The sequence below is a fragment of the Cherax quadricarinatus genome, chromosome 43, assembly GCF_038502225.1.
Source record: "Cherax quadricarinatus isolate ZL_2023a chromosome 43, ASM3850222v1, whole genome shotgun sequence".
In the NCBI taxonomy this organism is placed as follows: Eukaryota; Metazoa; Arthropoda; class Malacostraca; order Decapoda; family Parastacidae; genus Cherax; species Cherax quadricarinatus.
In genome coordinates, this window is record NC_091334.1 from 11382583 (window position 1) to 11526761 (window position 144179).

The 144179-nt window shown below is 41.3% G+C and overlaps 3 protein-coding genes across 7 annotated transcripts in view; 2 read left to right on the forward strand and 1 right to left on the reverse strand.

The window, feature by feature from the left end:
• The first annotated feature begins 19601 nt into the window (after window positions 1–19601).
• On the forward strand, window positions 19602–47146 carry Gle1 (nucleoporin GLE1). Its single transcript, XM_053784296.2, has 8 exons — window positions 19602–19840; window positions 23210–23364; window positions 39710–39848; window positions 40180–40352; window positions 42194–42367; window positions 43746–43930; window positions 45101–45296; window positions 45817–47146. The coding sequence occupies exons 1-8, from the start codon at window positions 19730–19732 to the stop codon at window positions 46682–46684; spliced, it is 2001 nt and encodes a 666-aa protein (XP_053640271.1). The 5' UTR covers window positions 19602–19729; the 3' UTR covers window positions 46685–47146.
• A 7542-nt stretch (window positions 47147–54688) lies between these two features.
• On the reverse strand, window positions 54689–85947 carry LOC128694119 (NAD-dependent protein deacylase sirtuin-5, mitochondrial). The gene is made up of 6 exons (XM_070093574.1): window positions 85668–85947; window positions 80334–80509; window positions 79057–79271; window positions 74512–74648; window positions 71080–71230; window positions 54689–55352 (listed from the first exon to the last, which is right to left on the reverse strand). The coding sequence occupies exons 1-6, from the start codon at window positions 85837–85839 to the stop codon at window positions 55298–55300; spliced, it is 906 nt and encodes a 301-aa protein (XP_069949675.1). The 5' UTR covers window positions 85840–85947; the 3' UTR covers window positions 54689–55297.
• A 20719-nt stretch (window positions 85948–106666) lies between these two features.
• The window catches only part of LOC128694262 (ankyrin repeat domain-containing protein 50), a 466221-nt gene continuing 428708 nt past the window's right edge, over window positions 106667–144179 (forward strand). For all 5 annotated transcript variants that reach the window (XM_070093575.1, XM_053784297.2, XM_053784300.2 and 2 more), the window contains exon 1: window positions 106667–106938. The gene's annotated coding sequence lies outside the window, so the exon portion shown is untranslated. The remainder of the gene's footprint in view (window positions 106939–144179) is intronic.

A 144179-nucleotide genomic window follows, 5' to 3' on the forward strand; every position in this document is an offset into this window, starting at 1 on the left:
CATCTATGTCCCCGTGTATGTACCTGGTCCATCTATGTTCCCGTGTATGTACCTGGTCCATCTATGTCCCCGTGTATGTACCTGGTCCATCTATGTCCCCGTGTATGTACCTGGTCCATCTATGTCCCCGTGTATGTACCTGGTCCATCTATGTCCCCGTGTATGTACCTGGTCCATCTATGTTCCCGTGTATGTACCTGGTCCATCTATGTCCCCGTGTATGTACCTGGTCCATCTATGTTCCCGTGTATGTACCTGGTCCATCTATGTACCTGGTCCATCTATGTCCCCGTGTATGTGCCTGGTCCATCTATGTTCCCGTGTATGTACCTGGTCCATCTATGTCCCCGTGTATGTACCTGGTCCATCTATGTTCCCGTATATGTACCTGGTCCATCTATGTTCCCGCGTATGTACCTGGTCCATCTATGTCCCCGCGTATGTACCTGGTCCATCTATGTCCCCGTGTATGTACCTGGTCCATCTATGTTCCCGCGTATGTACCTGGTCCATCTATGTCCCCGTGTATGTACCTGGTCCATCTATGTTCCCGTTTATGTACCTGGTCCATCTATGTTCCCGTGTATGTACCTGGCCCATCTATGTTCCCGTGTATGTACCTGGTCCATCTATGTCCCCGTGTATGTACCTGGTCCATCTATGTCCCCGCGTATGTACCTGGTCCATCTATGTTCCCGTGTATGTACCTGGTCCATCTATGTCCCCGTGTATGTACCTGGTCCATCTATGTCCCCGTGTATGTACCTGGTCCATCTATGTCCCCGTGTATGTACCTGGTCCATCTATGTCCCCGTGTATGTACCTGGTCCATCTATGTTCCCGTGTATGTACCTGGTCCATCTATGTCCCCGTGTATGTGCCTGGTCCATCTATGTTCCCGTGTATGTACCTGGTCCATCTATGTCCCCGTGTATGTACCTGGTCCATCTATGTTCCCGTATATGTACCTGGTCCATCTATGTTCCCGCGTATGTACCTGGTCCATCTATGTCCCCGCGTATGTACCTGGTCCATCTATGTCCCCGTGTATGTACCTGGTCCATCTATGTTCCCGCGTATGTACCTGGTCCATCTATGTCCCCGTGTATGTACCTGGTCCATCTATGTTCCCGCGTATGTACCTGGTCCATCTATGTCCCCGTGTATGTACCTGGTCCATCTATGTTCCCGCGTATGTACCTGGTCCATCTATGTCCCCGTGTATGTACCTGGTCCATCTATGTCCCCGCGTATGTACCTGGTCCATCTATGTTCCCGTTTATGTACCTGGTCCATCTATGTTCCCGTGTATGTACCTGGCCCATCTATGTTCCCGTGTATGTACCTGGTCCATCTATGTCCCCGTGTATGTACCTGGTCCATCTATGTCCCCGCGTATGTACCTGGTCCATCTAAGTTCCCGTGTATGTACCTGGTCCATCTATGTTCCCGTGTATGTACCTGGTCCATCTATGTCCCCGTTTATGTACCTGGTCCATCTATGTCCCCGTGTCTGTACCTGGCCCATCTATGTTCCCGTGTATGTACCTGGCCCAGCTATGTCCCCGTGTATATACCTGGTCCTACCTGGTTACCTGGAGGTTACCTGGAGGTTACCTGGAGGTTACCTGGAGGTTACCTGGAGGTTATTCCGGGGATCAACGCCCCCGCGGCCCGGTCCATGACCAGGCCTCCCGATGGATCAGGGCTTGATCAACTAGGCTGTTACTGCTGGCCGAATGCAGTCCAACGTACGAGCCACAGCCCGGCTGATCTGACTTTAGGTATCTGTCCAGCTCTCTCTTGAAGGCAGCCAGGGGTTTATTGGCAATTCCCCTAATGCTTGATGGGAGGCTGTTGAACAGTCTTGGGCCCCGGACACTTATGGTGTTTTCCCTTAGTGTACCAATGGCGCCCCTACTTTTTATTGGGGGCATTTTGCATCGCCTGCCCAGTCTTTTACTTTCGTAGGGAGTGATTTCTGTGTGCAGATTTGGGACCATTCCTTCCAAGATTTTCCAAGTGTAGATTATGATATATCTCTCCCTCCTGCCTTCCAACGAGTACAAGTCAAGTGCTTGCAAGAGTTCCCAGTAGTTAAGGTGCTTGACAGAACTTATACGTGCAGTAAAGGATCTCTGTACACTCTCTAGATCTGCAATTTCACCTGCTTTGAATGGAGATGTTACTGTACAGCAGTATTCCAGCCTAGAGAGAACAAGTGATTTGAAAAGGATCATCATTGGCTTGGCATCTCTCGTTCTGAACGTTCTCATTATCCATCCTATCATTTTCTTTACACGTGCGGTCGTGGCACTGTTGTGATCCTTGAAAGTGAGAACCTCAGACATTACTACTCCCAGGTCCCTTATATTATTTTTCCGCTCTATTGTATGGCCAGAGTCTGTAGTATACTCTGTTCTAGTTATTATCTCCTCCAGTTTTCCATAACGGAGTAGTTGGAATTTGTCCACTGGAAAACTTTGTTTATATCTTCTTGGAGGTTAACCGCGTCCTCAGCAGATGACAGCCTCATGCAGATCCTAGTATCATCCGCAAAGGATGATACGGTGCTGTGATGTATATTTCTGTCTATGTCTGATATGAGGATAGGGAATAAGATGGGGGCGAGTACTGTGCCTTGTGGAACAGAGCTCTTCACTATGGCACCCTCCAATTTAACTCTGTTGACCACTACTCTTTGTGTTCGATTTGTTAGGAAGTTGAAGATCCATCTCCCCACTTTCCCAGTTATTCCTTTAGCACGTATTTTATGGGCTATTACACCATGATCGCATTTGTCAAATGCTTTTGCAAAGTCTGTGTATATTACATCTACATTCTGATTTTCTTCCATTGCATCAATGGCCATATCATAGTGATCCAGTAGTTGTGAGAGGCAGGAGCGACCTGCCCTGAACCCATGTTGCCCTGGATTGTGCAGATTTTGGGAATCCAGGTGATTTGCAATCCTGCTTCTTAGCACTCTTTCAAAGATTTTTATGATGTGTGACGTCAGATCTATTGATCTATAGTTCTTAGCTAATGCTTTGCTGCCACCTTCATGGAGTGGGGCTATATCCATTGTTTTAAGTGACTGTGGAATTTCACCCATGTCCAAGCTCCTCCTCCACAGTGTACTTAGGGCACGCGAGAGGGGTTTCTTGCAGTTCTTAATGAAAACAGAGTTCCACGAGTCTGGGCCCGGGGCTGAGTGCATGGGCATGTTGTCAATGGCTTTTTCGAAATCTATCGGAGTTAGGGTAATGTCGGAAATCTGGCATACATTTATGGAGTTTTGAGGCTCATTCATGAAGAAATCATTTGGGTCGTCGATCCTCAGACCGATTAGTGGTTCACTAAACACAGAGTCGTACTGGGATTTCAATATTTCACTCATTTCCTTATTGTCATCTGTGTAAGTCCCATCCTGTCTGAGTAAGGCCCCGATACTAGATGTGGTATTTGCCTTGTTTTTGGCATATGAAAAGAAATATTTTGAATTTCTTTCAATTTCACTAATAGCTTTAAGCTCCTGTCTCTCCCGGTTCCAGTAAGAGCCATTTAACTTAAGTTCGATAGTTTCCACTTCCCTGGTCAGCACCTCCTTTCGTGTATCAGATATTCTAGCACTTCTGAGGAGCTCAGTGACTCTTCGTCGTCTTCTGTAGAGGGAGCGTCTTTCTCTCTCCAGTTTACTCCTGCTCTTCTTCTTTCTTAGGGGAATATGCCTAGAACATGCTTCGGTTGCCAGGAAGTTGATCCTTTCAAGGCACTGGTTTGGATCCATGTCATTTAAGATATCTTCCCAACATGTTTCGTTTAGGACATGGTTTACCTGGTCCCAGTTGATGTTCTTGTTGTTGAAGTTGTATTTTGTGAAGACACCTTCACAGGTACATGCATTCTGCTGATCAGGACTCCTATGCATGTACATCTGGACTTCGATTAGGTTGTGTTCGGAATTAGTTGTTTTCGATATTCTTATGTCTCTTACCAGGTCCTCATTATTTGTGAAGATAAGGCCAAGTGTGTTTTCTAGTCTTGTTGGCTCCACTATCTGCTGGCTTAAGGTGTGTTTTTCGCAGAGGCTCAGTAGCTCATGTGTGTGTGACCTTTCATCTGCGCTACCTCCGGGGATTGTATCAGCTATAACATTATTTGCTACATTCTTCCATTTTGTATGCCTTAGGTTGAAATCACCAAGCAGTAAGATGTTTACCTGGAGTTTACCTGGAGAGAGTTCCGGGGGTCAACGCCCCCGCGGCCCGGTCTGTGACCAGGCCTCCTGGTGGATCAGAGCCTGATCAACCAGGCTGTTACTGCTGGCTGCACGCAAACCAACGTATGAGCCACAGCCCGGCTGGTCAGGAACCGACTTTAGGTGCTTGTCCAGAAGACTGCCAGGGGTCTGTTGGTAATCCCCCTTATGTATGCTGGGAGGCAGTTGAACAGTCTCGGGCCCCTGACACTTAGTGTATGGTCTCTTAACGTGCTAGTGACACCCCTTCTTTTCATTGGGGGGATGTTGCATCGTCTGCCAAGTCTTTTGCTTTCGTAGTGAGTGATTTTCGTGTGCAAGTTCGGTACTAGTCCCTCTAGGATTTTCCAGGTGTATATAATCATGTATCTCTCCCGCCTGCATTCCAAGGAATACAGGTTCAGGAACCTCAAGCGCTCCCAGTAATTGAGGTGTTTTATCTCCGTTATGCGTGCCGTGAAGGTTCTCTGTACATTTTCTAGGTCAGCAATTTCACCTGCCTTGAAAGGTGCTGTTAGTGTGCAGCAATATTCCAGCCTAGATAGAACAAGTGACCTGAAGAGTGTCATCATGGGCTTGGCATCCCTAGTTTTGAAAGTTCTCATTATTCATCCTGCCATTTTTCTAGCAGATGCGATTGATACAATGTTATGGTCCTTGAAGGTGAGGTCCTCCGACATGATCACTCCCAGGTCTTTGACGTTGGTGTTTCGCTCTATTTTGTGGCCAGAATTTGTTTTGTACTCTGATGAAGATTTAATTTCCTCGTGTTTACCATATCTGAGTAATTGAAATTTCTCATCGTTGAACTTCATATTGTTTTCTGCAGCCCACTGAAAGATTTGGTTGATGTCCGCCTGGAGCCTTGCAGTGTTTGCAATGGAAGACACTGTCATGCAGATTCGGGTGTCATCTGCAAAGGAAGACACGGTGCTGTGGCTGACATCCTTGTCTATGTCAGATATGAGGATGAGGAACAAGATGGGAGCGAGTACTGTGCCTTGTGGAACAGAGCTTTTCACCGTAGCTACCTCGGACTTTACTCTGTTGACTACTACTCTCTGTGTTCTGTTAGTGAGGAAATTATAGATCCATCGACCGACTTTTCCTGTTATTCCTTTAGCACGCATTTTGTGCGCTATTACGCCATGGTCACACTTGTCGAAGGCTTTTGCAAAGTCTGTATATATTACATCTGCATTCTTTTTGTCTTCTAGTGCATCTAGGACCTTGTCATAGTGATCCAATAGTTGAGACAGACAGGAGCGACCTGTTCTAAACCCATGTTGCCCTGGGTTGTGTAACTGACAGTGGTCAATTTTTAACAGCTGTTCCTGGAATTGCTGGGATGTTGCATCCGGAGGCTTGTAGACTACCACAATGACTAGGTTTTGGTTTTCGATCTTTACTGCTAAAATTTCCACTACATCATTTGAGGCATTAAGCAGTTCTGTGCAAATAAGTGACCCTGCAATGTACAGGCCAACCCCCCCCCCCCATCCTTTTGCCTGTTTACTCTGTCACATCTGTATAGGTTGTAACCTAGGATCCATATTTCGTTGTCCAAGAGATCCTTTATGTGGGTCTCAGTGAAAGCCGTGAACATTGCCTTTGCCTCTGCAAGCAGTCCACGGATGAAAGGTATTTTGTTGTTTGTTGCTGGCTTTAGACCCTGTATATTTGCAAAGAAGAATGTCATCGGACTGGTGATATTGTTGGTACTGGGGGGGGGATTTTTTTCCGGCATTAGTATCTGTATCTGTTGGTCTGGAGTGGAGGCCATCGACTGTGGTTCCACTCCAGGAATGACTGGATTTGGTGTACGATTTCTGCCATTTCCTGCCAGTTTTTTTTTCCTTCCTGGCACTAAAAATTCTCTCCCTCTTGAGTGGCTGTGGCTACCCAGGTTTTCCCATGGCCTGGATGTTTTGTATTTTTTTGTCCCCTTTAGATGGTGTGTTTGGGGATGGAGCTGGATTTTTTTTAGATTTTGCCACCGAAGTGGCTAGTTTATTGTGCACCCCATATCCATCCTGTGGACGGTAGCGCGAGAGCATATGGATACACAAAAGGCCTAGGAACTTTCCAAACAGTAATCAATTTTCAGTAGCTGTTCCTTGAACTGTTGTGAGGTTGCATCTGGTGGTTTATATACAACCACAATGTATCCGTGTATGTACCTGGTCCATCTATGTCCCCGTGTATGTACCTGGTCCATCTATGTTCCCGTGTATGTACCTGGTCCATCTATGTCCCCGTGTGTGTACCTGGTCCATATATGTCCCCGTGTGTGTACCTGGTCCATCTATGTCCCCTTCTACCAGGTTATCTATTGTAAAAAGTTTGTCTTATTCTTCTTTGCAACTTTTCTGAATATTTTATACGTTGTAATCATGTCCCTTTTTGTCCCGTCTTCAGAGTCGTCAGAGTTAATTCATACAGTCTCTCCTCAAAATGTATCTCTCTTAGCTCTTGGACTAGTTTGGATACAAATTTTTGCATGGTGATAAGTTTTTGAAAACATACAATCAGGTAATTCCTTCAAGTTGGTGTTGCATATTTAAAGATGGACCTGACACACATACACCTGAAATCTAGTCTGCGATTTGCTAGCCACACATCTGCTGCCGAAGTCATATAGTTTACGTGCTCTTCCTGTGATATGTTCAGCGTGATGCTTACTCTTAGATCCAGTCTGTTATCGATACCTGTAGTTCATAACAGGACATGGATTAGTCTTTATAAAAACTTGTACTTACGTTCATACAACACTCAATTCAGCTTAAACAGAACATACCAGGAGGAAGGGATTAATATTCAACATGGATAATTCATATACACAATTGTATTTCATATAAGGCCGGCAGAATAACTAACAACACTGGGCGTAACTTGAGTTCCTTGTCACAGCACTAACTTTAATACAAAATACATATACAAAATACACACGCCGGTACAAAAGTATGATACCACTTAAACTCTCCGACTGTGTTGCCTTTTCAACGCGTTAGTAGAAATATTTACAAGGATAACTACTTGTGTTTAAAGTGTATTAGTATGCATGTTGGTCAGGGACCCTCGTCAAGATCTGTCCAGTTTATGTGCACTGGTTTCTCCTCCCGAGGATTACATCAGCTGTAGTGTTGTCAGTTGTGTCGCCTCATTGATGTGTGTTGGTTCAATGTCAGGTGTCACTTGTGTTGCCTCAGTGATGCCTGTTGGTACTTGTGTTGGTTCAGTGATGTCTGTTGTCACTGTTGTGTTGGTTCAGTGATGTCTGTTGTCACTGTTGTGTTGGTTCAGTGATGTCTGTTGTCACTGTTGTGTTGGTCCAGACACCTGCTGTCCCTGTTCACCTAGCAGTAAGTGAGTACCTGGGTGTTAGCCGACTGGCATGGGTCGCATCCTGGGGACAAAATTAACCTAAGATGCATAACAAGGGGCTTTCTATATAGTATGTCATTGCTGTCATCTAGGTATGTATAAGTTGTATCATGCACTTGTAGAAATAAAGATTATTATTATTATTATTATTATTATTATTATTATTATTATTATTATTATTATTATTATTATTATTGTCATTATCATTATAAAGAAGGCAAAGCATGAAAGAATATAGAAGAAAGATGAAGAACTGCCAAAAGTCTGACGGTAAGAAAGTTGGTCAGAACAGCGAGAGGAATTTACATTTTGACCATAAAATTCCTCTCAAGCGTAATGTTATAATTAAATCCTACTTTATATTTTGTGTGTTTGTCTTCATTACACTCCAAGTTATGTTGTGGTTGGTCTGGTGGAAATGTGGCTTAAATAGACACGAGGGAATACTTGAACACATTTATTGGAAAAAAGAAATGTTTGGGTGGTGGGGCCTTGATCACTTCCCTAGAATGGTTCAATAATCTCCTGGTCTTTCCTCAAGTATCTTCTTTTTAAAATCACATTCTCAGGCTCAGTTACTTCGGAACTGGTGTTCCATCTGCAGTGCAATGCCCTGTAGTTCACTGCAACAGTGAAGGAGTGTTATGGGAGAGTCTTTGGCGAAGGTAAGTAGAGAAGCAGCTGGTGTTGCACAATACTGGTGCATCATTTGCATGGGAGTCGAGTGCATTATGCAATATAAACTCAACCTGTTGTGAACAGCACTCTGAAAGATTCAACTTATTTCTAAAACTGTAGAGATCATATATCGCCTGGGGAATGAAAGGTATTCAGACTCGATCCGAGAAATGGGAGAATGAGTGAGCCTCCGTGGAACAAGAGCCTCTCACTGGCACCAAGGCACTCACCTTGAGGGTTGTTAGATTCAAATGATAATAGTGACAGAAAGACACAAGTTACATAGGCTTTTAGTGGGACATCGTTTTGTTGTGTGGAGCTTTGCCTGGAGTATATCTGGAGAGGGTTTCAAAGATCAACGCCCCCGAGGCTCGGTCTGCGACCAGGCCTCATGGTGAATCAGGGCTTGATCAAACAGACTGCTACTGTTGACCGCACGCAAACTGACGTACGAACCACAGCCCGGCTGGTCAGGCACTAACTTTAGGTGCTTGCCCAGTACCTTCTTGAAGACAGTCAGGGGTCTTTTGGCAATCCCCCTTATGTATGCTGAGAGACAGTTGAACAGTCTTGGGCCCCTGACACTTACTGTGCTGTCTCTATCGTGCTAGTGGCACCCCTGCTTTTCATTGGTGGATGTTGCATCATCATTGACTCTGTGAAGAAGTGTCTTGTTTGCTCCTGTGGACTGAACCAAGATGCCCTCCATCGAGCAACTTTACCAGCAACTTAAGGAAGAATTGAGGGCAGCGAAGATGGAGATACGGCGATTGACCGAGGAAAACAAGAGGATTCGTAGTAGTCCTCCTGTTTCGAGTCCTCAGGTCAAGAAGGGATCGTGGTCAGTGGCTGTGCACCAGGGGACGACGAAGTTGACGATCAAGAAGACGAATGGAAAGCCAGAAACGATGAAGAAGAAAGAGACTGCTGTGGAAACTCCTGTGGAAACCTCCAACGCATTCTCGGTGCTACCCGACGAATGTGAGTCGACTACTGGGATCGTCACGACGAACGACAACAAGGAAGGTAAGAATATTGTTGTTGTTGGGGATAGCCAGGTTAGATACATGGATAGGGCATTCTGCTTGAAGGACGGGAGTAGGAGACAAAGGGTATGCTTTCCTGGGGCTGGGATGGAGGACATTGTTAGCCGGCTTGACAACATCATGAACGGTAATGGGATCAATCCTATTATTTGCCTCAGTGCTGGAGGCAATGATGTAGGCAAGCGTAGAAGTGAGGATTTAGTTAGAAAGTTCAGGACAGCTATAGACATAATTAGGAAGAAGGGGGGGCGCCCTGTTATATGTGGCATTTTGCCAAGAAGAGGTGTTGGTAATGAATGGTTGTCCAGAGCAATTGGTATTAATTGTTGGCTGGATAAACACTGTAAGGATAATGCAGTACCATTCATTGACAACTGGGACAACTTCTATGGTCGAAATGACATGTATGCCAGGGATGGGGTTCACTTATCCAGGGCAGGTGTGGGTTTTCTTGCTAACTCAGTTGAGGGGGTTGTTAGGACTTTAAACTAGGATTAGTTAGAGGTATGGGTTTAGAAATGATTAATAATGAGTATGGATATATTGACTTATGCTCTGATATTAAGAATCTTAATAGTAACTGTCATGGAGTAACTCTGTGTAATGATAATTTCAGAAATTGTGTAAAAACAAAGATGAATAGGAAAAATGTGCAGAAGGAAAAAACATATGATGGTATTTTATGCTAACAGTCGAAGTGGAAAAAATAAAATTAATGAACTACGTTTGGTAGCATGTGCTGGCAACTTTGATATCATTGCATTAACTGAAACGTGGTATGATTTAAAGAGTCGGGATATGACTGCTGAGTGTAATATTCAGGGATTTAAGTTGTTCAATGTGGATAGATGTAATGGGAAGGGGGGAGGAGTTGCATTGTATGTTCGAGAAAATATTAATTGTTGCATAAAAACAGGTATAAAAATAGATGGAGCAGTAACAGAGTCTGTTTGGGTAGAGTTCGTGGAGGGTCAAGAAAAACTAATTCTAGGTGTAATATACCGACCTCCAGGCTTGGATCACGATAGAGGGAGACTTCTTTGGGACGAAATTGTTAGGGCTTCTGGACACAGTAACATAGTCATAGTAGGGGACTTTAACTTTAGTCAAATTGACTGGAATTCTTTGACAGGTAATCTAGAGTCCAGTGACTTTATGGAAACAGTTCAGGACTGTTTTCTGAAACAGAGTGTAACTGAGCCTACCAGGGGTAATAATTTGCTAGACCTAGTCTTGTCAAATAAGGAAACACTCGTGAATAATCTGGAGATCACTGAAGAGCTTGGCGCAAGTGATCACAAATCCATCACTTTTAGCATTAATTGGGAATGCAAGAATAATGATAATACAGTAAAAATCCCTGATTTTCGTTCTGCCGATTATAATGGACTTAGGGAACATCTGTCTAATCTTGATTGGGGTTATCTAGCTAATTATTTTATTGACGATAATCATACTTATGAATATGAAGGGATCTGCTTTTATGATTGTTTTCTTAAATATGTACACAGTGCCCAGAGTATATACATTCCCCAGAGAGAAATTAGGTCTAATAATAACGATCCCAAATGGGTTAACAGGAGGCTAAAGCATCTATTAGGGGAGAAAAGGGGAATTTATAGGCGCATCAGAAGAGGAGAGGTTAACCTTACTGACCAATATGTTCAGCTTAAAAGAGAAGTAAAAATGGCGATTAGAAAGGCTAAACGTGACTATGAAATTAGAGTTGCTAATGAATCAAAGACTAATCCAAAGGGATTCTTTCAAGTGTATAGGACGAAGGTGAAGGAAAAAGTAGGACCTCTGAAAATTGGGAATGGACAGCTGACGGATAACGAACTGGAAATGTGCTCCTTATTTAATGACTATTTTTTGTCAGTTTTTACACAGGAAAATGTAAATGAGATTCCAGTAATCAACGATTACTTAGTTCCTGATGAATTTAAGTTAACTAATATTACTGTCACGAGGGACATGGTTATTAAACAGATAGACAAACTGAAGCAAAATAAGTCCCCGGGACCCGATGAGCTGTTTTCCAGGGTACTTAAGGAATGCAAGATGGAGCTTAGTCAGCCATTAACGAGTGTATTCAATGCATCCATCCTTACCAGTGTTGTGCCAGAGTTGTGGAAGATGGCTAATGTAGTTCCTATATTCAAATCAGGGGATAAGTCCACTCCTTCAAATTACCGTCCAATAAGCCTGACATCTATAGTGGGCAAGTTATTAGAATCGATTATAGCTGACATTGTCAGAAGTCACCTTGAAGAGCATAACTTGATAAATGAATCTCAGCATGGATTCACGAGAGGTCGTTCCTGCCTGACAAACTTACTGACGTTCTTCAATAGAACATTTGAGGCAGTTGACAGTGATAAGGAATATGATATTGTTTATTTGGATTTTAGTAAAGCCTTCGACAGAGTACCTCACAAGAGACTCTTAAGAAAAGTGGCAGCTCATGGTATAGGAGGTAAAGTTCTAGCATGGATTGAGGCATGGCTTACCAATAGAAAGCAGAGAGTTACCATTAATGGAGTGAAATCTGAATGGGGATTAGTCACTAGTGGCGTTCCACAAGGATCAGTTTTAGGCCCTCTCCTGTTCATAATTTACATTAATGACCTTGATGAAGGGATTACTAGTGGCATGAGTAAGTTTGCTGATGATACAAAGATAGGCCGTATAATTTACTCTGAGGAGGATATCAATGAACTCCAGGACGATTTGAACAAATTAATGTCTTGGTCTGAAAAATGGCAGATGAAGTTTAATGTGGATAAGTGTAAGGTACTTGCCCTTGGTAATGAAAATAACCCTCGAAGCTATAATCTAGGTGAAGTAGAGCTTGATCATACAGAATGTGAAAAAAACTTGGGAGTCATGGTGAGCAGAAATCTAAAGCCAAGACAGCAGTGCCTTGGTGTGCGCAACAAGGCCAACAGATTACTTGGATTTATCTCAAGAAGTATAAGTAACAGAAGTCCAAACGTTATTTTACAGCTCTATACATCACTAGTGAGGCCTCATTTAGATTATGCTGCTCAGTTTTGGTCCCCTTACTACAGGATGGACATAGACTCATTAGAGAACATACAGAGAAGAATGACTAAAATGATTTACTGTGTAAGGAACCTCCCGTATGAAGATAGACTTAAAGCCTTAAATCTCCACTCTCTGGAGAGGCGTAGAATGAGGGGAGATATCATTGAAGTGTATAAGTGGATGACGGGCATAAACAAGGGAGACATTAATAAAGTACTGAGGGTGTCGAACCAGGTAAGAACCAGGAATAATGGATTTAAGTTGGATAAATTTAGATTTAGAAAGGACATAGGTAAGTACTGGTTTTCTAACAGAGTTGTAGATGCGTGGAACAGTCTTCCCAGTGGGGTGATAGAGGCTAGGACCTTGGGTAGCTTTAAGAAGAGACTGGACAAACATATGAGTGGGAGGGGCTGGGTTTGATTGGTGTCAAGGGGTAGGGGAGTTATTGAAGATTGAGACACTTATGCAGCATATGGGAATCTTTATTCAGGAAACGTTTCGCCACACAGTGGCTTCATCAGTCCAATACAAAGAGGAAGGCGTAAGGAGAGGAGGAGTATTGAACATTAAAATGGTATAAAATACCGACAGGTTGTTAGGTAAGACACATATGCAACAGTTAGGGATCTTCTTACAAAGAATTCTTCAACGCTTGTTCAACCTTTGGACAAAGACCTTTCAAAATAAAGATACCTAACTGTTGCATATGTGTCTTACCTAACAACCTGTCGGTATTTTATACCATTTTAATGTTCAATACTCCTCCTCTCCTTACGCCTTCCTCTTGGTATTGGACTGATGAAGCCACTGTGTGGCGAAACGTTTCCTGAATAAAGATTCCCATATGCTGCATAAGTGTCTCAATCTTCAACTTGTCGGTTTTTCAAACCATTCATCACAGGGGAGTTATTTCTTGAGTAGCTTTAGGTAGATGTCATTTTGATAAGGACCTGCCTCGTATGGGCCAGTAGGCCTTCTGCAGTGTTCCTACATTCTTATGTTCTTATGTTCTTATCTGCCGAGTCTTTTGGTTTTACAGGGAGTGATTTTCGTGCGCAAGTTTGGTACTAATTCCTCCAGGATTTTCAAAGTGTATATAATCATGTATCTCTCCCGCCTGCATTCTAGGGAGTACAGGTTGAAGAACTTCAAACATTCCCAGTAATGGAGGTGTTTTATCGCAGTTATGTGTGCCGTGAAGATTCTCTGTACATTTTCTAGATCCGCATTTTCATCTGCCTTAAAAGGTGCTGTTAGTGTGCAGCAATATTCCAGCCTAGATAGAACAAGTGACCTGAAGAGTGTCATCATGGACTTGGCATCCCTGGTTTTGAAGGTTCTCATTATCCATCCTGTCATTTTTCTAGCAGATGCGATTGATACAATGTTTGTCTTTGAAAGTGAGATCCTCTGACATTATCACTCCCAGGTCTTTTACATTAATTTATCGCTCAATTGTGTGGTTAGAATTTGTTTTATATACCGATATAGTTTAAATTTCCTCACGTTTTTCATATCGGAGTAATTGAAATTTCTCTTCATTGAACTTCATATTGTTTTCTGCGGCCCATTGAAAGATTTGGTTGATGTCCGCCTGGAGTCTGGCAGTGTCTTCAGTGGAGGACACTGTCATGCAAATTCGGGTGTCATCTGCAAAAGGAGACACGGTGCTGTGGTTTACATCCCTGTCTATGTTAGATATGAGGATGGAAATAAATGGTATAAAATACCGACACAATGGCAATATAAACACAAATGCAGTATAATGTGATCCTTTATTGACTACGTTTCGCCCACACAGTGGGCTTTTTCCAAGTCACAAACAGTCCAGTTCTGTTTGTGACTTGAAAAAGCCCACTGTGTGGGCGAAACGTAGTCAATAAAGGATCACATTATACTGCATTTGTGTTTATATTGCCAGATATGAGGATGAGGAACAGGATGGGAGCGAGTACTGTGCCTTGTGGAACAGAACTTTTCACAGTAGTCGCCTTGACTTCACTCTGTTTACTACTATTCCTTGTGTTCTGTTTGTTAGGAAATTATAGATCCATCTAGCAACTATTCCTGTTATTCCTTTATCTTGCATTTTGTGCGCTATTACACCATGGTCACATTTGTCAAAGGCTTTTGCAAAGTCTGTGTATACAACATCTGCATTTTGTTTGTCTTCTAGAGCATCCAGGACCTTGTTATAGTAGTCCAGTAGTTGGGACAGACAGGAGCGACCTACTCTAAACCCATGTTGCCCTGGGTTGCGTAACTGATGAATATCTAGATGAGGGGCGATCTTGCTTCTTAGGACCCTTTCAAAGATTTTTATGATATGGGATGTTAGCGCTATCAGTCTGTAGTTCTTTGCTATTGCTTTACTGCCCCCTTCGTGGAGTGGGGCTATGTCTGTTGTTTTTATCAGCTGTGGGACGACCCCTGTGTCCATGCTCCCTCTCCATAGGATGCTAAAAGCACATGATAGGGGTTTCTTGCAGTTCATGGTGTTTCATGAGTCTGGGCCTGGGGCAGCGTGCATGGGCATGTCACTTATCGCCTTTTCGAAGTCATTTGGCGTCAGGATAATATCAGACAGGTTTGAGTCTACCAAATTCTGCGTCTCGCTCATAATAAATTCATTTAGATCTACGACTCTCAGTCTGGTTAGCGGCTCACTAAAAACCGACTCATATTGGGAGTTGAGTAGCTCATTTATTTCCTTGCTGTCATCTGTGTAGGACCCATCTCGTCTAAGTAGGGGTCCAATACCGAATGTTGTTCTCGACTTAGATTTGGCATAAGAAAAGAAATATTTTGGGCTTTTTTCAATTTCATTTATGGCTTTTAGTTCTTTCCGCGTTTCTTGACTCTTGAAAGATTCCTTTAGTTTAAGTTCGATGTTTGCTATGTCTCTGACCAGTGTCTCCCTACGTATTACAAATATATAGGATTCTTTTAGCCAATATATTTGTAATAGTCCTGGTGGATCAGGCTCTGATCCACCAGGAGGCCTGGTCACAGACCGGGCCGCGGGGGCGTTGACCCCCGAAACTCTCTCCAGGTAAACTCCAGGTAAACAGCATCTGCACCGGGGGTGATAGCACCATCTGGCCCAGTCCTTTTATTTTCCCATCTGTTATAGAATACTGTTAGTGTTTCTATAAAGGCTGTTTTGATGTTTCCGTCTTTTAATACCAATGAGAATTTTTTCCAGTTGGTTCTCATTTGGTCATACCCAAAAACACTTCCCTGGTTTAATATCTCTTGTAGATGATTCCTGAATATCAAGTTACGTTTCACTCTGTGTAGAGCTTATAAAGTAAGTCATGTTTTGCTCCTTGTAGAGCTCTTTCTAGTCATGTTTAACACTGTGTAGAGCTTTATGGAGCCATTGTTAGTCCTGTATAAAACTTACAGAGTTATGCCTGGCTCTGTGCAGAGCTGTATCAGGTCATGACTTGATATTGCATTGAAATCATTGATCATAGCATGTATAACATTAACCAGAGAGTACCTGCACATACCAACATTTGCATGAACTTTTCCCTAGTTCAATACACCAGTGTTGAATATTTGAAGCCAATCTGGTGAGGCGTTCTCCAGTTATTGACGAACAATAATAATAATAATAATAATAATAATAATAATAATAATAATAATAATAATAATAATAATCTTTATTTCTACTAGTACATGTACAAGGTATACAGGCCTAGCTGATATCAATGACAGACTACTATATATAGAAAGCCGCTTGTTACACAGAGCATTTCGGGCAAATTAGGTCAATTTTGTCCCCAGGATGCGACCCACACCAGTCGACTAACACCCTCCCGTACCGGGGATGGAGCTGTGTCAGTTGAGTACGCTTGCAATCGAGCTACGGGTATTTAGGTATTTCCGAAGGGGTGCCTTCGGAAATACCTAATAATACATGTACATCTGTGTCTAATTTCATACTCAATCACATGACATTCAGGTTTCAGGCTATTTAGAACAAGTAATTGGGATAGGGCGTCGAAAATAATTAGGTCACATAGTCAATAGGTCTATCATTAACCTTTAATTTTGGTGGTCCACTCTTATGATTACCAGTTTTGTCTATTTGAAACTAGTTTTCTGTACAGAAATTATAGCCAAGGTTATCACAGGCTGCCTGGTCATGATTCACAATAATTTGAATTTCACGAAAAGTTTTAGTATGTATAAGAATGTCATCAGCATAGCTAATTGTGACGTTCCTGGCAGTGTCTGGTAGTGATTATAGTAGGGCAATTAATATATTAAACCTTGTAGAGCTTAATACGCCGCCTTGAAAAGTGCCAAGTTGCATTTCTTTATTTATACTTTTGTAGCCGTGAAATAATGCAGCAGATTTTCAGATTAAATAACCTAGTGTAACAGTAAGCCACCATTGTCTGCCTGGAGAGGGTTTCGGGGGTCAACGCCCCCGCGGCCCGGTCTGAGACCAGGCCTCATGGTGGATCAAGGCTTGATCAACCAGGCTGTTACTGCTGGCTGCACGCAAGCTGACGTACGAACCACAGCCCGGCTGGTCAGGACTGACTTTAGGTGCCTGTCCAGTGCCTGCTTGAAGACAGCCAGGGGTCTATTGGTAATCCCCTTATGTATGATGGGAGGCAATTTCTCCATTCTAGTTTATACATTTTAAAACAACTCCTTCATTTGGGGAAGCCAGGTATAGATACTCAAAAATTAGGGAAAAAGGAATTAATGTACAATTGCTATGGATCCCATCACACATTGGATTACTCCTTCATGATAAAGTTGATATGTTAGCCAAGAAGAGTATCGAGAAGGAGAATGTAGAATATAACTTTGGTATAACTGTGTCTAGCATTAGGAATAATATTAGGAGAGAAGTAAATAATGAAAATGATTGTTATAGGAATGCAGTTAGAAGCCTGAGTAGATCTATAACCCACTATGATAACATGAACGTAGATAAGTATGTTTATGGAGCAACTTGCAATGTGAACAGACTGACTGATGTTGTAGTGGCCAGGCTTAGGCTTGGTTATAAGTACTTCTGGCAGTTTGGGAGACACACAGATGATGATCAAACTAAATGTAAATTATGTGATCAGGCATATGGTCATTCTCTTGAACACTATGTGCTTAATTGTCCACTTATTGAGGAATACAGAGACAGACAGTATAATAACCTATGTGACATGTCAAGATATCTTAATAATGAAAATAAGATACCAGATATACTAAGCAAATTTCCTAAATTTGCTTGTAACAGATAAGTGAACTATAGATATGTAGATATAAATCCATATGTATTCCTGTTAACCCTTTGGGGCCTAGTTCCTAGGCCTTTTGTGTATCCATATGCTCTCGCGCTACCGTCCACAGGATGGATATGGGGTGCACAATAAACTAGCCACTTCGGTGGCAAAATCTAAATCTTCATTTGGAATATAAAAAACTTATTTAACATGAAAAAGTGTTGTATTTGTGAGTTTTGTCCTCGTATAAAGTTTGGTTGACATGTTATTATGTCTGGTAACTTGTTAAGTAACATCCTCTCAAATGTTTCCACAAGCAGCTGTCAGAAAGATGAGGGACAACAACATGTTGGTTGTTGTTGCAATAATGTTATTGGTCGACGATGATGGTAACTGATTCAAAGAGTAACTCATATTGTATATTTCTAACAGTGGGTCACCAGGCACATGCCTTAATAATCTTATGATATCATAGGTGATACCCTCCTTTTCAGGGGCGGTGACCTTGCCCCTTGTAAGGTCCACATCTAGTTCACGCCTGGTATATAGGGTATCACACTCACCATGCTGTCTGCTAAACATAAAGTGGATTAGATTATTTCTGTCACTAGACTGTCTTTCTAAATTCTGCCTGATGTTAAGTGGTAACATGTTGCGGATAGAATCTGGTACTCGACTCATAATTAACTCACTTTGTGTAGTGGACTTGGGTACACATCTTTCCTACTTTCCTTTTCTATTATTATGGTAATACGCATCCATGTTTTATTCGGGGAAGTCTGTTGATTTAGTCTACTAGAAAAATCGAAATCATTTTGTCTCAGCTTAGTCATTCTTTTCTTTACAGAAACAAGAGAAGTTTGAAATCATTTAAGTATCTGAAGAGTCCTGAGTTCTTGTTACCTCACCCTGTTTGTTTACCTGGAGTTTACCTGGAGAATCAAGCTATTGATTTTTTTTTATTTATAACCTCAACATATATAACACATACTAACATCCATTATACTTCACTCCAGTTTAAAAAAGATGCAGTATACTGTACAAAATGATGTAGCCAGATGCCTACAGTCTTTCTGAGTCAGATATATGCTGGGTGGTTTGAATGGTTATTTAATGGGGTTGAAAGCCTATCGACGACACCAGGGTCATTAAAACTGCATACAATATTTTCACTACCAGTCAAGAATACTTTGATTCCTGAAACTGGGATTAAGGTAGCTTCTCAGAGACACATGACGAGCTTTCTCATAGAACAGTAGCACTAATGCCTCAAAGTTTTCTGTGGTATTTTATAGGTGAAATTGCTGACCTAGAAAATGTACAGAGAACCTTCACGACACACATAACTGCGATAAAACACCTCAACCTGTACTCCCTACAACGCAGGAGGGAGAGATACATGATTATGTACACTTGGAAAATCCTAGAGGGATTAGTTCCAAACTTGCACACGAAAATCACTCCCTATGAATCGGCAGACGATGCAACATCCACCAGTGAAAAGCAGGGACGCCACTAGCACGATAAGAGACAACACAGTAAGTGTCAGGGGCCCAAGACTGTTCAACTGCCTCCCAGCATGCATAAGGGGGATTACCAATAGACCCCTGACTGTCTTCAAGAAGGCGCTGGACAAGCACTTAAAGTTAGTACCTGGCTAATCTTGCTGTGGTTCGTACGTCAGTTTGCGTGCGGCCAGCAGTAACAGCCTGGTTGATCAGGCCCTGATCCACCATGAGGCCTGGTCACAGACGGAGCCGCGGGGGCGTTGACCCCTGAAACCCTCTCCAGGTATACGTAAGCAAACCAACCATACCCCCGGCCGGGATTGAACCCGCGGTCATAGAGTCTCAAGACTCTATGACCGCGGGTTCAATCCCGGCCGGGGGTATGGTTTGTTTGCAATCGTGTCATTACGATTTCTTGAGTCATACGTAAGCAGTCAGTGGCCTTCATCAACCCAAGAAGAAGAGGCAGGTGAATACGGCGCAAGTTGCGGTGCTCTATAAATCCCCAACAACAAACAAACTGCGCGTTTGAAAATAAGAGCAACAGAATTTACCATGACAGAAGACCCAACAAGTCTCAAAAGTGTTCTAAGTGCTTTGAGCAGCAGTGAGAAGTTGAAACACTGGCATAAACCTCCGCAGGATTATGGACCAGATAATCCTGAGGTGATATTAATGATACACTTTATTTGCAGAATTTTGTTTTTGAATAAGGCACTTTTAACATTGTTGTCTTATTGCTGAAACGTTTGGCCTGTACAACAAGCTTCTTCAGTCAAATACAAGTGAATATAACATCAGAGAAAGTAAAAGTAGGCTTGAGGGACTGACCACCTACCCAAGGCTGAGGGACTGATCACTATCTTCAGTGTTATATTCGCCTGCATTTGACTGACGGAGCCTGTTTACAGGCGAAATATTTCGGAATTTATATAGATGCCCAAGTGTTTTTTATGTTTTACCAACAAGTCAGTAGAGCCAGTGCATCATTACTTAAAATATTTTTACTCTCATCACCTTACTCTTTTTTATGTTCCCTTTTAGTTTCCTTTTACACACCCAGAGTATTCCTCCAACTTTTACAATGTCTCTTCAGACTGTCCCAAACAGTGGCAGCTCGCCCATAGGAGCTGCAGTCCTCCCAGATGCTCACTGCCAGACTTTTGACTTCTCCAACCTTATGCTAAAATAATTTGCAAATGACAAATGTATTACAGGAAAAATCTGTTGTATGTTGTTTTCAATATATAAGCGTTTTTTTTTTTTTTTTTTTTTTAATGAGATCAAAAATTATTAAAAATAGAAGTTTGATGCAGTATGATAGTATAGGTATTACTGGTGCCACGAGCTGCCACTGGTCCCAAAAAGCTGTGCTGTGGAAAGAGAGTAATTGTGACAATTTCCACTTATTATTAATCTTAAGATAGGCTTAAGTTCACACAAAATGCTCTGCATAATAAGGAGCTTTCTGCATGCACACCAAAATATCATTCACCCTTGTACATTGTATCATGCTGAAATAAAAAATCATTAATTTTCATTATCTTTCAATCACACACTTAGCACCTTAGCATTCACCTCTTATTCAACCCCCATCAATAAATATATTGATGTGAGACCTTAACAACAGTGTATAAAGATGAAGTACACTATAGCTTTTAGACTTCTATTATTATTATATTTTCATTTTTATATGAAACCAATAAACCTATTAGCTTGAATGCAGGCACTTCTATTCATCACTGTTATTTTATTTTTTATTGATACATTGGACGTTTTTCACTGAGGCAAGGTGACCCGAAAAAAGAAGAAACACCTTCATCATTATTCACTCCATCACTGACTTGCCAGAGGCACCCCTACACTACAGTTAAAAAAACTGCAACATATCTTCAACCCCTCAGCATTGCATATGTGAAAATTTATTGTGAAAATTTAAGATTTCTGCATCTACTCGGAATCATGAAAAATGGTATGGTGATACCAACAGGATGTGGGTGGAATAAGACACTTATGTACAGTTCAGGATATTTATTAAAGGAAACATTTCACTATGAATGGCTTCATCAATCATTAGGACTGAAACAACCACTATTAGCGAAACATTTCTTCTAATAAATGTCCTGAACTCTATGTAAGTGTCTTTTTCTTTGCACGCTTAGTGGACTTCCAGCAAGCGTGCGTGAGCGTATTAGATAGGAGCAATGGAGACAAATGGTTTTTAGGACTTGACGTGCTGTTGGAATGTAAGCAAAGTAACATTTATGAAGGGATTCAAGAAAACTGGCAGGCCGGACTTTATTCCTGAAGATGGGAAGTACAGGGCCAGAACTCTGAAGGAGGGATGTTAATGTTGCAGTTTTATAACTGTAGTGTAAGTATGCCTTTGGCAAGACAGTGATGGAATGAGTAATGATGAAAGTTTTTCTTTTTTGGGCCACCCTGCCTTGGTAGGAAACCGCCGATGTGTTAATAATAAAAAAAAACTATTTTCTGCACCTCACATACTGATAAGAACATAAAAATAGAGGAGACTAGAAAAGGCATACTGGCTCATGCTAGGCAGGTTTTGCTCACCCATTTATACCCACTTGATTGATATTTGCCTAACTTATTTTTAAAGTCACACATACCCAGTGTGACTCACAGCTCAGGTGTTGAGCATTTGGCTTGCAATCAAAAGTACCTGGGTTCAATCTTTGGGCGAGTCAAAACATATGGGCAAGCCTTCTTATGCCCGCTTCCCAACACTATATTCATAGTGCATTGAAAATATTACATGACTCAATAATTGTGATTGCTACACAAAGTGCACAACATGTTAGTGGCTTTCTTTTGTTCTTAGCAATATTTTACTATGTGTAAACTACATTTTGTATACTGCAGAAAGAAATAAGTTTGTTTGCTTTCTTTCTTTTACTTTCAGTGTATGTGTGATAATTGTCCATGTAGCTCCACATGGTGTTTAGTACAACCCCCTATAATGTTCGGTAGTTTGTAGTGATATGTTTATTACTTTTGTTTAAAATCATGTAAGTTAAGAAATCCCATGCCCATATTTAAATTAGATTTACTGTACTATTCATTGTGCATCAGTAAAAATTTATGTTTATTATGTGACGTTCTGAACCCATTTGGGTCATTTAGCATAAGGATGGGTGGAGGCTTGGTTCTACATCCACTAATCACAAGACAGACACTCTACTAAACCCTATTCATTGGCTTGTGTATTGGTAAAGCTTCAAAAAAAATAAATACATGCATGCATGCTGTAGTATATATGCTGTATGTGCTTGTGCACACATGCATGCATGTGCATATGCGTGTTTGTGAGTGAGTATGTGAGCTTGCATATATACTATATTTAATTTTATCGCAATAAAGATACCAAAGTGTTGTGCCTGTGTTTTATTCATCAACTTATCCATATTGTACAGGTACCATCCGACTTACGACCAAGCTTGGTTCTGACCAACCGGTCATAAGTCAAAATAAACGTAAGTCGAGCCTTACTACTGAATATCAACATCACACTTTTGTAATGGTTTTATTTTATAGTTTTATTTTGGTATTTCATGTTTTACTTTACTTTTAATGCTGTTTGTACTGTATTTTATATCCCATGGTTTAGGATAAACACTGTGTACAACACAAACAGTTGTTTATTTCCCAGAAATTTCGCATAAAAAACATGATCGTAAGTCGAGTGGTCGTATGTCGAGCAGGTCATAAGTCGGATAATAGGTGTATACCATTCATTACATTAATGTGTATTACTAAAGGAAGTCAGATATAAATGAGATCCCTTCACTTATTGTTTTTTTTATTTGCCATACTTTTTTATTCTTTTCCTATTGCAAGTACAGTATTAGTACAGGTTTTACTCCTTTTTTGTGAATACATGTATATTTATAATACAATTAATCTTGCTAGTACAGTATTATATTTTCTTGTGTTCTTATCTATTTACTCTTAATTTTTATTAAATATTAATAATTACTCTTAATAATACCTGTACATATTTTTTTCTTATAGGACTCTGATTATAATAGGAATGGTTTGAAAGATGTAGGAGACTTAACCAGTATAACCATCTCGCCTGGATTTTCATTTGGAAATGCCAATGAAGATGAAGATTCCAAACCTCTTGCCACTGAAGCTGAGATTACCCATGATGCTTTTGCTTTCACGTAAGACATTTGATGACTTTTAAAGTAGCATCTAGATTGTGTGCTGTAGTACAGGACTATTGTGATTAATAAAAAGCAGAAATCTGTATGAATGATACAATAGTAATTTTTTTAATTTATCTAGTACAGGTCAGCCATCACTATTCCAGCATCATTGGGACCTGTAGGGTGCCGGATTCATGAGTTAACCGGGTTACCCAATTTACTTCCCATTTTTGGCCCATTCCATTGTTCTAGTCTACCAAACTCATAGCTATTTTGCTAGTATTCCTTCTGTAGTGCTGTTTGAATTCAGCAAGGTTTATACGTACAAGTGTTGCACTGAACATTCACCTCAGTGCAACTCTTGCAAGAACAGATCTTGCAAGGGTTCTTGCAACTGTATTTGTATGAATAAACTTATTTATTTACTTCTATTCTGTCGACTGAGTACAAGAAACCGCCCATTCACCTTTTTCAACTACCCAATAAAGTGGTCAGAAGTTGGTAATTTGGCCAATTTCACAAATTTCTAAAGATGCCAATTTCAAAATAGGGTCCAGAATAAACAATGCAGACATTCCTGGCACTAAAATAACATTTTCTCTATTAATTAGTCACGTCTCCAGGCCCCTCTTTTATTACTCTTGTTCTCCATTTTGAATTTTTATTCACGCAAAAAATAGAAGATTTACTGTTATGCGAACTACTGCATTATTGTAATAATTGTATAAATAATGTCAACCCATTCATGACTGCATATTAGACTGGCCAGTCAGACATGTATTGGCCGATGAAGTCGTTTGTTTACTCTTCAACATCGGCAAAGAATCAAACATTTCTTCTACTTTGAGCTCAATTTCAAGGTACTTTTTGTTGTGAAACCAATCAAATCTATTTCTGTAATATATCTTCCATTCTATCAAGTGAGACCAAAAAACGAGAATACAATAAAAAAAAAAACACGAAAATATGCTGCTAAAGGGCGGCTAATGGCTGAGAAGTGAACTCCGTTATTTATCAACTGATTTCTTTCATTTTTGGTGTATGTTAAGAAACATCTTTCCATCATACATTGCCCAAGTTTCAGTAAGATAGCCCAATAAACAACTGAGAGAAAAAAATATTTACCAAAAATCATAAATGGCAAGCCAAAGCAGGTACTGGAAATAAGTCATTTTGTCTGACTTTTTTGGGGTTATCCTAGATTCTCTACACATATGCTGCTATGTATGATAATCTATGTAGAGAAAATAACTTTTTTGTTTCAGTTTTATGGTGCATTACAAGTGTATATCACAATTAGCCCTGTGCTACAGGGATAGGAGGATGGTACTTGTATCCCATATCCTCTTCATGCCTCCATCGAACCACTCAGTATTATGCTAAATATTATTCATTCTGGAGTATTTACCATGTTTTTATGTTATATATATATTGTTTATTATGTCATATTAGATCAACTGTGATAGGTAAATAAGCCGTAGTGCTGATATTAGCATAATAATAAAGCATATTCCCCTGCATCACGAGACTGAGCTCATGGCAACCAACAGTGGCTTCAAAGCCACCTTATCTTTTATGGACAATGTACTGTGAATGTGCTTTACGCAGTGAAACAATTTTTTTATTCCTTGGAACCATGGCTAGGGCTGAAAGTAAGCAGGTTATAACAATAAACGGAGAAAAAGAAATTGAAATGACTTATGCAGCAAGTAGCACCACCAAACAGTAGCAGCAGCGACTCTGGAAATTTGAAATTATGCTAGCCGAAATTATTTATTTATTTATTTATTTATTTATTTATTTAATGTCTTTGCAAACAGTACATTCAAATTCAAAGTTTATTCTCTATAAAGATTACAATGTTGAATTTACAGAATTTGGTTGTTGTGTGGTTTACATGTAGTTAAATAATGATTACAGAGTGTACCACTAGAACGCCTAGCATGGCTAGGCATTTCGGGCAGACTTAGTTTAATTCTTTATTTTAAAATATTACAAATTATGAGGTAAGTTGGTATTATGGCTAAGTGACTAAATACTAGTTTGTGAGTTTAGCAATGTGAATGCTTTTGTTTTGGCACAGTACATAGTTTCAGTATTGGAGTATCATAGGATTCATTATTTTAAGATTGAGATTAATATTTCTGTTTATGGTCAAATGGGTGAGTGAGTGTAAGTGTGAACCACCAGGTGGTATTCATGTAGTTGAGATTGTGTATATACAATAGTGGGTTGCAATGCAAAGAGAGCCTCTATTATGCCTTGGCATTATGGGCCAACTTAACATTATTGGCTTACATTCTACTTAATACTAAGAAATAGTACAGTGGTCCCTCGCTTTTCGTAGTTCTCGGCAATCGTAAATTTCACCAATCATAGGGGTATTTTTGTATAAACATGGACTCGCTTTTCATAGGTTGACTCGCGAATAGTAGTTCATCTGGGACACATACACACGGTGTGAGCTGGGGCAGCGTCCCTACCCAGCCAGTCTGGCATTGTTTACCAGTGAGTGAAGGTCCCCTCAAGTGCTCCTACGAAATATTTCATAATATTCCACTCATTTTAGTGCTTGCAATTACTAAATAAGCTACCATGGCTCCAAAGAAAGCTTCTAGTGCCAAGCCTGTGGTAAAGAAGGTGAGAAATATGTACAGTGACAAAGTCTTGGGCCATTTTCGGGAAGTGTTAAAGAGACGCCAGAAACAGAGCTCTCTCCACAGTTACTTTGCGAGACAGGACTAGAGTGACTCTCAAGGTGGTCCTAGTGGCATTAAGAAACAGAGAAGAGAAGCAACCCCAGAGAAGCAATTGGTACCTGAGGTGTTGCTGGAAGGGGATTCCGCTTCCAAACTGTAAACAATCCAATCTCTCTCCTCCTCTAGTCTCCCATACACTAAGAAGAATCTCCAATAAAGGTAAGTATTATGCTGTTAATGTTTCATTCATCATTTCCCATTGTATTGTTTGTGTACTATATGTATATTTCATGTAAAAACAATTTTTGTTTTAATACTTCTGGGTGTCAGGAACGGATTAATTGTATTTACATTATTTCTTATGGGGATTCGCAAATCGTAAATTTCGTTTATAGTAACGGCTCCAGGAACGGATTAATTACGAAAAACGAGGGACCACTGTATATCATAGTTGTACAGTAGGAAAGGAATTATTTCATAGTTGTACAGTAGAATATTAATTATAAATGAATCAAAATTTGTATAATACAAGGATATACATATTTATATTCTAAAATGCTTTTGTGAAAAACAGTTATTCAATTTTCTTGTCAACAATGGATAAAAGGTTCAGTGTGATTGTTTCCGTTATGATGTGGGAGTACATAGGTGAGGAAATGTATACTGAGTAGTATATAGCATTTAGTCTAGGGTGATTAAGTGGCTTTTGAGAAGAGTCTTACATTGATTTTCAGACTGGGTTACTTTAATATCTTCTGGTAATGAATTCCATATTTTGGGGCCCTTTATGTGCATAGAATTTTTACACAGTGTGATATGGACACGAGGTATATCAAAAAGAGATCTGTGTCTTGTGTTGTGGTCATGTGTCCTGATTAGGTTGGTAAGGAAAAGTTTGAGTGGGGGGTTTATATTTGCGTGTATTGTTCTGTGTATGTAGTAGGCACATGAATAAGTATGGATGTTCTTATTGGTAAGCAGATTCAGACTTTTGAAAACTGGTGAAGTATGCTGGCGGGAGTGGGAATTTGTTATCATTCTTGCTGTTGCCTTTTGCTGGGTTATTAGGGGTTTTAAGTGATTGGATGTTGTTGATCCCCATGCACAAATTCCATATGTAAGATAAGGGTATATGAGTGAATGGTACAGTGCAAGGAGAGCTGATTGTGGAACGTAGTACCTTATCTTTGATAGTATGCCTACAGTCTTGGAGATTTTCTTCGTGATTTGTTGTATGTGTGTCCAGAACTTAAGGCTACTGTCAAGGTGGATACCTAGGAATTTTCCCTCTGTGAGTCTTGTGACTGATGATCCATTTAGCGTAATGTTAATTGGATCATTTGCAGCTTTGTTTCCAAATTGAATGAAATAGGTTTTATCAGTGTTCAAGGTAAGTTTGTTAGTCATCATCCAGGCAGATATTTTCTGTAATTCAGCATTGACTGTGTTTGCTAGTATGACTGCGTTTGGGTGGGAAAATACATGTGTAGTGTCATCTGCAAATAATATGGGTTTGAGTAGCTATGATGCATTCGGTAGATCATTGATGTAGATAAGAAAGAGGAGTGGTCCAAGGATGCTTCCTTGTGGGACTCCTACTGTGATTGGTTGGGTGGAGGAGTTTGCATCATTTACATACACATATTGAGTTCTGTTACTAAGGTATGACTTGAGGTAATTGAGGGAGTGGCCTCTGATACCATAGTGCGTTAATTTAGAGTACAGTAGTTCATGGTCGACTGTATCGAAAGCTTTACATAAATCAATGAAAATGCCCAGCGGGACTTCTTTCTTTTCAAGTGCGGTATATATTAGTTCTAGCATGTGTATGATAGCGTCATTTATGCTTTTATTATTTCTGAATTAAAACTGAGAAGGGTTTAATATGTTGTGTGAAACGAGGTAGGAATAGATCCGTCTATGAATTAATTTTTCAAAGATTTTAGAGAGCAGTGGTAAGTTAGATATTGGTCTATAGTTATTCAAGTCAGCTTGGTCACCTCCTTTATGGATCGGAGTGACCCTCGCTATTTTGAGGATTGTTGAGAAGGTAGATGATTCAATGGATTTGTTAAAGAGCATTGCAATAATTGGTGACAATACTTGAGAAGCTTTTTTGTACATAAAAGCAGGCAAGTTGTTTATGTCTCCTGCCTTGTTTTTAAGGGTGTTTATGATGAGCATAACTTCAGTGGGGTTGGTTGGAGCTAGGAATAGCATCTTTGGGTAGGTTCCTATGAGGTAGTCTGATGGACGGGCATTTGTGCTTGGTATTTTGTTTGCTAGATTTTTTCCTATGGTGGAGAAGAAAACATTAAGTCTGTTTGCTGTTTCAGTTGGAGTAAGTAGGGGCTCATCTGGTTTTGTTAGTTTGATTGCTTTGTTTTTGGATAACTTTTTAGTTCCAAGAATTTCAGATAGAGTTTTCCAGGTTTTTTTTCATATCACCTTTGATGTTATGTAATCTATTTTCATAATACAATTTTTTGACCTTCTTATCAGGTTGGTAAGTGCTGACGAGTAATTTCTCAACTGTTCTCTAGTTATTTGACCCATTCTATACTGTTTTGATATTTGTGCTTTGTGTTAATGGATTTGAGGATGCTTGGTGTTAGCCAGGGATTATTCAGTCTCTTTGCTGTGATCTGTTTAGTTTTTCTGGGGCAATGTCTGTTATAGAGGCATTGGGCTTTTTTTAGAAAATTATTTATACATTCATTCATATCTGTATATGTTTCAAGCTAATTTTGCCAATCGATGTTATTCATAGCTGCTATAAAGTTGTTAACTGCTGTCTCATTATGTAGTCTGAAGGTTACTTTAGTAATGTCTTGTGGTAGTTTGCCCAGATTAGTTATGAGAAAGGTTGGGTAGTGGTCTGTAGTGTTGTCCGTGATTATGCCTGATTTTAAAGGGGATATGGTGTTTGTCCAGATGTGGTCTATTAAGGAGATGCTTGTCTCGGAGATTCTTGTAGGTTTAGATATTGCTGGTAGCAACAGGCAGTTACTCATTGTGTTTGTGAATTCGGTTACTTGTGGGTCTTGGTCATGTAGTATGTTTATGTTGAAATCACCTGTTAGTAGTAGGTGGTCTTTATTCATGTGTGCATCAGTAATCATGTTTCCTAGTTTTTCACTAAAGTGATAAATGTTTGACTGTGGTTCTCTGTAGATGTTTATAACTGTGAGGGGTTTTTGCAGGTCTTTTGATTTAAATTTGGCTATGATATATACTCCATGTTCATCCCTTGTGCAAGATTTATTGATACATTTGAGTTGATTTGAATAGTATATAGCTGTTCCTCCCCATTGCTGGTCTGTTCTACAGTTGTGTATGGCCATGTAGCCAGGAATGGTATAGACATCTGTAATATCAGGCTTAAGCCAGGTTTCTGTAAGTGTGATGATTGATATATTGGAATTAAGGGAACTGAGTAATGCTGTGAGGTCATCATAATGTTTGCTCAAGGATCTGACATTGTAGTTAAAGATGGTTATGTTATTGTTTGCACTGAGTAATGTCTTTGCTTGGTCTGCTGTGTAGTAATTACAGTTACTGGTTGATACATGTAATTCATTTTGTAAAAAGTTTACATCAGGATCTATGCCTGTAATCATAGGATGAGAGTATTTTTACAAGCTAGATTTTCTGAGTAAAATGATATAAGATTTATATTGAATCTACAACTAGACTTATGACTAAGACACCGTGATTAATCTAAAACTTGTAAAAATTTGAAAGAAAAAGGTATTACAGAATTGATAATTCAGTTATACACTGAAGTATCTAATAGCACCTTAATTATTTTAACAAGTGAGTTTATGAACTACAGTAGATATTTACAGTTATTGCCAGATAACTGATGGAACCAGATAACTGATTGCCGGATTAGTGTTGGCCGACCTGTAATACACAGTACCTGGAGGGTAAGGGTCACATACCATATTTTATGGTGAACAAGATGCCCCGGTGTCAAGCACGCCTCCCCACCAGTTCCAATTGTCTAAATCTGCAGTATAGTATCTACGTGGTCCAGTTTAATCTTCTTTCTTGCAGTATGCTCATTGTTGTTTGTGATACAAGAACATAAGCAGTTGGTGTCAATTTTTTTTTTTAACCACGCCAGCCATCTTCCAAAACACAAAACATTCACCATCATTCGTTCACTAGTTATTGTATATACGTAGTCAGAAGTGCACAGGAGACACCACACTTCAAATGACCCTCTGAACTGCAACATCCCCATCCTTCAGAGTGCAGGCACTGTGCTGAATTTTATAAACAGATACGTAATTTCATTTAATATTCTAGTGTTAACTTATAAAAAGGGATACCCTATAAAAAAGGGATTCTGTATAAGCAGGGATACTCTATAAATGCTCACATTTAAATAGAGGTAATCTTCATTTGACAGTGAAAATTAATTTTATAGAAACCTGTTGCATATCAAAATGTTTTTATTTCAAAACATTGTACAGTATATAAACACAATTTGGATAAAAAAGGATAACCAGTGGTATTCTGTTTATTCACATGACTGCTTGAGGTGAAATTGTTGCAGCCTTCCTTTTAGCCTTCACACCAGTGCAATCCTTGTCACTACTTTTAATAAAGATGGTTAAAGGAATTTCAGTATTACTATCATTACAAAACTACACTATGGAAATATGACCCATGAACTGTGTGTGTTGCTTGCAGCTCAATATCAAAATCCTCACTTTTTAAGGGAAAGTTCTTCAAGGGAGGTTCCTTGTGCTTCCCCATAAATATAATAATTCAAGGGAGTGCATTGATACTGGCAAAGGACTTTTGATCCAATAAATTGGAGCTACCTGCTCATTGGATCAAAGATGAATACTTCCCATTTCCCCTGGTGCTTTATGACCCCTATACAGTAATATAAATCATCAAGTTCCTGGCCATCTCCTGAATTACAAATAAGGTCCCTTATCCAAGGACTGAAGACAAAGACCAAGAAGACTTAACATATTCTCTATTAACCCTTTGACTGTTTTGGTCATATATATACGTCTTATGAGCCACCGTTTTTGACGTATATATACTCGTAAATTCTAGCGGCTTCAGATCAAGCAGGAGAAAGCTGGTAGGACCACATGTGAGAGAATGGGTCTGTGTGGTCAGTGTGCACCATATAAAAAAAATCCTGCAGCAGGCAGTGCATAATAAGAAAAAAAAAACTTTTTTTTTTAATTAAAATGCCAACTTTGTGGTCTATTTTCGTATAGTATTTATGGTTGTATTCTCGTTTTCTTAGTCTCATTTGATAGAATGGAAAACATATTATAGAAATAGAGGTGATTTTGATTGGTTTTACTATGAAAAGAACCTTGAAATGGAGCTCAAAGTAGGGGAAATGTTTGATTTTTGCCGATGTTCAGAAGTAAACAAATGATGTCATTTTCCAATAAATGTCCAAGTAGCCATTCTAATATGCAGCCATAAATGGGTTGACATTATTTATATATTTATTACAATATTGCAGTAGTCTGCATAACAGTAATTCTTCTATTTTTTGTTTGAATAAAAATTCAAAATAGAAAGCAAGAGTAATATCAGAGGGGCCTGGAGACATGGCTGATGAACAAAGAAAATGTTATTTTAGAGCCAGGAATGTCTGCATTGTTCATTCTGGACCCTATTTTGAAATTGCCATGTTTTTTAATTTTCGTGAAATTGGCCAAATTGCAAATTTCTGACCATGTTATTGGGTAGTTGAAATCGGTAAATGGGCAGTTTCCTGTACTCAATCGATAGAAAAAATGAAGTTCTTAAGAAATAGCTATGAGTTTGGTCAACTGGCACAATGGAATTTGCTAAAAATAGGGCTCAAAGTGGGCGAAATTGCAGATTCGTAAATATTGCCGAGGTCGCTAACTTCACGAGATCGTAATTCTGTCAGTTTTCCATCATATTTCGTTCTTTTGGTGTCATTACAATCGGGAAAAGATTCTCTATCATTTTTTTTTTTTTTTTTTTTTTTTTTTTTTTTTAAATTTTGCGACACCAGGAGACACCTCAGGATTTGGGGTTGCGACAGTCAAGGGGTTAAACTGTTACTAGGTCAAATTAATCTAGGTGCAGTGAGAGTATGCACAAACTGAACACTTGTCAGTTTCTCATATTAAGAAGGATGATAAACAGCACTTGGTTTCTCATTAACACAATTTGTCATAAAGTTGCCATTTTTATGTCTAAACTAATTCTTTTAAGAAAATTATATTGACTGAGGTAAAATGTAACATACTTTGTACAGTACATATAGTAATATTTAATCAGGGATAAAACAAAAACTTGCTTTTATTAGCCCCATGGTTTGCCTTGTTTCAGAATACAAATTACAACTAGGAAGCAAGTTTATGCCAAGTGCACCACCTTATGGCACTCAACAGAAGGCATCTGGAGGCAGTGGAGTTGTCATGTTTGAGATCAGTGTGTGGTGTGAATATTATGTAAAGAACAAAAAGGCACAATACCATGAATGCAAACAATACACAAATAACTACTCCCCACCTTTCTACTACCGCTACTTCTCCATTTCCTTCTTTCTTCTCCTTTTTGTCCTATCCCTGTCCCCATTACCTATATATACTGGCTTTCTCACCTTTGTGTATTAGTGTGGCTTATAAATGGTCCAGGTTGGAATGAAACACCATCATAAGCTTCTCTCTCCTGTGTGCAGATTATTTGTGTATTATGTTAAGGATAAGGAGTGAAGAAATTAGAGGATATTGTGATAGTATGAAGGGCATAATTAAGGCAAAGGAAGAGGTTGATTTAGTAGTTTAGAAAGTTTAATGCAAGATAGATTTACCAAGAGGGTTTATAAATTTAGAGTGGAAATTGTAGAGGCTGTTGGAAGGAGGGCACAAAGATTTTGAGAGGTAGGAACTTGAGTATCCAGCAGACATTTGTAAGTGTATTAGATCAGACTTGAGTGTAGACAAGCAGTTTTAGGGATTTGACATGCTGTTGGAGTGTGAACTAGGTAATTACTAGGAAGGAATTCAGGAGCATTAGTTAGGTTGACTTGAGCTCTGGCTGGGAAAATGAAGCCTGCGCTCTGAATGATGTTGCAAGTCAGTGGATCATTTGAACTGTTACATCCATGCACTTCTGGAAAGCAGTTAGTAAATGAATGAAAATGAATGTGTTTTCTTTTTTTTTGGAGTCACCCAGCTTTATTGGGAAACAGCCAGTGTGTGAAAAATGTAAAGTACAATAAGTATATAAAGATTTATAATGACCAATGATGCATGTATGTGGGTGTAGTATCATTGGTAATATGTACAGTCTTCTGATCTCTAGTATAGTACTTTATTTTAAGAGTACAGTTTCATGATTTATACTGCATTGGTAAGTAAGCAAACTCATGATGTTACAGTGCATGACTATTCAAATTCAAATTCAAAAATTTATTTCTTTGCATAGTATACAATGTGTAGTTTACATTTTTTTTATTTTTTTTTTATTATCACACCGGCCGATTCCCACCAAGGCAGGGTGGCCCGAAAAAGAAAAACTTTCACCATCATTCACTCCATCACTGTCTTGCCAGAAGGGTGCTTTACACTACAGTTTTTAAACTGCAACATTAACACCCCTCCTTCAGAGTGCAGGCACTGTACTTCCCATCTCCAGGACTCAAGTCCGGCCTGCCGGTTTCCCTGAATCCCTTCATAAATGTTACTTTGCTCACACTCCAACAGCACGTCAAGTATTAAAAACCATTTGTCTCCATTCACTCCTATCAAACACGCTCACGCATGCCTGCTGGAAGTCCAAGCCCCTCGCACACAAAACCTCCTTTACCCCCTCCCTCCAACCCTTCCTAGGCCGACCCCTACCCCGCCTTCCTTCCACTACAGACTGATACACTCTTGAAGTCATTCTGTTTCGCTCCATTCTCTCTACATGTCCGAACCACCTCAACAACCCTTCCTCAGCCCTCTGGACAACAGTTTTGGTAATCCCGCACCTCCTCCTAACTTCCAAACTACGAATTCTCTGCATTATATTCACACCACACATTGCCCTCAGACATGACATCTCCACTGCCTCCAGCCTTCTCCTCGCTGCAACATTCATCACCCACGCTTCACACCCATATAAGAGCGTTGGTAAAACTATACTCTCATACATTCCCCTCTTTGCCTCCAAGGACAAAGTTCTTTGTCTCCACAGACTCCTAAGTGCACCACTCACTCTTTTTCCCTCATCAATTCTATGATTCACCTCATCTTTCATAGACCCATCCGCTGACACGTCCACTCCCAAATATCTGAATACATTCACCTCCTCCATACTCTCTCCCTCCAATCTGATATTCAATCTTTCATCACCTAATCTTTTTGTTATCCTCATAACCTTACTCTTTCCTGTATTCACCTTTAATTTTCTTCTTTTGCACACCCTACCAAATTCATCCACCAATCTCTGCAACTTCTCTTCAGAATCTCCCAAGAGCACAGTGTCATCAGCAAAGAGCAGCTGTGACAACTCCCACTTTGTGTGTGATTCTTTGTCTTTTAACTCCACGCCTCTTGCCAAGACCCTCGCATTTACTTCTCTTACAACCCCATCTATAAATATATTAAACAACCACGGTGACATCACACATCCTTGTCTAAGGCCTACCTTTACTGGGAAAAAATTTCCTTCTTTCCTACATACTCTAACTTGAGCCTCACTATCCTCGTAAAAACTCTTCACTGCTTTCAGTAACCTACCTCCTACACCATACACTTGCAACATCTGCCACATTGCCCCCCTATCCACCCTGTCATATGCCTTTTCCAAATCCATAAATGCCACAAAGACCTCTTTAGCCTTATCTAAATACTGTTCACTTATATGTTTCACTGTAAACACCTGGTCCACACACCCCCTACCTTTCCTAAAGCCTCCTTGTTCATCTGCTATCCTATTCTCCGTCTTACTCTTAATTCTTTCAATTATAACTCTACCATACACTTTACCAGGTACACTCAACAGACTTATCCCCCTATAATTTTTGCACTCTCTTTTATCCCCTTTGCCTTTATACAAAGGAACTATGCATGCTCTCTGCCAATCCCTAGGTACCTTACCCTCTTCCATACATTTATTAAATAATTGCACCAACCACTCCAAAACTATATCCCCACCTGCTTTTAACATTTCTATCTTTATCCCATCAATCCCGGCTGCCTTACCCCCTTTCATTTTGCCTACTGCCTCACGAACTTCCCCCACACTCACAACTGGCTCTTCCTCACTCCTACAAGATGTTATTCCTCCTTGCCCTATACACGAAATCACAGCTTCCCTATCTTCATCAACATTTAACAATTCCTCAAAATATTCCTTCCATCTTCCCAATACCTCTAACTCTCCATTTAATAACTCTCCTCTCCTATTTTTAACTGACAAATCCATTTGTTCTCTAGGCTTTCTTAACTTGTTAATCTCACTCCAAAACTTTTTCTTATTTTCAACAAAATTTGTTGATAACATCTCACCCACTCTCTCATTTGCTCTCTTTTTACATTGCTTCACCACTCTCTTAACTTCTCTCTTTTTCTCCATATACTCTTCCCTCCTTGCATCACTTCTACTTTGTAAAAACTTCTCATATGCTAACTTTTTCTCCCTTACTACTCTCTTTACATCATCATTCCACCAATCGCTCCTCTTCCCTCCTGCACCCACTTTCCTGTAACCACAAACTTCTGCTGAACACTCTAACACTACATTTTTAAACCTACCCCATACCTCTTCGACCCCATTGCCTATGCTCTCATTAGCCCATCTATCCTCCATGTAGTAAAATATTGTTAAGTACAAAGAAAGCCACTAACATGCATGAGCATTTTGGACAGAATAATCCTAATGCTTACACACTACATAAAACTAGCCACAGGTTATGGAGTGGTGAATTTTAATAAAACATTATTACAAAAAGAGAGGTACTAAAAAGTTTATAATTAATAAAATTTATAGTAGAGGGGTTGCAAAAAAATTACAGTTAGTACAATTTACTTTAGTACAATTTTAAGTGTGTTCTTAAGTTAATTGAGATTTCTTGAGTAGTATCAAACTGGTTCTGTGATTTCAGGCATAGTAAGTGTTGGTTTAGTTAAGTTTGGGAGATGAGGTGATTTTTTATTATAGCCCTAAATTGATTGGCAGACGGGGGACCTTTTGCTGGTTCAGGCAGTGAATTCCAAATCTTGGGACCCTTTATGTGCATTGTATTTTTGCATGGGTGAGATGGACACAAGGGATGTCAAAGAGAGTTCTGTGCCTTGTGTTGTGCCTTTGCATTCTGTTGTAGCTCTCAGGAAATTTGAGAGGAAAGTTTATATTGGAGTTAATGTAATGAGTGCATCTTTCATTCAACTCACCGGCCATATCCCACTAAGGCGGGTTGGCCCAAAAAGAAAGAAAATCCCCAAAAAGAAAATACTTTCATCATCATTCAACACCTTCACCTTACTCATACATAATCACTGTTTTTGCAGAGGTGCCCAGAACACAACAGTTTAGAAGCATATACATATAAAGATACACAACATATCCCTCCAAACTGCCAATACCTACAATTATGAGTGCATATTTTGTATATTTGAAGGGAATGTATAAAAGTATAGTGGTACCAACACTTTTATATGGGTGTGAAGCTTGGGTTGCAAATGCTGCAGCAAGGAGGTGGCTGGAGGCAGTGGAGATGTCCTGTCTAAGGGCAATGTGTGGTGTAAATATTATGCAGAGAATTCAGTGTGTGGAAATTAGGAAGAGGTGTGGAGTTACTAAAAGCATTAGTCAGAGGGGTTGAGGTAGTTTGGTCATTTAGAGAGAATGGATTAAAGTAGAATGACTTGGAGAGCGTATAAATCTGTAGGGGAAGGAAAGTGGGGTAGGGGTTTTAGTTTAATATGTTTATTATGCACCCCATACCCATCCTGTGGGCGATAGTCAAAAGATTACAGAGGTACATAATGGGTCCAGGGATTGGACCCCAAAGTTATGATAGCTGAACTAGTTACAAAGGTAATGAACTCCAAGTAGATCTGGTCACAATCATGGCAGGTTACAAAGGTAATGAATCAGCCTCACTCCTGTACATGGTTACAATCATGAACAAGTTACAAAGTAATGAGCCACTGACATGTCCACACCTGGTCACAGTTGTAATGAGTTATACATACAAATATTAAGTGGATCATACACCCACATGAGCGCGCGCGCACACACACACGAGGGCGCATGCACAGACACATGCACATGAGCATACACAGAAGCACGCACACCCACAAGCATGCACACCCACAAGCACGCACACTTAAGAAAGGAAACAGAAATGAGGCACTAAACTACAGACCTGTGTCTCTGACATGTATTGTGTGCAAAGTCATGGAGAAGATTATCAGGAGGAGAGTGGTGGAACACCTGGAACGGAACAAGATTATAAATGAAAACAAGCATGGGTTCATGGAAGGCAAATCCTGTGTCACAAACCTTCTGGAGTTTTATGACAAGGTAACAGAAGTAAGACACGAGAGAGAGGGGTGGGTTGACTGCATTTTCCTAGACTGCAGGAAGGCCTTTGACACAGTTCCCCACAAGAGATTAGTGCAGAAGCTGGAGGATCAGGCACATATAACAGGGAGGGCACTGCAATGGATCAGGGAATACCTGACAGGGAGGCAACAACGAGTCATGGTACGCGAAGAGGTATCACAGTGGGCGCCTGTGACAAGCGGGGTCCCACAGGGGTCAGTTCTAAGACCAGTGCTATTTTTGATATATGCAAATGACATGATGGAAGGAATAGACTCAGAGGTGTCCCTGTTCACAGATGATGTGAAGTTAATGAGGAGAATTAAATCAGATGAGGATCAGGCAGGACTTCAAAGAGACCTGGACAGGCTGGACACGTGGTCCAGCAACTGGCTTCTTGAATTCAACCTTGCCAAATGCAAAGTCATGAAGATCGGAGAAGGGCAAAGAAGACCACAGACAGAGTATAGGCTAGGTGGCCAAAGACTGCAAACCTCGCTCAAGGAGAAAGATCTTGGGGTGACCATAACACCGAGCATGTCTCCGGAGGCACACATCAACCAGATAACTGCTGCAGCATACAGGCGCCTGGCAAACCTGAGAATAGCGTTCTGATACCTTAGTAAGGAATCGTTCAAGACACTGTACACTGTGTACATCAGGCCCATACTGGAGTATGCAGCACCAGTTTGGAACCCACACCTGGTCAAGCACGTCAAGAAATTAGAGAAAGTGCAAAGGCTTGCAACAAGGCTAGTTCCAGAGCTCAGGGGTATGTCCTACGAAGAAAGGTTGAGGGAAATCAGACTGACGACATTGGAGGATAGGAGGGTCAGGGGAGACATGATAACAACATACAAAATACTGCGTGGAACAGAGAAAGTAGACAGAGACAGGTTTTTCCAGATAGGGGACACAGAAACAAGGGGTCACAAAGCTCTGGAAACAGAGAGAGAGAGGACCTAGTAGCGATCAGTGAAGAGGCAGGGCCAGGAGCTGAGTTTCAACCCCTGCAACCACAATTAGGCAAGTACACACACACACGTACGTATGTACTCGAAAAGGTTGGAAGGAGGGGGTAAAGGAAGTTTTGTGGGTGAGGGGCTTGGATTTCCAGCAAGCTGTCATGTGCATGTTAGATAGGAGTGAATGGAGACGAATAGTTTTTGGGGCCTGATGAGCTGTTGGAGTGTGAGCAGGGTAATATGTTGTGAAGGGATTCCAGGAAACAGGTTAACCGGACTTGAGTCCTGGAAATGGGAGGTACAGTGCCTGCACTTTAGAGGAGGGGTTTGGGATGTTGGCAGTTTGGAGGGACTTCTAAACTGTTGTATTTGAGCACCTCTGCAAAGACAGTGATTATGTATGAGTGAAGTGAAACTGTTGAATGATGATGAAAGTATTTTCTTTTTGGGGATTTTCTTTCTTTTTGGGTCAACCTGCCTCGGTGGGATTTTTTCTTTTTGGGTCAACTTGCCTCGGTGGGAGACGACCGACGTGTTGAAAAAAAAAAATTGTATATTAACTAAGCTCAAACTCTTGAAGATCAGAGGGGTGTGTTGTCTGGCACAGGAGTTGGTGATCATCCACATAACAGCTTTATGTTAGGTTATTAATGGGTTAAGGTGATTAGACATAGTAGATCCCCAAGCATAAATACCATAGGTGAGGTAAGGGTAGATTAGAGAGTGGCATTGTGTAATGGTGCTGTTTGGGTTATATAGTACTGTAATTTGGAAAGAATGCCTACTGTTTTGGATGCATCACTGCACAACCCTGGTGGGTTTAGTGCTTAGTTTTTATTATAATAATGATACTGTTTTGGAGACCTTCTTGGCTCTATATTGGATGTTGGTCTGCAATCTAATGTTGCAGTCAAGGTGAAGACCTAAAAACTTACCCTTAGTGTGTCTTGTCAGTGTGACTTTGTCAATGGTCCAAGTCGGACCGAAACGTCGTCGTAAGCTTCTCTCTTTTATGTGCGAGTTATTTGTGTATCGTTCCAGTCACGGTATTGTGCCTTTTTTTGTTATTTATTGATCAGTTTAAGTTTGATATGGAACCATTTATATATATATATATATATATGTATATTTCAGAATAGACCCAAGTGAGGAGTTGGGTGAAGAGTATCGGTGTGATTCACTGATATTAGCAAAGAGAGCTCAAGAGCAGTATCAAATAATGCAGCAACTTGAAAATATGTCCCTTGAGGAAGAGTGCAAACAAGAATTTCAAGTCAGTAATTTACATGCTTATTTATTCCTTACTGAAGTTAAATAGTGAAAGTTTTAACATTATCTTCTCTTCAGAGATATGTAGTACTCTGCTTACTTTCTTATTCTGTTCATCCACCTTGCATACATTCTCTGTTTTACCAGGATCATTGTCTTGGTATTGATATTTTCAGTTTTAAATCATTTTAAGCATTTTTTTTTTTCTTAAAGTTTCCTTGGCTTTTAACATTCTTGGGATTCAAAATATATACTTATAGACAGGTCATCACATATACATATAACAATAAAAGATAATTAACCCTTATCTACAATAATTATTCCTAATTTTACAGAAAAGAATTAAAGCACGGTATAGGGAGTATGTGAGTAAATTATCTGAGATTCATGCTGAACACAATAATAAAATACAACAGTACTATCAGAAGAGGAATGAGGAGCTAGCACATGAGGAATACCGTCTTCGACAACAACAAGAGGATGTCATCGATGCTGTTAAAAAATGCAAGTAAGTGTAGATGTCCTTTGTACTAAATCAATTTTTTTTTATGCATCATATATCTGTATATAGTACATATATTAGTTCCTACCCCTTATCTAAAAATATTCTTTGTGATGACAAACCTGAAATCTAAAAATAATGAGTTCAGTTTCATAACTGTATTTCTTTTATTTTCTCCATGGGGAAGTGGAACAGAATTCTTCCTCCATAAACCATACATGTCGTGAGAAGTGACTAAAATGACGGGAGTAAGGGGCTCGTAACTCCTTCTTTTGTATACATTACTTAAGTTAAAATGAGAAACTTTCTTTTTTTTTGGGGGGGGCCAAACTGCTTCAATGAGATATGGCCAGTGTGTTGAAAAAGAATTTCTTTTATTTCTTACCCTAATCATTCATATCCTCATTATTATTTATTACAATCAAAACTAAGTGCTAAACCCACAAAGGTCATACAGCACTGCTATTCATATCCTCAACCAACAAATACTGAGCCAAAGTGAGCAGCATTTTTCACACCTCGATTGCTTCAGTTTCTACTCTCACTGAGCTGAATTATCAAGCAAAGTTTATACCAGCAGTGGACAATTATTTTTACTGACTGTCCATATCATCAACTTAGATATTGTTAATGTAAAACTAAATATTTAAAAGTAGCACAAATTTGTGTCTTCCATTTGTACATTAAAAATGCTGATGAAAATTTATATTGTTAAAAAGTACCTATTAAATCTCACATAAATCCATTGACTGTCTAACATCTAATGCTCTAATCTCAGTATCCCAGTTCAACCACACCATAACATGCAGGTCATTGAATTGATATAATTTCAGTGTAATTTATTTGTTATTGACCAGTTCTACAGTTGCAACCTGACTCATTGTATTTATGACAGTAATGAAATACCCAAGCTATATTAACATAAATTATATTTTAGATCTAGTTGTAAGTTTGCCCAAAATGTATTTGCATAATCAGTGGCTTCAGAGCCTTCTCTTGTATTAAACTGTATCTGTATTTTGTGTGTGTGTGTGTGTGTGTACACACACACACACACACTGACCTAGTTGAGGTTGCAGGGGTCAAGTCCGAGCTCCTGGCCCCGCCTCTTCACTGGTCGCTACTAGGTCACTCTCCCTGAACCGTGAGCTTTATCATACCTCTGCTTAAAGCTATGTATGGATCCTGCCTCCACTACATTGCTTCCCAAACTGTTCCACTTCCTGACTACTCTGTGGCTGAAGAAATACTTCCTAACATCCCTGTGATTCATCTGTGTCTTCAACTTCCAACTGTGTCCCCTTGTTACTGTGTCCAATCTCTGGAACATCCTGTCTTTGTCCACCTTCTCAATTCCTCTCAGTATTTTGTATGCCATTATCATGTCCCCCCTGTGTGTGTGTGTGTATGTGTGTGTGTGTGTGTGTGTGTGTGTGTGTGTGTGTGTGTGTGTGTGTGTGTCTGTCTGTCTGTCTGTCTGTCTGTCTGTCTGTCTGTCTGTGTCTGTCTGTCTGTCTGTCTGTGTCTGTCTGTCTTTTGGGGAAGAGATGATGATGGTGACCAAAACATTTCAAATACAGCATCTTGGATCAAATGTAATCTGGTTGTTCCAAGGAAAGGAAAGGAAGAGTAGGTCCGTTTCCTAAGATCAAGAGTCCTTCACCTCCTTTGCAGGATGAGGAGAATAGAGAGGAAGAAAGAGTAGGGGCAGTTTTTATTCAGATTATAAAAAACTGTATTTTGATAACGTATACAATATGCCAAGCTCATAGACCAAGGCTATCAACCTCAATTGCCCTAATGTGATTGACCATATATACTGTAGCTTCTGTTTTTTTTTATTACAGTCATGAATACAGTCAGTATGTATCAGAAAGATCATCTTGGTTACTGGGTGTTGTGGAGGATGCTCGACGTAAGGAAGCCGAACAAGCAGATCTCAGGAGAGCACTTGTGAATCACTTGCTTAATACAAAGGAAACTTACATTGTTAAGCTAACTCAAATGCATCAGTTACTCAGGTATGTTTGCATTTTAATTAATAAATGGTTAATGTGGGAATGCATTTTACCATATATGCTAGACTGGGTATAGTTAAACTTTATGTACAATACAAGTTGAACTTTTGAGTTTTTTTGCCAAAAAATTGTTAATTAGTATCCCCAAAGTGGTGTCTTTAAGTGATTTGACAGATTATTCTTTTCTTCCTCCAAGGTTTTCATGTTAAACTTGAGAATGACTGATTCGACCAGCTTCAATTTTTAAATGCTGGTTTACTGTGACTAGGGAAAGCTTCCAGTAACTGTTAGCATGTGCAGGCACCCACTGGTCATTCTTGTATAGTCATTCCTGATTTGAGTTTCTTTGTAGTAACACAAGAAAGCTTCTTTTTATTGACTTCAGTCTTTAAGTATTGGTGTATCCTACTGAGGAGGAGGTTGGGATTGTTACTGGGGTGAGTTGGTGACAATTTGCCAAAACTTGCATTTGTGGTCACAATGGTGCCTGTGCTAACCTTCCTATGGTGTATAAATATACCTAGTTAGATGAATCATATTGTGGCTAGCTGGTCCAGTGGCTAGCGCGTCAGTCTGGAGTTTTAGGACTCTCTGATTGCGGGTTCTAACCCTGCCCGTGGTATGGTTTGCCAATTTTTTTTTTTAAATTGTGTAATATTTTTGAACTGTAGTGTCAGTACACTTTGGCAAGACAATGATGGAGTGAGTGATGATGAAAGTGTTTCTGTTTTTTTTTAGTTACCCTGCCTTGGTGGGAAATGGCTGATGTGTTAATAAAAAATAAAAATTCCCATCAAATAACTTGAGTATGCTTCTTCTGAATAGGTTCAATCATTAATAACTGATGCACCCTGTGAGTAGGATGTAAATCTACAAGTTTAGGCAGTGTAAATGCAAATTTCCCAATTTACTAACATAGTTAATAAATTTTCTCCATGGGGAAGTGGAACAGAATTCTTCCTCCATAAGCCATGCATGTTGAAGAGACAACTAAAATGCCAGAAGCAAGGGGCTAGTAACCCCTTCTCCTGTAAACATTACCTAAAGTTATGAAGAGAAACTTTCATTTTTCATTTTGGGCCACCCTGCCTCAGTGGGATATGACCAGTTTGTTGAAAGAAAAGTTAATAAATTTGCAATTATTGGATTCTAAGCAATAATCATATGCATTCATATGTTCAAATAACTGTATAATAATAGATTATTTTTATATATTAATGATAATTTTACAAAACAAATAGATCATGCCTCCTCTAGGAACAATGAATACAGAGCCTACCTTGTGTATTTGTGTTCAAAAGAATGCTGGTAGATATTTAGTGAACCACGACCAGAGAGTGGTGTTAGTGAAATGGTGAGCACCAACATTTTTATTTTACAGAGAATTTGAGGGGACTGAATCCTTGGACTCCAAAACTGAGTCCCTCCTAAACCAAACTGTGACTCAAGTAGAGGATGTTTTAAATAATGCCACTCAGAATACTGTAACACAAAAGCAACTTAATGAAGCTCAAAATTCTCTTCAAATGGGACTCAGTTGTGTAGATACAATTATTCAAACACTCAGTAAGTAGCTTAATTAATATAAAATGTTTATCTCTGCATACTTTAAAAAACCTAATTTATAAATATAGTAGTCCCCCTGTATCCGTGGGAGACCTGAAACCACAGATAGTAGTGAACCCTATATATAAGTCGTGTTTCATTTATATACATATCTATGATAAAGTGTTAATTCATAAATTATGCACAATAAGTCAAGAATTAGCACTTTTTCACTGATGGGAAGCAATTCACAGACTTTTTTTAGGCTTTGAAGAACTGTCAGCATTACTGTTTTTGCACTTTGGGGTCATTATTAAATAAAATTAAGGGTTGTTTTCAGGCCATGAAAAACCATGGATAACTAAAAACTGTGGAAACCAAATCCACAGTTAAGGGAGTTCTACTGTAATTTTTCTTAAGTTAAACTTAATTAAGAAGGAAAAATCTTGTTAGTTTAACCAGTACAATGAAGGATGAACTTTATGTATGCCTGTAGGTTAGACGTGACAATCTTGCAATCATATTCTTTTTATCCTTTTAAGGGTTTTTTTTTGATGCTCTTGAGAGGCTCTTGATCCAAGGAACTGAAATTACTACTTCCTTGGATCGTGCCTGATTATATCTCATTCCTAATGCATGATATGACTCCTGCAGGTTTAGCACTTCCTATGAATATAATAATAATATGTAATGTTTGGCTGCTAGCAAAAACAGCCTGATTGCTTGGCAGTTAATATGGAATCCTGGTTGACTGCCTAGTCAGTAAGGAAGCATGAGAGGCTGGGCTGTGAGAGTGGAAGATCCTTCAAAAACCTGTCATGGGTACAAGACAGGAAGCTTGAAATTAATTAACATATAATCTTGATCGTCTCCATAGGGAAGTGAAGAAGAATTCTTCCTCCGTAAGCCATGTGTGTCATAAAAGGTGACTAAAATGCCAGGAGCAAGGGGCTAGTAATCCTTTTTCCTGTATAAATTGCTAAATGTAAAAAGAAGAAAAACTTTCATTTCTTCTTTTTTGGGTCACTGCCTCAGTGGGAGATGTATGATATGCTAAAAAAAATCCTGATCATCTGCTGCTAAATACTTTATAGTACACATACACAAACCTTTGATGTATCTTCACACTGACATAAAACTGAATTTTTTAATTATAATTTTCTCTCTCTCTTTTTTTTTTTTTTTTTGTAGATACTAAAAAGGAAGAGAGAGCCAAGTTGGAAACAGAGAGAATAAATCAAGAAGCTGAAGAAGCAAAGTTGAAAGCTGCTGCTCAGTTGGAAGTGGAAAAGCAAAAAGCTTTAAGAGAAGAGATGGAAAAACTTGCTAATGAACAGATACAGGAGGGAGGATATGACATAGTTGCAATGATGGCTGGAAAGAACAGGTTTGTATATTAAACCATTTGAATTCCAACACTTATATTAATGAAATATAGCTGCAACAATCTATTTATTTTCATTGTCACTGTCATAAGTAAGCATTAGCTTAATGTGTTATTAAAAATGTGATGATAAAATCTCAATGCATTATTTCATAAAAGCTTATCAGAAAGAGTTGCTTTTAATTACATATTCAGAAATTTTAAAATAAAAGAAGGTACAGATGTTTTGGGGGAAAAAATTGAAATCCTGTTTAAAGTGTGAGCACTGTATTATTTAAGGGTGAAGGAAAAACTTGTTAGTCAAACTTGATTTTTGAAAGTAGAAAGTACAGTTGCTGCACTCTGAAGGGTGGGTGGGGATATTGCAGTTTAATCACTCGAATCATGATGTGTACATCTGAAAAGAAAGCTAGAGCTTACCTCTCCCATGAACTCAGACTTGTAATTACATACAAATATATTGGTATATTAATAGGTTATAATTAAGAAAAATTATTTTTAATATTTAAATTTTATTCAACAGATTAGAAGACTTCAAGAGCAAGGTGGGAAATTTTTTGAATACTGTTGACATAATGTCACAAAAGTACCCAGAGATGCGTATGGAGGTGCATCGAGCCACTAGTGTCATCAACCAGCTTAATTTAACCGATAACAGAGTGAACAGAGAAAAATTGCAGAAGTTAATATCCTTTCTGGCTGGCAGAGATTTTGGACCAGGCAAAGCCACGACTGACACTGATCCAGTTATACTAGAGTATGCAAAGAACCACGTGATAAGTAGCATAATAAAGTTTGGCACTGACAGGCAAAAAACTGGCATGGGTGTCTATGCATGGTTGTTAGTAAACTTGATTTTAGTTTTTCCAGAAATGTGGGATCTTTTCTTGTATCATTTGTACATTTCATGTCCCTATTTGATACCTATAAAACCAATGCAGATCGTTGGACAAAGTGAAGAAGACTTCAATAAAACAAAAGGCATGAAAGCTAATGAGAAATCAGATGCACATATTGCTCGCATGGGTACTTCTGCTACAATATATGGAATAGTTTTGGGCATGATAAGTAAAAAGCGAGAGATTCCCATAGCAGCTCCAGTAATAGGGTGGGAGCTCTTAGCTAAGCTTCTCTCCTTAACACCTACTTCTGGTGTCACAGCAATAATTCTTCGAAATTTTTTGGAGGCTGCAGGTTTTAGCCTTCAGGAGGCATATGGTAAACAGTTTTTAAAACTCATGGATTTCCTAAATAATGTATATATGAATAAGATTCAGGAAGTCACAGAAGGAGCAGGATCACAAGGCCTGAGTGTGCTGCAGAACTTTATGGAAGCATTTAAGACTACACACAAAATTCAACAAGATAAACATGTTGCAAATTTTTATTAAAAAAGGTGCTCATACTTCTAGATATACACACACTCATTGTGACTGTTCAGTTATTACTTAAGTTTGACAGGCAATTTCTGCAAATTGTATAAAAAATTATGTACTGTACATCACAAATTTATAGAGGTGAACACACAAATTGGTATTAAGGAGGTTGTTAAAATCACTTCCTTTCTGGAAAATATATGATTAGCATTATTTAATTCATCAAACATTGCTGCACACACACTGCAGCAGAAAATTTATTAAATGTCACCAATGATTTATGAATTTCAGTTTTTCAGAGTGAGTTTAGACATTTAGTAGAGGGGCCCCAACTTGTTAATGCATTCCTGAATTATTATTATTATCAATTATTATTATAATCAAAAAGAAGCGCTAAGCCTATTATTATCAAGACCAAGCGTTAAACCCACTAGGGTCATACAACCCATGCATTCCTGAAAAATTTTTATAAATTGAATGTTCAGAGCTCTGAACTTATATTTTCACAATGTATTCCTGTGCCATAATATTTGGTATCTAATTTCATTTTTAAACTAATAATATATGTCCAATACATGTCCAGTACATTTTTTTTTTTTTCAACAAACCAGCCATGTCCCACCAAGGCAGGGTGGCTTAAAAAGAAAAATGCAAGTTCTTCTTTTTAAATTTAGTAATTTATACAGAAGGGGTTACTAGCTCCTTGCTCCCGGCATTTTAGTTGCTTCTTACAACTTGCATGGCTTACGGAGGAAGAATTCTTTTCCACTTCCCCATGGAGGTAAGAGGAAATAAAGACCAAGAACTGTTAAGAAAATAGAAGAAACCCCAGATGGTTGTATAAATATATATGCACGTACAGTGGGCCCACCCTTTTCATCAATCTCCGTTATTGCCGATTTTTGTTTTCGTCAACTTTTTCCGTCAATATTTTGGTTCCGTTTTCGTCGATTGTACGGAACCTGTCCAGTGCCCAGCACACAGAGAAAGCCGTCTCCCACACACATTCTCAGGCAGTGTCGCGTGTTTCTTGGTGAGTGAACATACCCTGCCAGGTCATATGAAACATTTTTTAATACAGTGGAACCTCATATATCGAACTGCTCCCAACCCAGCCAGTTATGTAAGTGTATTTTTGTAAGTGCTTTTATAAGTGTATTTTTGAGGGTCTGAAATGAACTAATCTAATTTACATTATTCCTGATAGGAATAAATTCGTTCAGTAACGGCACTCGAACAGCCATCTTTAATGAAGAAAGTTCGATATTTGAGGTTCCACTGTAATCCATTGTTTTTGGCACTTCTTTATTGTGTGTGACTGCTAAATAAGCCACCATGGCCCCAAAGAAAGCTCCTAGTGCCAGTTCTTTGGTAAAGAAAGTGAGGAACACTGTAGAAACGAAAAAAGAAATCATTCAAAAATATGATAGTGACATACGCATTGCTGAACTCGGCAGGATGTATGGGAAGGTGCCATCAATGATCAGCTCCATTGTGGCAAAGAGAAAAGAAATCATGGAAGCTGATGTTGCGAAAGGGGTGAATGCGATAAGCAAACAGAGATCCCAAACAATTGAAGAAGTGGAGAAATTGTTGGTGTGGATCAGAAAGAAAGAGTTAGCAGGAGATAGTGTTATGTAGTCAGTAATTTATGAAAAGGCAAGGCAGTTGCATGATCTCATAAAAAACTGCCTGAAATGAGTGCTGATGTTGGTGAATTTAAGGCCAGCAAAGGCTGGTTCGAAAAGTTCAAGAAGCAAAGTGGCATACACAGTGTTGTAAGGCATGGTGCAGGTGCCAGTTCTGATAAACAAGTGGCTGAAAAATTTGTGCAGGAATTCAAAGGTTATGTAGAGGCTGAAAAATTCCAACCCCAACAAGTGTTCAATTTTGACAAAACAGGCATGTTTTGGAAGAAAATGCCAGAGAGGACCTACACACAGGAGGAAAAGGCACTCCCAAGACAGGCTAACTCTCTTGTTGTGTGGTAATGCTATTGGGGATTTCAGAGCGAAGCCTTTACTCGTGTATCACTCTGAAAATCCCGGAGTGTTCAAGAAAAACTGTTGTCAAGAGTAAATTGTGTTTGATGTGGAAGGCTAACAGTAGGGCATGGGTCACTAGGGAAATTTTCCTGGAATGGCTCAATGAAGTGTTTGGCCCGAGTGTGAAGAAATACCTCCTGGATAATAAATTGCCACCCAAGTGCCTGTTGTTAATGGACAGTGTTCCTGCACATCCTCCAGACTTGGAAGACCAATTGTCTAGGGAATTCAGTTTTGTAACATTTAAGCTCTTGCCTCCAACACCACTCCTCTCATCCAGCCCATGGACTAGCAGATCATTGCAAACTTCAAAAAACTGTACACCAAAGCAATGTTTCAAAGGTGCTTTGACATAACCTTGGACTCTGAATTGACCCTAAGAGAGTTCTGGAAGAATCACTTCAATATCTTCCACTGCATAAGCCTTATAGATAAGGCTTGGCAGGGAGTGACTTCCAGGACGATGAACTCTGGTTGGGGAAAACTGTGGCCAGATTGTGCCCAAAAGAAGGATTTTGAAGGGTTTGAGGCTGACCCTGTCGACCCTACACCTGCTGTGCAATCAATTGCGACATTGGGGAATTCCATGGGGTTGGATGCGAGTGGCGAGGATGTGGAAGAGTTGATGGAGGACCACAATGAAGAGCTAACCACTGATAAGCTGAAAGAGCTTCATCTGCAACAGCAACAGACCACAGCTCAGGAAATTGCTTCAGAAGAAGAGGAAGAGAGATGGAAGAAGGTGCCTTCTTCAAAGATTAAGGAGATTAGTGCAGTGTGGACTAAGTTGAAATTAAGACATATGTGCAACATCTGGGTATCTTTATTGTAGACGTTTTGCCAGCCAGTGGCTTTATCAATACAAATTCCAGGACATAACTTGAAGACAGTAGAACTATGTACAGAAGATGAGGTAATCAGTCCCTCAACCTTGGAGTTGATGCGAAGAGCACCGTAGTCGTGGAGATTCTGAATCGGAAGCAAGACGCCTGACGCTTATATACTAACATCAGGTGGAAATGGGACATGTAGCAGACGAGGGCATAGTCACTGGATAAAGAGACCCAGATGTTGCACATATGTCTTTATTTCATCTTGTCGGTAATGTATACCATTCTTGTACAATGTGGACTAAAGTGCATTCATTTGTGGAAGAACATCACCCTGAGAAAGCTGTTGCAATCCGTGCTGGTGACTTTTACAACGACAATTCCATGTCCCATTTTAGGCTAATCTTAGAAATGCCAGAAACAGAGCACTCTGGACAGCTATTTTGTGCGACAGGGGTCCAGTGACTCTCAAGTTGGTACTAAAAAGCAAAGGAGGGAAGTGACCCCAAATAAGGATGTGGTGCCTAGTCCCTATGGAGGGGGATTCCCTTTCCAAAGAATAACCTCTTCCCTCCTACCTGTCTTCCGTCCATCAACAACAGCCATCAGTAAAGGTAAGTGTCATGTTGAATGTTCACTCTTTTGTGCATGTAAATCTATCTTTAAGGTAAAAAAAAAATTTTTTTCTTAATACTTCTGGGTGTCCGGAATGGATAAATTGGATTTACATTATTTCTCATGGGGAAAATGGTTTCCGTTCTCAACGATCACTCTGGAACGGATTAAACACGAAAACTGAGGGTCCACTGTACGTGCATGTGTAGTGTCACCTACATGCAAGTAGAAGTAGCAAGATATACCTGTTATTCTGCTTGTTTATGAGACAGAAAAAAAAGACACCAGCAATCCTGCTATCATGTAAAACAACTTCAGGTTTCTGTTTCACACCCACACATTTAGTACTTTTTTTTTATAAATAGTATTAACATTGGTCAGTTAATTTATGCATGCTAATTAAACAGAGCAGGTACAGTGCAGTACATGTGTGGCAGGCACTAGCTGGACTCATAGAAAGAAGGGGTAGAGAGTAGAAGAGAAAGGAGGAGGGGGAAAGTGGGTATGTAGTGTAAGAGGGTAGTGATAAGCATAATTGTGTGAGGGAGAGTGTGGTAAGAGGTCCCATGCCTCACACACTGAACATGTCCAGTACATGGGAACAGCTAAATGGTTACCACAACCCACTCAAACAATGTAAATATCAGATCTATAGCAAATGTGAGCTCTCTATACCTGCATATAGAAAACATACACAGATTATGAATGCATTTAGTAAAACTAAGATAAAAAAATTAATTCAGCCTTAAGAAAATTTTAAATATTAAATCACTGGTTACTGGTCAAAAACTGAAAACAGTTATTTTAAAATTAAATTGAATATTTGTCATAAGTGCAAAACGTAAGAAATTGGGGCTCTTCTTTTATAATTACTATTAGACATAAATCTTTCCAGATACTGTACACAGTAACTGTATAGCCCTTGTGGCTTAGCACTTCTTTTTGATTATTATTATTATAATGTACACAGTAACAAGGATTGAACTACAGTATGTATATGAATTGTTTATGTAATGAAGAGTTATGGAGATGTTGTATTTAAAATAAAAAATTAAATCTTAAAAACTGTCAATTCAGATCAAAAGAAAAAATTGTATTCAGGGTTATTATCACACTATAAGAGAAAAATTTCTGCAAGTGGGGGCACTGGTATGGTGGTACTGACAAGTTGTAGGCAAAAAGACACATGTACTGATCAAGGCATTTATTAGGAAATATTTCATCACGTGGCTTCTTCAGTTACCTCTGATATGTTACCCTACTTTCTATTCTTGCCTGACCTCTTGAACTACATACATTATTTTTACGATCCATTTTGTATTAGGACTGAAGAAGCAGCTTGTCAGTGCATACATCTTTTACCTACAACACCAGTAAAATTTGTTAATATCTTGTGTTCATTTGGAACTAATAACTTTTTCAGAAGATCAATGACAAAGCACCCTCACTGTACCCACCAAGTTATGTAACCTTGTGTGCATTTTTGCTTATTACAGAAATCTGCTGCACTGGTTCTATTTCTGGATTAGTGATTGCCAGCTATGAGCATTGTTATAGTCTGAATTAGGAGAGTTACAGTATATTCCAATTTAATATTTTGTTCATATACATGTACATGTACTGAAATTTTGAGTCTTACATTTTTGTCCATCTTTTTGGATCGCCTAAAACTTCACTTTCCCCAGAGATTAACCCTTTCAGGGTTTCTGACGTACTAGTACAGCTTACGCACCAGGGTTTTTGACGTACTAGTACGCCTAAATTCTAGCACCCTCAAATTTAGTGAAAGAAAGCTGGTAGGCCTACATATGAAAGAATGGGTCTATGTGGTCAGTGTGAGCAGTATAAAAAAAAATCCTGCAGCACACAGTGCGTAATGAGAAAAAAAAACTTTGTTTTTGGTTTAAAAAAGCGACTTTGCACTGTATTTTTGTGTGGTATTTATGATGGTATTCTAGTTTTCCTGGTCTCATTTTATAGAATAGAAGACATATTACAGAAATTGAGACAATTCTGATTGGTTTTACAATGAAAAGTACCTTGAAATTGAGCTCAAATTAGCAGAAATCTTCGATTTTTGCCAAAGTTCAAAAGTAAACAAATCATGCCAAGCGTCCAATACATGTCAACCGGTGAGTCTAATATTCTTTCACAAGTGCGCTGATATTATTTATACCATTTCTACACTAATGCAGTAGTCTGCATAACAGTAAATCTTCTATTTTTTGTGAGAATAAAAATTCAAAGTGGAAAGCAAAAGAATGTAAGAGGGGCGTGGGGACATGACTAATGAACAGAGGAAATGTTATTTTAGTGCCAGAAATGTCTTTCTTGTTTATTCTGGGCCCTATTTGGAAATTGGCAAAATTGCTAAATTCTGACCACTTTATTGGATAGCTGAAATTGGTAAATGGGTGGTTTCTTGTACTCATTCAATAGAAAAAAATGGAGTTCTAGCAAAATAGTTATGATTTTTGTTGACTAGTACACTGGAATTGGCCGAAAATAGGACTCAAAGTGGGCGAAATCGCCGATGTGTAAACATTGTCGAGACCACTAACTTCACGAGAGCATAATTCCGTAAGTTTTCCATCAAATTTCATACTTTTGGTGTCATTATAATTGGGAAAAGATTATCTTTTCATAAGAATTTTTTTTTTTTTTTTTTTTTTTTTTTTTGAAAATTTGTCAACCTTGAGAACAAGTCTGGGAGAGGGCCTGTCAACCCTGAAAGGGTTAAACTGAAAATGCAATTTTTGAAAGTGAAAATATTGAATTTAGCACTACAGCTATTGCAACCTTGCCTAAACTTGCTAAAATTTTCACAATGTCCTGTTAATTTAATTTACCAACCTAACCAAGAGTTTACTTAACTGTTTTTCTTGGGCAGACCAATCAGAAGACCTTAAAAAATTCTCCAAATTAACCCTTCAAGTGAAGGGCTCTTGATCCAGGAAACTGGAGGTACCATCCTCTTTAATGGATCAAATCCATTTGCCTCTCATTCCCCATGTGCTGGTTGATGCTTTTGGGTTTAGTGCTCTCCATGAATAGAATAAAGATGTTATATTTTGATGGAGGCTTATATTTACTCATGACCCATACAGGTTTATTGCTGTATCCCAGCAAGGTAAGATAATTTCAGACTGCATACTTTATAACCTGGTGCATTTGATGAAAATAATACTCCTTCAGAGTACAAGCACTGTACTGTACTTTTCACCTCCAGGACTCAGATCCAACTAGGCAGTTTCCTGAATCCTTTCACAGATGTTACCTTGCAATCAACACCAATAGCATGTTAAATCCTAAAAACCACTTGTCTTTACTTGTTCCCATTTAATATTCACACACGCCTGCTAAATGCTCAAGCCCCTACCATTTAAAACTGTCTCCATTCTGCTCCTCCAATAATTCCTTGGACAACCCCTACTCCCTCCTTCCACCCCACTGTTATAAACACTTTAGTCATCCTATTTTTCTCCATCCTTTCTAAATGATCAAACATTCTCACTAACCCTTCTTCTACCCTCTAAATATTGGCACACCATCTAATATCTGTGCTTGTTAACTCTCTGAAATTCACACCACACACTGCCATAAAAAATGACACCTTCACAGCATCCACCCTCCTCACTGCTAAGGCCATGTTTAACCTATTTACTGTCTCACATGTAGATCTATGTTGTTGACACCAGTGTTGCACATGTAGCTTTTCGTTTTGAGCTCAACTCCCTAAGATAAGCTGTGAGCAGTAAATTTTTGCCTAGATATGAGAGAATAGGTCTGTGAAATGAGTGTGCACAGCCTAAAAAAAAATCCTGCTCCATGCAGTGCATGGTGGGAATATTTGGCTTAAAATAGCAACTTTGAGGTGTTTTCTAGGATGGCTTTATTGACTGTTTCTTGGTATCTTTTGACAGAATGGCATACATACTACCAAGATAGTGTGATTTTGTTTTTTTCAGGACTAAAATATTAGCTTAAAATCAGGCTTAAAGTGGCACAAATATTTGATTTTTGACAATTTTCTGAGAACAGGTAAGGCCTCCCTACACCCCCTAGACTATTTTATGGGTTTTTACTAGGTCTGCTTCAGTTACCTGGATGCCATAAACCAGGAACAATCATTTCCTGGTTGTCTTTATTATTAGAGAAATAGGGTAAAACTCCAATTTTTGTGGAACTTGAAATGGAGGGCAAGTATAATATAGGAGAGGCCTGGGGACATAATTAATGAACAGAGGAAATATTGCTGTACTGACTAAGGCCTACAGTGTTTATTTTGGATTCTGTTTTTATACTGTAATTTTTTTCATTTTGTGGAAAATTGGCCAAATTACCAACTTAATGTGCACTTTATAGGATAGCTCTGACAGTTGAATGAGTGGTTTCTTGTGCTCAGCTGTTAAACGGGAAGGCAAAATAGTAAAATAGCTAAGAATATGGTTGACATGAGCAAATAAATTTACTTAAAATAGGACTCAAAGTGGGTGAAATTGCCAATGTGTAAATTGTACCCAGATCAATAATTTTGTGCCTGTTTAATTCTACACACACCTCATAGATATTTTTACAATAAGAATATACTTTGATGTACTGGGTATTTTTGTTCAAAATTAATAAAAATTTACAACAGAACTGGAACAATACACAAAAACCTACTTATGATGACTTTTTAGTCCAACTCAGATCAAAATGTCATCGTGAGTTTCTTTCTCCTATGTATTGGGTATCTGTGTACTTCTGTGCAAGCATAGCACTGATATATTTTTTATTAAACAAGGGCATCTCAGTATTTGTCTATAAATACTGAATATTAATACATAGATATTAAAACAATCCATGACAATTACACAACTTTTAATAACTCACTGGTGTACCCTCTTTAATGTTCCCTTGCATATCCCGAGAGATAGGCATGCCCTAGTTCAGGAACCCAAGTTTAAAAGATTAAAATGTTTTTTAATTATATATCAAACAAAATCAATATTTAAACAGAGTGCATTTATATACAGGGTAAGCAAAATTAGTGGTAACAATACTATAATAGCATAACAATTATAATACAATTCATTAATCTAAATTAGCTTCATTGCCTTAATACAAATATATCTGTCATTAACTTAGCCTGAACTTCAAGGAGCGAGAGCAATGGGTAATGTTGTTCCACATGGTCCCTCAAAGTGAAAACTGAAATTAAAATAAAACAATTAGTACTTACATTTTTTGACAATGATAGAAGTGGTTATTAAATTTACTGTGATAGTCAAACAATAGGAAAATGGCAACAGTAAGAGAGGTGAAAGTTTATAAACTAAGGGAGGAGGAAGTTAGGGGGAGATATAAGCAACTATTGGCAGAAAAGTGGGCTAGTGCAAGTATGGGGACGGGGGGGTGAAGAGGGATGGGATAGTTTTAAAAATGCAGTAATGGAATGTGGGGCAAAAGTTTGTGGCTATAAAAGGGTGGGTGCAGGAGGGACTGGTGGAATGATGAGGTAAAGGGTGCAATAAAAGAGAGGTTTTTACAAAGCAGAAATGATATAAGAAAGGAAGAGTATATGGAGAGTAAAAAAAAAAAAAGAGAGTGCAAAAGGAGAGCAAATGATAGAGTGAGAGAGGCACTGTCAAGAAATTTTGCTGAAAATAAGAAAAATTTTTGGATTGAAATAAACAAGTTAAGAAAGCCTAGGGAACGAATGGATTTGTCAGTTAAAAACAGATGGGGAGCTGGAGGTATTGGGTAGATGGCGGGAATATTTTGAGGAACTTTTAAAGTGTCAATGAAGAAAGGGAGGCAGTATTTTCATGCACTGGCCAGTCAGGTATAACATCTTTTAGGAGTGAAGAAGAGCAGGATGTAAGTGTGGGGGAGGTGCATGAGGCATTACGCAGAATGAAAGGGGGTAAAGCAGCCGTAACTGATGGGATCATGACAGAAATGTTAAAAGCAGAGGGAGATATAGTGTTGGAGTGGTTAGTATTTTTGTTTAATAAATGTATGAAAGCAGGAAAGGTACCTAGGGATTGGCAGAGAACATGCATAATTCCTTTATATAAAGAGAAGGGGGACAAGAGAGATCGTAAAAATTATAGGGGAATAAGTTTACTGAGTACACCAGGTAAAGTGTATGGTAAGGTTATTGTTGAAAGAATTAGAGGTAAGACAGAGAGCAGGATTGCAGATGAGCAAGGAGGCTTTAGAATGGGTAAGGGATGTGTAGTCAAGCATTTACATTGAAGCATATATGTGAACAGTATTTAGACAAAGGTAGGTAAGTTTTCATTGCATTAATGGATTTAGAAAAGGCATATGATAGAGTGGATTGGGGAGTAATGTGGCAGATGTTGCAAGTATATGGAATAAGTAGTAAGTTATTAAATGCTGTAAAGTTTTTATGATAGTGAGGCTCAGGTTAGGGTGTGCAGGGAAGAGGGAGATTACTTCCCAGTAAAAGTAGGTCTTAAACAGGGATGTGTAATGTCACCATGGTTGTTTAACATATTTATAGGTGGGGTTGTAAAAAAAGTAAATGCTAGGATGTTGGTGAGAGGGGTGGGATTAAATTATGGGGAATCAAATACAAAATGGGAATTGGCACAGTTACTTTTTGCTGATGATACTGTGCTTTTGGGGGATTCTAAAGAAAAGTTGCAAAGTTTAGTGGACGAGTTTGGGAGGATGTGTAAAGATAGAAAATTGAAAGTGAACATAGTTAAGAGTAAGGTGATGTGGGTATCAAATGATTTAGACAAAGAAAAATTGGATATCACATTGGAGAGAGTGAGTATGGAAGAAGTGAATATTTTCAGATATTTGGGAGTTGACTTGTCAGCGGATGGGTTTATGAAGAATAAAGTAAACCATAGAATTGAAGGAAAAAAGGTGAGTGGTGCATTGAGGTATCTGTGGAGATAAAGAACATTGTCCATGGAGGCAAAGAAGGGAATGTATAAGAGTATAGTAGTACCAACACTCTTATATGGGTGTGAAGCATGAGTTGTAAATGCTGCAGCGAGGAGGCAGCTGGAGGCAGTGGAGATGTCACATCTAAGGGCAATGTGTGGTGTAAATATTATGCAGAGAATTCGTAGTGTGGAAATTAGGAGTTACTAAAAGTATTAGTCAGAGGGCTGAAGAAGGGCTGTTGAGATGGTTTGGTCATTTAGAGAGACTGGAACATACAAGAAAACCTCACTGAATATTTGAGGAATTAAGCTTTTGCTGATGCAATGGACCATACTGGCCCAGGCTGCTCGTACATCCTGTCAGGGTTGCAATGGAGGCTAGCTAGGCACTTCATGCACGTTTGCCATTCATGGAGGTCCATATATGTACCTATTACTTTTGCATGTCTAGATGTGTGGCAAAAGCTTTCGCTCCACACTGTGAGGGTGCAGGTTTAATTCCCGGCAAAGGGGTGGAAACATGGGACATGTTTAGTTACACTGATTGTCTATGTTCACCCATCAGTAAAATGGGTACCTGGGTGTTGGTCAACTGGTGTGGGTTGCATCCTGGGACAAAACTGACCTAATCTGCCCAAAATGCTTTGCATAACAAGCGGCTTTCTATATACGTAGTAATATGTCATTGATGTCTGCTAGGCGTGTATACCTTGTACATGTTTTTTTTTTTTTTTTTTTTTTCAACAAGTCGGCCGTCTCCCACCGAGGCAGGGTGACCCAAAAAAGAAAGAAAATCCCCAAAAAGAAAATACTTTCATCATCATTCAACACTTTCACCACACTCGCACATTATCACTGTTTTTGCAGAGGTGCTCAGAATACAACAGTCTAGAAGCATACACATATAAAGATACACAACATATCCCTCCAAACTGCCAATATCCCAAACCCCTCCTTTAAAGTGCAGGCATTGTACTTCCCATTTCCAGGACTCAAGTCCGACTATATGAAAATAACCGGTTTCCCTGAATCCCTTCACTAAATATTACCCTGCTCACACTCCAACAGATCGTCAGGTCCCAAGTACCATTCGTCTCCATTCACTCCTATCTAACACGCTCACGCACGCTTGCTGGAAGTCCAAGCCCCTTACCCACAAAACCTCCTTTACCCCCTCTCTCCAACCCTTTCGAGGACGACCCCTACCCCGCCTTCCTTCCCCTATAGATTTATATGCTTTCCATGTCATTCTACTTTGATCCATTCTCTCTAAATGACCAAACCACCTCAACAACCCCTCCTCTGCCCTCTGACTAATACTTTTATTAACTCCACACCTTCTCCTAATTTCCACACTCCGAATTTTCTGCATAATATTTACACCACACATTGCCCTTAAACAGGACATCTCCACTGCCTCCAACCGTCTCCTCGCTGCTGCATTTACCACCCAAGCTTCACACCCATATAAGAGTGTTGGTACTACTATACTTTCATACATTCCCTTCTTTGCCTCCATAGATAACGTTTTTTGACTCCACATATACCTCAATGCACCACTCACCTTTTTTCCCTCATCAATTCTATGATTAACCTCATCCTTCATAAATCCATCCGCCGACACGTCAACTCCCAAGTATCTGAAAACATTCACTTCTTCCATACTCCTCCTCCCCAATTTGATATCCAATTTTTCTTTATCCAAATCATTTGACACCCTCATCACCTTACTCTTTTCTATGTTCACTTTCAACTTTCTACCTTTACACACATTCCCAAACTCATCCACTAACCTTTGTAATTTTTCTTTAGAATCTCCCATAAGCACAGTATCATCAGCAAAAAGTAACTGTGTCAATTCCCATTTTGAATTTGATTCCCCATAATTTAATCCCACCCCTCTCCCAAACACCCTAGCATTTACTTCCTTTACAACCCCATCTATAAATATATTAAACAACCATGGTGACATTACACATCCCTGTCTAAGACCTACTTTTACCGGGAAGTAGTCTCCCTCTCTTCTACACACCCTAACCTGAGCCTCACTATCCTCATAAAAACTCTTTACAGCATTTAATAACTTACCACCTATTCCATATACTTGCAACATCTGCCACATTGCTCCTCTATCCACTCTATCATATGCCTTTTCTAAATCCATAAATGCAATAAAAACTTCCCTATCTTTATCTAAATACTGTTCACATATATGCTTCAATGTAAACACCTGATCTACACATCCCCTACCCACTCTAAAACCTCCTTGCTCATCCGCAATCCTACATTCTGTCTTACCTCTAATTCTTTCAATTATTACCCTACCGTACACTTTTCCTGGTATACTCAGTAAGCTTATTCCTCTATAATTTTTACAGTCTCTTTTGTCCCCTTTCCCTTTATATAAAGGGACTATACATGCTCTCTGCCAATCCCTAGGTACCTTCCCCTCTTTCATACATTTATTAAACAAAAGTACCAACCACTCCAACACTATATCCCCCCCTGCTTTTAACATTTCTGTCATGATCCCATCAGTTCCAGCTGCTTTACCCCCTTTCATTTTACGTAATGCCTCACGTACCTCCCCCACACTTACATTCTGCTCTTCTTCACTCCTAAAAGATGGTATACCTCCCTGACCAGTGCATGAAATTACTGCCTCTGTTTCTTCCTTAACATTTAAAAGTTCCTCAAAATATTCTCGCCATCTACCCAATACCTCCATCTCCCCATCTACTAACTCCCCTACTCTGTTTTTAACTGACAAATCCATATTTTCCCTAGGCTTTCTTAACTTGTTTAACTCACTCCAAAATTTTTTCTTATTTTCATTAAAATTTCTTGACAGTGCCTCTCCCACTCTATCATCTGCTCTCCTTTTGCACTCTCTCACCACTCTCTTTACCTTTCTTTTACTCTCCATATACTCTGCTCTTCTTATAACACTTCTGCTTTGTAAAAACCTCTCATAAGCTACCTTTTTCTCTTTTATCACACCCTTTACTTCATCATTCCACCAATCACTCCTCTTTCCTCCTGCCCCCACCCTCCTATAACCACAAACTTCTGCCCCACATTCTAATACTGCATTTTTAAAACTATTCCAACCCTCTTCAACCCCCCCACTACTCATCTTTGCACTAGCCCACCTTTCTGCCAATAGTCGCTTATATCTCACCCGAACTTCCTCTTCCCTTAGTTTATACACTTTCACCTCCCTCTTACTTGTTGTTGCCACCTTCCTCTTTTCCCATCTACCTCTTACTCTAACTGTAGCTACAACTAAATAATGATCCGATATATCAGTTGCCCCTCTATAAACATGTACATCCTGGAGCCTACCCATCAACCTTTTATCCACCAATACATAATCTAATAAACTACTTTCATTACGTGCTACATCATACCTTGTATATTTATTTATCCTCTTTTTCATAAAATATGTATTACTTATTACCAAATTTCTTTCTACACATAGCTCAATTAAAGGCTCCCCATTTACATTTACCCCTGGCACCCCAAATTTACCTACTACTCCTTCCATAACATTTTTACCCACTTTAGCATTGAAATCCCCAACCACCATTACTCTCACACTTGATTCAAAACTCCCCACGCATTCACTCAACATTTCCCAAAATCTCTCTCTCTCCTCTACACTTCTCTCTTCTCCAGGTGCATACACGCTTATTATAACCCACTTTTCACATCCAATCTTTATTTTACTCCACATAATCCTTGAATTAATACATTTATAGTCCCTCTTTTCCTGCCATAGCTTATCCTTCAACATTATTGCTACTCCTTCTTTAGCTCTAACTCTATTTGAAACCCCTGACCTAATCCCATTTATTCCTCTCCACTGAAACTCTCCCACCCCCTTCAGCTTTGTTTCACTTAAAGCCAGGACATCCAGCTTCTTCTCATTCATAACATCCACAATCATCTCTTTCTTATCATCTGCACAACATCCACGCACATTCAGACTTCCCACTTTGACAATTTTCTTCTTCTTATTCTTGTACATGTACTTATAGTAAATAAAGAGGGCCTTGGACTTCCAGCAAGCATGCGTGAGTGTGTTAGATGGGAGCAAATGGAGACAATTGGTTTTTGGGACTTGATGTGCTGTTGGAGTGTAAGCAAGGTAACATGAAGGGATTCAGGGAAACCAGCAGGCCGGACTTGAGTCCTGGAGATGTGCAAGTATGGTGCCAGCACTCTGAAGGAGGGATGTTGCAGTTTTATAACTGTAGTGTGAGCATGCCTCTGGCGGGACAGAGATGGAGTGAGTGATGATGAAAGTTTTTCTTTTTTTTTTTTTTTTGCCACCCTGCCTTGGTGGGAAATGGCCAGTGTGTTAATAAAAAATAATAATTATTATTATGCAGCACCATATGACCCTAGTGGGTTTAATGCTTGGTTATGATTACAATAATAATAATTGCATGCCTAGAAGTTGAGTGTGTGTGTCAGTATCACAGTCCATCAGTGGACAATAATTAATTATTTATTACTTTTTATTAACACACTGGCCATTTCCCACCAAGGTAGGGTGCCCCCCCCCCAAAAAAAAAACATTCATCATCATTCACTCCATCACTGTCTTGCCAGAGTCATGCTTACACTACAGTTATAAAACTGCAACATTAACACCCTTCCTTCAGAGTGCTGGCACTGTACTTCCCATCTCCAGGAATCAAGTCTGGCCTGCCAGTTTCCCTGAATCCCTTCATAAATGTTGCCTTGCTTACACTCCAACAGCATGTCAAGTCCCGAAAACCATTTGTCTCCATTCACTCCTATCTAACACACTCAAGCATGCTTGCTGGAAGTCCAAGCCCCACACACACAAAACCTCCTTTACCCCCTCCCTCCAACCTTTCCCAGTCCGACCCTTACCCTGCCTTCCCTCCACTACAGATTTATACAATCTTCAAGTCATTCTATTTTGTTCCATCCTCTCTACATGTCTGAACCACCTCAAAAACCACCCCTCAGCCCTCTGGATAATAGTTTTGGTAATCCCGCACCTCCTAATCTCCAAACTACGGATTCTCTGCATTACATTCACACCATACATTGCCCTCAGACATGACATCTCCACTGCCTCCAGCCTTCTCCTTGTTGCAACATTCACCACCCATGCTTCACATCCATATATAAGTGTTGGTATAACTATACTCTCATACATTTCCCTCTTTGCTTCCATGAATAAAGTTCTTTGTCTCCACAAACTCCTCAGTGCACCACTCACCTTTTTCCCTTCACCAATTCTATGATTCACCTTGTCTTTCATAGACCCATCTGCTGACACATCCACTCCCAAATATCTTATTATATTCACCTCCTCCTTACTCTCTCCCTCCAATCTGATATCTAATCTTTCTTTACCTAATTTTTTTGTTATCCTCATCACCTTACTCTTTCCTATATTCACTTTTAATTTCCTTCTGGAAATTAAAAATTAAAATTGGCTCTGGTGGCCTGGTGGTTAACGCTCTCGCTTCACACGGTGAGGGCCTGGGTTCGATTCCCAGCCAGAGTAGAAACATTGGACGTGTTTCTTTCCACCTGTTGTCTATGTTCCCCATCAGTAAAATGGGTACCTGGGTGTTAGTCGACTGGTGTGGGTCGCATCCTGGGACACTGACCTAAGGAGGCCTGGTCACAGACCGGGCTGCGGGGGCGTTGACCCCCGGAACTCTCTCCAGATAAACTCTCTCTCCAGATAAACTCTACCAAACTCATCCACCAACCTCTGCAACTTCTCTTCAGAATCTCCCAAAAGCAGTCTCATCAGCAAAGAGCAACTGTAACAACTCCCACTTTGTGTTAGATTCTTTATCTTTTAACCCCATACCTCTTGCCAACACCTTAGCATTCACTTTTCTTACAACTCCATCTATAAATATATTGAACCATGGTGACATCACACATCCCTGCTAAGGCCTACTTTTATTGGGAAATAATCTCCCTCTCTCCTACATACTCTAACCTGAGCCTCTATCCTCGTAAAAACTCTTCACTGCTTTCAATAACCTACCTCCTACTCCGTACATTTGCAACATCTGCCACATTGCCCTCCCCCCCCATCCACCCTATCATACGCCTTTTCCAAATCCATAAATGCCACAAAAACCTCTTTACCCTTATCTAAATACTGCTCTCCTATATTTTTCACTGTAAACACTTGGTCTACACACCCCCTACCCTTCCTAAAGCCTCCTTGTTCAACTGCTATCCTACTCTCCGTCGATCTTATTATTACTGATTGCAAAAATGATTTAAGAGTTCTGGTTAGCAGTAATCTGAAACCAAGACAACAGTGCATAAGTGTTCACAATAAAGCTAACAGAATCCTTGGCTTCATATCAAGAAGTATAAATAATAGAAGTCCTCAGGTTCTTCATAGAAGCTAAGACATTGTGTAGTTTTAAAAATAGGTTAGATAAGTACATGAGTGGGTGTGGGTGGGTGTGAGTTGGACCTGGGTAGCTTGTGCTACTAGGTCAGATGCCGTGTTCCTTCCTTAAGTGAATGTGACCAGACCTGACTAAGTTAACCCTTAAACTGTCCAAACGTAGATCTATGTTCATGCGAGTAGCACTCCGAACGTAGATCTACGTTTGATTTTACATTCTTATGTAAAAAAGAACGTAGATCTGCGTTCGGAGCGCTGTGCATGTGTGCGTAGATCTACGTTTGGACAGTTTAAGGGTTAAGGCATTGGCTTAAGCCAGTGGGAGAATTGGACCTGCCTCACATGGGCCAGTAGGCCTGCTGCAGTGTTCCTTTCTTATGTTCTTTTACTCTTAATTCTTTCAATAATAACTCTACCATACACTTTAATAGGTATACTTAACAGACTTATTCCCCTATAATTTTTACATTCTCTTTTGTCCTCTTTGCCTTTATACAAAGGAACTATGCATGCTCTCTGCCAATCCCTAGGTACCTTACCCTCTTCCATACATTTATTAAATAGAAGCACTAACCACTCCAAAACTATATCCCCACCTGCTTTTAACATTTCTATCTTTATTCCATCAATTCCAGCTGCTGTACCCTCTTTCATTTTATCCACTGCCTCATGCACTTCCCTCACACTCACAACTGGCTCTTCCTCACTCCTACAAGAGGTTATTCCTCTTTGCCCTATACACGAAATCACAGCTTCCCTATCTTCATCAACATTTAACAATTCCTCAAAATATTCCCTCCATCTTCTCGATACCTTTAGCTCTCCATTAATTATCAACAATTAATTAATAATTAATCAGAAGATTTAGTGGTGGGCCCCACTAAATCATGCTGGATATGTAAAGTACAGTGGACCCCCGCATAACGATCACCTCCGAATGCGACCAATTATGTAAGTGTATTTATGTAAGTGCATTTGTACGTGTATGTTTGGGGGTCTGAAATGGACTAATCTACTTCACAATATTCCTTATGGGAACAAATTAGGTCAGTACTGGCACCTGAACATACTTTTGGAGTGAAAAAATATCGTTAACCGGGGGTCCACTGTACTGTACTGCTTATTGGTACAGTACTTTACATAACCAGTGTCTTGGGTACTCTTTATTTTAATGATTGCTTCCAAAATTGTAGTTCACGCAATTTTGGTTTATAGGCAACTTTGTGATTGCAGGCTCCCATAAATTGACCTTGGGTGGTTTGCAGCTTTCTAGTCCTGTGGCTGCTCCCAGGCTCTTTGGTATAGAGAACTGTATAACAGAGTACATATATTATTTATAGCATAGCTCATGAATATATGGAATAGGATTGTGTGGTTTTAGATATTACAAATAGTGTTTTGAGAGTATTCTCTGTAAAGAACATAATCAAATACTAAATGGTAGTCCCCAGACCAGGTAGTGATGGAGAGAGAAAGCAGGCAACATAATATTTATCATAGTCATATTGCATTTTCCACTTTTAAATAAATTAACCAGTTTATCAACCAAATGGACATAGAAAAATACACTTACATAGACAAATACGCTACAATGTCCAAAAATACAATCTTAAGTAAAAATCTTATATTAACCATAATATGAGATTTCCTGTCTGAGAGAAATGGAAGCCATTTTAAATGGTCCAACACTGGTTCATCTCTGTCTTCCATCTACTCACATTCCCTTGTGATCAAACACTGTACAGTTTGACCTTTTAGCACATGTGAGTTTAGCATTTTTTATGGCTAAAATAATAAACAAGGGGTGCAACATCCAACAGAGCATTAAATGATATATTCTATGTAGTTATCCTCTCCAATATATTCCAGCAAAATAGAATGCTGCACATCTTGGCATTATGCTAAATGTGTAGTGATGAGCTAATGCAGCTACACCACTAGCTCGTCACCACTGAGGTTACCCTCCCTATTTTTCTTCAAATATAAATTAAAATAACTGGTTCAGCAACCCTGAACACCCGTTGGTGCATATGTATTTACCAAATACCTCCTTTTTTTAACACATCGGCCATTTTCCACAAAGGCAGGGTGACCCGAAAAACAAGAAACACTTTCATCATCACCCACTCCATCATTGTCTGGCCAGTCATGTTAATGCTACAGTTCAAAAACTGCAACATATCTCCACTCCTCCTTCAGAGTGCAGGCACTATAATTCCCACCTCCATATTTTGGTATAAGAGGAGAAGAGTGTGGAGAAGAGCTCTGATGTATTAAATACCACCAGCTTCCATGGATATAAACTTGATTATTTTCAGCAAATTAGAATGCTGCATATTTTGGTATAAGAGAAGAGCTCAGATGCATTAGCCCTTTGACTGCTTCAGGCCCCTCTCTGAAACTGTCATTCTATGTCGCTCAATTTTTGAAAAAAAAAATTATTTTTTCTTATGAAATGATAGAGAATCTTTTCCCGATGGTAATGACACCAAAAGTTCGAAATTTGGTCGAAACCTCATGGAATTATGCTCCCGCGAAGTTAGCAGTCTCGGCGACATATGCGTATCGGCGATTTCGCCGACTTTGAGCCCTATTTTCAGCCAATTCCATTGTTCCAGTTGACCAAACTCATAGCTATTTCTTTAGAACTCCATTTTATCTATCAGCTGAGTACAAGAAACCTCCCATTTACTAATTTCGACTACCCAATATGGTGGTCAGAAATTGGCAATTTGGCCAATTTCACGCAAACTAAAAAAGATGCCAATTTCAAAATAGGGTCCAGAATAAACAAGGTAGACATTCGTGGCACTAAAATAACATATGCTCTGTTCATTAGTCACATCTCTAGGCCCCTCTTATATTATTATTGCTTTCTATTTTGATTTTTTATTCATACCAAAAAATACAAAATTTACTGTTATGCAGACTACTGTATTATTGTAAAAATGGTATAAATAATATCAGTGCACTAGTGAAAGAATATTAGACTCCCCAGTTGACATGTATTGGACGTGTGGTGTGATTTATTTACTCCTGAACATTGGTAAAAATCGAACATTTCCGCTACTTTGAGCTCAGTTTCAAGGTCGTTTTCATCGTCAAAGTAATGAAAATCATCTCTATTTCTGTAATATGTTTTCAATTTTATCACCTAAGACCATGAAAACGCGAATACAACGATAAATACTATACGAAAATACACCTCAAAGTTGGCGTTTTATTCCAAAAAAACGATCAGTTTTTTTTTTCTCATTACGCAATGTGTGCTGCAGGATTTTTTTTATGTGGTGCACACTGGCCACACAGACCCATTCTCTCACATGTGGGCCTACCAGCTTTCTCCCGCTTGATTTGAAGCCGCTAAAATTTTTTTTTTTTTTTTCAACAAGTCGGCCGTCTCCCACCGAGGCAGGGTGACCCAAAAAAGAAAGAAAATCCCCAAAAAGAAAATACTTTCATCATCATTCAACACTTTCACCACACTCGCACATTATCACTGTTTTTGAAGAGGTGCTCAGAATACAACAGTTTAGAAGAATACACATATAAAGATACACAACATATCCCTCCAAACTGCCAATATCCCAAACCCCTCCTTTAAAGTGCAGGCATTGTACTTCCCATTTCCAGGACTCAAGTCCGACTATATGAAAATAACCGGTTTCCCTGAATCCCTTCACTAAATATTACCCTGCTCACACTCCAACAGATCGTCAGGTCCCAAGTACCATTCGTCTCCATTCACTCCTATCTAACACGCTCACGCACGCTTGCTGGAAGTCCAAGCCCCTTGCCCACAAAACCTCCTTTACCCCCTCTCTCCAACCCTTTCGAGGATGACCCCTACCCCGTCTTCCTTCCCCTATAGATTTATATGCTTTCCATGTCATTCTACTTTGATCCATTCTCTCTAAATGACCAAACCACCTCAACAACCCCTCTTCTGCCCTCTGACTAATACTTTTATTAACTCCACACCTTTTCCTAATTTCCACACTCCGAATTTTCTGCATAATATTTACACCACACATTGCCCTTAAACAGGACATCTCCACTGCCTCCAACCGTCTCCTCGCTGCTGCATTTACCACCCAAGCTTCACACCCATATAAGAGTGTTGGTACTACTATACTTTCATACATTCCCTTCTTTGCCTCCATAGATAACATTTTTTGACTCCACATATACCTCAACGCACCACTCACCTTTTTTCCCTCATCAATTCTATGATTAACCTCATCCTTCATAAATCCATCCTCCGACACGTCAACTCCCAAGTATCTGAAAACATTCACTTCTTCCATACTCCTCCTCCCCAATTTGATATCCAATTTTTCTTTATCTAAATCATTTGACACCCTCATCACCTTACTCTTTTCTATGTTCACTTTCAACTTTCTACCTTTACACACATTCCCAAACTCATCCACTAACCTTTGCAATTTTTCTTTAGAATCTTCCATAAGCACAGTATCATCAGCAAAAAGTAACTGTGTCAATTCCCATTTTGAATTTGATTCCCCAAAATTTAATCCTACCCCTCTCCCGAACACCCTAGCATTTACTTCCTTTACAACCCCATCTATAAATATATTAAACAACCATGGTGACATTACACATCCCTGTCTAAGACCTACTTTTACCGGGAAGTAGTCTCCCTCTCTTCTACACACCCTAACCTGAGCCTCACTATCCTCATAAAAACTCTTTACAGCATTTAATAACTTACCACCTATTCCATATACATACTTGCAACATCTGCCACATTGCTCCTCTATCCACTCTATCATATGCCTTTTCTAAATCCATAAATGCAATAGAAACTTCCCTACCTTTATCTAAATACTGTTCACATATATGCTTCAATGTAAACACTTGATCTACACATCCCCTACCCACTCTGAAACCTCCTTGCTCATCCGCAATCCTACATTCTGTCTTACCTCTAATTCTTTCAATTATAACCCTACCGTACACTTTTCCTGGTATACTCAGTAAGCTTATTCCTCTATAATTTTTACAGTCTCTTTTGTCCCCTTTCCCTTTATATAAAAGGACTATACATGCTCTCCGCCAATCCCTAGGTACCTTCCCCTCTTTCATACATTTATTAAACAAAAGTACCAACCACTCCAACACTATATTCCCCCCTGCTTTTAACATTTCTGTGATGATCCCATCAGTTCCAGCTGCTTTACCCCCTTTCATTTTACGTAATGCCTCACGTACCTCCCCCACACTTACATTCTGCTCTTCTTCACTCCTAAAAGATGGTATACCTCCCTGACCAGTGCATGAATTTACTGCCTCTGTTTCTTCCTTAACATTTAAAAGTTCCTCAAAATATTCTCGCCATCTACCTAATACCTCCATCTCCCCATCTACTAACTCCCCTACTCTGTTTTTAACTGACAAATCCATACTTTCCCTAGGCTTTCTTAACTTGTTTAACTCACTCCAAAATTTTTTCTTATTTTCATTAAAATTTCTTGACAGTGCCTCTCCCACTCTATCATCTGCTCTCCTTTTGCACTCTCTCACCACTCTCTTTACCTTTCTTTTACTCTCCATATACTCTGCTCTTCTTATAACACTTCTGCTTTGTAAAAACCTCTCATAAGCTAACTTTTTCTCTTTTATCACACCCTTTACTTCATCATTCCACCAATCACTCCTCTTTCCTCCTGCCCCCACCCTCCTATAACCACAAACTTCTGCCCCACATTCTAATACTGCATTTTTAAAACTATTCCAACCCTCTTCAACCCCCCCCCCCACTACTCATCTTTGCACTAGCCCACCTTTCTGCCAATAGTCGCTTATATCTCACCCGAACTTCCTCCTCCCTTAGTTTATACACTTTCACCTCCCTCTTATTTGTTGTTGCCACCTTCCTCTTTTCCCATCTACCTCTTACTCTAACTGTAGCTACAACTAAATAATGATCCGATATATCAGTTGCCCCTCTATAAACATGTACATCCTGGAGCCTACCCATCAACCTTTTATCCACCAATACATAATCTAATAAACTACTTTCATTACGTGCTACATCATACCTTGTATATTTATTTATCCTCTTTTTTCATAAAATATGTATTACTTATTACCAAATCTCTTTCTACACATAGCTCAATTAAAGGCTCCCCATTTACATTTACCCCTGGCACCCCAAATTTACCTACTACTCCCTCCATAACATTTTTACCCACTTTAGCATTGAAATCCCCAACCACCATTACTCTCACACTTGATTCAAAACTCCCCACGCATTCACTCAACATTTCCCAAAATCTCTCTCTCTCCTCTACACTTCTCTCTTCTCCAGGTGCATACACGCTTATTATAACCCACTTTTCACATCCAATCTTTATTTTACTCCACATAATCCTTGAATTAATACATTTATAGTCCCTCTTTTCCTGCCATAGCTTATCCTTCAACATTATTGCTACTCCTTCTTTAGCTCTAACTCTATTTGAAACCCCTGACCTAATCCCATTTATTCCTCTCCACTGAAACTCTCCCACCCCCTTCAGCTTTGTTTCACTTAAAGCCAGGACATCCAGCTTCTTCTCATTCATAACATCCACAATCATCTCTTTCTTATCTGCACAACATCCACGCACATTCAGACTTCCCACTTTGACAATTTTCTTCTTATTCTTTTTAGTAATCTTTACAGGAAAAGGGGTTACTAGCCCATTGTTCCCGGCATTTTAGTTGACTTTTACAACACGCATGGCTTACGGAGGAAAGATTCTTATTCCAATTCCCCATGGAATTATTGAGTATATATATATAGAGAATTATTGAGTAGATATATATAGAGAATTATTGAGTATATATATATAGAGAATTATTGAGTATATATACGTCAGAAACATTGGCTTGTAAGACATATTTATACGTCGAAAACAGTCAAAGGGTTAAATACTGCTGACTTCTATGGATATAAAACATGTTTCTCTTTGTCACTTACAAAGAAAATAATCTTATTCCCCACTTTCAAACACTACACAGTAAACACTTGCTGCTGTGTTGCAATATTAATTATTTCAGAAAATGGTGGAGAAAGAGAGTATATATTTACATGCAGAGTGAGCCATAAGCCTGAAAACTGCAATTTTTTTTTTCATGGAACACTAATAGGGGTAAAAAGTAAATGTTAAATACAGAGTTAGTGGATTAAAGCTCTGAAAATATCACTGGGCAATGATTGGTGGGGTTTGCTTTGCTGTATGAGCAAAGAATAGAATACAATACTGGTTTTCCCTTGCTTTATGCAGATTCACTCTTATGTGATTCTGTGGGGGATACATTCACCATTTGTGATCAGTGCAGTTTACAAAATGTACTGAAGACTTATTTTTTATGCAAAATTAATTATGATGGCCTGATTGAGCTTAGTGCAGCTCCCATGTGCCTGGACCACACCTACAGAATAAAGCCAGGGACACCTGTATTCTGTGTAAAAGGAACAATCATTCACTACCAGGAATTGTATAAGCAACTGTCACAAAAATTTTCCTGTAAAGAATGCAAACACAGTACTGTAATTCTGTACCAGGCAACTCACCCAAATGAGTCTGTAGCTGGTGTGGATTCCAAATTGAATTCTGCTACCGGAACCCCTTGAGCTGCAACTTGTGGAGCAAACATAGCAGCAGGATACACTACTGATGATGTTCCCACCACCAAACAGAGATCACATGCTTTTAGCTCTTCGTCTGTGTGTATTCATGGAGAAACAACTTAAGAGAATACATTTTATGCACCAGAATTATTTAAATTATGTAATTTATCACACATTTGTAATTTGAATCATATGACCCTAAGCAACATACACCCAGGGAAGTGCGAGACTTATGGAGAAATTGCCACTTTGTATATTGCTTGTTTGACAGAATTTGTAGATCATTATACAGTACAATCATCCCAACAGATTCATAGGGAATTACATTCCTAAAGGTCCCATGAAGGTACAAACCATGCAAGATTACAGTAAATGAAAATTACAGTAAATGAACAAATATTTTTTCAGATTTGGGTTCATATCTTTGTAATATAACCTAGTTAAATTTGACATTTTTAAGAAATAATTACCAGAATAAGAAGAGATTTTGATGTGAAAAAGCCATCAAGACAAAAAAACAAATACTTGTAATTAAATCTATCTGATGGTTGCTCAACAATAAAAATGTTGGATAGACAAAATCCATGAATACTTAAGCTGGTAAATTTGTAGGCACAACTGTATATGAAAATTAGTACAGTAGACCGTCATTTAACACGAGTTTAACATGAGAACATAAGAAAGGAGGAACACTGCAGCAGGCCTGTTGGCCCATACTAGGCAGGTCCTTTACAATCCTTCCCACTAACAAAATATTTCCCCAACTCAATTTTCAATGCTACCCAAGAAATAAGTTTTGATGATTCTATTTACTCATTATGCCAGTCCCACTCAAATCCAACCCCTCTCACTCCTGTATTTATCTAACCTAAATTTGAAACTACCCAACATTTTAGCTTCAACAACCCTATTAGGCAGACTATTCCACTCATCAACTACCGTATTTCCAAACCGATACTTTCCTATATCCTTTCAAAATCTAAACTTATCTAATTTGAATCCATTATTGCAAGTTCTTTCTTGGAGAGATATCCCCAAGACCTTATTTATATCCCCTTTGTTAATACTCAAGTTTTGGTTATAGCACGACTAAAGAATTGCGGCACAATTTTATACAACACTTCATAAAATTAACTTAACACAGTTCAGTCTGCGACGGGAATAAATTTTGAGCACGCGGTTGATATCCCCTGCCACCCTCACCACCCTCCCAGCCCAGTACGTGTGTTGGATAAATCTCTGCTAGGAGCTCACTGTGTTTGTTTAGATACATATTTTAATTGCCATATCTTAAGTCTGCCAAGCAATCCAGCCAAGCATCCAGCAATCATGGCACCTACTGGGTGCCATGATTGCTGGATGTGACTCCACTGTAAAAGTTGTATTTTTACCTCCAAATACAACCTCCCTAATTCAACCACTGGATCGGGGAGTTATTAAGTCATTCAAGTGTAACTACACAAAGAAAGTTATGAAAAACTAGTTGCATCAATGGACTCTGACTCCAACTTGGTAGTAACAAGCTTCTGGAAAAAATTTAACATTGCAGATGCCATCAGCTATGCTAGAAGTGCATGAAATAAAGTTCCCCCAGTCAACATTAAATGCAGACTGGGAAAAGTTATGGTCTTCTGTAGTTAATTCTTTGACTAATTTTCCCTTGCTTGAGAGTCAGGTTCAGGAAATTGTTCAGCTGGCAAGATTACCAGGTGATGGTTTTGAAGATATGAATGAAGATGTGAATGAGCGCTTAGATGATGATGATGAAGACAGGAGTCCAGAGGAAATGTTGGGCAGAGCTCGATGCACAGATACAAGGGAGCCAGATGACAAAAGATGAAGAAGAACCTGAAGAAAAACAGTTAACACTGCAGCAGTTACGTGAGGAGTTCCATAATGGTAAAGTTACGGACTTTTTCACTGAAGAGGACCCTGACAAATCTAGAAGCAGTGTTTTGAAACAGGGTCTGGACCAACTGATGATGCCTTACCGTCAGCTATATAATGTACTGCAGGGTAAAAGAGCCCAGAGATCAATTGCAGAATTTATGCACATTCCAGTACAACCATCGACTTCAGTACCAGAACCTCTACCATCTACTTCTGCCGACAGCCAACAACCATCCACCTCAGCCCAGTAGGGCCACACCATGCATATCCACTCTCTTTGCAATCATCCACAAACATCATTACCCACAATTTAAGGTAAGAAATACTATTATTTCTATTGCATTTGTAGTCTTAAGCAGTAATATATCACGACGATGAACTACAATTACACATGCACTTTTATTTTTGTAAGATCTGTTGATCTATAAAAAGTTGTTTGGCTTTTTGGGGGGCTCTCAGGAACATCACCCTATTTTTCCCACAAGTTCTTCAGTTCATCTAACACGTTTTTTTTACCTAACACGGAGTTTTCAGGAACATAACTACCGTGTTAAATGACGGTCTACTGTACATTTTATATCTGCACATTAATACCTTATATAAGAGAGATTTTAGCCTCAGTGTTAAGTGGTAATCCTGGGTGCTGCTGGGCAGCTTGACTATTAAATGAATGGTATACAATACCGACAAGATGAGGAATTAGACATGTGCAACATCTGGATATTTTTATTTGTAGACATTTTGCCAACCAGTGACTTTATTAATACAAGGACATAATGTGAAGAATGTAGAATAATTACATACAAAAGATGAAGTAATCAGTCCCTCAGCCTTGGAGTTCTTGAAGAGCACTGAAGTCTTGAAGAATCTGAAGCTTGGCATCTACTGCACGTCCCTCACCTGATGTTGGCATATAAGTGCCAAGCTCCATGCCTGTGCTTCAGATTCTTCAAGACTCTGATGCTTTTCACCAACTTCAAGGCTGAGGAGCTGATTACCTCGTCTTTTGTATGTAATTCTACATTCTTCACATGATGTCCTCGTATTGATAAAGCCACTGGTTGGCAAAACGTCTACAAATAGATACCTAGATGTTGCATGTGTGTCTAAGTCTTCAACTTAAGAACAGTACTAGGATGACGGAGGTAATATTTTGAGCTAATATACATATGTGATTAAGAAAGGAAGGTAGTGATTTCATGCAATGGGCAGGGAAGTAAAACATATTATAGGAGTAACCCTAAGAGTTTAGTGATACCCCATGAATACAATAATTCTAATATATGTGTATTGTATATTCATGGGGAAGTGCTCATACAGTGCCTGAAAAATAGGAGGTAATCAAGTTTTATCCAAAAAGGGGAGGGTAGCTCCAATTCCTTAGCTCAAGAGCTCTTCACCAGCATCAAGGCTTGCCCACTGAAGGGATCATAAGCTCTTAACCAGCATCAAGGCTTGCCCACTGAAGGGATCATATCAACTAACCTGCCCTGTGCAACACGTAAGGATCAAGACCTTCTCCAAACCATACCACATCGGGACGCAAAAGACCTGAGCACGCTGTACATCTTGGAAGTTCTGATTCTGGAATTCTTGCATCTTCTGCCTTTGGGTCTGGGGCACTGAAAGAAACAATTATTGCTTTCCTACTAGTCAAAAAAAATATATATACAGGACATTATTATGTTTATACAATACATGCTTCAATGATATTAGTGTTATATCCTTGTGGGTGAGTGCTCAACCCAAAGGAGTTATACAGCACCTCAGGGAATGGAAGGTATTCTAGCTCAATTCGAGGAACTGGAGAACAGGTCCAATTCCATACATCAACAGCTCCTCACCACAATCAAGGAACCTCCCACAAAGGGACATTATTTATATAAAGCATCTATACCCTTGATATAATAAGCTCTCTGGCAAGCTTCCAAGTCTTGGGGTAAACAACCTCCAAATAATGATATTGTTTTAATGCCCAATGGTCCTTCAAGGTGCACTTTAAGCTTTTTTGTGAATACTGTATAATAATAACAACGAAGGATCATTTTTGGCTCTCACATTATTATTATATTTAGGAGGAAGTACTAAATCTTTACGGGGGTCATATTGTGCCTGGGGTATGGGGGGCAATTAGGGTGGAAGCAAGTAAGGGAAGGTCAGGGTCAATTCCTTTAATCAGGTGCCCCTTACCAGCATCAAGAAACCTCCTTGGAGGGGTTGGCCCTCACATACGTGAATCAAACTGTACAGTATGGGAATATGGAGTGCCTAGGGTCCATCCACATTCTCCATATATAGTTTTAAAAGCAGGTACAATAAGGCCCACAAGACAAGGAGGGAGTGAATCTAGTAACTGATCAAAAGTTACTGGTGTAATTTGAATATAAGGAGAGCCTGTTTAAAGAATTATGAACACAAAAATATTCACTGGAATCTCAAAGAAAAAGAACCTTAAAAGATTTCTGGAGCAACCATTTTATAGTATATCACTTTTTTTTTTTTTTTATTATTATTGTCACACTGGCCGATTCCCACCAAGGCAGGGTGGCCCGAAAAAGAAAAACTTTCACCATCATTCACTCCATCACTGTCTTGCCAGAAGGGTGCTTTACACTACAGTTTTTAAACTGCAACATTAACACCCCTCCTTCAGAGTGCAGGCACTGTACTTCCCATCTCCAGGACTCAAGTCCGGCCTGCCGGTTTCCCTGAACCCCTTCATAAATGTTAGTTTGCTCACACTCCAACAGCACGTCAAGTATTAAAAACCATTCGTCTCCATTCACTCCTATCAAACACGCTCACGCATGCCTGCTGGAAGTCCAAGCCCCTCGCACACAAAACCTCCTTTACCCCCTCCCTCCAACCTTTCTTAGGCCTACCCCTACCCCGCCTTCCTTCCACTACAGACTGATACACTCTTGAAGTCATTCTGTTTTGCTCCATTCTCTCTACATGTCCGAACCACCTCAACAACCCTTCCTCAGCCCTCTGGACAACAGTTTTGGTAATCCCGCACCTCCTCCTAACTTCCAAACTACGAATTCTCTGCATTATATTCACACCACACATTGCCCTCAGACATGACATCTCCACTGCCTCCAGCCTTCTCCTCGCTGCAACATTCATCACCCATGCTTCACACCCATATAAGAGCGTTGGTAAAACTATACTCTCATACATTCCCCTCTTTGCCTCCAAGGACAAAGTTCTTTGTCTCCACAGACTCCTAAGTGCACCACTCACTCTTTTCCCCTCATCAATTCTATGATTCACCTCATCTTTCACAGACCCATCCGCTGACACGTCCACTCCCAAATATCTGAATACATTCACCTCCTCCATACTCTCTCCCTCCAATCTGATATTCAATCTTTCATCACCTAATCTTTTTGTTATCCTCATAACCTTACTCTTTCCTGTATTCACCTTTAATTTTCTTCTTTTGCACACCCTACCAAATTCATCCACCAATCTCTGCAACTTCTCTTCAGAATCTCCCAAGAGCACAGTGTCATCAGCAAAGAGCAGCTGTGACAACTCCCACTTTGTGTGTGATTCTTTATCTTTTAACTCCACGCCTCTTGCCAAGACCCTCACATTTACTTCTCTTACAACCCCATCTATAAATATATTAAACAACCACGGTGACATCACACATCCTTGTCTAAGGCCTACTTTTACTGGGAAATAATTTCCCTCTTTCCTACATACTCTAACTTGAGCCTCACTATCCTCGTAAAAACTCTTCACTGCTTTCAGTAACCTACCTCCTACACCATACACTTGCAACATCTGCCACATTGCCCCCCTATCCACCCTGTCATACGCCTTTTCCAAATCCATAAATGCCACAAAGACCTCTTTAGCCTTATCTAAATACTGTTCACTTATATGTTTCACTGTAAACACCTGGTCCACACACCCCCTACCTTTCCTAAAACCTCCTTGTTCATCTGCTATCCTATTCTCCGTCTTACTCTTAATTCTTTCAATAATAACTCTACCATACACTTTACCAGGTATACTCAGCAGACTTATCCCCCTATAATTTTTGCACTCTCTTTTATCCCCTTTGCCTTTATACAAAGGAACTATGCATGCTCTCTGCCAATCCCTAGGTACCTTACCCTCTTCCATACATTTATTAAATAATTGCACCAACCACTCCAAAACTATATCCCCACCTGCTTTTAACATTTCTATCTTTATCCCATCAATCCCGGCTGCCTTACCCCCTTTCATTTTACCTACTGCCTCACGAACTTCCCCCACACTCACAACTGGCTCTTCCTCACTCCTACAAGATGTTATTCCTCCTTGTCCTATACACGAAATCACAGCTTCCCTATCTTCATCAACATTTAACAATTCCTCAAAATATTCCCTCCATCTTCCCAATACCTCTAACTCTCCATTTAATAACTCTCCTCTCCTATTTTTAACTGACAAATCCATTTGTTCTCTAGGCTTTCTTAGCTTGTTAATCTCACTCCAAAACTTTTTCTTATTTTCAACAAAATTTGTTGATAACATCTCACCCACTCTCTCATTTGCTCTCTTTTTACATTGCTTCACCACTCTCTTAACCTCTCTTTTTTTCTCCATATACTCTTCCCTCCTTGCATCACTTCTACTTTGTAAAAACTTCTCATATGCTAACTTTTTATCCCTTACTACTCTCTTTACATCATCATTCCACCAATCGCTCCTCTTCCCTCCTGCACCCACTTTCCTGTAACCACAAACTTCTGCTGAACACTCTAACACTACATTTTTAAACCTACCCCATACCTCTTCGACCCCATTGCCTATGCTCTCATCCCATCTATCCTCCAATAGCTGTTTATATCTTACCCTAACTGCCTCCTCTTTTAGTTTATAAACCTTCACCTCTCTCTTCCCTGATGCTTCTATTCTCCTTGTATCCCATCTACCTTTTACTCTCAGTGTAGCTACAACTAGAAAGTGATCTGATATATCTGTGGCCCCTCTATAAACATGTACATCCTGAAGTCTACTCAACAGTCTTTTATCTACCAATACATAATCCAACAAACTACTGTCATTTTGCCCTACATCATATCTTGTATACTTATTTATCCTCTTTTTCTTAAAATATGTATTACCTATAACTAAACCCCTTTCTATACAAAGTTCAATCAAAGGGCTCCCATTATCATTTACACCTGGCACCCCAAACTTACCTACCACACCCTCTCTAAAAGTTTCTCCTACTTTAGCATTCATGTCCCCTACCACAATTACTCTCTCACTTGGTTCAAAGGCTCCTATACATTCACTTAACATCTCCCAAAATCTCTCTCTCTCCTCTGCATTCCTCTCTTCTCCAGGTGCATACACGCTTATTATGACCCACCTCTTGCATCCAACCTTTACTTTAATCCACATAATTCTTGAATTTACACATTCATATTCTCTTTTCTCCTTCCATAACTGATCATTCAACATTACTGCTACCCCTTCCTTTGCTCTAACTCTCTCAGATACTCCAGATTTAATCCCATTTATTTCCCCCCACTGAAACTCCCCTACCCCCTTCAGCTTTGTTTCGCTTAGGGCCAGGACATCCAACTTCTTTTCATTCATAACATCAGCAATCATCTGTTTCTTGTCATCCACACTACATCCAAGCACATTTAAGCATCCCAGTTTTATAAAGTTTTTCTTCTTCTCTTTTTTTGTAAATGTCTACAGGAGAAGGGGTTACTAGCCCATTGCTCCTGGCATTTTAGTCGCCTCATACGACACGCATGGCTTACGGAGGAAAGATTCTTTTCCACTTCCCCATGGACAATAGAAGAAATAAAGAAGAACAAGAGCTATTTAGAAAAAGGAGAAAAACCTAGATGTATATATATATGCATGTGCGTGTCTGTGAAGTGTAAGTAGGAGTAGCAAGATATCCCTGTTATCTAGCGTGTTTATGAGACAGAAAAAGAAACCAGCAATGTATATCACTTATACATTGATATCAAAGAAGAAAAGGCTAAAAGAATAAGAACATACCCTTTTCCACTGAGTGCAGGGCAAATGGGGCTGTCAGTATTGGCACATACTTCCCCACATTGTGTACACTGAGTTCGGAACAGTGACCCATGTAATTCTATGACATTCTTTGATCCAGCTTTAAAATGTAATTCATCAATATTTTGTGTGATAACCACTAGATGGCGCCCCTCTGCGGCAAGACGCTCCTCTGCTTGTGCTAATGCAAAATGGGCCTGAAATGGCATAACAATTTTTTTTATATATACAGTGGAACCTCAGTTTTCGTATGCTCTAGTTGGAGAAAATTCTCTATAAAACGTATTTTTGTTAATATTTTTGGGTGTCTGGAACGGAACCAATTAATTCATTCCAGACACCCAAAAATATTAACAAAAATACATTTTATAGAGAATTTTCTCCAACTAGAGCATACAAAAACCAAGGTCCCACTGTATGTACATGTAAGTAACACTTACAGCCATGAATGGTCATAAATAATGTTATAACAATATCTAATCTCAGCACTAGTCTATAAAGTGCAAGATCGGTATTCATTTAAATTCAGTTAGTTTTAAGTATTAGAAAATAAATTCAGTGGGTTGACAGACTTATGAGATCAAGACACAATAGGCTTATTTCCTAACATTTTGTATTTAGACTTAATAAAAGCACTTCTGACAATAATAAAAATGCTTGACACGGTTTATTCAGCACTTGAAAGAAAAGGGTATTTTATTGGACTCATTAATTTGAAAGGCTTTTGATACTGCTCTTTAACATATTATTTTACTGAAACTAAATTACTATGGACCCAAAGATCTCTTTTACTGTACATGTACTTTCAATCATACCCCAGTAACAGACAACAGCATATAACCCTAAATGACACTTTAAGTATTCCTTTACCAGTGAATTTTAAGTGTCTCCCCAAGGCAGCATTCTGGGTCCTTTCTTTTCTTCAACTATGTACATCAATGACCAGCCAAATGCTACCTAACACCTGAAACTAGGACCCATACATGTACCCTTTTGAAAAATGGTATGGTGATACCAACAAGAAATGGAAAAAGACACTTATGTACAGTTCTAGACATTTATTTGAGAAGACAATGTATATAGGGAATAAAACTGCTAAACCATCTTTGTAACACTTATGTACCTAGTTTAAACAATATTTATTGATTATTTACATATTTATTTATCTACTTTAACCAATATTATTTTAATCAACTATTGTACTGCCCAAGGTAAGCTACACAAAAGATAAATATGTATTTATTGTACAATTAGCTCACAGGATTAGGATCCTTGGTGGACATGACCTCCCGACGGTAATGGTAAAACTCCCACACTAACGAAGGATTCCGTCTAAATGCTCCAGGACTTGCCAAGTCTTGAGCCTGCCACGTACGCCAGAAACCACCAGCACCCCGAAAAGTTGGAACTCCTGACTCTGCTGAAACTCCTGCACCTGAAAAAAGTCAAAACATATGATAAATTAGACATCATAAAACTAAAATACCACATTAAATTTTAAAGTGCCAAGTACAGTACACAAAATTCATGAACACTTCCAATAAATTGTAGTGCCCAGAGCAATCATGCTTGCAATATTTTGACTTTCTTTATAAATGAAGATAAAAAAAAGATGAAGATATGTTTGTAGGTCTGCTAAATTAAAATTTAAAGCTTGTATTCAGCTCATTTATAAAAATAAAAAAACCAGGTAAGCACTCAAAAATTTCCTATTCCCGGATGCCCCCCCCCCCCACTAATAGCACTCTGTTTCTCTCTCATTTACCCATACCTCACCAATAGAATTTATACTTGGAAATACTAAGTCATTTCGTCTGACTTTTTTGGGCTATCCTAGATAATTTACATATATGTTACTATGTATGATAACTCTACTTATGTGTACCTGTGACTAAATAAAAGTACATACCTCTGCTGACCATCTCAAACCAGTACAAACTCAAATTTCAGACAGAATGCCATACCCTAATTCAAATCCTAACACAAATGATTTACCTTGTATACCTGTATACCTTGTACATGTACTTGTAGAAATAAAGATATTATTATTATTTTTTTTTTTTTATCACACTGGCCAATTCCCACCAAGGCAGGGTGGCCTGAAAAAGAAAAACTTTCACCATCATTCACTCCATCACCGTCTTGCCAGAAGGGTGCTTTACACTACAGTTTTTAAACTGCAACATTAACACCCCTCCTTCAGAGTGCAGGCACTGTACTTCCCATCTCCAGGACTCAAGTCCGGCCTGCCGGTTTCCCTGAACCCCTTCATAAATGTTATTTTGCTCACACTCCAACAGCACGTCAAGTATTAAAAACCATTTGTCTCCATTCACTCCTATCAAACACGCTCACGCATGCCTGCTGGAAGTCCAAGCCCCTCGCACACAAAACCTCCTTTACCCCCTCCCTCCAACCTTTCCTAGGCCTACCCCTACCCCGCCTTCCTTCCACTACAGACTGATACACTCTTGAAGTCATTCTGTTTTGCTCCATTCTCTCTACATGTCCGAACCACCTCAACAACCCTTCCTCAGCCCTCTGGACAACAGTTTTGGTAATCCCGCACCTCCTCCTAACTTCCAAACTACGAAGTCTCTGCATTATATTCACACCACACATTGCCCTCAGACATGACATCTCCACTGCCTCCAGCCTTCTCCTCGCTGCAACATTCATCACCCATGCTTCACACCCATATAAGAGCGTTGGTAAAACTATACTCTCATACATTCCCCTCTTTGCCTCCAAGGACAAAGTTCTTTGTCTCCACAGACTCCTAAGTGCACCACTCACTCTTTTCCCCTCGTCAATTCTATGATTCACCTCATCTTTCATAGACCCATCCGCTGACACGTCCACTCCCAAATATCTGAATACATTCACCTCCTCCATACTCTCTCCCTCCAATCTGATATTCAATCTTTCATCACCTAATCTTTTTGTTATCCTCATAACCTTACTCTTTCCTGTATTCACCTTTAATTTTCTTCTTTTGCACGCTGTATAGTCCTTGTGGCTTAGCGCTTCTTTTTGATTATAATAATAAAATCTTCTTTTGCACACCCTACCAAATTCATCCACCAATCTCTGCAACTTCTCTTCAGAATCTCCCAAGAGCACAGTGTCATCAGCAAAGAGCAGCTGTGACAACTCCCACTTTGTGTGTGATTCTTTATCTTTTAACTCCACGCCTCTTGCCAAGACCCTCGCATTTACTTCTCTTACAACCCCATCTATAAATATATTAAACAACCATGGTGACATCACACATCCTTGTCTAAGGCCTACTTTTACTGGGAAATAATTTCCTTCTTTCCTATGTACTCTAACTTGAGCCTCACTATCCTCGTAAAAACTCTTCACTGCTTTCAGTAACCTACCTCCTACACCATACACCTGCAACATCTGCCACATTGCCCCCCTATCCACCCTGTCATACGCCTTTTCCAAATCCATAAATGCCACAAAGACCTCTTTAGCCTTATCTAAATACTGTTCACTTATATGTTTCACTGTAAACACCTGGTCCACACACCCCCTACCTTTCCTAAAGCCTCCTTGTTCATCTGCTATCCTATTCTCAGTCTTACTTTTAATTCTTTCAATAATAACTCTACCATACACTTTACCAGGTATAGTCAACAGACTTATCCCCCTATAATTTTTGCACTCTCTTTTGTCCCCTTTGCCTTTATACAAAGGAACTATGCATGCTCTCTGCCAATCCCTAGGTACCTTACCCTCTTCCATACATTTATTAAATAATTGCACCAACCACTCCAAAACTATATCCCCACCTGCTTTTAACATTTCTATCTTTATCCCATCAATCCCGGCTGCCTTACCCCCTTTCATTTTACCTACTGCCTCACGAACTTCCCCCACACTCACAACTGGCTCTTCCTCACTCCTACAAGATGTTATTCCTTCTTGCCCTATACACGAAATCACAGCTTCCCTATCTTCATCAACATTTAACAATTCCTCAAAATATTCCCTCCATCTTCCCAATACCTCTAACTCTCCATTTAATAACTCTCCTCTCCTATTTTTAACTGACAAATCCATTTGTTCTCTAGGCTTCCTTAACTTGTTAATCTCACTCCAAAACTTTTTCTTATTTTCAACAAAATTTGTTGATAACATCTCACCCACTCTCTCATTTGCTCTCTTTTTACATTGCTTCACCACTCTCTTAACCTCTCTCTTTTTCTCCATATACTCTTCCCTCCTTGCATCACTTCTACTTTGTAAAAACTTCTCATATGCTAACTTTTTCTCCCTTACTACTCTCTTTACATCATCATTCCACCAATCGCTCCTCTTCCCTCCCACACCCACTTTCCTGTAACCACAAACTTCTGCTGAACACTCTAACACTACATTTTTAAACCTACCCCATACCTCTTCGACCCCATTGCCTATGCTCTCATTAGCCCATCTATCCTCCAATAGCTGTTTATATCTTTCCCTAACTGCCTCCTCTTTTAGTTTATAAACCTTCACCTCCCTCTTCCCTGATGCTTCTATTCTCCTTGTATCCCATCTACCTTTTACTCTCAGTGTAGCTACAACTAGAAAGTGATCTGATATATCTGTGGCCCCTCTATAAACATGAACATCCTGAAGTCTACTCAACAGTCTTTTATCTACCAATACATAATCCAACAAACTACTGTCATTTTGCCCTACATCATATCTTGTATACTTATTTATCCTCTTTTTCTTGAAATATGTATTACCTATAACTAAACCCCTTTCTATACAAAGTTCAATCAAAGGGCTCCCATTATCATTTACACCTGGCACCCCAAACTTACCTACCACACCCTCTCTAAAAGTTTCTCCTACTTTAGCATTCAGGTCCCCTACCACAATTACTCTCTCACTTGGTTCAAAGGCTCCTATACATTCACTTAACATCTCCCAAAATCTCTCTCTCTCCTTTGCATTCCTCTCTTCTCCAGGTGCATACACGCTTATTATGACCCACTTCTCGCATCCAACCTTTACTTTAATCCACATAATTCTTGCATGTACACATTCATATTCTCTTTTCTCCTTCCATAACTGATCATTCAACATTACTGCTACCCCTTCCTTTGCTCTACCTCTCTCAGATACTCCAGATTTAATCCCATTTATTTCCCCCCACCGAAACTCCCCTACCCCCTTCAGCTTTGTTTCGCTTAGGGCCAGGACATCCAACTTCTTTTCATTCATAACATCAGCAATCATCTGTTTCTTGTCATCTGCACTACATCCACGCACATTCAAGCATCCCAGTTTTATAAAGTTTTTCTTCTTCTCTTTTTTAGTAAATGTCTACAGGAGAAGGGGTTACTAGCCCATTGCTCCCGGCATTTTAGTCGCCTCATACGACACGCATGGCTTACGGAGGAAAGATTCTTTTCCACTTCCCCATGGACAATAGAAGAAATAAAGAAGAACAAGAGCTATGTAGAAAAAGGAGAAAAACCTAGATGTATGTATATATATATGCATGTGCATGTCTGTGAAGTGTGACCAAAGTGTACGTTGGAGTAGCAAGATATCCCTGTTATCTAGCGTGTTTATGAGACAGAAAAAGAGACCAGCAATCCTACCATCATGCAAAACAGTTACAGGTTTCTGTTTCACAGTCATCTGGCAGGACGGTAGTACTTCCCTGGGTGGTTGCTGTCTACCAACCTACTACCTGAACAAACCAGTACCTCAAACCAGTACAAACTCAAATTTCAGACAGAATGCCATACCCTAATTCAAATCCTAACACAAATGATTTACCTTGTATACCTGTATACCTTGTACATGTACTTGTAGAAATAAAGATATTATTATTATTATTATTATTATTATTATTATTATTACCAAGACTGACTTGTTCAGACCAGTCTATGGGCAAAGTGTTGTTAGTAATCTTTTTAACACACCAGCCGTCTCCCACTGAGACAGGGTGACCTCCCCCCCCCCCCCCCCAAAAAAAAAAAAAAAAGTAAAATAAATTAACACAGGAAAACGTATTCATCATTATTTATTCAATAGTAATCTTGCCAAAAGTGTGCAGATATCACAATTAAAATGATCCTCTGAATTATAACATCCCCCCCACTGATGTGTTGCATGACCGAAATAAATGTCCTACTTTTGGTAATATTTCCATGTGTACAAGAAATGCTTCCTTATTCCACAGTGTACATAGATAGTTTGTATTGTACTATATAAAATAATGCCAGAGTTCCACTGCATAGTGGACAATTATTAATTATAAATATTTATTATCATTATTATTATTATTATTATTATTATAATAATATTAAGGAGGCATTAAATCAGTCAGGGTCATGCAGCAGAAATAATAATCAGGTTTGAGCCAAGGAAGTGGAGGGAAGTACAAAAATCTCTATCTGGAAACCTGTATTATTATAGTGATAAGGAAGCGCTAAACCTGTATGGGGATCATGCAGCACCTGGGAACTAAGAAATCAGTTTGATCCAGGGGAGGATATTAACTCTAGTTCCTTAAAACGAGAACCCTTTACCAGCATCAAGGCATCTTCCCTTGATGGGAGTGTAAATGTATATATCACCTGTGAGGGCGACCACCCTCCGGGACGTCTTGTAAATCTGTCTGAATTTAGCCATGTCAGAGCTGGGTCGAGCAGCAGACATCTTCACTGCAGGTATCACTTCAAGCAATGGTCTGCCAGTCTTTTTTAACCTCCTAATATTGCGTGCAGCGCTCGCTAACTGATGTATCATTGATATAATGCAATGACAAGCTTCTTTGCTGGGTTTATCAGGACCACCAAAAGCTTCTGCCTCTTTTCTTTCTTTGTTGAGTTTATCAGGGCCACTGACAACTTACGTCGTATCGAACCCGACTTCCCGATGTTCGGGGAAGATTTGTTGCCCAAAGTTGGACCATGAAAGAAAAAGGAACAAGAGTTCCTTTGTAAATAGAAACAGGAACTAGAAGTTCCCAATTAGGTCAGGTAGACAACCTTGCCAAGCCCCAGCAGAGCGGGACGCTCACACCCCCACCTAAGTTTAGTAACCGACTTCCCACTAAAACCGTTAAAGAATTATCCGCAGAGTGGAAAAATGAAGATAAGTTTATTCAGGTATACACAAATACAGTTATATAGATTATCATACATAGCAGCATATGTGTAGAGAACTTAGGATAACACAAAAAAGTCAGACAGAGTGACTTATTTCCATTGGGGCTGGCTAAAACTAAGTCAATAAATTATACACATGCGCAACACTTGGATATCTTTAATGAGGAAACGTTTACTCATTAAAGATACCCAAGAGTTGCACATGTGTCTAATTTATCAACTTGTCGGTTCTCTGAACCATTCATCTACATAAAACTAAGTAGATGACTTCTGCGCCAGCCTTCGTCTGAGTATCGGTGATAAATTTCCCCCGTTCTCTCTGGGACGCTTGTCCTCATCTATTTTGTCCGCCGAGTACTCTACAGGAGGGGCACCTATGGACCGGTGGCCTGGTGGCTAAAGCTCTCGCTTCACACACGGAAGGCCCGGGTTAGAGTCCCGGCGGGTGGAAACATTTCGACGCGTTTCCTTACACCTGTTGTCCTGTTCACCTAGCAGCAAATAGGTACCTGGGTGTTAGTCAACTGGTGTGGGTCGCATCCTGGGGGACAAGATTAAGAACCCCAATGGAAATAAGTTAGAGAGTCCCCGATGACGCACTGACTTTCTTGAGTTATCATGGGTGGCTAACCCTCCGGGGTTGAAAATCCGAACGAAATCTTATCTTATCTTCATCGGCTTACTTTTAGCCAGCTCCATTTTTCCGCTCTGCGGATAATTCTTTAATGGTCTATTGTGGGAAACCAGTTACTGTACTCAGGTGGGGGTGTTGGGGTCCCGCTCTGCTGGGGCATTGCAAGGGGGTCCACCGGATCTAATTGGAAACTTCAAGTTTCTATCTCTATTTACAAAGGAACTTTTGTTCCTTTTCTCTCATGGTCCAGCTTTGGGCAACAAATCTTTCTCGTGCCATCGAGAAGTCGAGCTCGATACGGCTTATGCTGTCAGTGGCCCTGATAAACCCAACAAAGAAAGAACTAAGCCGATGAACATATAAACTAAATAATGTAAGTAAGTAAGTAAGTTTATTCAGGTATACACACATACAGTTACATAGAATTATCATACATAGCAGCATATGTGTAGAGAACCTAGGATAACCCAAAAAAGTCAGACAGAGTGACTTATTTCCATTGGGGTCCTTTTACCTTATTATTATAATATAAAGGTTATAATATCACGGATTGCGAAAAAGATTTAGGAGTTCTGGTTAGCAGTAATCTGAAACCAAGACAACAGTGCATAAATGTTCGCAATAAAGCTAATAGAATCCTCGGCTTCATATCAAGAAGCATAAATAATAGGAGTCCTCAGGTTGTTCTTCAACTCTATACATCCTTGGTTAGGCCTCATTTAGATTATGCTGCACAGTTTTGGTCACCTTATTACAGAATGGATATAAATGCCCTGGAAAATGTACAGAGGAGGATGACTAAGTTGATCCCATGTATCAGAAACCTTCCCTATGAGGATAGACTAAGGGCCCTGAATCTGCACTCTCTAGAAGGACGTGGAATTAGGGGGGATATGATTGAGGTGTATAAATGGAAGACAGGAATAAATAAAGGGGATGTAAATAGTGTTCTGAAAATATCTAGCCTAGACAGGACTCGCAGCAATGGTTTTAAGTTGGAAAAATTCAGATTCAGGAAGGATATAGGAAAGTACTGGTTTGGTAATAGAGTTGTGGATGAGTGGAACAAACTCCCAAGTACAGTTATAGAGGCCGGAACGTTGTGTAGCTTTAAAAATAGGTTGGATAAATATATGAGTGGATGTGGGTGGGTGTGAGTTGGACCTGATAGCTTGTGCTACCAGGTCGGTTGCCGTGTTCGTCCCTTAAGCCAATGTGACCTGACCTGACTAGGTTGGGTGCCTTGGCTTAAGCCGGTAGGAGACTTGGACCTGCCTCGCATGGGCCAGTAGGCCTGCTGCAGTGTTCCTTCATTCTTATGATAGGTGCCCATTCTGTAATGTTCCCGGCGAGCAAAGTAGATGAAAACATGTGTCACTGATTCTCAGCAAAGAACAAGACGTCCACACCCGACGAAGCCTGGCGCAGAAGTCCGTTTGCTTGAAGATTTCAGTAATAATACAGTATTCTTTCTTGTTGGGGTTTAATAGGGCCACTGACATCTTACACATATGCTGCTATGTATGATAATCTATGTAACTGTATTTGTGTATACCTCAATGAACTTACTTACGCTACATCGAGCCTTTATACGGTACTCTCATTGGGTTATTATGCCTTATTGATGTTGTTAAGAGTTACAAAAGCTTACGCCTTCTTGAACCTTGCTTCCCGGTAGTGAGAACGTAAGAACATAAGAAAGAGGGAAAACTGCAGCAGGTATATGGTCACTGTCTTGAACACTATGTGCTTAATTGTCCACTTATTGAGGAATACAGAGATAGCCAGTATAATAACCTATGTGACATGTCAAGATATCTTATTAATGAAAATAAGATACCAGATATACTAAGCAAATTTCTAAATTTGCTTGTAACAGATAAGTGAACTATAGGTATGTAGATAAAAACATAAGAACATAAGAACGAAGGAACACTGCAGAAGGCCTACTGGCCCATGCGAGGCAGGTCCAAGTCTCCTACCGGCTTAAGCCAATGCACCCAACCTAGTCAGGTCAGGTCACATTGACTTAAGGGAGGAACACGGCAACCGACCTGGTAGCACAAGCTATCAGGTCCAACTCACACCCACCCACATCCACTCATGTATTTATCCAACCTATTTTTAAAGCTACACAACGTTCTGGCCTCTATAACTGTACTCGGGAGTTTGTTCCACTCATCCACAACTCTATTACCAAACCAAAGGTTTCCTATATCCTTCCTGAATCTGATATTTTCCAACTTAAAACCATTGCTTCGAGTCTTGTCTTAGCTAGATATTTTTAGCACGCTATTTACATTCCCTTTATTTATACACTTTTCCATTTATACACTTCAATCATATCCCCCCTAATTCTACGCCTTTCTAGAGGTGCCCCGTGGCCTGGTGGCTAAAGCTCTCGCTTCACACGGCGAGCGTCTAGGTTCGATTCCCAGCGAGGGTAGAAACATTGGGCGTGTTTCTTTACACAAGTTGTCTATGTTTCTTATCAGTAAAATGGGTACCTGGGAGTTAGTCGACTGGTGTGGGTCGCATCCTGGGACAAAACTGACCTAATTTACCCAAAATGCTCAGCATAGCAAGGGGTTTTCTATATAGTAGTATGTCATTGATGTCAGCTAGGACTGTATACCTTGTACATGTACTTATAGAAATAAAGATTATTATTATTATTATTATTATTATTATTATTATTATTATTATTATTATTATTATTATTATTATTATAAATGTTATTATAAATAGACTTACGCAACCCTTACTGATCAACAACAAGCTTTACCATTCCCAAGAGTTGATGTATGGTGTCCAGAGACTACTGCGCCTTCCTTGGTGTGCAGACGACTCGTTTCGATTTAAGCATCGAAGTTTCTTATCTCTCTAGGACACTTTTCTTGATAATATTGTCCCCGTTGGATATCATTCATCAGCTACATTTTTTCCTCTAAGGATATTTTACGGTTTTAGTGAGAAGCCGGTTATTAAACTCAGGTGAGTGTAGGTAAGTTTATTCAGGTATACACAAATACAGCTACATAGATTATCATACATAGGAGCATATGTGTAGAGAACCTGGGATAACCAAAAAAAGTCAGACAGAGTGACTTATTTGTATTAGGTGTCCGTTCTTCTGGAGCTTGAGCAAGGAAGGGGGTCCACCTTACTGAATTGGGAACTTTTTGCTTCTGTTTCTTTTTGCAGATGGAACTTTTGTTATTTTTTCCCTGCACGTAGGGAAATAGAGCTCGTAACAGTGTAAGCCATTGTTAGTGGCCGTTGAAACCCCCAACAACAATAACGAATCGCCCAGCAGCGGGCAGTGTATAATGAAAAAAGTCCCAGGGTAAGAAAACGGGGAAAACTGGACACATACTTGAAGCAGGAGATAAAGCAAGACGTTTGAAATACTCAACATACAGAGGTGCTTTTGGCATGTACACCCAACTATTATATTCCTCTGTACAACCATGTAATTTGTTAAAATAAAAAATCTAATCTAATCTAATATAATCTAATCTAATACCTGCAGTACTTCTTCTTCCTGGGGAATCATAGGGCTACTGACAGCTTACGCTGTATAAAGCCCTGCCTCCGGGTGTCCGGTAGAGTGTATAGAGTCCTGCCTCCGGGTGTCCGGTAGAGTGTATAGAGTCCTGCCTCCGGGTGTCCGGTAGAGTGTATAGAGCCCTGCCTCCGGGTGTCCGGTAGAGTGTATAGAGCCCTGCCTCCGGGTGTCCGGTAGAGTGTATAGAGCCCTGCCTCCGGGTGTCCGGTAGAGTGTATAGAGCCCTGCCTCCGGGTGTCCGGGAAAGAGACAATAGTACCTTATAACACGAAAAACACAAAAATCCAATGACCAGCTCTTCCACTAAAGACGGACACAATACTAAAAAAAAGTCTGCTTCTCTCATTAATATTGTTGAACATTGTTAATAATTTATTATGTTTTATTCGTGATTCCTGCTATTTTAATGAACTAATGTCGAAATATTATATATTAGCATAATGTAAATAACTTGTAAACAAAGAACTTGTAAATAAGTAGTCATGCCTCACTTACATAACATGCAAAAATTTCATAATGTTCTCGAGGACACGCAGGTATTACGGCCTCACATATACGACATTATAACAAAACCAACAACTTTGTTTCTGTAATTTAGATTACAGTATTGAATTGACAGTGCGGTAATTGACACACACACACACACACACACACACACACACACACACACACACACACACACACACACACACACACACACACACACACACACACACACACACATATATATATATATATATATATATATATATATATATATATATATATATATATAACGGCCGTTTCCCACCAAGGTAAGATAACGCAAGAAAGGAAACATTCACCATCATTCATTCAATAGCTGTCTTGTCAGAAATGTGTAGACATCGCAGTTCAAGTGACCAACCGGACAGTAACATCTCCAGCCCTCCTTCAAAGTACAGGAACTTTTCTTTCCACCTGCAAGAGTTAAGTCCGGTAACAGAGTAAGGTTACCGGTAACATAAATGTTACTTTTACTCGCACTTGAATAGCACGTTAAATCTCTAAAGCCACTTGCCTCTAAATCATCCTGATGTAACATACTCACCCACGCCTGCTGGATGATTAAATCTCCGCCACTTTGAACCTCTTTCACACCCTCCAACTTTTTGTAGGATAATCCCCCTATTTCTCCTCCCTTTCTCCACTGATTTATACATCCTCTTGGGTATCATATTCTGCTCCATCGTCTCTAAATTCCCGAACCATCTGCACAACCCCTCTTCTGCCCACTGAATAATACCTGTCAGAACCCAACGCAGTCTTCTACTTTGCATGTTCCGAATTCTTTGTATAATATTCATACCACACATTGTTTTGAAACCTGACATCTCCAGTGCCTCCAGCCTCCTCCTCCTCGCTGCCCGTATATCACACTCTCGCTGCCCGTATATCACACTCTCGCTGCCCGTATATCACACTCTCGCTGCCCGTATATCACACTCATGTAAAAGGACTGATACCATAGATAAACATCTCTCCCCATCCCCTCTCTCTCAAATCTACCTACCTTTTTCCATCTATCTATTCTATGGTTCACTTCATCTTTCACAGAGTCATCTCCTGACACGTTCACTCCCAGTTATCTAAATACATTCAGTTGCTCCATACTTCCTTCCCTGATATCCAGTTTTTTCCTGGAGTATGCCTGGAGAGGGTTTCGGGGGTCAACGCCCCCGCGGCCTGGTTTGTCACCAGGCCTCGCGGTGGATCAAGGCCTGATCAACCAGGCTGTCACTTCTGCCGCACTGCCGAAACATTTTTCCTACTTTCATCGCCTTACAAAGAGCAACTGTGACCACTACCACTTCAAATCAGATTATTTATGTTTTACTCCCGAACATCCTAACACCCTAGAATTTACCCGTTTTATAACCCCCATCTATAAATATATAACTATGGTGATATTACACATATCTAAGACCAACCTTTACTGGAAAATGATCCCCTTCTCTTGTTCAAACCAGAATCCAACTTACTATCCTCAAGAAACCTTTAATAACGTATTAGTTATTCCACACATTTGCATCATCTGACAAATTACTTCCCAATCCCCCATAAACATGCCGTTTCTAAATCTGAATCCATCACTTCCTTACCTTTATCTAATTATTGTTCACTTATATGTTTCAATGTCAGCACTTAACCTATACATTCTCTGTCCTTCGAAAAAATTCTCCATGTTTTATCTGCAGTCCTATTTTCTGTCTTATCCTGAGCTCTTTCAATACCTTCTTCGAGTCACGTTATTGTGACCTGTATTCTCTTACTAACAGTTCCACCATGCACTTTACTCAGTATATTCAACAGGATTATACCTCATAACTCTGACACCTCTTGTCTCATTTATATAAAGGATCTATGTATGTCCTCTGCAAGTATTTAGGCACCTTCCCATCTTTTATGCGTATACTGAACTAAATTACACCAACCACTCCAAAACTATATCCCCCACCTGCTTTTAATCTGTCTTAATCCCATGTCTCAATTGCTTCACCCACTTTCATTCTACCTACTGATTCATGTTCCTACCCACTGAGTCGTGTTCCTACCCACTGACTCATGTTCCTACCCACTGACTCATGTTGGTACCCACTGACTCATGTTCCTACCCACTGACTCATGTCCCTACCCACTGACTCATGTTCTTACCCACTGACTCATGTTCCTACCCACTGAGTCATGTTCCTACCCTCTGATTCATGTTTCTACCCACTGACTATGTTCCTACCCACTGACTCATGTTCTGACCCACCGACTCATGTTCCTACCCACTGACTTATGTTCCTACCCACTGACTCATGTTCCTACCCACTGACTCATGTTCTGGCCCACTGACTCATGTTCCTACCCACTGAGTTATGTTCCTACCCACTGACTCATGTTCCTACCCACTGAGTCATGTTCCTACCAACTGACTCATGTTCTGACCCACTGACTCATGTTCCTTCCCACTGACTCATGTTCCTATCCACTGAGTCATGTTCCTACCCACTGAGTCATGTTCCTACCTACTGAGTCATGTTCCTACCCACTGAGCCATGTTCTGACGCACTGACTCATGTTCCTACCCACTGACTCATGTTCCAACCCACTGACTCATGTTCCGACCCACTGACTCATGTTCCTAACCACTGACTCATGTTCCTACCCATAGACTCATGTTCCTACCCACTGACTCATGTTCCTACCCACTGACTCATGTTCCTACCCACTGACTCATGTTCCTACCCACTGACTCATGTTCCTACCCACTGACTCACGTTCCTACCCACTGACTCATGTTCCTACCCACTGACTCATGTTCCGACCCACTGACTTATGTTCCTACCCACTGACTCATTTTCCTACCCACTAGCTCATGTTCCTACCCACTGACTCATGTTCTGACCCACTGACTCATGTTCCTACCCACTGACTCATGTTCCTACCCACTGACTCATGTTCCTACCCACTGACTCATGTTCCTATCCACTGACTCATGTTCCTACCCACTGACTCATGTTCCTACCCACTGACTCACGTTCCTACACACTGACTCATGTTCCTACCCACTGACTCATGTTCCTACCCTTTGACTCACGTTCCTACCCACTGACTCATGTTCCTACCCACTGACTCATGTTCCTACCCACTGACTCATGTTCCGACCCACTGACTCATGTTCCTACCCACTGACTCATGTTCCTACCCACTGACTCATGTTCCTACCCACTGACTCATGTTCCGACCCACTGACTCATGTTCCTACCCACTGACTCATGTTCCTACCCACTGACTCATGTTCTGACCCACTGACTCATGTTCTGACCCACTGAGTTATGTTCCTACCCACTGACTCATGTTCCTACGCACTGAGTCATGTTCCTACCCACTGACTCATGTTCTGACCCACTGACTCATGTTCCTACCCACTGAGTCATGTTCCTATCCACTGAGTCATGTTCCTACCCACTGAGTCATGTTCCTACCCACTGAGTCATGTTCCTACCCACTGATTCATGTTCTGACGCACTGACTCATGTTCCTACCCACTGACACATGTTCCTACCCACTGACTCATGTTCCGACCCACTGACTCATGTTCCTACCCACTGACTCATGTTCCTACCCACTGACTCATGTTCCTACCCACTGACTCATGTTCCTACCCAATGAGTCATGTTCCTACCCACTGACTCATGTTCCTACCCACTGACTCATGTTCCTACCCACTGACTCATGTTCCTACTCACTAACTCATGTTCCGAACCACTGACTTCTGTTCCTACCCACTGACTCATGTTCCTACCCACTAGCTCATGTTCCTACCCACTGACTCATGTTTCTACCCACTGACTCATGTTCCTACCCACTGACTCATGTTTCTACCCACTGACTCATGTTCCTACCCACTGACTCAAGTTCCTACCCACTGACTCATGTTCCTACCCACTGACTCACGTTCCGACCCATTGACTCATGTTCCTACCCACTGACTCATGTTCCTACCCATTGACTCATGTTCCTACCCACTGACTCATGTTCCTACCCACTGACTCATGTTCCTATCCACTGACTCATGTTCTGACCCACTGGCTCATGTTCTGACCCACTGACTCATATTCTGACCCACTGACTCATGTTCCTACCCACTGACTCATGTTCCTACCCACTGACTCATGTTCCTACCCACTGACTCATGTTCTGACCCACTGACTCATGTTCTGACCCACTGACTCATGTTCCTACCCACTGACTCATGTTCTGACCCACTGACTCATGTTCCTACCCACTGACTCATGTTCCGACCCACTGACTCATGTTCCTACCCACTAACTCATGTTCCTACCCACTGAGTCATGTTCCTACCCACTGACTCATGTTCCTACCCACTGACTCATGTTCCTACCCACTAGCTCATGTTCCTACCCACTGACTCATGTTTCTACCCACTGACTCATATTCCTACCCACTGACTCATGTTCCTACCCACTGACTCATGTTCCTACCCACTGACTCAAGTTCCTACCCACTGAGTCATGTTCCTACCCACTGACTCACGTTCCGACCCATTGACTCATGTTCCTACCCACTGACTCACGTTCCTACCCATTGACTCATGTTCCTACCCACTGACTCATGTTCCTACCCACTGACTCATGTTCCTACCCACTGACTCATGTTCCTACCCACTGACTCATGTTCCTATCCACTGACTCATGTTCTGACCCACTGGCTCATGTTCTGACCCACTGACTCATATTCTGACCCACTGACTCATGTTCCTACCCACTGACTCATGTTCCTACCCACTGACTCATGTTCCTATCCACTGACTCATGTTCTGACCCACTGACTCATGTTCTGACCCACTGACTCATGTTCCTACCCACTGACTCATGTTCTGACCCACTGACTCATGTTAGTACCCACTGACTCATGTTCCGACCCACTGACTCATGTTCCTACCCACTGACTCATGTTCCTACCCACTGAGTCATGTTCCTACCCACTGACTCATGTTCCTACCCACTGACTCATGTTCCTACCCACTGACTCATGTTCCTACCCACTGACTCATGTTCCTACTCACTAACTCATGTTCCGACCCACTGACTTCTGTTCCTACCCACTGACTCATGTTCCTACCCACTAGCTCATGTTCCTACCCACTGACTCATGTTTCTACCCACTGACTCATGTTCCTACCCACTGACTCATGTTCCTACCCACTGACTCATGTTCCTACCCACTGACTCAAGTTCCTACCCACTGAGTCATGTTCCTACCCACTGACTCACGTTCCGACCCGTTGACTCATGTTCCTACCCACTGACTCATGTTCCTACCCATTGACTCATGTTCCTACCCACTGACTCATGTTCCTACCCACTGACTCATGTTCTGACCCACTGACTCATGTTCCTACCCACTGACTCATGTTCCTATCCACTGACTTATGTTCTGACCCACTGGCTCATGTTCTGACCCACTGACTCATATTCTGACCCACTGACTCATGTTCCTACCCACTGACTCATGTTCCTACCCACTGACTCATGTTCCTATCCACTGACTCATGTTCTGACCCACTGACTCATGTTCTGACCCACTGACTCATGTTCCTACCCACTGACTCATGTTCTGACCCACTGACTCATGTTCCTACCCACTGAGTCATGTTCCTATCCACTGAGTCATGTTCCTACCCACTGAGTCATGTTCCTACCCACTGAATCATGTTCCTTCCCACTGATTCATGTTCTGACGCACTGACTCATGTTCCTACCCACTGACTCATGTTCCTACCCACTGACTCATGTTCCGACCCACTGACTCATGTTCCTACCCACTGACTCATGTTCCTACCCACTGACTCATGTTCCTACCCACTGACTCATGTTCTGACCCACTGAGTCATGTTCCTACCCACTGACTCATGTTTCTACTCACTGACTCATGTTCCTACCCACTGACTCATGTTCCTACCCACTGACTCATGTTCCGACCCACTGACTCATGTTCCTACCCACTGACTCATATTCCTACCCACTGAGTCATGTTCTGACCCACTGACTCATGTTCCTACCCACTGACTCATGTTCCTACCCACTGACTCATGTTCTGACCCACTGACTCATGTTCCTACCCACTGACTCATGTTCCTACCCACTGATTCATATTCTGACCCACTGACTCATGTTCTGACCCACTGACTTATGTCCCTACCCACTGACTCACGTTCCGACCCACTGACTCATGTTCCTACCCACTGACTCATGTTCCTACCCACTGACTCAAGTTCCTACCCACTGACTCATGTTCCTACCCACTGACTCATGTTCTGACCCACTGACTCATGTTCCTACCCACTGAGTCATGTTCCTATCCACTGAGTCATGTTCCTACCCACTGAGTCATGTTCCTACCCACTGAATCATGTTCCTTCCCACTGATTCATGTTCTGACGCACTGACTCATGTTCCTACCCACTGACTCATGTTCCTACCCACTGACTCATGTTCCTACCCACTGACTCATGTTTCTACCCACTGACTCATATTCCTACCCACTGACTCATGTTCCTACCCACTGATTCATGTTCCTACCCACTGACTCAAGTTCCTACCCACTGAGTCATGTTCCTACCCACTGACTCACGTTCCGACCCATTGACTCATGTTCCTACCCACTGACTCACGTTCCTACCCATTGACTCATGTTCCTACCCACTGACTCATGTTCCTACCCACTGACTCATGTTCCTACCCACTGACTCATGTTCCTACCCACTGACTCATGTTCCTATCCACTGACTCATGTTCTGACCCACTGGCTCATGTTCTGACCCACTGACTCATATTCTGACCCACTGACTCATGTTCCTATCCACTGACTCATGTTCTGACCCACTGGCTCATGTTCTGACCCACTGACTCATATTCTGACCCACTGAGTTATGTTCCTACCCACTGACTCATGTTCCTACGCACTGAGTCATGTTCCTACCCACTGACTCATGTTCTGACCCACTGACTCATGTTCCTACCCACTGAGTCATGTTCCTATCCACTGAGTCATGTTCCTACCCACTGAGTCATGTTCCTACCCACTGAGTCATGTTCCTACCCACTGATTCATGTTCTGACGCACTGACTCATGTTCCTACCCACTGACACATGTTCCTACCCACTGACTCATGTTCCGACCCACTGACTCATGTTCCTACCCACTGACTCATGTTCCTACCCACTGACTCATGTTCCTACCCACTGACTCATGTTCCTACCCAATGAGTCATGTTCCTACCCACTGACTCATGTTCCTACCCACTGACTCATGTTCCTACCCACTGACTCATGTTCCTACTCACTAACTCATGTTCCGAACCACTGACTTCTGTTCCTACCCACTGACTCATGTTCCTACCCACTAGCTCATGTTCCTACCCACTGACTCATGTTTCTACCCACTGACTCATGTTCCTACCCACTGACTCATGTTTCTACCCACTGACTCATGTTCCTACCCACTGACTCAAGTTCCTACCCACTGACTCATGTTCCTACCCACTGACTCACGTTCCGACCCATTGACTCATGTTCCTACCCACTGACTCATGTTCCTACCCATTGACTCATGTTCCTACCCACTGACTCATGTTCCTACCCACTGACTCATGTTCCTATCCACTGACTCATGTTCTGACCCACTGGCTCATGTTCTGACCCACTGACTCATATTCTGACCCACTGACTCATGTTCCTACCCACTGACTCATGTTCCTACCCACTGACTCATGTTCCTATCCACTGACTCATGTTCTGACCCACTGACTCATGTTCTGACCCACTGACTCATGTTCCTACCCACTGACTCATGTTCTGACCCACTGACTCATGTTCCTACCCACTGACTCATGTTCCGACCCACTGACTCATGTTCCTACCCACTAACTCATGTTCCTACCCACTGAGTCATGTTCCTACCCACTCACTCATGTTCCTACCCACTGACTCATGTTCCTACCCACTAGCTCATGTTCCTACCCACTGACTCATGTTTCTACCCACTGACTCATATTCCTACCCACTGACTCATGTTCCTACCCACTGACTCATGTTCCTACCCACTGACTCAAGTTCCTACCCACTGAGTCATGTTCCTACCCACTGACTCACGTTCCGACCCATTGACTCATGTTCCTACCCACTGACTCACGTTCCTACCCATTGACTCATGTTCCTACCCACTGACTCATGTTCCTACCCACTGACTCATGTTCCTACCCACTGACTCATGTTCCTACCCACTGACTCATGTTCCTATCCACTGACTCATGTTCTGACCCACTGGCTCATGTTCTGACCCACTGACTCATATTCTGACCCACTGACTCATGTTCCTACCCACTGACTCATGTTCCTACCCACTGACTCATGTTCCTATCCACTGACTCATGTTCTGACCCACTGACTCATGTTCTGACCCACTGACTCATGTTCCTACCCACTGACTCATGTTCTGACCCACTGACTCATGTTAGTACCCACTGACTCATGTTCCGACCCACTGACTCATGTTCCTACCCACTGACTCATGTTCCTACCCACTGAGTCATGTTCCTACCCACTGACTCATGTTCCTACCCACTGACTCATGTTCCTACCCACTGACTCATGTTCCTACCCACTGACTCATGTTCCTACTCACTAACTCATGTTCCGACCCACTGACTTCTGTTCCTACCCACTGACTCATGTTCCTACCCACTAGCTCATGTTCCTACCCACTGACTCATGTTTCTACCCACTGACTCATGTTCCTACCCACTGACTCATGTTCCTACCCACTGACTCATGTTCCTACCCACTGACTCAAGTTCCTACCCACTGAGTCATGTTCCTACCCACTGACTCACGTTCCGACCCGTTGACTCATGTTCCTACCCACTGACTCATGTTCCTACCCATTGACTCATGTTCCTACCCACTGACTCATGTTCCTACCCACTGACTCATGTTCTGACACACTGACTCATGTTCCTACCCACTGACTCATGTTCCTATCCACTGACTTATGTTCTGACCCACTGGCTCATGTTCTGACCCACTGACTCATATTCTGACCCACTGACTCATGTTCCTACCCACTGACTCATGTTCCTACCCACTGACTCATGTTCCTATCCACTGACTCATGTTCTGACCCACTGACTCATGTTCTGACCCACTGACTCATGTTCCTACCCACTGACTCATGTTCTGACCCACTGACTCATGTTCCTACCCACTGAGTCATGTTCCTATCCACTGAGTCATGTTCCTACCCACTGAGTCATGTTCCTACCCACTGAATCATGTTCCTTCCCACTGATTCATGTTCTGACGCACTGACTCATGTTCCTACCCACTGACTCATGTTCCTACCCACTGACTCATGTTCCGACCCACTGACTCATGTTCCTACCCACTGACTCATGTTCCTACCCACTGACTCATGTTCCTACCCACTGACTCATGTTCTGACCCACTGAGTCATGTTCCTACCCACTGACTCATGTTTCTACTCACTGACTCATGTTCCTACCCACTGACTCATGTTCCTACCCACTGACTCATGTTCCGACCCACTGACTCATGTTCCTACCCACTGACTCATATTCCTACCCACTGAGTCATGTTCTGACCCACTGACTCATGTTCCTACCCACTGACTCATGTTCCTACCCACTGACTCATGTTCTGACCCACTGACTCATGTTCCTACCCACTGACTCATGTTCCTACCCACTGATTCATATTCTGACCCACTGACTCATGTTCTGACCCACTGACTTATGTCCCTACCCACTGACTCACGTTCCGACCCACTGACTCATGTTCCTACCCACTGACTCATGTTCCTACCCACTGACTCAAGTTCCTACCCACTGACTCATGTTCCTACCCACTGACTCATGTTCTGACCCACTGACTCATGTTCCTACCCACTGAGTCATGTTCCTATCCACTGAGTCATGTTCCTACCCACTGAGTCATGTTCCTACCCACTGAATCATGTTCCTTCCCACTGATTCATGTTCTGACGCACTGACTCATGTTCCTACCCACTGACTCATGTTCCTACCCACTGACTCATGTTCCTACCCACTGACTCATGTTTCTACCCACTGACTCATATTCCTACCCACTGACTCATGTTCCTACCCACTGACTCATGTTCCTACCCACTGACTCAAGTTCCTACCCACTGAGTCATGTTCCTACCCACTGACTCACGTTCCGACCCATTGACTCATGTTCCTACCCACTGACTCACGTTCCTACCCATTGACTCATGTTCCTACCCACTGACTCATGTTCCTACCCACTGACTCATGTTCCTACCCACTGACTCATGTTCCTACCCACTGACTCATGTTCCTATCCACTGACTCATGTTCTGACCCACTGGCTCATGTTCTGACCCACTGACTCATATTCTGACCCACTGACTCATGTTCCTACCCACTGACTCATGTTCCTACCCACTGACTCATGTTCCTATCCACTGACTCATGTTCTGACCCACTGACTCATGTTCTGACCCACTGACTCATGTTCCTACCCACTGACTCATGTTCTGACCCACTGACTCATGTTAGTACCCACTGACTCATGTTCCGACCCACTGACTCATGTTCCTACCCACTGACTCATGTTCCTACCCACTGAGTCATGTTCCTACCCACTGACTCATGTTCCTACCCACTGACTCATGTTCCTACCCACTGACTCATGTTCCTACCCACTGACTCATGTTCCTACTCACTAACTCATGTTCCGACCCACTGACTTCTGTTCCTACCCACTGACTCATGTTCCTACCCACTAGCTCATGTTCCTACCCACTGACTCATGTTTCTACCCACTGACTCATGTTCCTACCCACTGACTCATGTTCCTACCCACTGACTCATGTTCCTACCCACTGACTCAAGTTCCTACCCACTGAGTCATGTTCCTACCCACTGACTCACGTTCCGACCCGTTGACTCATGTTCCTACCCACTGACTCATGTTCCTACCCATTGACTCATGTTCCTACCCACTGACTCATGTTCCTACCCACTGACTCATGTTCTGACCCACTGACTCATGTTCCTACCCACTGACTCATGTTCCTATCCACTGACTTATGTTCTGACCCACTGGCTCATGTTCTGACCCACTGACTCATATTCTGACCCACTGACTCATGTTCCTATCCACTGACTTATGTTCTGACCCACTGGCTCATGTTCTGACCCACTGACTCATATTCTGACCCACTGACTCATGTTCCTACCCACTGACTCATGTTCCTACCCACTGACTCATGTTCCTATCCACTGACTCATGTTCTGACCCACTGACTCATGTTCTGACCCACTGACTCATGTTCCTACCCACTGACTCATGTTCCTACCCACTGACTCATGTTCTGACCCACTGACTCATGTTCCTACCCACTGACTCATGTTCCTACCCACTGATTCATATTCTGACCCACTGACTCATGTTCTGACCCACTGACTTATGTCCCTACCCACTGACTCACGTTCCGACCCACTGACTCATGTTCCTACCCACTGACTCATGTTCCTACCCACTGACTCAAGTTCCTACCCACTGACTCATGTTCCTACCCACTGACTCATGTTCTGACCCACTGACTCATGTTCCTACCCACTGAGTCATGTTCCTATCCACTGAGTCATGTTCCTACCCACTGAGTCATGTTCCTACCCACTGAATCATGTTCCTTCCCACTGATTCATGTTCTGACGCACTGACTCATGTTCCTACCCACTGACTCATGTTCCTACCCACTGACTCATGTTCCCACCCACTGACTCATGTTTCTACCCACTGACTCATATTCCTACCCACTGACTCATGTTCCTACCCACTGACTCATGTTCCTACCCACTGACTCAAGTTCCTACCCACTGAGTCATGTTCCTACCCACTGACTCACGTTCCGACCCATTGACTCATGTTCCTACCCACTGACTCACGTTCCTACCTATTGACTCATGTTCCTACCCACTGACTCATGTTCCTACCCACTGACTCATGTTCCTACCCACTGACTCATGTTCCTACCCACTGACTCATGTTCCTATCCACTGACTCATGTTCTGACCCACTGGCTCATGTTCTGACCCACTGACTCATATTCTGACCCACTGACTCATGTTCCTACCCACTGACTCATGTTCCTACCCACTGACTCATGTTCCTATCCACTGACTCATGTTCTGACCCACTGACTCATGTTCTGACCCACTGACTCATGTTCCTACCCACTGACTCATGTTCTGACCCACTGACTCATGTTAGTACCCACTGACTCATGTTCCGACCCACTGACTCATGTTCCTACCCACTGACTCATGTTCCTACCCACTGAGTCATGTTCCTACCCACTGACTCATGTTCCTACCCACTGACTCATGTTCCTACCCACTGACTCATGTTCCTACCCACTGACTCATGTTCCTACTCACTAACTCATGTTCCGACCCACTGACTTCTGTTCCTACCCACTGACTCATGTTCCTACCCACTAGCTCATGTTCCTACCCACTGACTCATGTTTCTACCCACTGACTCATGTTCCTACCCACTGACTCATGTTCCTACCCACTGACTCATGTTCCTACCCACTGACTCAAGTTCCTACCCACTGAGTCATGTTCCTACCCACTGACTCACGTTCCGACCCGTTGACTCATGTTCCTACCCACTGACTCATGTTCCTACCCATTGACTCATGTTCCTACCCACTGACTCATGTTCCTACCCACTGACTCATGTTCTGACCCACTGACTCATGTTCCTACCCACTGACTCATGTTCCTATCCACTGACTTATGTTCTGACCCACTGGCTCATGTTCTGACCCACTGACTCATATTCTGACCCACTGACTCATGTTCCTATCCACTGACTTATGTTCTGACCCACTGGCTCATGTTCTGACCCACTGACTCATATTCTGACCCACTGACTCATGTTCCTACCCACTGACTCATGTTCCTACCCACTGACTCATGTTCCTATCCACTGACTCATGTTCTGACCCACTGACTCATGTTCTGACCCACTGACTCATGTTCCTACCCACTGACTCATGTTCTGACCCACTGAGTCATGTTCCTACCCACTGAGTCATGTTCCTATCCACTGAGTCATGTTCCTACCCACTGAGTCATGTTCCTACCCACTGAATCATGTTCCTTCCCACTGATTCATGTTCTGACGCACTGACTCGTGTTCCTACCCACTGACTCATGTTCCGACCCACTGACTCATGTTCCTACCCACTGACTCATGTTCCTACCCACTGACTCATGTTCCTACCCACTGACTCATGTTCTGACCCACTGAGTCATGTTCCTACCCACTGACTCATGTTTCTACTCACTGACTCATGTTCCTACCCACTGACTCATGTTCCTACCCACTGACTCATGTTCCGACCCACTGACTCATGTTCCTACCCACTGACTCATGTTCCTACCCACTGAGTCATGTTCTGACCCACTGACTCATGTTCCTACCCACTGACTCATGTTCCTACCCACTGACTCATGTTCTGACCCACTGACTCATGTTCCTACCCACTGACTCATGTTCCTACCCACTGATTCATATTCTGACCCACTGACTCATGTTCTGACCCACTGACTTATGTCCCTACCCACTGACTCACGTTCCGACCCACTGACTCATGTTCCTACCCACTGACTCACGTTCCGACCCACTGACTCATGTTCCTACCCACTGACTCATGTTCCTACCCACTGACTCAAGTTCCTACCCACTGAGTCATGTTCCTACCCACTGACTCACGTTCCGACCCACTGACGCATGTTCCTACCCACTGACTCATGTTCCTATCCATTGACTCATGTTCCTACCCACTGACTCATGTTCCTACCCACTGACTCATGTTACTACCCACTGAGTCATGTTCCTACCCATTGAGTCATGTTCCTACCCACTGACTCATGTTCCTACCCACTGACTCATGTTCCTACCCACTGACTCATGTTCCTACCCACTGACTCATGTTCCTATCCACTGACTCATGTTCTGACCCACTGACTCATGTTCTGACCCACTGACTCATATTCTGACCCACTGACTCATGTTCCTACCCACTGACTCATGTTCCTACCCACTGACTCATGTTCCTATCCACTGACTCATGTTCTGACCCACTGACTCATGTTCTGACCCACTGACTCATGTTCCTACCCACTGACTCATGTTCTGACCCACTGACTCATGTTCCTACCCACTGACTCATGTTCCGACCCACTGACTCATGTTCCTACCCACTGACTCAAGTTCCTACCCACTGACTCATGTTCTGACCCACTGACTCATGTTCTGACCCACTGAGTCATGTTCCTACCCACTGACTCATGTTCCTACCCACTGACTCATGTTCTGACCCACTGACTCATGTTCTGACCCACTGACTCATGTTCCTACCCACTGACTCATGTTCCTACCCACTGACTCATGTTCCGACCCACTGACTCATGTTCCTACCCACTGACTCATGTTCTGACCCACTGACTCATGTTCCTACCCACTGACTCATATTCTGACCCACTGACTCATGTTCCTACCCACTGACTCATGTTCCTACCCACTGACTCATGTTCCTACCCACTGACTCATGTTCTGACCCACTGACTCACCTCTGGCTCTTCCTCATTCCTATCAGTTTTGCTCCATGTTATATACAATTATGTACAGTTATTATACATAGTAACATATGCAATAAGATCACAGTAAACAGGTGATTTCAGAATATGCAAAACAACCACTCTGAAAGAATAGAGAAATTCCAAGCACTTTCGTGACTACTCACATTATCAAGGAACTATGCATAGTTCCTTGATAATGTGAGTAGTCACGAAAGTGCTTGGAATTTCTCTATTCTTTCAGAGTGGTTGTTTTGCATAGTAACATATATTTAGATTACCTAAATATAACCCCAAAAAAGTCAGTGTCTCACTAGTAAGTTAGTGAGGTTATTTAGACACTGGTACACATAAATACAATTATAATACATAATATAAATTACCTTAGATATCTCCCTAAAGGTCAAAGTGACTTATTACCATTAAGAGTCAATATTTTTTTTATCCTATATATCACACCCAAGAACAAACCCAAAATTGTCCTTTTTAGTAATGGTGAAGCAGCATGGGTCACTACTCCCGGTGTAATTATAATTAGACATTTACTAACTCGTAAAACTCACATCCGCAGTGCAGTTTTTTTCAAGGCAGCTGCCAAATTTCAGGAATATTTCCGTTATTCGTTCTATGGTATATGGGGGTCACTGAACGCTTTATATAACTACTGCACCGGTATAAGTATTTCCGTAGATAAGACAACAGATGTTGATATATAAAAAGGATAAAACAATATAAATATTTTGTTTTTATAAGTTTGAGGAAGTAACAGAAAACGGACACTGATGCTGCGTCCGACAACCCTGATGTTCTCAACGGAACTGATGTGGATTTTCCTTAAACTAATTTATAAACAACGGATGAAATGTATACTGTGCGTTGGTGCATACATACATACCCCGCAACTTTAAATATTATGTCGATATGCGTGAGAGGTGCTAATTTAATGACCTTTTCAGTCAGGTTCGGTGCTTGCGTACGAAGTTACCAACAAACGCAGCCATCTTGGATTGTGTTCAGTTGTCTGTTGGCTGTGATCGGAGGTGTATGTCGGTGCTCCTGTGCTCCCTGTAAATAAACCACTGAAATAACAAAACATTTCCCTTTGCACTAGATTGAGAATTAGTCCTAATAAGGTTAAGGTAATTCTGTGTATCGTAATACAACACCAGTGATGTATCATTAGGAGACGAGTTAAGTGAACCAGTTTTGTGCGAGGGTCGTGTGTGTGAGGAGGAGGAAGCCAATTTGACTTCCCTAGGACACATTGTTCCCATCTCCATCATATGTGAGTACCTTTGTTTTGTATGTCCAACGACCAAATGTTTCTGGTGGGGAGAGTAACGTGAGAGTCAAGGACGTACATGTGATGGGTTGCTTGTGCTGGTAAGACCTCCAACTTGGCGTCTCTCTTAATGATAGCCGCTGTATAGCCCTTGTGGCTTAGCGCTCCTTTTTGATTATAATAATAATCTTAATGATAGCTCAGCCTAGGATGTAAGCCACTGCTGCTTGCAAGCCTTGCAAGCCACTGCTGCTTGCAAGCCTTGCAAGCCACTGCTGCTTGCAAGCCATGCAAGCCACTGCTGCTTGCAAGCCTTGCAAGCCACTGCTGTTTGCAAGCCTTGCAAGCCACTGCTGCTTGCAAGCCTTGTAAGCCACTGCTGCTTGCAAGCCTTGCAAGCCATGCAAGCCACTGCTGCTTGCAAGTCATGCAAGCCACTGCTGCTTGCAAGCCATGCAAGCCACTGCTGCTTGCAAGCCTTGCAAGCCACTGCTGCTTGCAAGCCATGCAAGCCACTGCTGCTTGCAAGCCATGCAAGCCACTGCTGCTTGCAAGCCTTGCAAGCCACTGCTGTTTGCAAGCCTTGCAAGCCACTGCTGCTTGCAAGCCTTGCAAGCCACTGCTGCTTGCAAGCCTTGCAAGCCATGCAAGCCACTGCTGCTTGCAAGTCATGCAAGCCACTGCTGCTTGCAAGCCACTGCTTCTTGCAAGCCATGCTATCATGAGCACAGCATGCAAGCTGTGGTGTGGACAACCAAGCTTCTAGGCGATATGGACATGCAAGCTCCTGGACGGTGGTGGTGGATCTGTAAGCTTCTGGACGGTCGTGGTGGACATGCAAGCTTCTGGACGGTGGTGGACCTGTAAGCTTCTGGAACGTGATGGTGGTGTTGGACCTGTAAGCTTTTGGACGGTGGTGGTGGACCTGTAAACTTCTGGACGGTGGTGAACCTGTAAGCTTCTGGACGGTGATGGTAGTGAACCTGTAAGCTTCTGGACGGTGATGGTAGTGGACCTGTAAGCTTCTGGACGGTGATGGTAGTGGACCTGTAAGCTTCTAAACGATTGTAGTAGTGGACCTGTAACCTTCTGGACGATGGTAGTAGTGGACCTGTAAGCTTCTGGACGGTAGTGGTGGACCTGTAAGCTTCTGGGCGATGGTGGTAGTGGACCTGTAAGCTTCTAAACGATGATGGTAGTGGACCTGTAAGCTTCTGGACGGTGGTGGTTGTGTTGGACCTGTAAGCTTCTGGACGGTGGTGGTTGTGTTGGACCTGTAAGCTTCTGGACGGTGGTGGTTGTGTTGGACCTGTAAGCTTCTGGACGGTGGTGGTTGTGTTGGACCTGTAAGCTTCTGGACGGTGGTTGTGGTGGTGGACCTATAAGCTTCTGGACGGTGGTTGTGGTGGTGGACCTATAAGCTTCTGGACGGTGTTAGTTTAAGTTTAATATGTTTTTTATGCACCCCATACCCATCCTGTGGGCGGTAGTTAAAAGATTACAGAGGTACATAATGGGTCCAGGGGCTGGGCCCCAAAGTTTTGGACGGTGGTAGTGAACCTGTAAGTTTCTGGACGATGGTGGTGGACCTGTAAGCTTCTGGACGGTGGTGGTGGTGGACCTGTAACCTGGACAGTGGTGGTGGTGGTGGACCTGTAACCTTCTGGACAGTGGTGGTGGACATGTAACCTTCTGGACAGTGGTGGTGTGGACCTGTAACCTTCTGGACAGTGGTGGGCCTGTAATCTTCTGGATAGTGGTGGTAGACCTGTAAGCCTCAGGGCTGTAGCGGTGGAACTGTAAGCTTAAGGACTGGTGGTAGACCTGTAAGCTTCTGGACGGTGGTGGTCCACTCGTAATCTGGACTGTGATGGTGGACATGTAACCATCTTGACTGTGATGGTAGACATGTAACCATCTGGACTGTGATGGTGGACATGTAACCTTTTGGACTGTTATGGTGGACATGTAACCTTCTGGACTGTTATGGTGGACATGTAACCTTCTGGACTGTTGTGGTGGACATGTAACCTTCTGGACTGTTGTGGTGGACATGTAACCTTCTGGACTTGTGGTGGACATGTAACCTTCTGGACTGTGATGGTGGACATGCAACCTGCCCTGTCCATGCATCATAGATATTATACCAGCACCTACCAGTAAATATTAAATAGTTGAATGTTGTGGGTGGCATCCTGGGGGAAACTCGAGACGTAAATTGGAAATAAAAATTATCGTCTTTCTTAATAATAATAATAATAATTTTTATTTCCCATCGTCTGTTATTAACCCACCGTGTTATTAACCCTTCGGGTTTATTATCTAAATAAAATCTTCCTCAGTATTTTAATGATCTGAAGCAAATATACTACCAGTGTCCCGTGGTCTGATAGGCAACGCTCTCGCTTCACACGCTGAGTGTCCGTGGTTCGATCCTTGGCAAGGGCGGAAACATTGGGCGTGTTTCCTTACACCTGTTGTCCCGTTGACCTAGCAAGCAAGTAGGTACCTGGGTGTTAGTCAACTGATGTGGGTGGCATCCTCGGGGACAAGATTAAGGACCACAATGGAAATAAGACAGTCCCTGGGTGACGCACTGACTTAAAAAACTAACAAAATCTTATCTCTCTTACGCATTCAGCTCCGGTAAAGGGCCTTGATTCCCTCTCTCGGATCAAACCAGACTGCCTTCCATCCCCTATATGTTGAATGACCCATATGGTTGTAGCGCTTCCATGTAATTGTATAGATGGTAATTGACGTGACTCCCTCTAGAATGTCACTTATTTTTATTCACAAACACATAAAACACACCACAAGCACCACGTACCACACAACACATACCACATACACACCACATACCACACACCACATACACACTACATACCACACAACACATACCACATACACACTACATACCACACAACACATACCACATACTACATACCACACAACACATACCACATACTACATACCACACAACACATACCACATACTACATACCACACAACACATACCACATACTACATACCACACAACACATACCACATACACTACATACCACACAACACATACCGCATACACACCACATACACCACGTACCACACAACACATACCACATACACACTACATACCACACAACACATACCACATACACACTACATACCACACAACACATACCACATACACACTACATACCACACAACACATACCACACAACACATACCACATACACACTACATACCACACAACACATACCACACACTACATACCACACAAAACATACCACATACCACACACCACATACACACACACAAAGATTGAAGATTGGGGAAGGGCAAAGAAGACCGCAGAGTACAGTCTAGGGGGCCAGAGACCACAAACCTCACTCAAGGAAAAAGATCTTAGGGTGAGTATAACACCAGGCACATCTCCTGAGGCGCACATCAACCAAATAACTGCTGCAGCATATGGGCGCCTAGCAAACCTAAGAACAGCATTCCCCCATGTTAATAAGGAATCGTTCAGGACCCTGTACACTGTGTACGTTAGGCCCATATTGGAGTATGGGGCACCAGTTTGGAATCCACATCTAGCCAAGCACGTAAAGAAACAAAAGTGCAAAGGTTTGTAGCAAGACTAGTCCCAGATCTAAGGGATATGTCCTACGAGAGAGGTTAAGGGAAATCGACCTGACGACACTGGAGGACAGGAGAGAGAGGGAGGGACATGATAACGACATAAAATACTGAGAGGAATTGACAAGGTGGACAGAATGTTCCGGAGATGGGACACAGCAACAAGGGGACACAGTTGGAAGTTGAAGACATAGATGAATCACAGGGATGTTAGGAAGCATTTCTTCAGTCAGAGTAGTTAGGAAGTGGAATAGTTTGGGAAGCGATGTGGAGGCAGGATCCATTCTTAGGTTTAAGCTCATGGTGCAGGGAGAGTGACTCAGTAGTGGCCAGTGAAGACGCGGGGGCAGGAGCTGTGAATCGACCCCTGCAACCACAAATAGGCGAGTACAGATAGGTGAGCGCGCGCGCGCACACACACGGGAGCAACGCTTGATAAGAGTGGACAGAAGGACTAAGAGATATGACAACGACATAAAAATACCGAGAGGAATTAATAAGGTGAACAGGGATAGAATTTTCGAGACAAGAAACAGCTAAACGCTGAACAGACAGATAATTAATTCACAAGGATGTAAGGAAGTATTTGTTAAATCTTCGAGTAGTCAGTAAGTGGAAGGACCTGGAGTGTGGAGTGGTGGAGGCACCATCATTACATATTATTATTATTATTATAATCAAAAAGAAGCGCTAAGCCACAAGGGCTATACAGCGATCATTACATAGCTTTAAGAAACCTCAAAGCCAAGAAAGGGAAAACGCAGTAGCGGCCAGTGGAGAAGCGGGGCCAGGAGCCGAGACTCAACCTCAGCAACCATACAGGTGAGGTGAAAGGAGACATGTGTAACTAATTCGGCATTTTATTGTGGAAACGTTTCGCTCTCCGGGAGCTTTGTCCATTAACCTAATATATTGTGGGTAATTCTACCATTATCACGCGCACGCTCGCGCGCACACTTAAAAATGAAGTTATGTGATAAATGGCTAGTGAGGGCATCGAGTCTGCTTTTCTCACCAGGCTGTTTGAGAGAGAAGCTGTGGACGGTTGTTCCGCTGGAGAAGACGAACGGGAAAGGGGAAGCCACATTGGAGGTGGCATGTTATGTAGGTAGGTATAGTTTGTCAGGAAACAGGACAAGTGTTTCTTGACTCGGGTCTTAGTCATGTGATGACCCATAGCTGAAGCTTTTGGTCATCTGACCGAGGACTTCTGTTGGCTTACCGGTCCACCCCTTTAAAAATCATGGTTATAATTATAAGCAATTAGAATGTGATATAAATATCTGAAAGGTGGAGTAACAGATTGCAGTGACACTTAGCAGTGATAGCAGCAGTGGCAGCAACAATGATAGCAGTGACACTTAGCAACAGTGATAGCAGTGACAGCAACAGTGATAGTGTATTGCAACCCAGGAATCCAAAGACCTGTTATCCTGGGTGTGAAGGGAACAAAATAAACACAGCAGAAAAACTTTTGACTTATATTATCCTTCACCAGGTAAGAACAGAAGTATGTACACTATATACAACAATGGGTATTAGTGCACTCAACGATAAGCAAGGCAGAATAGAAGCCACTAGAGAGCAGACCGTGCTTCAACCAGTTCTAGAATGGGAATGACAATGGCAGACAGGCGGGTGGTACCCACAACACCTCTGCGATTGTCAAAACCATCTTCTCATTGGCTTGAATCTGGGTACTGATCGAACGATGGGGCCCCATCGTTCGACCCTAGTACTGGCTCGCTGGTTGAAGAGTGTGTACATGCGCCGAATAAAGGTTACGTACTCTTTGCATGCCACACAGTGACACTTAGCAACAGTGATAGCTGCAGTGACACTTAGCAACAGTGATAGCAGCAGTGACACTTAGCAACAGTGATAGCTGCAGTGGCACTTAACAACAGTGATAGCTGTAGTGACAGGAACAGTGATAGCTGCAGTGACACTTAGCAACAGTGATAGCTGCAGTGACAGCAACAATGATAGCTGCGGTGACACTTAGCAGCAGTGATAGCTGCAGTGACAGCAACAATGATAGCAGCAGTGACACTTAGCAACAGTGATAGCAGCAGTGACACTTAGCAACAGAGATAGCTGCAGTGGCACTTAGCAACAGTGATAGCTGCAGTGGCAATTAGCAACAGTGATGGCTGCAGTGACACTTTGCAACAGTGATAAAAGTGATACTTAGCAACAGTGATAGCTGCAGTTGCACATAACAACAGTGATAGCTGCAGTGGCACTTAGCAACAGTGATAGCAGCAGTGACATTTAGCAACAGTGATAGCTGCAGTGACAGCAACAGATAGCTGCAGTGGCACTTAGCAACAGTGATAGCTGCAGTGGCATTTAGCAACAGTGATAGCTGCAGTGACATCAACAGAGATAGCTGCAGTGGCACTTAGCAACAGTGATAGCTGCAGTGGCATTTAGCAACAGTGATAGCAGCAGTGACAGTTATCAACAGTGATAGCTGCATTGATACTTAGCAACAGTGATAGCTGCAGTGATACTTAGCAACAGTGATAGCAGTAATACTTGGCGGCAGTGATACTTAGCAGTGACACTTAGCAACAGTGATACTTAGCAGTGACACTTAGCAACAGTGATACTTAGCAGTGACACTTAGCAACAGTGATACTTAGCAGTGACACTTAGCAACAGTGACACTTAGCAACAGTGATACTTAGCAGTGACACTTAGCAACAGTGATACTTAGCAGTGACACTTAGCAACAGTGATACTTAGCAGTGACACTTAGCAGCAGTGATACTTAGCAGTGACACTTAGCAACAGTGATACTTAGCAGTGACACTTAGCAGCAGTGATATTTAACAGCAATGACACTTAGCTACAGTAAAACTTAGCTGCAGTGACACTTAGCAGCACTGATACTTAGCAGCAGTGATACTTAGCATTGACACTTAACTGTAGTGATACTTAGCTGCAGTGACAACGGTGATACTTAGCTGCAGTGACACCTACAGTGGCAGCTGCGGCGATACTTAGCAGCAGCGACACTTAGCTGCGGTGACATTTAGATTCAGTGGACACCAGGGTTCTACAGGTCGATTTTGGTACGATGATGTGGTGGGAAAGTGGCAGATGCAATTTATCGTGGACAGATGTGAGGCTTTACTCCTAGGAAAAGAAAGCAACCAGGACACCTGTAAACTAAATTATGTAAATCTTAATAACACCGAGTGCCAGAAATACGAAGGAGTGTTGGCTAACAGGGAACTAAAGCCGAGTCTCTCATTTAGAAAAATGTTCAGTGTTGACGGTCCCGTTCAGGGCAGGAGAAATATCTGAGATCGTTTACAGGAAGCATAGAGCCAATTACTGAGAATGCCTAAAAGTCCTAAGTATCTACTCATTGGAGCGGGGGGAGAGAGATACATGATAATATATTCCTGGAAAGTACTTAGGGGGCTTTATCCTCAATATGCACTTTGCCATAACAACATACAGGATTGAGAGATCTGGGAAATAGTGCAAAATAAACCCAGTGACAAGCAGGGGCGCCGTGGGCACAACAGGACAACACTGTATCAACGTCCGGGGCCCCAGGCTATTGAACTTTTTACCAGAAATATCAGAAGCACTGCTGGAACAAATGTAGAAATCTTCAAGTGGAAACTGGACAGGTATCTTCACCAGGTGCCATATCAACCAGGCTGTGATGGATATGTGGGTCAGCGGACCACCAGTAGCAATAGCCTGGTTGACCAGGCAAGCACCAGATGAGCCTGGCCCAAGACCAGGCTCTGGGAGTAGAAAAACATTGGGAACTCATCAAAGGTAAGACAACAATGTATAAGAGGTCACAGTAAAGAGCGTAGACTTGTTGGCTTTATATCAAGGCTTATAAATAATAAAAGCCCCCCCCCCCCAAGACTATACTTCAGCTTTGTATATCATTTGTGAGACTTGCTGTAGATTACACTGCTCGCTGTTGGTCTATCGACGGCCTGGTCCCAAACCTTCACACTGCCATAACAATATACTGGAGTGAGAGATATGCGAGGAAGTGTAAAATAAATCCAGTGAGGAGCAGAGGTGCGGTGGGCACAACGTGTGGGAACACTGTATCAACATCCGGGGTCCCAGACTATTTAACATCTTACCAGAAGATATCAGAAACACGGCTGGAACCAGTGTAAAAGCAGGAAACTGGACAAGTAGTTTCACCAGGTGCCATATCAACCAGGCTGTGATGGATATGTGGGGCAGCGGGCCTCCAGCAGCAACAGCCTGGTTGACCAGGCAAGCACCAGACGAGCCTGGCCCATGGCCGGACTCAGAGTAGATAAACTCTTGAAACTTCAAAGGTAATCTCGTGCATGTGAATCCTTTACTATAAAGATAGGCTGAAGGCATTGAATTTACAGTTACTGGAAGCAAGAGGTGAGGGAATATGCTAAAAGTGCGCAAGGAAATGCACGGAATAAATACAGGAGATGTATATAGTGTTGAGAATGTTGGATCAGAATTTGACTCACAGTAACGGATTTAAGTTAGAAAAATTTAGATTTAGAAAGGATATAGGAAAACAGGTTTGCGTGCGGCCAACATTAACAGCCTGGTTGATCAGGCCCTGATCCACCTGGTCATGGACCGAGGCGCGGGGGCGTTGACCTCCGGAAGACCCTCCAGGTATACTCCAGGTTTGTATAGAGTAGTTAATGCGTTGGGTATGACCTACCTAGCATGGACTAATAAGCCAGCAGCTGTGTTCAGCTGCTGGCTTATGTTTTTCATCAGCTAAGTAATTATTACTAGGTAACAAGGGCGGTGAGTGTTGGGAGACTTGCCCAGGCGTCCCGCCCTGATCTGGGTTTCACCACGGGTGCTTTTGGTTGAGCCCAACGCGCTGTGCTGCTGCTTGCTTGCTGCTGCTATCATTCTGCTACAACTACGTTACCACTACATTACTAATGGAGTGCCACTGTGCTACAACTACGCTACCACTTCACTACTAATGAACTCTCACTGTGCTACCACTCTCTAGTAATCTGTCACTGTGCTACCATTATACTACCACTGCACTATGAGAGGGGTGTGTAGTTTGTGTGTGTGTGAAAATAATAATAATGTAGTAGGAGGCTGTGTAGTGGTGTAGTGCGTGTTTTGTGTCATTAAGTTGTGTGGGGCGTTGGAAGAAGTGGACATCCTTTAGGGTTATTAACCTATGATAACCCACCAAGGCCAAGTGCTGTGGCTTATTCCCATTGTGGTCCTCTAGGATGTGGCCCTCAGCAACACGCAGGTACATACTGCTAGGTAACTGGGACAGCAGGTATAAGGTGACCTGCCCACGTCTCTCTCCTCTTCTAGAATCGTCATGTATGGTAGGAGAATGTGCTGTGTTATAGTATATTGCGTGTTCTTATGATATGTGACGTAGGTGTTAGATTTAGTTATCTGTGATTAGTGGTACCTGCGTGGGCCTGCCGCTGCCCTCCTCTAGTTACCTCTTGAAAAGATTCTGTCTTGTGTAAGTAAATATGTAAATTTATTTTGGCACTTAACATAATTTCTGAATGATTACAATTGTCGTACATAGTAACATGTGTAAGTTACCTTAGGCTAACACAAAAAGTTCAAGTGATTTATTTCTACAGTCCTGAGTGTTCTTTATATCGTGGATGCCGTTCATCAGAAGCTGTATGATTCTTTGAGATTTAGGACTTCCTTATGAATACTACTACTACTAATGATAGTTACTTTTGCTAACTATATATGCTACACAATGTGCCCCCTTCAAGAATGGTGAAGAGTCTTAGAAAATATTGGCCCTTTTACACAAGAACATAAGAAAGAACACTTCAGCAGGCCTACTGGCCCATGTGAGGCAGGTCCAAGTCTCCTACCGGCTTGAGTCAATTGAGTTAGTGTGCTCGTTGCACTGCTAGTAAAGAACCCTTGTCCAAGGAGTGGGAGCTACCCTCTTTTTGGATTAAAATAAAAAGTCGTTCCCTAAACTCTGATACATATGGCTCCTGCGGGTTTAGCACTTCCCTGCGAATATAATAATAATAGTATACATGCTTCATGTATGAATTATGTCGAGTATAGTGTTGGTGCTGGTATAGCAAGAGTGCGAGATTATAAATGATTTTAGAACAATGGTAAATAAAACACACAGGATACAACTGGTAACTATATCCTTTCTTGGTCTCCACTCTCTACACCACCACCACCACCACCACCCCTTCTAGTCTACCCTCCCGCTTGTGCTCCCTCTAACCTTCCTTCTCCCTCCCACCCACACTCCATCCTTCATCTCTTTCTGCCCTTTCCTCTCCCTTGTTTTCCCCTCTCAGTCTTCACCCTCCCTCATAACCTTTCCTCACTGGTATCCCTCCCCCTCCCTCACTTTCCCTCTCTCTATCTCTATCTCTCTCTCTTCCTCTTTTCTTGCCTTCCCTTTATGCCTCTTTTAATTCTATTTTCTTTCACTACTTCAGGTACACTTTTTTTGCAGTTTGAGTCGATTTTCAAAATTTGAAAGGTATTGTTTGTTTTTAGAGTTGGTTTATTTGTTTGTGTGAAGCGCTGAACCCTTGTGGATCATTCAGCACAAGCAGTGATGGAGGTTCGGTCCTCCGTCCGCTGCTAATGGATTGAAATCATTTAAAACCATTAACAGATAAGAGAGCTTATTTTGTTTCATCCTCTCTAAAATATCTGGAGGGTATTTCGGGGGTCAGTGCCCCCGCGGCTTGGTCCATGACCAGGCCTTGCGGTGGATCAAGGCCTGATCAACCAGGCTGTTACTGCTGGCCTCACGCAAACGTACGAAGCACAGCCCGGCTGGTCAAGTATTAACTTCAGGTGCCTGGCCAGCTCCTTAAAGACAGCCAGGGGTCTATTGGTAATCCTCCCTTGTGTATGCTGGGAGGCAGTTGAGCAGTCAACCCAAACCTCCACAACAGATCCTGCAGGCTCAGTTATTTTTATATTTCACTGCATTCAAAACTTGTATCGTACCTGCAGTATCCCTGTTGAGTAGGTTGAGGTACAGGCGGCTGAGGTTATGGGATGCTAGGGATGAATGACACACTAGTGCAACATTTGGGAATCTTTTGTGGAGGAATCGTTTCGCTACAAAGTGGCTTTATCAGTTCAGTACAAAGAAGAGCGGTAGAAAAAAAGAGGAGTTTGAGGTAATCAGTCCCTCAGCCTGGTGTCGATGTGTTTTGTCCATCAGTCTTTAAGATTAATGGACTAAACGTATCGACTCCAGGCTACCTGGAGGGCATTCCGGGGATCAACGCCCCCGTGGCCCGGTCCACGACCAGGCCCCCCGGTGGATCAGGGCCTGATCAACGAGGCTGTTACTGCTGGCCGCACGCAATCCAACGTACGAGCCACAGCCCGGCTGATTTGGCACCGTCTTTAGGTATCTGTCCAGCTCCCTCTTGAAGACAACCAGGGGTTTTCCCGTAATGCCCCTTATTGCAAGTGGGAGGCTGTTGAACAGTCTTGGGCCCCGGACACTTATTGTGTTTTCTCTTAGTGTACTAGTGGTGCACCTGCTTTTCACTGGGGGTATGTTGCATCGCCTGCCAAGTCTTTTGCTTTCGTGTGGAGTGATTGCTGTATGCATATTAGGGACCAGTCCCTCCAGAATCTTCCAGGTGTAGTTTATGATATATCTCTCTCGCCTGCGCTCTAGTGAGTACAAGTCAAGTGCTTCCAGGCGCTCCCAGTAGTTAAGGTGTTTGAAGGAAATTATACGTGCAGTAAAGGTTCTCTGTACATTCTCTAACTCTGCAATTTCACCTGCCTTGAATGGGGATGTTAATGTACAGCAGTATTCCAGCCTAGAAAGAATAAGTGATTTAAAAAGGATCATCATTGGCTTAGCATCTCTTGTCTTGAATGTTCTCATTATCCATCCTATCAGTTTCCTAGCAGATGTGATAGTGGCATTATTGTGGTCCTTGAAGGTGAGATCCTCAGACATTACCACACCCAGGTCCTTCACATTACCTTTCCGCTCTATTGTGTGGTTAGAGTTTGTAGTATACTCAGTCCTAGTTATTATTTCCTCCAGTTTTCTGTAACGGAGTAGTTGGAATTTGTCTTCATTGAACATCATATTGTTCTCTGTTGCCCATTGGAAAACTTGGTTTATATCTTGTTGGAGCTTTGCCGTGTCCTCAGTGGATGACACTCTCATGTAGATCCTAGTATCGTCTGCAAAAGATGATACAGTGCTGTGGTTTACATCTCTGTCTATGTCTGATATGAGAATAAGGAACAGGGTAGGTGCGAGTACTGTGCCTTGTGGGACAGAGCTCTTCACTATGGCAGCATCTGATTTAACTCTGTTTACCACTACTCTTTAAGAACATAAGAACGAAGGAACACTGCAGCAGGCCTACTGGCCCATGCGAGGCAAGTCCAAGTCTCCTACCGGCTTAAGCCAGTGCACCCAACCTAGTCAGGTCAGGTCACATTGACTTAAGGGAGGAACACGGCAACCGACCTGGTAGCACAAGCTATCAGGTCCAACTCACACCCACCCACATCCACTCATGCATTTATCCAACCTATTTTTAAAGCTACACAACGTTCTGGCCTCTATAACTGTACTCGGGAGTTTGTTCCACTCATCCACAACTCTATTACCAAACGAGTACTTTCCTATATCCTTCCTGAATCTGAATTTTTCCAACTTAAAACCATTGCTGCGAGTCCTGTCTAGGCTAGATATTTTCAGCACACTATTTACATCCCCTTTATTTATTCCTGTCTTCCATTTATACACCTCAATCATATCCCCCCTAATTCTACGTCTTTCTAGAGAGTGCAGATTCAGGGCCCTTAGTCTATCCTCATAGGGAAGGTTTCTGATACATGGGATCAACTTTGTCATCCTCCTTTGTACATTTTCCAGAGCATTTATATCCATTCTGTAATACGGTGACCAAAACTGTGCAGCATAATCTAAATGAGGCCTAACCAAGGATGTATAGAGTTGAAGAACAACCTGAGGACTCCTATTATTTATGCTTCTTGTTATGAAGCCAAGGATTCTATTAGCTTTATTGCGAACACTTATGCACTGTTGTCTTGGTTTCAGATTACTGCTAACCAGAACTCCTAAATCTTTTTCGCAATCCGTGATATTAAGATCTACATTATTTAGTTTATATGTGGCATGGTTATTGTCCTGTCCAACATTTAGAACTTTGCATTTGTCTATATTAAACTGCATCTGCCACTTCTCCGACCACTGCATCAGTCTATTCAAATCTTCCTGGAGTGCTCTAATGTCCTTGTCAGAATGAATTCGATGGCCTATCTTGGTGTCATCGGCAAACTTGCTGATGTCGCTCTTTATGCCCCCATCTATGTCGTTTATGTAGATTGTGAACAGCAGGGGGCCCAACACTGACCCCTGTGGAACACCGCTCGTGACGCTTCCCCACTCTGATTTCTCCCCATTTATGCAAACTCTCTGCTGCTTATTTGTCAACCATGCCTCTATCCAGGAAAACATTTCTCCTTCTATTCCATGTGCCTTAATTTTCCTCAATAGTCTCTGATGTGGGACCCTGTCAAAAGCCTTACTGAAGTCCATATACACAATATCATATTCATTACCATGATCTACCTCCTCAAATACCTTAATGAAAAAAGTTAATAAATTCGTAAGGCAGGAACGCCCCTTTGTAAAACCATGCTGAGATTCGTTGATTAATTTATGCTTTTCAAGGTGGCTACGAACTGCCTCGGCAATTATTGATTCCGTTAGGCTTATTGGTCTATAGTTCGAAGCTAAGGACCTGTCACCTGCTTTGAAAATAGGTATCACATTTGCCATTTTCCACTTATCTGGCACCATGCCAGTTTGTAGTGATATGTTGAAAAGATTAGCCAAAGGTTTGCTAAGCTCCTCTTTACATTCCTTTAGAACCCTTGCATACAGTTCATCAGGGCCTGGGGATTTGTTAGGTTTTAATTTATCTATTTGTCTAAGGACCATGTCACTTGTGACCCTAATCGTGCACAGTTTATTATCGTCCTGTTCTACATAATTTATCATTTCTGGAATATCGCTGGTATCCTCCTGTGTAAAAACTGAGAGGAAGTATGTGTTAAAAATTCTACACATTTCCTTATCACTGTCAGTGAGCTGACCCGAGGAACTTTTGAGTGGGCCTATCTTGTCCCTGATCTTACTTCTGTATACCTGAAAGAATCCTTTTGGGTTAGTCTTCGATTCTCTTGCAACTTTAACCTCATAATCTCTTTTTGCTTTTCTAATTCCCTTTTTTATTTCTCTCTTTAACTGAATATATCGATTTCTTAATTGCCTCTCTCCTCTTTTGATTTGCCTATATATGCCTCTCTTTTGACCAATCAGATATTTTAATCTATTGTTCATCCATTTAGGATAATTTTTGTTTGATCTGATTTCCCTATTTGGAACATAATTTGACTGAGCAGCTAGAACTATGCCCTGGAAAGCGTCATATCGGCAACCATCACCACCTACCTGACCCTTAGTCAGGTCATTCCAGTTCAGCCCACCTAAGTAATTTTTCAGTCCTATGAAATCAGCCAAGCGAAAGTCAGGGACAGAGACTTGATTGCCATTATTAGGGGAATTCCATGATATATTAAAACTGAGTGATTTGTGATCACTTTCCCCAAGCTCATCATTAACCTCAAGATTATTAATTAGTGTTTCCCTACTGGCAAGAACCAAGTCAAGGAGGTTATTTCCCCTAGTTGGCTCTGTCACAAACTGTTTTAAAAAACAATCCTGGATCGTATCAAGAAAGTCACCTGACTCTAAATTTCCTGTCAAATTGCTCCAGTCAATCTGTCTATAGTTGAAATCTCCCATTAGCACAACATTTTCGTATGTAGATGCCTTACGAATTTCGTCCCATAGAAGTTTACTGCACTCCCTATCAAGATTTGGGGCCCTGTAAATCACACCCAAAATTAGTTTTTCTCGGCCCTCGAGAAGCTGTAACCAAACAGATTCAGTGGCTGACGCTTCTAATTTTATATCTTGTCTAACACAACAATTTAAATTGTCTCTGACATACATCGCTACTCCACCACCCTTCCTGTTGACCCTGTCAGTGTGGAATAATTTATAGCCTTGTATGTGACATTCAGAGGGCATCTCTCTATCTTTCAGATTGAGCCAGGTCTCTGTTATAGCAATAATATCTATGTTTCCTGCACTTGCAATTAATCTTAGCTCATCTATCTTATTTCTTACACTCCTGCTATTAGTATAGTAAACCTTAAGGGAGCTAGTCCCTTGCTGCCCTCTTCTGTCCCCCTTTGTTTGCTGACCTGATCTATTGTCTTTATAACTTCATGCTGAATGCCTTTTATACATTTACTGTTTCCAACCCTAGTGTTGCAACCTGCTTGTTTCCCACACACACCCATACCTCTATCTTCTATCAGTTTAAAATCATAGGCATTTCACCAATGACCTTCTCAATTGAGTCTGCAAGTGCTACCACCCCAGCCCCAGAGAGATGTACCCCATCCCTTGCATATATATCATGTTTGCCATAAAAGTTGTTCCAGTTGTCAATGAATGGGATTGCAAGTTCCTTGCAGTATCTGTCTAGCCAGCAATTTACACCAATTGCCCTAGACAATCATTCATTTCCTACTCCCCTTCTAGGCAAGATGCTACATATGATTGGGACCCCTCCCTTAGACTTAATGAAATCTATAGCTGACCTGTACTTATCTAGCAGCTCTTCTCTCCTACCCTTCCCAATATCATTTCCACCAGCACTGAGACAGATAATGGGCTTGTTCCCATTACCTGACATGATATTATCCAGCCTGTTAACTATGTCCCCAACACCAACTCCAGGGAAGCACACTCTATCTCTCATCTTCTTATTCATATTACAAAAAGCACGGTCAATATATCTTACCTGAGAGTCACCAACCACAAGAATGCGCTTACCTCTGTTAGCAGGGGCAGTAGTACCCTTACCTTCACTGGCCACTGAAGTACATTCATCCTGAAGAACAGAGAAGCGATTTCCTACCTTCAGATCTTCACTCTTAACTTTCCTTATTCTGATTCTCCTCCCATTACTGGGAACCACTCGCCACTTGTAGCAGGTGCTGGACTGCACCTCACTGCTGGTAGCCGTTGCTACCTCCCCACCTACAGCCTCCTCACAGCGAGAGACAGACTGCACCTCACTGTTAGAAGCCTCATTCCCCACAACTCCAGCCACCTCACACTCTCTCCCAGACCCATTGAGGTGGACCTTCAGCCTCCTAATCTCCTCCTGGAGAAGCAAGACCTCCTCCTTCAACTCTCCAACCTCAATTTTTAAAACACTGCAGAAGCAAGCCATGCTTTGTAACCGTCCACGCTAATCCCCAAAACAGCTCAGGGTCTGTGACCTCACGTGACGACTGACCACTGACCACTTTGTGTGCGATTGGTTAGAAAGTTGAAGATCCATCTGCCTACTTTGCCGGTTATCCCTTTAGCACGCATTTTGTGTGCTATTACACCATGGTCGCACTTGTCAAAGGCTTTTGCAAAGTCTGTGTATACTACATCCGCATTCTGTTTGTTTTCCAGTGCATCTAGGACCATATCACAGTGGTCAAGCAGTTGCGAAACGCAAGAGCGACCTGCTCTGAAACCATGTTGCCCTGGGTTGTGCGATTTTTGGGACTCCAGGTGGTTTGCTATCCTGCTTCTTAGAACTCTTTCAAAGATTTTTATGATGTGGGACGTTAAAGCTATTGGTCTATAGTTCTTAGCTACTGCTTTGCTTTCACCCTTATGGAGTGGGGCTATATCTGTTGCTTTTAGTAACTGTGGAATCTCACATGTGTCTAAGCTGGGGGGGACTGATTATCTCAAACTACTACTTTCTATCGTTCTTCTTTGTATTGGACTGATGGGGCCACTGTGGGGCGAAACGTTTTCTCAAAAAAAAAAATCCCAAAATCTTCAACTTGTCGTTTTTTAAGAGCCACGCAAGTTTCCCCATCTTCTAATAACAAGTTCATTTTTCCACTATAATCTACCTTGTCCATAATTACTATCACATTTGCTGTGTCTGTTTCTTTAACCATTTATCACATGGTGGGGACACCTGGGATCTCCCAGCGACCGAAACGCATCAAGTTTTGTAAGCTCCGATTTTTGCTCCCTGACTTCGTGAATCTTAGTCTACCGACTTTTGAAAAATGTGTATTAGAGTTTATTTTTGGCATTTCCTCATCCAGCACCTTGTTTGTGTGTATTCACCTATGTGTTTGTGCTCGGTACATTAAGCAGGAGGCTTGGTCTAGCACCTAGATCGGGGAACCGGGGTGAATTACCCCAAATGGGGTAAATATAAAAAATCTCGGGGTAATGAAGGCTCGATAAAATATAAATAAAATTGCAATGAAAATTATTATTTAATAAACGATGCAAATTGTGAAATAGTTACTGCTGCCATTTGCAACTACCTGTCTTGGCGAACAAGGACTTTCCACTCTCATTAGGTTAGGTTAGGTAAGGTTCGTCAGGAAACAGGACTAATGTTTCCTGACGCGGGTCTTAGTCAGATGATGACCCGCCTTTGGAGCTTTTGGTCATCTGACCGAGGCCTTCCGCTGGCTTACCGGTCCACCCCTTTAAAAATTATGGTCATTTATAACCAGTCTCCACTCTCATTAATTTTGAAACACAGTACAGAAATCGGTCGCAAGCCGAAGACAGTGTCCAAATTGCTGTAACATCAAAAACCCCTAATTTTGAGGTACTATCAAAAATGACACATCATTGTTTCTCCAAAATCTCTGAAGTGGAAATGTTTTCAATGAAAATCTCTAGTTCCCTAATGAGATTTTTATTAAGTTTGTCTGTTAGGTTTTTTATTTCATGCAGTTTATTGTTCATGTTATTATATTGTTAATTTTGTGTTGCATTTCAAAGTTGCTTTATCGCGTATAATACTACATACTTTTCAGCTTGTATGACTGTATTCCCCATACAACTGGATTCAATGAACTATTTTTTAATTTGAATGTTCCTTGTGTTGTGTTTTCCAGATTCTGTGGACATTCAAGTCTAGTGGGTAATTTTCCTCTACACAAATTTGTTTTGGCCTCGAGGTCGGTGACCCCCCCCCCCCTTCCCCATCCCCGGTGTCAACTATGCGTGACCACTGAATTTTTTTCTGTATGGTTTTCACCGTCTATCATGTCCCCTCGCTCTCACAAGCGGCTGTTTCTTAGCTAAATATTTGGAAACAGTCTGTCAAGAATTTTGAGGAGCAAGGTATATACCACTGATTTGCACTCCACAAAGAGTATAAATGTTTTGAAGGATTTTTAGACGTTCCCAATATTCTAGGTCCTTTAAAGTTCACGGTACATTTTCCTGAATTTTCTCCTGAATTATATGGGACTGTTAGTGTATATCAGTATTCCAGTTTAAAGTGTATAAGCGCCTTAAAATATGTCATTATTGTATACTTGGAGTAATGATACTGGTTCCTTGTAAATAGTGATGTCATCTTTACATGTCAGTGTGAAATTATCAGGCTATGATATATATATATATATATATATATATATATATATATATATATATATATATTATATATATATATATATATATATTATATATATATATATATATATATATATATATATATATATATATTATATATATAATATATATGTATCATATATATATATTATATATATATATATATATATATATATATATATATATATATTATATATATTATATATATATATATATATATATATATATATATATATATATATATATATATATATATATATATATATATATATATATATATATATATATATATATTATTGTGCGGTCGTGTGTGTGCGCTCGTGTGTGTGTGTGTGTGTGTGTGTGTGTGTGTGTGTGTGTGTGTGTGTGTGTGTGTGTGTGTGTGTGTGTGTGTAATAAAAACTGTGCTGACACCTACAGGAATGTCGTGGTGGCAGCTGGATCTCTGCACATATTGACACATGTTCGATCTCTCTAGTGGTGAACTTGCGTATGGATATTTTATTCATTTATGGGTAGCCAGCTTCTAAACAGCGCCGTGAGCTGGCATACCATCTGTAGTACCAGGTAAACAGAAGGAATAGTCTTACACTTTATAGAAAATTGACAAGCGGCTGTAAATAATAATATTCTTGAGGTGGTGGTGTGGTGTTAGAGTTGCTCTCAGATGTTACTCCTGCAGGTTGTACCAATAGTTTCAACAGTTACGTGTTTACCTCTTCTATGTGAATGTAATGATAATATCAACTTACTGTAATATGATATGAGATAATTTTCTGGTACAAATCAATAGGACTCATAGTCTGGGAGAAGTTAAAAAAAATAGCTTCATGAAAATATTTTTAGGTTCTCCGTATATATATATATATATATATATATATATATATATATATATATATAGATATATATATATATATATATATATATATATATATATATATATATATATATATGGCATGCAAAGAGTATGTTACAATTTATTCGGCGTATGTACACGCTTCCATATACCGTAGGCTGCCTCCCAACCAGCGAACCGGGTGCTAAGGGTTTAAGGATTTTTAGGTTACCCGTCGTTAACTCAGTATGTTCGTTCATTGTCCAATCACAGGCGCCGAGGCGATGTGGTTCACTCGCGGTTAGCATTTGCTAGACTTGCCTACTAGCTGGTTGAATATGGTACTCTCTCTTTGGCTTTTGCTTTTTGCCATTCTGTCACCGTCGTGTGGTACACTGACTATTCCAATCTTTGGACATAATTGTACATAATTGTAAATATTTGTATATATCTGGTGAAGGAAATACAAGTTATAGTCTGTCTGCTGAGTTTGTTTTGCTTCAAACCCATTACGACCAGGTCACAGGCCATTACGACCAGGTCACAGGCCATTACGACCATGTCACAGGCCATTACGACCAGGTCACAGGCCATTACGACCAGGTCACAGGCCATTACGACCAGGTCACAGGCCATTCTTACCTGTGAAAATAGGAAATAAAATATGAGTGCTGTTATGTGCTTACATATCTTTTATTCCTTTGAAGACGTTTGTGTAACCACACCGTAGAGCTCAGTTTTTTCCTATTTTTACTGTGGTATTTTTTATATTTGCAATCACGCGTTTTATTGCATCCACGAAACGAGTGGTTTTTAAGCAAATAACAATACTGTGCTAATCCGGAGCTCGAACCCGAGTTATTTAACCAGACTCCCGGGAAGCTAGCTAGATTTTTGACGCCTTAGTTCCAGTACGCCAAAAGGTTAAGAGTTACTAGCATGAAAATTGGCGTCATCTGCCCAAGTTGCTTCTTGCGGTTTTGTGAAAGTTTCTTGAAGTGTTTGGTGACGTTAAAACATCCTTCCAGGTGATTTAGCAGAATTAAAGCTATTATTTCTTATTACAAGGTTTCCCGGGTGAGATTGTCAGCGTGGGCGTTGCAAGAAGCAACCTTGGCGTGCGCTGTTGTGTATGGTGGTCTTTTAAGGGAAGCAGTAGCAACCATTGGCCCTCTGGCGTGGGCGCGGAATATGGACCAATGGCTTACCGGTGAGACTCAGTGATGTGAATGAGGGTGTTGAATAACCTTGGACTGGTTGTGCTGGTGGTTGGTATGAGGGCGGGGGCGGTGTTCATAGCACATTAGTAGTGGAGGCGTTGATAGTGAAGTGTACAGGGTGTGGGAGAAGTACCATGAAGGAAGCCTCTCACGCCAGTAGCTCTGTTCTGAAGGAGGACCTTGTTTATCCCCCTTCCTTGCTCCCTTCCTATCCCCCCTCCCTGCCTTTCACCCCTTCCCATCCATATCCCCTACCAACTTCCCCTCCCTCCCTACCATTCCTTCCTACCTCCCCTCCATCTCTCATCTCCCTCCCTTCTTTTACCACTCTTCACTTCAGGTATTGCCTGCTTGCTTGCCCGTTGAGTGTTGACACTGCAACGGCTGACACACACACACACACACACACACATACACACACACACACACACACACACACACACACACACACACACACACACTCCATCCCTCCCACTGTTTCTCCCTCACTCCATCTCTCCCACTGTTTCTCCCTTCTCTTGTTTCTTATTTAGGTTTATATACATAACCGTTCTGCTCCACTTCTGGTTAGTGTGACTTTGTAAATGGTCCAAGTCGGACCGAAACGTCGCCGTAAGCTTCTCTTTTTTATGTGCGGGTTATTTGTGAATCGTTCCAGTCACGGTGTTGTGCCTCTTTTTGTTATTTGTTAAATACACATCAATACCTTGGATAACTTTAAAAATTGGTTGGACAAATTTATGATCAAGAAAAGCTGGAGTGCTGATGGACCGTTAAGCTTTGACCAGTGCTTCATTCTTATGCACTTTTTTCGTTACTTTGATTATTTTTACGTATTTTTTTTGGGGGGGGGGAATATGCACTCATAAGACGCAGGGTATAATTATGCACATTTATTTGAGAAAGTGCGACTTATGGCCGGTAATATAAGTGCCTTTATATATTACTATGTATTACTAAAGCATCATGACAAATATATAAGTGGGAGGGGCTGGGTTTGATTGGTGTCGTGGGTACGGCGTAGTTTTGGGTAAGGCTGGTTTTGATAAGGACCTGCCTTGTATGGGCCAGTAGGCCTTCTACAGTGTTCCTCCATTCTTATGTTCTAAAGGCCACAATAAAGCAAAAGGTGCAGCAGTGTATCTCAGGTTCACTGCTGCAGCTGCTTTATTAAATACATCCGGGTGTTTTTCTACCCGGGTATACCGCTGCATCTGCTGTTTTTTTGTGGCCATTTTTGTAGCGTTTTATTATATAAAAGCATAATGTATAATAAAAACTTGTAATTACGTTAAAAATTGTGGTGGGTAGGATTCGAACCAACGTGGGAGAACCTATCCTTTAAGTGGGACTCCACCGCTGATACTGCATCATGTGTTGGTGTGTCAGGCAGTGTGGTATAAACCCTGGTAATAGATACCGATAGATTGATTTAGAAGGACAAGCAAACACTAAGACATTTATTGGAAAATATTTCGGCCCTGGGACCTTGATCACTTCTAACATACTGTCTTATTTAACCTCTATGTTAGAAGTGATCAGGGTCCCGGGACCGAAACGTTTTCTAATAAATATGTCATAGTGTTTGCTTACGTGTCTTTCTAAACTAGTCATATGTTGCTGTATTGTGTATATTGTGTGTGTTGCCCTGAGTCCTACCGACAGTACTTGATAAATTATATACCCGTATACTGAATGACAGAAACACAAACTTTCAGATTTTCTTGAATTCTAAAAAAAAAAAAAATGTATTAATGTATGGCTTTTAGTTTGAATTTTCCAACACAATAAATTTGTTAAAAAAGTTATATTTAATACATGATCGTTGCAAAACTTTAAGGTTCAAGCGCTATTCCAATATATATTCATTGGCTTTATTTAATAACATACCTCAAATCCAAAGCCATGAGAGGTGATTTATAATTATGCAGCTATAGTGTGTGTGTGTGTGTGTGTTTTAATATTAGTCATGAATTTCCTATCTAGTCATTAGTTATATTCATAACACGAATGCTGCTGCAGAAAACTTTAATTTTGACAATATCATGTAATAAGAGCACAAGTAACCACGCCAAGAGAAAAATATTTGACACATTTCCACACAGCAACCTCAGTTGGCAAGAGCACACCTTGAGAAACAGGTTCATGGGTGATCTTTTACATCTTGCTGAAACTCCCAATTATTGAAAAAGATGTATTGTCTCCATTGGTTGAGCATTAATATTATCAGTATTACGGAAACAATCCATCATCACAACATGAAGACGTACATTGCCCACAAACTCTCGAAATTAATCAAAAGTATGGCAGTGATATATCCTCAAAACTGACAAGCCTCCAGGTGTAGCTATTTTCATTCATATATAACTAACAGCTTTCAAAGTCTACGGTTCAGCATGGCTGCCAGTCTCATAAAAATGTCTTATCAGTAGTCACAACCAGTTATTTATGGGCTCTAACTTAACCGGTGTCATAATGATACACAAGGCACTGAGCCAGGAGGAATGAGATGAAACGAAGCTTAAGTAACGTAAAACTCGGAGGAGAGTGACAAGTGTGCTGCTCTGATATGTACCAGCAAGAATGATAAAGGCAAGGAAGGTAAACATGAAAACTTTATCTTAACATGAATGCTTTGCCCCCCCCCCCCACAGGAATGCATGCGTGAATACGCGCGCGCACACCTACATACACACCTACACACACACCTACACACACACCTACACACACACCTACACACACACCTACACACACACCTACACACACACATAAAAACACACCTTCACACACACCTACACACACACCTACACACACACCTTCACACACACCTTCACACACACACCTACACACACACCTACACACACACCTACACACACACCTTCACACACACCTTCACACACACACCTACACACACACCTACACACACACCTTCACACACACCTTCACACACACCTACACACACACCTACCTACACACACACCTACCTACACACACACCTACCTACACACACACCTACACACACACCTACACACACACCTACACACACACCTACACACACACCTACACACACACCTACACACACACCTACACACACACCTACACACACACCTACACACACACCTACACACACACCTACACACACACACACACACACACACACACACACACACACACACACACATACATGCACATACAACAGGCCTAGTGTCTAATCGACATGTGCCTATGACCAAATGGTAACTAACTAACACACACACACACACACACACATACACACACACACTGGGCAACTACCTGAGATATGGAAGACAGCAAATGTAGTCCCCAGCTTTAAGTAAGGTGAAAGAACTGAGGCACTAAACTATAGACCAGTGTCACTGACATGCATAGTATGCACGGTCATTGAGAAGATTATCAAGAGGAGAGTGGTGGAGCACCTGGAACGGAACAAGATTATAAATCACAACCAGCACGGATTCATGGAGGGTAAATCCTGTGTCACAAACCTACTGGAGTTTTATAACAATGTAACGGAAGTAAGACACGAGAGAGAGGGGTGGATGATTGCATTTTCTTGGACTGCAAGATCTTCGTCACAGTTCCTCACAAGAGATTAGTGCAGAAGCTAGAGGATCAGGCACGCATAAGAGGAAGGGCACTGCAATGGATCAGAGAATTCCTGACAGGGAGGCAACAGCGAGTCATGGTACGTGATGAGGTATCACAGTGGGCGCCTGTGACGAGCGGGGTCCCACAGGGGTCAGTCCTAGGACCAGTGCTATTTTTGGTATATGCGAATGACATGATGGAAGGGATAGACTCAGAAGTGTCCCTGTTCGCAAATGATGTGAAGTTAATGAGGAGAATTAAATTGGATGAGGATCAGGCAGGACTACAAAGAGACCTGGACAGGCTGGACGCGTGGTCCAGCAACTGGCTTCTCGAATTTAACCCCGCCAAATGCAGTCATGAAGATCTTGGAAGGGCAAAGAAGACCGCAGGCAGAGTATAGGATAGGCGGCCAAAGACTACAAACCTCACTCAAGGAGAAAGATATTGGGGTGAGTATAATGCCGAGTACGTCTACGGAAGCACACATCAACCAGATAACTGCTGCAGCATATGGGCGCCTGGCAAACCTGTGAATAGCTTTCCGATACTTCAATAAGGAATCGTTCAAGACTGCACACCGTGTACGTCAGACCTATACTGGAGTATGCAGCACCAGTTTGGAGCCCACACCTGGCCAAGCACGTCAAGAAATTAGAGAAAGTGCAGAGGTTTGCAACGAGGCTAGTTCCAGAGCTAAGGGAAATGTCCTACGAAGAAAGGTTAAGGGAAATTGGCCTGACGACACTGGAGGACAGGAGGGTTAGGGGAGATATGATAACGACATACAAAATACTGTGAGGAATAGATAAGGTGGACAGAGACAGGATGTTCCAGAGATGGGACACAGAAACAAGGGGTCACAATTGGAAGTTGAAGACTCGGATTAGTCAAGGAGATGTAAGGAAGTATTTCTTTAGTCACAATTGTCAGAAAGTGGAATAGTCTGGCAAATGATGTGGTAGGCAGAAACCATACATAGTTTTAAGACGAGGTATGATAAAGCTCATGGAGCAGGGAGAGAGGACCTAGTAGCGACCAGTGAGGAGGCGGGGCCAGGAGCTGAGTATCGACCCCTGCAATCACAATTAGGTAAGTACAATTAGGTGAGTACACACACCTCTAGGAAGGTTCTTGATACTGGTGAGAGGCTCTTGATCTAGGGAATTGGATCTGTGCTCCAGTTCCCTGAATTAAGCCTGAATACCTTCCACGTCCCCCCACAGGCGCCGTATAGTCCTTTGGTTATAATAATAATACACATCCAGGCACGCACACACCAGTAAGAAACCCACATGTGATAATGCCAAAAGCTGGTAAAAGCGCAAAGATTTACAATAAAACTAGGTTTCGAGCTGAGAGGTATAAGCGATGAGGAGAAATTGTATGAGGTAAACGTGACAACACTAGATGAGAGAAGCGCCAGGGGTGACGTGGTTATATCAAGGATGAGGAGAACACAGCCTTCTTACCCTCATTATGGAGACTTGACTTAATTCATTTAACCAGGAACACACAAATCAGTTGATAAATTACACATGTGCAACACTTGGGTATCTTGAAAAGACTGATGGACTGGTTACGTCGACTCCAGGCTGAGGAACTGATTACCTCAAACTCTTTCTGATCTTCAGCCATTCTTCTCTGTATTGGACTGAGGAAGCCACTCGGTTGCGAAAGGTTTCCACTATAAAAACAACCAAGTGTTGGACATATGTCTAATTTATCAACGATTCTTTGAACCATCTATCTACACATATATCAGTCTTGTACAGAACAACACAATTACGGATGGGGATGTTAATATATAGTAATTCCACTCGGTTACAATTTATCAGTACTTAATTATTACAGCAATACTCTTGAACACAGAGAAAGGGATCTGATACTAAGATAACTGGGGAGATACAAGACAATTGAGACAGGAGAATACAGTAAACTGTACCTAAATTGAATATTCACTTACAGTTAGTCCTTAGTAGAGCACTCCTAGCAGACCTGTCAAGCTCCGAGCCACTCGGGTGGGGGGGCTCGTCTATCTCCCCGACATACTATCTAATGGTTATAATCATAGCCATAATTTTTAAAGTGATGGACAGGTAAGCCAGCGGAAGGCCTCGGTCTGATGGCCCAAAGCTCCAGCTGCGGGTCATATGACTAAGACCCGCGTTAAGAAACACTTGTCCTGTTTCCTGACAAACCTTACCTAACCTAATTCCCGACAGTCTGGCCACAGAATCCTCACACTGAGCCCCAGCTCTGCACCCAGCCAGACCTTTTTCCCCAAGCTCTTCCGTAGTTATTTCCTCTGAATTTATAAAGGCCCCCATACACCTCCATAACTTCTGGCTAGAGTTAAGCTCCCACAGGAAAATTCAGCATATGGTCTCTGTAGAGACGTCAGTCCCCTAACAGAACTAGGGTGTGATGGTATGGGGAAATTAGCACCAGATACTGTGGTCATAAACAGAAGCCTGAGAGCCGGTCTTAAGGTACCACAGCTGCTCTCCCGTTTCTTACAAACATGATACTGGAGAGACAGTCTCAAGATAAACCACGGAACGGGTGGGGGTTGAACCCATGGGGGGTGAATCGTAAAACTCCAGGCCAGTACGTGAACCACTAGGCCAGGTGGCTATACACTCGCCATAGATTCATACCTCACCCGTTCCGTGGTTTGTTAATCGTGTTATTACGATTTTGGGAGTCTTAAGATATCACAATTACAACGTACAAAATACTGAGAAGAATAGACAGGGTGGATAGGGCGAGTCTGTTTGAGAGGCGGATTTTAGGTACACGAGAGTACAGTTGGAGGTTGAAAACAAGGATCCAGAGACGTTAGGAAATACTTCTTTAGCCTTAGAATTGTCAGGAAATGGAAGAACCTGCTATAGCAAAGCGGTAGAGGCAGAATCCATACATAGTTTCAGCGGTAGGTATTACAGGCCTCTCACAGCCAGGGAAGAGTGAACCCAGTACGGCAAGCGTAGAAGCGGGACCAAGACCTAAGACTCGATTCCTGCAACCACAAATATGTGAGTACAAATAGGCGAGTACACACACACACACACACACACACACACACACACACACACACACACACACACACACACACACACACACACACACACACACACACATATTTTTCCCTGGTTGTTGAGCGGTGTTGGAAGTCTTTCTGCTACGTCGTGATAACAGCCTTGTCTTCCCTGGTACCAGCTTCCGCATTGCTCCCGCCTCTATGTATGACTGTAACCGCAGATAACCAACCCACTAGTTACAAGACAACATATACCGGAAACCTTGCGCAAAATAACGTACTAAGTTACTTGTACTCGCCTGGCTAGATTTACTCACGTAGTTGTTGTACTTACCTTGTTGTATTCAACTAGTTGTGTCGCCTAGTTAGGTGTACTCACCTAGTTGTACTTACCTTGTATTCAACTAGTGTTCTAGTGTTTTGGCTCCGTGATCAGGCTGTCAGCTATATGGGCTGGTATGGAACTGGTGCTCGGAAGATATGCCCCTTCCCCTTCGAATTGAATACAGGTACACTACAGGTAGGTAGATTACCTCTTTCTCCAGTGCGTTCCCACAGACTCGTCAACGTGAGAGTGAGGAAGCACTTCGTAAGATCCCTATGGCTCCTCTGCGTCTCTTTCCTTGGATCAAACCAGATTACCTCCAGTTTCCCAGGTGCTGTATCACCCTTCAGGGTTAAAAGCTTCCCCAAGATGATAATATTTATAATAATAATAATAATAATAATAATAATAAGAGGAAGAAGAGGAGGAGGGAGAAGAACAGAGTAACTGGTTGCGCAGGCAAGCACCAGGTTGCCCAGGCAAGCCTGGCCCAAGGTCGGGCTCTAGAAGTAGACAAACTCAAAACTGATGAAAAGTATATCAAAGGTAATAATAATAATAATAATACTATTAATAATAATGTTAATACTATTAATAATGATGTTAATAATACTATTAATAATATTGTTAATAATAATAATAATAATAATAATAATAATAATAATAATACTTTTAATAAACACAGCTCTGTTCAATAATGACCGTGTAAAAATATGTAAACTTGACCAGCAGTGAGATCGGTCAGATATTTATAGAGTGCTTTACTTCGTGTTTGTCTCAAGGTTATCTTACTGCCCTGGCTCTTGTAATAACACATGAGAGTTGAATATGTAAGGAAACTTGTCCATACGTCTCGCCCTGCCCCAGGATCATCTATAATCAAGTAACGTTTAGGCACTTTTTTACTGCGGGGGCAAAAGGTGTAAGAAGACATGGTCATACGTCTCGCTTTCCCCAGGGTGTTTCTGAGGTGCATATTGTAACTTCTCGGTGAGGAGGGTAAGCTGAGATGTAAGGAAACTTGCCCTTACGCTTTTTTGTGCCTGGAAATCGAACCCGGGACCTTGCGGTCTGGAGAGGAAGGAGAGGGCAGCCTTAATTTCTTGGACTAAGAGCCCGCCACTGGTATCAGAGCACCTTCCCTTGAAGAGTGAATTACCCGTAACAACTTATGGGTGCCTGCATCAGTATGTTGTTGTGCCGTCAATAACTGTCCACACTGACAGGGTGGTTCATGTAGTGGAGTGTAAATTTGTCATAACCGCGTCTCATTTTCAATTAGACTGAGTTGCCACGTTACACTCCCCGCCATTAGTCGTGTTAAAAATTCGTTGAGTTTTTGTGTGTTGGTTCACTGGGTGCATAGTGCGGTATACCAGCTGTATACCTCTTTACACTATCTTGAACATGGTATAAAATACCGACAAGTTGATTAAGACATCTATGCAACCGTTGGGTATCTTTATTGTTGAAACGTTTCGTCTGCACAGTAGGCTTCAGTCCAATGCAGAGAAGAACGGTGGAAGATAAGGATGAATTTGAGGTAATCAGTCCCTCTACCTGGAGTTGACTTAGAGTACTCATGGCAACTTTGTCATATGAATCGAAACCGGTTATAGGTATAGCAAAGGTTGCATATAAATAAGAGTTTACCATGGTTGATCACAGTATAATAACCTATATGACAAGTCAGGATATCTTATTAATGAAAATAAGTGAACTGGAGATATGGATCCAGATAAAGAATTAGACACGTGCAGCATCTGGGTATATTGTAGACGTGTCGCCGTCCAATGGCTTTATCAGTATAAATTCAAGGACATAATTAAAGACAGTAGAAAGATATACAAAAGACGAGGTAATTAGTCCCTCAGCCTTGAAGTTGGTAAAGAGTACCGTAGTCTTGAGAAGTCTGAAGTAAAGGTATGAAGATTGGCGCTTATATACTGGCGTCATGTGAGGGACGTGCAGCAGATGAAGACATTATCACTGGTAGTAGAAGTAGATCATACCCGAGGGACGGGCTAGTAGTAGTACACATGGTTGTGGAGATGTCCTTTGAACCAAGATTCCATGATGTTGTAGTGTCCTTGAATTTGTATTGATCAAGCCAATGGATGACAAAACGTCTACAGTAGAGGTACCCAGATGCTGCACATGCGTCTAATTCTTTATCTTGTCGGTAGTGTATACCATACATATACAACATAAATCCAGATGTACTCCTGTTAACCCTTTTGGGGCCTAGTTCCTAGGCTTTTTGTGTATACATAGGGTCTTGTGTATTTTATCCACAGTGGTATATTAACAAACCAGTTTGGAAAATTACCTTGACTTTGCTCACTGTAAATAAAACTTTACCACTGTTTTTGCATGTATGTGACTTAATGTCTGCATAAATAACTCATTACGACTGTAGCCAGATATAAGCACGTAAGTAGTTCATTACCACTGTAACTTGTTCAGCTATCAGAACTTTGCGGTCCAGTCCCTAGACCCATTATGTACCTCTGTAATCTTTTGACTACCGCCCACACCATGGGTATGGGCTACGCACGAACGAACATATGTTAAACTTAACTCTTGCGCTAGCCTCCACGGGATGGATATGGGGTACACAAACTAGCCATTTGGGTGGCAAAATCTAAATGTGATCACCAGACGGGTATCAAAGTTGAGAAACAAAAGCTACGGGTAATACTGTGAGGGATTTCGAGGTCTCTTCTGCCCTCGCTGCTCGGCCTGAGGTCACTCCTGATAAATAAAAAGCGACATAAGCAAGTATGCCGATGATACTAAAATAGGCCGTCAGATAAATTCAGATGTCAGCCAGACTGTGCTGGCGGCCCGTAGGCCTACATAGCCATCGCAACCCCATGAACTTGATCTCATGACTGGGAAGAACTTGGATTAAGAGGAGACATGATAACGATATACGGTATACTCTTTTATATAATAATTCTTAAGCATATACAACAGACCGTGCCACGGGAAAGTCTACCACGAGAGATATAACATAATAATAATAATATAGAGGAAGTTTAAAAACTTTTTTTTTAAATGAGAGATGAAAGGAAGCGAAACAAATTAGGGAGGAACAAGGTAGCAACAACCTGGTTGAACAGTCAGTGAACAAGAAAGCCTCTGGAATCAGGTTGGTCTGCGGTGATAGACAAACCCTCGAGACTGATCACAGGTAAGTCAAAAATGTTGAGGTTTCCAAAAGCCGAAGAGGCGGATCCAGGAACTGGTGGGCAACACCCGGGAACTCAGCTGGTAAAAATACAGCTGAGTAAATCGATATATTTTTACGTGAGTGGGGGGGATGTAGCTTGGTACTGGTGAAAGGCTCTTGATTCCTTCTTTGGATCAAACCTGATTACCTTTAATTTCTCCAAGTGTTGTATGACCCACACGACTTTACAGCTTTCACATGAATAATAATAGTACGTAATGGCATAATAATAGTAATAACAATAACAATGACTAATAATAATAGCAATAATGATATATTAATAGTTATAATAATACATAGTTATAATAAAAATACAATAATAATAATTATAATGAAGGGAGCATGGTAAGTGATAGTAAGGAGAGCCTCAACACACGCTCGGTGTCACCATTGTCACACTGGACAAATATATTTGGCCTCGCATTTTTCCACATTGATTTTGCCCTACACTCCGACAGCCAACGTCATCCTCTGAATGGAGCACATACATGAGCAGAATAGGCACGCTGCCAGCGATTGCAGTCGGTAAAATTGCCGGATAAATCATTGGGAATTGTGAAAAGCCCCACTGCTAGATGAAACACAGAAATAGCATTTGCTGATTGACGGGGATCATCGTCCTCGCGACCTGTTCACACACCAGGTTGACAGCCTGATCAATCAGGCTGTAGCTGTATGTAACACTCGGTCTAAAGTAGGCACTTCAGCCCAGCTGATGAGGAATAATTTGGGCTAACTTGTCAGATCCCTCTTAAAGACAGAGGCCTGTTGATAAGTCACTGATATATATGACTCTTTGTGCTCGTTCAGTTGAGTTGCTTTAGTAAGATGTAATATAAGTGTGCTAATTTGTAAACAATCCCTGTAATTTAAGTGTGCTAATTTGTAAACAATCCCTGTAATTTAAGTGTGCTAATTTGTAAACAATCCCTGTAATTTAAGTGTGCTAATTTGTAAACAATCCCTGTAATTTAAGTGTGCTAATTTGTAAACAATCCCTACCAGGTGTAAATTATCTTACATTCTCGTTAGTTTCCAGGGAATAAGAGATTGAAGGAGTTTAGGTGTTCCCAATGATTTATTGTTTTGACTGATATGTACTTTTAGTGTACGACAGTAGAGAATACAAGCACCTAGAGTGTGACTTTGTCAATGGTCCAAGTCGGACCGAAACGTCGTCGTAAGCTTCTCTCTTTTATGTGCGGGTTATTTGTGTATAGAGTATTCTCGTTAGCTTCCCATCTTTTATTTTAAAAGTTCTTGCCATCTAGCCTATCATTTTGCAGTTGTGTGTAAATACATAGGTGCTCTTAAAATGAATAAAGATATTCCGACATTGTTACTCCCAGGCAGGGACTATGAGAGGGGGGGGGGTTCAGCCGGTACATTGGTCCGGGGACCGGCTGTGAATCTCTGAAGGGGCCCCATAGCCATAGACGTTTTATTTTGATTTTTTTCACTTTTTTGACAATTTCAACTATTTTTAGTTTATTTAGAAAAATAATTATATAAAATTCACTTAGACCGGGGGCCTCAGCTTACCACCAGGGGCCCCCCCAGGGGCCTTGCAAAATTTTTCTTGGAGGCCCTGCTCCCAGGTCCCTAACACTCCAGGTCCTTAACATCATTTTGTGCCATATTCCAGTTTTTATTACTTAAACTTTCCAGGAGTTACTAAAATATGTCATACTTGGAAACTCATTTTTTTTCTGTGGTGCACTTGTGTGCTGTGTCCTGGATGGTTGCCACTGATGGAATGTCTGGTAGCGTCTTCGGAGGATGTTACGGTGCACTCAGCCAGATATGACGAGCAGGTAGGCAGGCGTAGGCAGGGCAAGCGGGTAGATACCCAGAGAGAGTTTCAGGATCAACGCCCACGCGGCCCGGTCCATGACCAGGCCTCATAGGCAGTGCAAGCAGACGGGTATGGTAAGCAAGTAGGGCAGGCAGGCAGGGTTGGCAGGTAGGCAGGCATGTCAGTGAGGCAGGCAGGCATGTTAGTGTGGCAGACAGGCATGTTAGTGAGGCAAGCAGGCATGTCAGTGTGGAAGGCAGGCATGTTAGTGAGGCAGGCAGGCATGTTAGTGAGGCAGGCAGGCATGTCAGTGTGGAAGGCAGGCATGTTAGTGAGGCAGGCAGGCAGGCATGTCAGTGAGGCAGGCAAGCAGGTCATTCGGCAGGCAGGCATGTTAGTGTGGCAGGCAGGTATGCCTGTGTGACAGGCAGGCATGTTAGTGAGGCAGGCAGGCATGTTAGTGAGGCAGGCAGGCATGTCAGTGTGGAAGGCAGGCATGTTAGTGAGGCAGGCAGGCAGGCATGTCAGTGAGGCAGGCAAGCAGGTCATTCGGCAGGCAGGCATGTTAGTGTGGCAGGCAGGTATGTCTGTGTGACAGGCAGGCATGTTAGTGAGGCAGGCAGGCATGTTTGTGAGGCAGGCAGGCATGTCAGTGAGGCAGGCAGGCAGGCATGTCAGTGAGGCAGGAAGGCATGTCAGTGAGGCAGGCAGGCATGTTAGTGTGGCAGGCAGGTATGTCTGTGTGGCAGGCAGGCATGTTAGTGAGGCAGGCAGGCATGTTAGTGAGGCAGGCAGGCATGTCAGTGAGGCAGGCAGGCATGTCAGTGAGGCAGGCAGGCATGTTAGTGTGGCAGGCAGGTATGTCTGTGTGGCAGGTAGGCATGTCAGTGAGGCAGGAGGCATGTCAGTGAGGCAGGCAGGTATGTCTGTGTGGCAGGCAGGAAGTCAGGAAAGAGGACGTGGGAGCCACTCGTGTATTTATGTGTGCACTTGTGCATGTCTGATACACACGAGGCTCAGGAAACACTCACCCCCGCCCATGTTGACACACACACACACACACACACACACACACACACACACACACACACACACACACACACACACACACACACACACACACACACACACACACACACACACACACACACACTGATACAACGTTTCGCTCTGTAAAGATCGTCATAAAGGGATACTGAAGCCTTAAATGTTGTACCAGTAGAAGCTTCCTCCAGAACCCTCGTCTCTTTTATTACCTTCTCCTGCTTTTATATTCTTGTTTATCTTATTACCATTTGTTATTTGTAAGAGTTGCGACCCTCAGGGAGGAGTGGCTTGGTGAAGGGCTCTTGGTTTAAGGAGTTGGCGCTACCTTCTCCAACCATGGATCGAACCTGATTGCCTCCCATTTCCCAGGCGTTGTATGATCCCTACGGGTTTAGTGCCTCGTGAATATTACAGTAGTAATAATAAAGACTGGTTCCTTTCTTAAGTGGACCTGGACCTGACTACCTTGGGTCAGTGGCTTAAACCGGTAGATGACTTGGACTTGCCTCGCATGGGCCAGTAGGCCTGCTGCAGTGTTCCTTCTTTCTTATATTCTTATGTTCTTAATTACCTCATTGGTGGCCTTTTCTTCCTCGGCTTCTTCACCGTTTCTTCTTTTTCTCTGCTTCATCGTTATTTCCTTTTTTTTTAACCTTTTGTGTTCATTCTTTTTCATTTTATTTCACGTTTTCCATTTTTGTGGTGCACCAGGAGCCAGGTTAACCAGACAAGCCTGGCCCAGGAGCCAGATTAACCAGACAAGCCTGGCCCAGGAGCCAGGTTAACCAGACAAGCCTGGCCCAGGAGCCAGATTAACCAGACAAGCCTGGCCCAGGAGCCAGATTAACCAGACAAGCCTGGCCCAGGAGCCAGATTAACCAGACAAGCCTGGCCCAGGGCCGGGTCAGGGAGTAGAAACTCTCGGAACTTATGAAAGGTATCTTAAAGGTTGTGCGATTGTTGTGTTGTGTCAGTGTTACTGTGTTGCTATTGTGTTTTGTCAGTGTTATTGTGTTGCTATTGTGTTTTGTCAGTGTTATTGTGTTGCTATTGTGTTTTGTCAGTGTTATTGTATTGTGTCAATGTTACTGTGTTATTGTGTTGTGTCATTGTTATTGTATTGTGTCATTTTTTATGTTGTTTGATTGTTATTTTATTGTCATTGTTAGTATATTGTGTATTTTTGCTGTATCATTGTTATTGACATGTGACATTTTTGTGATGTCTGTCATTTTGTTCCTGTTGTGTTGTTGAACTATGTTGTGTTATTGCTGTGTTGTGTTATTGTTTTTGCCCTCTTATTATTGTTGTGATTGTTGTAGTGCTGTGTTGTCATTGTTGCAGTGTTGTGTTATTGCTGTGTTGTGTTATTGTTTTTGCCCTCTTATTATTGTTGTGATTGTTGTAGTGCTGTGTTGTCATTGTTGCAGTGTTGTGTTATTGTTGCTAGTGTTGTGTTGTCATTGTTGCAGTGTTGTGTTATTGTTGCTAGTGTTGTGTTGTCATTGTTGCAATGTTGTGTTGTCATTGTTGCAGTGTTGTGTTGTCATTGTTGCAGTGTTGTGTTGTCATTGTTGCAGTGTTGTGTTGTCATTGTTGCAGTGTTGTGTTATTGCTGTGTTGTGTTATTGTTTTTGCCCTCTTATTATTGTTGTGATTGTTGTAGTGCTGTGTTGTCATTGTTGCAGTGTTGTGTTATTGCTGTGTTGTGTTATTGTTTTTGCCCTCTTATTATTGTTGTGATTGTTGTAGTGTTGTGTTGTCATTGTTGCAGTGTTGTGTTATTGTTGCTAGTGTTGTGTTGTCATTGTTGCAATGTTGTGTTGTCATTGTTGCAGTGTTGTGTTGTCATTGTTGCAGTGTTGTGTTGTCATTGTTGCAGTGTTGTGTTGTCATTGTTGCAGTGTTGTGTTGTCATTGTTGCTTGTGTTGTGTTGTCATTGTTGCAGTGTTGTGTTGTCATTGTTGCTTGTGTTGTGTTGTCATTGTTGCAGTGTTGTGTTGTCATTGTTGCTTGTGTTGTGTTGTCATTGTTGCTGTGTTGTGTTGTCATTGTTGCTTGTGTTGTGTTGTCATTGTTGCAGTGTTGTGTTGTCATTGTTGCAGTGTTGTGTTGTCATTGTTGCTTGTGTTGTGTTGTCATTGTTGCAGTGTGGTGTTGTCATTGTTGCTTGTGTTGTGTTGTCATTGTTGCTTGTGTTGTTGTCATTGTTGCTGTGTTGTGTTGTCATTGTTGCTTGTGTTGTGTTGTCATTGTTGCAGTGTTGTGTTGTCATTGTTGCAGTGTTGTGTTGTCATTGTTGCTTGTGTTGTGTTGTCATTGTTGCAGTGTTGTGTTGTCATTGTTGCTTGTGTTGTGTTGTCATTGTTGCTGTGTTTCGTTGTCATTGTTGCTAGTGTTGTGTTGTAATTGTTGCTGTGTTGTGTTGTCATTGTTGCAGTGTTGTGTTGTCATTGTTGCTAGTGTTGTGTTGTCATTGTTGCATTGTTGTGTTGTCATTGTTGCAGTGTTGTGTTGTCATTGTTGCTGTGTTGTCATTGTTGCTAGTGTTGTGTTGTCATTGTTGCAGTGTTGTGTTGTCATTGTTGCAGTGTTGTGTTGTCATTGTTGCTTGTGTTGTGTTGTCACTGTTGCAGTGTTGTGCTGTCATTGTTGCTAGTGTTGTGTTGTCATTGTTGCTTGTGTTGTGTTGTCATTGTTGCTAGTGTTGTGTTGTCATTGTTGATTGTGTTGTGTTGTCATTGTTGCTAGTGTTGTGTTGTCATTGTTGCAGTGTTGTGTTGTCATTGTTGCTTGTGTTGTGTTGTCATTGTTGCTAGTGTTGTGTTGTCATTGTTGCTAGTGTTGTCATTGTTGCTTGTGTTGTGTTGTCATTGTTGCTAGTGTTGTGCTGTCATCGATGCTTGTGTTGTGTTGTCATTGTTGCTAGTGTTGTGTTGTCATCGATGCTTGTGTTGTGTTGTCATTGTTGCTAGTGTTGTGTTGTCATCGATGCTTGTGTTGTCATTGTTGCTTGTGTTGTGTTGTCATTGTTGCTAGTGTTGTGTTGTCATCGATGCTTGTGTTGTGTTGTCATTGTTGCTAGTGTTGTGTTGTCATTGTTGCTTGTGTTGTGTTGTCATTGTTGCTAGTGTTGTGTTGTCATTGTTGCAGTGTTGTGTTGTCATTGTTGCTTGTGTTGTGTTGTCATTGTTGCAGTGTTGTGTTGTCATTGTTGCAGTGTTGTGTTGTCATTGTTGCTTGTGTTGTGTTGTCATTGTTGCAGTGTTGTGTTGTCATTGTTGCTTGTGTTGTGTTGTCATTGTTGCTTGTGTTGTGTTGTCATTGTTGCTTGTGTTGTGTTGTCATTGTTGCAGTGTTGTGTTGTCATTGTTGCTAGTGTTGTCATTGTTGCTTGTGTTGTGTTGTCATTGTTGCTAGTGTTGTGTTGTCATTGTTGCTTGTGTTGTGTTGTCATTGTTGCTGTGTTGTGTTGTCATTGTTGCTTGTGTTGTGTTGTCATTGTTGCAGTGTTGTGTTGTCATTGTTGCAGTGTTGTGTTGTCATTGTTGCAATGTTGTGTTGTCATTGTTGCTTGTGTTGTGTTGTCATTGTTGCAGTGTTGTGTTGTCATTGTTGCAGTGTTGTGTTGTCATTGTTGCTGTGTTGTGTTGTCATTGTTGCTTGTGTTGTTTTGTCATTGTTGCAGTGTTGTGTTGTCATTGTTGCAGTGTTGTGTTGTCATTGTTGCTAGTGTTGTGTTGTCATTGTTGCTTGTGTTGTGTTGTCATTGTTGCTGTGTTGTGTTGTCATTGTTGCTTGTGTTGTGTTGTCATTGTTGCAGTGTTGTGTTGTCATTGTTGCAGTGTTGTGTTGTCATTGTTGCTGTGTTGTGTTGTCATTGTTGCTTGTGTTGTGTTGTCATTGTTGCAGTGTTGT

Coding starts and splice junctions, on each gene's coding strand:
- Gle1 (XM_053784296.2), top strand. CDS start 19,730: ATGACAGAAGACCCAACAAGTCTCAAAAGTGTTCTAAGTGCTTTGAGC. Junction 42,368..43,745: donor CAAATGCATCAGTTACTCAG/GTATGTTTGCAT, acceptor TTTATTTTACAG/AGAATTTGAGGGGACTGAAT. Junction 43,931..45,100: donor TACAATTATTCAAACACTCA/GTAAGTAGCTTA, acceptor TTTTTTTTGTAG/ATACTAAAAAGGAAGAGAGA.
- LOC128694119 (XM_070093574.1), bottom strand. CDS start 85,839: ATGATACATCAGTTAGCGAGCGCTGCACGCAATATTAGGAGGTTAAAA. Junction 79,272..80,333: donor CCACCAAGGATCCTAATCCT/GTGAGCTAATTG, acceptor ATGCCATTTCAG/GCCCATTTTGCATTAGCACA. Junction 71,231..74,511: donor TTACGTGTTGCACAGGGCAG/GTTAGTTGATAT, acceptor GAATACACACAG/ACGAAGAGCTAAAAGCATGT.